The sequence below is a fragment of the Onychostruthus taczanowskii genome, unplaced genomic scaffold, assembly GCF_017590055.1.
Source record: "Onychostruthus taczanowskii isolate IOZ18803 unplaced genomic scaffold, ASM1759005v1 scaffold40, whole genome shotgun sequence".
NCBI classification, from domain to species: Eukaryota; Metazoa; Chordata; class Aves; order Passeriformes; family Passeridae; genus Onychostruthus; species Onychostruthus taczanowskii.
Window position 1 is genome coordinate 4,776,713 of NW_024501460.1, and position 140,009 is coordinate 4,916,721.

At 41.8% G+C, this 140,009-nt stretch overlaps 1 protein-coding gene and 1 long non-coding RNA gene across 3 annotated transcripts; both read left to right on the top strand.

The window, feature by feature from the left end:
• The first annotated feature begins 53,056 nt into the window (after positions 1 to 53,056).
• Positions 53,057 to 59,195, top strand: LOC121340494. Its single transcript, XR_005953317.1, has 3 exons — positions 53,057 to 53,183; positions 53,541 to 53,631; positions 59,042 to 59,195. It is a non-coding gene; the product is annotated as an uncharacterized LOC121340494 (long non-coding RNA).
• A 2,996-nt stretch (positions 59,196 to 62,191) lies between these two features.
• F13A1 (coagulation factor XIII A chain) lies at positions 62,192 to 121,479 on the top strand. Of its 2 annotated transcripts, none has more exons than XM_041413221.1 (15): positions 62,192 to 62,331; positions 63,250 to 63,403; positions 68,968 to 69,156; positions 80,697 to 80,948; positions 87,528 to 87,646; positions 93,359 to 93,466; positions 95,953 to 96,127; positions 99,212 to 99,350; positions 105,671 to 105,774; positions 106,571 to 106,659; positions 107,514 to 107,667; positions 108,237 to 108,524; positions 112,513 to 112,673; positions 115,494 to 115,630; positions 119,489 to 121,479. In XM_041413221.1, the coding sequence occupies exons 2-15, from the start codon at positions 63,256 to 63,258 to the stop codon at positions 119,631 to 119,633; spliced, it is 2,208 nt and encodes a 735-aa protein (XP_041269155.1). In that variant the 5' UTR covers positions 62,192 to 62,331; positions 63,250 to 63,255; the 3' UTR covers positions 119,634 to 121,479. The 2 variants fall into 2 exon arrangements, with proteins under 2 accessions (XP_041269155.1, XP_041269156.1); XM_041413222.1 differs by having other exon boundaries at positions 62,248 to 62,331; positions 63,255 to 63,403.
• Positions 121,480 to 140,009: the final 18,530 nt, after the last annotated feature.

Sequence of the window (140,009 nt, forward strand, 5' to 3'; positions counted from 1 at the left end):
TTTACTGCAGAAACCCCTGCCATTGCATTTTTGAGAAGCTTTCCAGGTAATCAAGTGCATCTTCATGGTATCTAGCCAAACATGTAAAATACTGTATGAAAGAGGCAGGTAAAGATAGATAAAGTCTGGGAAGATGTTAGTCTTGTATCAACATTTCCTAGACCAGATAAAATGTAGGTGGGAGATTTTTGTCCTTTAGTTCTGGCCTGTGACTAGGCATATGCCTAAACATGTCTCAATTTCTGGTATTTTTGAGTATTGCTTTTTAAAATTATTTTTACAGTTTGTATGTGATTTTACCTGATTCTTTGTGAACACATGGGGCCTCAAAGAGATGTAAACTAAATGTAAACTGATGTAAACTAAAGCACCTTCAAGTTTTCATCATTTTTTCCTTTGAAATAACAACGTAAAATACCATAAGAAAATTCCATCCTGCAAAGTCTACTTTAACTCATGTGCTGTGTTTTAACTCATTTGGTGAAGAACTACAGTGAAGGATCTGATCACACCAAAGTGTGTTTCCCAGCAATGTTCATGCAAAAGATCCCAAGCAGAGCTGTGTATGCCTGATTTTCTGTGCCAAGATTAACAGTGTGGAATAACAGCCACTGCACAGTAAAAGATTATTTTTGCATTTTCCCGACATTATTCCACATGACTGTAATATAGAAAGTCATACTTTTGAACATGTTGAGAGCCAATAGAGGTTGTAACTGAGATGTTTGAGGTAATTGTTATTAGAAGCAGTAACCTACCTGGGTGTGAATGCAGGGCTTGAGGTACACAGGTGTGCACAAAGTAATTTATCCTAAATTTTATGATACATTTTGTGGTATTGATATTATATGGAGAACACAACCTTCAGAGTGATACACTTAATACTATCTTTATCCTGCTCTCTGGACTAAGGTTTCAACTGAGGGCCTCCAAAATTTTCCAGCATGCAAGGACTAGATTAATCATGGAACAGAGAGACATGGAAACCCTGGAGGGAGATTCACTGTAGTAAGTCTGGCAGAATAAATGCAGGAAAAAAGAAGATTTTTTTTGAGATTGGGTGCTCCTAAGAAGTGCTGAGCACTATATAGATGTTATCTCCTACCTAAGTTCCCAGGCAGAAGGCTGAGCATGTGGTACTTTTTGCAATCTGTTCCTCTGCTCGAGAATGGTCTTGGCAGAGACGCCATATGCACAGCATTGTATTAAAAGTAGGTTTGATTATTTCCCATGGTAATAGTAGTGCAGTAGATGTGGCAGTAGGAAGATAAACATTAAAATGAGTGCAAATGAAAGCTCATTTCAGTGGATGCTCAAACTCCACTGCTTCTGCTGCTGCAAGAAAGGTGGCTGGGAGATAACACTGACAGTGCAGCAGCCTGACAGCTACCTTTCTTCATTAACTTAGACTGCAATAAAGCACAGCCTTTTTGAAACAAAGTTCAAGTAGCCAGAGCCTCTCTGTGGAAATTAATTTCCTCTGGAAGCCAGTTCCACGTAACTCATCACCTACTTCACTGAACATTAGTCAGCCCTGTCGCTGGTGACAGAAGTGCTTGACAGAACTGCTGGAAAGTGGGTCATGTGGTGGATAAAACATAGCCTGCTTCCCCAGGCTGCTTTTAGTGTGGACCTCCTGAGACTGCAGTAAATAATAAATACCTGCAGGCCACCGTGGGCACTTTGAGTGCTGCTGTATAGCTAGTCTTTGGTCCATGAGAGGAGGAAATCATACAATGGTGTAGTAGGTATGCAGAAAGAAACTTTTGGCTACCCATCTCTTTTTCTGACCTACTACTATGATGATCTTTTTCCTGAGATGGGGAGCCATATACTGTTGGATGATGCAATTTCTACCCTCATAGGCCTGTTTTCCAGATGGGAAGGTGGAGGACTTCACTGGTGTGGTGGCAGCAGCTGTTTGTTGTCATTGCCTCACCAATGGCGCTGATAAAAGGAGGCCTGGGGTGCAGCTCCTGGGCAAACCTGTGCCTGGTTACAGGGGGAGATTTTTGGCTGTGAGAGCAGTGTTCACTGACACAACAGCCGTTTCATGTCTTCCCCATAGGAAAAGGCTGTGGGCCACATGGAATTTAATGTCTTTTAGAAGTCTTTAGGAGAAGTGCAAAGCTGTACTGTTTCACGCTTTTTAAAAGTCACGTCTTTTATTTGAAAAAGAACCTGCAAAGAACTAAAAAATAATGAGGTTTGTGATCTGTTTTTTGTGCTGTATAAGGATCTATTTATTTCTCTTTGTTTTCCCCCTCCCCTTCTCTTTCTCTTATTTATTCCTCCCTAGAAAGGTTAGGAGTTTTCCTAGCTGGTGTTCGACAGCATGTTATCCAGACTGTAAACACTGAATTTCAGTACTTCCTATCACTGGAAGAATCAAGGCACTGAATCATTAACAAGGCAACTCATTGTGCCAAATGTTTGTTTGTGATTAATGGTAAACAGATATTTTTAAACAGACAGAAAAAAAAAAAGGATTAAAATATCTTCTTTACTGAAATACTCACCCTGCCATTTTCTTCCACAAAAATGTTTGGACAACTCTATTCATACACATTTCTCTTTTTGTGTCAGAGTACTCCAAAGAATTTTTTACCCTTCCTTCATCACCACTCTGCTTGGATGCCTTCGTAGTGACGCGAGGAAAGAGCTGTGTGATGCCAAAGGTGAAGTTCCATGTTTTGTCCGAGTCTTACAAACATGTATCTATTGAGTGGGAGAGGTTCTCTTCCTCCTTGTTCTCCCTACTCCTGCTCTTGGAGTGCAGTCTCATGCTGAGTCTGCACCTGCTAAAACTTTTTACTGAAGCAACTTTTTCTCTATCTTGGAAGAAAACAAGATTGCATTTTTTCTCAGATAATTTGTTGCTGGATTTCTGGATTGCATCAGTTCCCAGGAGCTCCTAACAAGCATCACAACTGGTGGTAGGTATGCAAGACAGTGTGTTTAGGAGTGATGTAGGGACTGTGGGACTCCCATGTCTCAAGAGTGGCAGAGAAATGTTGGACGGGCTCAGTCATCCTGTGCTGGTTCTCCACCAAGATGGAGTCGCTTGTCACTTGAACTGCAATAACTCACCCTTATGTGACCTCCCAGCCTGCCTCCAGAATGAAAGGTGGATGTGCTCACATAGAAATCTTCTCCTGAACATTCAGCTGGAATGAGTGTTCCCACTGTCTCTCAAGCCACATTTCACCAGAATGAGGGCAGCTACTCTCTAGCAGCAGTGTATTCCCTTGTTGTGGACTGTATTCCTTCAGGGGATTCTCAGGGTAAAAAGAGGTGTGGATTTTGTCCTTCCAGAAGTTTCTTTACAGAAAGAATAAAGGGGGTTGGTTCATGGTTAGCCTTGAGGTGATGCTAATCAGAGGAAAATTTGAAGAGGAGAGCTGCCCACACTGGAAGTGGAAAGTTGGATTAGTATATGCAAATGACAAAGACTGAAGAGTTATGAAATACAATGCCAGTGGATCAGCTCCCGTTAGTTTTGCCAGGCTGTTAGCTCTTTGTCTCCATGGCCTTGAAGTCACATTTGTGTGTCTCCCAGTTCCCTAAGTACAGGCAAGCAAGGAAACTGAGGTATCTCCTAGGAAACAACACCTTTGTTAGGCTTCTCAGCTGCTGCCACACAAAAAGAAAAAAGCAGAAAGGACTTTAATAGGAAAATAGAGAGGTGCAACAGGCTGTGCAGTGTGAACATTATGTTAGATGGGCATTCTTGCCTTTAATAGGTTATCTTTTTCCATTAGAGGACTGTTTAAATTTTTAAGTGGTGCACAAGCTCATAAGGGCCTTTACTGCGTGGGTTCCCATTTTCATGTGGGTTTTGAATGTGTGGGAAAAGCTGATGCACTAAGATCTATTTCCAGTCTTCCCCTTGGGAACTATTGATGGTCATTTCTTCTTTCTTACATGACTTTTAAGATCCTCAACGCCCACCCCCATCCCTTCCCCCACCACCCCAAAAAAACTCCAACAAAACAAAACGAAAAAACCCCAGAAATGGTTTCCTAGTTAGTTCCCAGTGGCAAATCTTATGGAGGAATACCAGGGAGAAAAATGAAAAGCAAAACATAAATTCCAAACAGCTTGGATTCAACTAAACCCACAATCTTCAAAATTTATTTTGACATGAGTTTCAAATAAAGATCTTGTAGGGTAAAGGAAAAAAAACAACCCAGAAATAAATGATGATTTTTTAAATCATGATTTGGATTAAGAATACTTAAATAGTTGTGCTGATGTACAATATTTCTAGCAATATGACTGGCTTCCAGATTGGGGGTGGGGGGGGGGAAACTATAATAATGGATTAATGATGATGAAAGGTCACTCTTCTTCTATCACATAGACTTCCTGTGTCTCCCTTGTTCTTTCTTCTAATTGGAATGCTGCATAATAAAAAATGTATTTTCCCTTATGTTTTGCTGATATAGTAATTTCTAATTTGCTTTAAAATTATAGGTAAGAAGAGAAGCTTAGTTGTGTAGAGGAAATGCTCCTCACTTTGAAGATCTCGTTTGAAAGGCCAATAGAGAAATGCACTGAAATTAAAGATATTTCAGAGAAAAAAGGAGGGAATCACACAGACACAAGAAAGAAAGGTAAGCATCTTGTCTATTGGAGAAATTCCCTTCAAGTAAGAGAAATTATTTCCCCAGAGATAATTTGGTCCTAGGAGTCAAATTGTCACTAAACAAAAAGGCAAATCAAGAGCATCAAATTGATTTTGCTTCCAGTGTCTTTCGTCTAATTATTCCCTAATTAAACAGAGAAGAAGGATGTGATAAATTCAGCTATTTTTTAGCTCACTGTTGTACTCATCACTGAAGAGTCTCTTCCCTATATGCATTTTATTGGTGGGGAATGGAATGAAAGCCTCTAGGTTAAATTTTCAGAGATGAACACTTACATTCAGTTTAGTTGGAAAAGCAATAGTTACAAATAGTGAATATCTACTGCCCAGCTTTAGGGAAAGTTGTATGCCCAACATCTATGAGAAAAGGGTCACATACATAAATGTGAGGTGTAAGCACTCAGGTCTGGTTTTGGACTGAATGATACAGTCAAGCACATAGAGAAGCTCATGGCAGGGAGGGGAAATGAAAAGTTATATATAAAAAAGAAAGAAAAAAAAAAAAGAGGAGTTCAAGTTGTTCTATTTGACAAATGTTTGTGTCTTTGGATCATCTGTTTCCTCTCCCACTACATGGACATGTAGAGACCACATGTTTCTTCCTGCTTTTTGGTCTTGCACAACTTTCTTTGACCACTCCCAGCCACTCAAAACACTTTGCAAAATGCTTCCCTTTTGGCTTCTCATTTACCCATATCTGACGCCAGCATTTCTCACCCAGTTCCTTCTCTCTGTTCAACTGTTAAATGAACCTTTGTGCCCCAAGGCTTTTTTTCTTTCTCTGGAGAATGGATGACAGGTGCACAAAACACATCCAAGCAGTGCTTGCAGGTTTGGAAACAAGAAAAGAAAGGTGCCAGCACTAGGTGAAAGCTCAGGGTTTGTGCTATGTAATTTAAGTTTAATGCTACAGCAGAATCTGGTTTTTGTGCCTGGCTCTTCAAAGATATAACTTCTGTGACATGTTTTGCAGCTCCTCTTGTGCGTGAGGGTAAAGGACATTTTGACTCACTTGAGATCCCTAGAAATGTTAAAAAAAAAAAAGGGAAGAAAATAGTACAAGAAAAGACACTTATGGAACTGCTGAGGTGATATAACCAGGTGTCTTTTCATGTGTATCCTTTATTTTTCCTTCTATCTCACCAAATTTAAACAACCTAATCCTATGAAGGATTAAAGCTGCGATGTCTCCTTGTCATGTTTCTGTGCTCTGGGCTTCTCTCATGAGTTAGCATTTAAGCTCTAATGAGCTTGGAGGTTTAGTGAAAGCACAGGCAGCAACTATTTACACATGAAGTGGTTGAAGGTACTGCCTTTTCCTTGGCAAAGGGATGTAATTCTTCCTTTCAGCCACGATGAGATCCCTTCAATCATGTGGTCCCTTAAAGTACCTGGGAAAAGGGATGTTTGATTTGGGTTCACTGAGACCTCATTTGCTCTTTCTGTGTGGGGATAAATCAAGCTGATGCTGGAGGAAAAATGGCACAGGCACAGTCCTGTTCAGGGTGCCAATTCCGCTCTGCAGAAGGAACCTCTGCACCTCTGTGTGGTGACATGCAGGGCTCAAGGGTTACATCTTTATGAATGCTAAGAGGCTGGCACATCTGGGGCCTGCTGCTACTCTAGCTATCAAAAAGAGTGGGTTTTGAGTTCAGTGGGCAAAAAAAAAGCCTGGAGAGAATAGGAGAGTTATACAGAAAATTAGCAGATTATTTGAGATGTAGAGAGCATTATGCAGTGACCTACTTTGGAAGAGAGCAGAAGAAACTCGTGCAGATGGAATAACAACCAGGAGTGTTGCCTCCCCATGATGAGAAAAGAGAGCAAAAACAGCACTGGGTGGAAAAACAATTACATCGCTGTTTTCTGGAGGTGCAGAGCAGTTTGCTGCAAGACCTGTTGGCTTGATTTTACCCAGGCGAGGAAGCTGGCATCTTCCAGTGACATCAAGGTTGAGAAGCTTTATATTATAGCCTTCCTCTTACTACCTGGTGGGCTTCATAGTGTTTGCTTAGGTTTGGCATACCTGGCAAAACAAATGTGCAATCTGCGTGTGGAAGATCTGGGGCTTTTTTGGCCCATGGTCCCTGTGTGGAGCCCTTTGCAATTCAATATTGATTTGTTAGTTTCCTACTGTGAGCAATACTTCAAACAAAACACCCAGTGCCTTAACCCATCCTTTGTTCCACACTCTGTTGGGTTTATTCCCCTTGAGATTGTCCTGAGTGTGATAAGGAGTCCGAACAGCTCTCCATAATGAGAGACAGTTGATTACCTCCTGCTCCCTATGTTACATGCTCACATAGGAGACTGCTGGAACTGAAATCCTGTCTACCTGCAAGTGCTTAGAACAGACTCTGGTATCCCATGCTCCTTAACATTTCCAGGCAGGAAGACAAGATTTTTCCTTGCTCATGGCCCTTGTAGAAGCAACTTGCAAGAAGTGTCAGTGAGTTCTAACTGCAATGTACTCATGTCTGCTGTGGAAAGGACTGGCTCCTGAAACTGGCTTTCAAAGGTCTTTCTCACTCTGATCTGACCTTCCTAGTTATTTGCAAGCACAGTTTGACATTTGGATAATTAAGCACATAATTTATGATTGAAAAGGGACAGCATTTTTTTTCTCTGGTGTCTGACCCAAAATGGAGAGGTCACACTAATAGGAGTCCTTATATTTAATTTCTGACTTCAGTAAACTCAGCCTGAATGAGGTTATAAAACTTACATTGATAAGTCTTGCCTCTGAGACATATCAGCTATGGACAGTGTTTGCTGGAGCAAAGTGGTACTGTTGTAGTTGGTGTGGTTCAGGATAGTCTCACAGGGGTCCCTGCTATCCTTCCTTCCACACAAAGAAAATGCTTGTATTAAATATTCATGTGGGCGGAAATATTTTCTTTGTGGTTGGCACTGTGGTTACACTATAGCAAGATAACCCAGGCAGTTCCTGTGAAACCACCCATCTATCTAAAAGGCACAATATCCGCAGGGGTGAATAATAAGGATAGTCTGAACCTGAAATGGCTTGACAGGCCTTATTTTATTGGTCATGGCATGACCACACAGCTGGGATGGAGGGGGGTGAAATCATATGAGGATGCAGTGGGAATATGACAGCACAAGCAAACAGTCACCTCTGTTGTCATGAGAAGTCAGGTTTCTGGAGAGAGCTTTCCACCTACAGAAAGCCACCTTTTGCTGTGCTTCTTGTTTTCACGTTCTCTGTAAGTTCAACAAGTGTACACATGCAAAGACAATATCAGACCCTGCTGTTGCATTGTGGAGACAGAGAAAGCTTTCATGAACGATGAGCTGCCTTGCATGCAACTCAGCCCAGCAGCTGTGGCTCTGTGTGCACTTGCTGTTCTGTGCTGGCACAGCAGTACATAATTGCTGTCTGGTGCTTGGCTGTGAGCGACAAGGGCAGCGCTTTTGTCTCTGAGCACCCTCAATGGGTGCAAGGGGCTGGCAGCCCTTGTCCTGCTGGACCTGGATGTAGAGTGTTTAAAAAGGATATGGCTACATTACACTTGCCCAGAAAATGCTTTCTTGCTTATACTGGGGTTTTTGTGTGTGTGTTGAACCCTCTTTATGTTAGTTTAGATACAGTTGTACTGCTCCCCCACTGTACAGGTGTGTCTCTGTTGGTGAAGGAGGGGATGAGGGCCAAGAGATTGATCCTAAACTGGACATTTGGATACAATCCCCATGGAACTTAGAAAATGTCTGAGTCTCATATTGAGCTATGGAGCTCTGGGTCTTGGGTGCTCTAATGCTGGCTGCAGGAGAGACCCACAAAACCAGCCGTGCTGTGTGACTGTAGCTAATGCCCAACACAGGCCTTTCAGACCATCTCTGTAATGTGCTGCAATCTGCCCATGAAAAGCCAATCAGAGGTAGTTCTTCCACTGGAAATGCTTCATGGAGCTTGTAATAGCAGGGCATGCTTGGGTATGCTTTGTGCTTTTTACAGCCAAGTTTTACAAACCTCAGATCTACTGAATGAAAGGTGTAGATGTGTTTGTACAGCCAGGCTGTGGGTGCCCACTCTGTGCCCGCAGCTCAACAGCATGTTTCTCTCACCATTTTAAATACAGTAACTCTGTTTTACCTGAGACCCTATAAACTTTCTCCAAGGGCATCTATGAAGATTTCTTGGTTTTCTTCAGATTAATAGCCTCCAGATACCCAATGTTCTGTTTTGGGATACGGTTTTATGTTGCTGTTATTTTGCGTGTTCCAGTGGTGTAACCAGTTCCTCTTTCTATTACAGTGAGGAATCAGCCTTGTAACATTTGCCAGCATGGTGTCTGCTTTTTTACTAGGATCACTTCAAATGAAGTGAAATATGGGCTGGTTTAGGAGAATGGGGTGTTCTCTGCCACTCTAGTGTCAGGAAAATTCCTGCTTTTCATATGTGATTTTTTTTGGCAACCAATTTGAAATCTCCTCCATCTTGACTTGTCAGTGCAGAAGGGTTCAAATCGAAAGAAAAGGTGATGAGAATGGACCTTCTTGGCAGTAACCATTAAAGCTATGGCTGGGCCTTCTTGATGCTTTATGCTTTGATGTATGGGACCTGAACCTTTACTGACCTGCCAAACAAAGATGATAAGGTCAGATGAAGATCAGGCTACAGCCCTTCAAAGGGCCATTTGTTTTACAGGGACACTGAATGTCTAGGCTATTTTGCAGCATGCTGGTTGGGAGAAAGCACTATAGTTGCTCTTTTTCTAATTTTTTCTGGGTTTTTTTTTTCATATCTTCGTTTTCTCATCACCCAAAAACATGCTACGAGCTGAATGGTATTGAATGAGTTTTGGCCTCTAGAACTGAAAACAGCCTCTGTAACTGATGTTTTATTTTAAGACCACAGGAAACTGTTTGTCACTATCCATTAATGAGCACTTGGCTAGCTGTTTGTTATCTTAAGAAAAATAGATGATGGAGCAAAAAACCCCACCATCCAGAGTCTACTGCTTTATCCCTCCGTCAAACTAACACTGAGCTGACCTTCTGCACAAAACACCATTTTCATTATCTATGCTCACTAGTTTTTCCCATCCTCGTTAAAATCTGCCAGAATAAGGAAGAATGAACTAAATCCACTGTGAGCTCATTCTGATGGGAAATGGGGGAGACTGCTGATCCTCCAATGGTGGTCAAGTCAACGCTGGACCCTATTCATCCAGTGGGGGAATTAATTGCACTGGAACATCAGTAGGTACAGGATGGACTATTCATCCCACTTTATGTGGGAAGAAGCAGTGGAGAAGATGGAGAGGCCAAGACACTGACCCATGTTCCCAAACTGAGCACACAGGCTGAAAAGCAGCAATCTCCTCCCCACCCAACAGGCATGTCTGACTGCAACAGCTATGTAAATAATTTAGCACTGAGATTTATGGGCTTTTTTCTCACTTTGGTGCGTTACATTGCATTTAGTCACATTTACCAGGATAATTGTCCTGAACTTGTGTTCTGATGGCATGGTAATATGTAAGAGAGGAGCTGACACCTTGAGACCACCAGTTAAAAGGGGAACGCATCTCTTTATTCTCTCAAAACAAAATGCAAAAGACTATTTTTCTCTTTTTTTTTAAATTTTATTTTTTGGGCAAGTTTTCAAAGACACGATGGAGTATCTCTCTACAGGTTAGATTGAATTCAAGGCTCTTTGGCTGTAAAAGCTCATTGATTTGCTGATTCTCACAGTAATCAAACCAATGTGTCAGACTTGATAGTTATACTCCATACAGAAATGGATAAGCCAATTGTTTTGTTGGGGGGGTAAATGGAGCTATCACTTGCAGACAACCTATTTATTTTTAAAAATTGGAAAAATTTCACTTTTTTTAATTTTCTGCTCTGAATATGAAGTATTTCTGTTTTCCACAGCCATTTTCTGACATGCAAATAGCAATTTATTTTTATGTGCCGTAAATCCTTCCTGTGCGCTTTCCACTCTGTGAAACAGGGTTGGAGGAAATGTGCCTTTTTCCATGGAAATACTAATGACTGAATTAAAGCATGACTCAAGTGGGCACTGTTCTAAGCAATAATATCAAAGTTGTCACAATTGTGTGTGGGATGTAATGTTCCTGGATGATACTTGCATTTACAGATCCATGAGTCAAGGCAACTGTTAAAATCTCTCCAACCTTAGGTGGGGCCCAAATGACTTTTTTTGAGGTGTTAATAGAGTCATTTAAAGACACAACAGAAAACTGACTTTAAATCAGGGTCAGCTGGGAGCATAGGTGATGTGGGCTGTTGCCTTGGGCAGCATCAGCCTGCCAACGGCACAGCAGAATGGTCGTGTCTTCATCGCTTGCTCTGCCTCTGCCAGTGCCTGGGGAAATCAGGTTTGCTGCCGATGCCAGGGCAGGGATCAGGGTGAGCGTGTGCAGGCTGGGGCCAGCTGCTTTCAGCGGTCACTGCCCCTGCCTGGCAAGACCCCTTCTGACAGCAGGAGCTGCCCGTCACGAGCTGTATCCTGGTTTAAGGGCATGCTTTTTCCTGGTGAACATGCACCAACTGCGGTGGCTTTTTCAGATCCTGCAAGATTTGTACCCTGTGTGAGCAAGGGTAGAGTCTCCACGATGCTCCTGCTACCAGCCTGTGGTGCAGCCTGGCTCCCCATCCTCCTCTGTTCTCTCAGCTGGATTTTGATTGGGTGCCTGGTGTTCCTATGATGGCAAGTGATGATGGAGTTTGGAGCTCTGACAGCTCTGCAGTGAGCACAGGGTGGTTATATTTCCCAGAAGAGGATGTTGTTTTTCAGGACCCAGGACATTCCTCTGGCTGCCCTGGGTGATTCAAGACCCTGGCAAGGGGCTCAGAGACCTAGGCACGGAGTCAAAAACACCCGTGCCTTTGATTTTAGCCCATGGAAAAAATCACCAACTTTGTGTAAAAGTTTACAAGCCACAAGAGTATGCGTAGAATGATAGCTAATTTGTCACAGGGTGAAAAAGTAGAATTTTGGGGGTTTTAGAATGGGGATTCAAGAGAAAAGATGGAGCGATCTGGGTGTGTCCTGTCCTTCTTCTCTTTCTTCTTGTCCTCTCTCTTTTCTGCTGGGATGGTGACACTTCTTGATTGGTTTAGAGCAGAGATAGACTGTGTAACGTAAGTGATAGGTACTGGAAAATTACTGTAAATAAAGTACACATAGTTCTTAATATAAAAAGTTAACACCATCCCAAGGGCAGACACTGTGCCACAACCCAACCTGCTGGACAGATCTCAGCAGGCCAGAGAAATGATGTAATAGATAAGAAAAAATAAACAATCTTGAAAAGCAGAACCAACGAATCTCCACTTCTTCGGTCGTGGGACTGGGAAAAAAAGACTTTCTAATACCTCGGGGTTCATCTCAACCACGGAAACCTGAGAGTTGTTAAAAATTTTATTGGTAGATTTCAAAGTAAAAGTAAAGTAAATTTTAGTACTGTACATAGAATTTATGAGAAAAAAAATCTTCATTAAAAGTTCAGGCTCCCAGAGACATGAGCTTGGTCATGTTATTCAACATTCTGGGGTCGGTGTTGCTTGTAGCTGACAGGCTTCTTTTTGCTTTGACCCTCTTTGTCCATGCAGATAAGTCTTGATTATGAACTATTTGGCTCCCCTTCACAAAATGATTGTGTCTTCCATGATATTCCACAATCCTGGAACTGCACAGCAATATAGAGTTAGGGAAACCTCATGATACAGAACCCTCTGCACAACACAAATGTCAGTTCAGAGTGACTTTCTAAAAGATGTGTTCAACTTCCATAGTTTCATTTCATGACTTCTTTCTTCACTAAGGATTCTTTCTGAAGCAGAAATACAGTCCCAGCAGTTTACTCAGCAGAGAATTAAACAGTTTTCTGGGCAAAAAATGTTATGTTCCAGCTGGAAAGGGGTCATTTTCTGGTAACCCTCACCCAGTGCCTACACGTGCTCTTCATGAAGTTGTGTTGGAAGCAATTGTGTGTACTGCAATATTGACTGGTTTCAGGAACAGAATGGAAAGTATTTCCTTTGAGAATTTGAAAGCCAGGAATAATTTTTCAGTTGGCTGTAGGATGGATAACATTGCTTCTGAAAGCAGCAGCACAGGGCAGTGTGACTGGCTTGGAAGAAACATCCCAAACAGTGCTTGGTTAGGTGGAGACATTTCTAAGCACTTCATTCCCCTTTATTACATATTCATAGAAATATTTTTCTGGGGAAATATGTTGACCATTTTTACCCAAATTCCACTAAATAGTGCTGCAGCAGTCATCTAACACTGAGAGAAAGTGGTGGCAGGGTACCAAAGACTGGCAAGTACACACTTATAAGTTAATTTCTTCTGGTAGTTATAAATGGTAAAAGTTTCTCATTTATTCTTCTAAAAGCCAGCATTAAAGCCAGCATGGACTTCATCCATTTTATGCATCTGTTTTAACAGATATTTCTGTAGAGCTGGAAATTGCTGGTTCAGTGTGGCTGACCCAGAGAGCTCTCATGGGTCAGCTGATGTGTGGCTGCTGAACACACGCCTGCCTGAAACCTATCCCAACAGCTCAGGAAGACACATCAGTGTAAACTGGCCCCTGATTTTCTTCTGTGTAATAAACCATGTATAACATCAGCTAAGAGAAAAATCCAGGTCAGTGGAGCTCTGTGGATGTTTGTGGTGAGATTTCAGAGGCAACTGGTTCCAGTCACTTGTATTTAATTGCCTGAAGTAAGATCTTGTTTAGTTTTCAACTGAAATAATACTCCCTAATTTTGTGTGTGACTGAGCAAGACCAAAAGGGAGGGGAAAAAAAGTGAAAAACAGTGAGACTCTTTGGAAAATATATCTATATAGAATATCTGAAATTTTGCAGAAATGTTTCCAGGCTTTCCAGCTACATGGTAGCTCCATGTTCAGGAAAAAAGCAGTATATCCCATTGTTACTGTATGTGTGTGCTTTCACTGGTTTTTCAGTAGTGAGTGAGGCAGTATATGTTGTTATCTACAAACATTTTGGGTTTGTCTCTGGACATGCTCCAGCACCTCAATGTCTTTCTTGTAGTGAGGACCCCAAAACTGAACCCAGGATTTGAGGTGCAGCCTCACCAGTGCTGAGCACAGAGGGATGATCACTGCCCTAGTCCTGCTAGCCACACTATATTCTGGTCCTTTCCTGGCCACACAGGCCAGGAAGCCAGGATTGGGACTTCTTGTTGACCTTCTTCTGTTAAGCAGCACCCCCAGGTCCTTGCCATTGGACAGCTTTCCAGCCACTATTCCCCAGGCCTGTGGCATGGCATGGGATCGTTGTGACCCACGTGCAGTAATGGGCATTTCACCTTGTTGAACCTCATACAACTGACCTCTGCCCATCCACCCACTGAACTTGACCAATCCTAGGAGTGAACCAGATGACTGTAGCATCAAAGAGGCTTCAGTACCTGATGATGAACTTTAGGTCAAAGTGCTGTTTGAAAGGAAAATCAAGTCATTTTCAAAATGTATGTTCTTGCTAAATAGGTTGCATTATTGCAGAGGTGGGTACTCTGAGTAATCCTAAGGCATTTGTCTCTGTTATCTAAGCCCTGGAAGTGCCATGGTGTTGCCTTATGGCAGCAGGAGCAAACCACCAAATGATGAATATTTAATGGAAGATTTGACGTATATCTACAGTGAATCATTTGATACTGAACTGTAAATAAAACAGTGTTTCTAATTCACTGCCTAGGGCTGTTTAAGTACACCATGTATGAATTATGTCCACAGGGGAAAGGAGCTTAGGTTAGAGTAGCCCTGGCTGAAAATTTGCACACATATAAATATAAATCTTTATTTGATAGTGGTAGGAGTTGCCTGACTCAGTTTTCAGTATAGGTATGTGTATGTTTATATGTCTTCTTAAGACCATATGCTAAATGTTTAGATGTGTCTGGTTTAAATTCAATTGTCCAAACCCCTGATTTGTCCCCCCATTCATTGTGTGTGTGTGTGTGTGTGTGTGTGTTTGCATTAAACCAGTCTTCATGTAGGTGGTCACACTCTATTTTCCCTCTTTGGACTTCTCACCTTGGTCCAGGTGGTTTGTGATTTTTCATCTCCTTTTATTCTCCTTCACATTACTTCATACACATCCTATGAGCCCTGCACTGAATACAGGCCTTGCCCAGGGGACTGGAAGTGCTCTGATCATAGTTTGTAAGCTATTCATGGACACAAGTGGATTTCTGCTCACAGCTAGCTCTCCACTGATGTGGGGTGTCCTTGTACATGAGACACTGAGATGCAGATGTTACAGCTGTTACTGCCTGATGTGCCCACTGCTTTTTGATTCTGTACCTGGGATATGGGGGACCAAAGTACTTTTAATTTTTTTTTCTCTTCTTGCATTCACATTAAAAGCACAGCTCATACTGATCTTCAGTGGGAGGTGGGAATTCCTACGTAATCTATGTACCAAATGTCCCAAAATGGACACCTGGAAAATGAAACAGGGGTACCTTGACGATGCTGGATTAGAAGGAGTTTTGGGCAACTCTGTGATGTAGAAAAGGTTTTACCCAGAGATGGGTAAAATCTCATTTTTTCAGAGTGTCACAGAACTATTACAGGTCTACCTTTTCAAGGCAATTTGGGAAACTGCTCCATCTCTCAGTAAAATTTATTGTTGGAATTACAGCTCTTCTCCAGGTCAGGTGTTTTGGCTATGCCCTTCTTTGATGTTGACCATGGGCACTTCTGAGTACCAACCCATCTCTATACTGCTCAGTTTTAGGGTGAGGACCTCTGGGTCTCAACAAGAGAACTTTCTCTACAAAACCTGAAGCATTTCCATACCTTCCCTGTGGACTTCCATCACAGCTCCAGAGGTCCCCATATACAGGACTTGGCACATATGTGTTTTTTCCTTTCTGCTGCCACACTTTCCTAATGACCTAACAGAAAGGGATTTAGAGGGCCTTTTGCTTTATCCTTTAAAGCTTCCAGATCTGTATGAGTGTTTAGGAAAGCAGTCCATGACACCTTTCATTTGAATAGGTACCTTCTCTCTAGGTTTATCATCAAAGGGAAGCGCTGCACATCTCCCAACTTCTGTGATTGTAAGCCCTATCAGACCAGAGCCTGCTTTAACATGCTTCCTTTGTGTCCAAAGTTGAATTCATGCTATACGTTGAAGGAAGCTAGAAACTCTGGGAAAACACTGTGTAACTGAACATTAGATCCTGGAGCCTACAATCCATGGGAAAGAACCAGGATTTTCACAGGCATCTCCTGACTTTTTTGGGGATAGCATATGCAACACTTTATTTCTTTGAACAGAGGGTTATGGACCATGCTCTTGGCCTTTCAGAAGGAAGGGAACTAGCTTCTGCAGCTTGCCTGAAATGGGAGTTTTTTCAGATTTTAATTTTTGTGGTTATGTGATTTCTTAAGACTGACTTTATTGAGCACCTTCTTTGACAACTAACCTCATAAGTTGGAAGCAATGTGCTACAAAATAGCTCTAGTATGGAGATCATTATCTAGCAAGACTGGCTTCTAAGGTGCTGTAGAAAAATAGCGAGAAAATAAGTGTATGTGAGACCAAAGGACATTTATCCTGCTAGCAAGTTTCAGATGTGCTTACTCAAACTTATTTTGACATACTCTGAGAATCCAGCCTAATGGCAGAGACATTAAACTTTGGCATTAAGGGAATGGACCGTGTAAGTTGGCTGGAAGGGTACCCAAGAGGTTTTATTATTTTTCCTATGGTATTTATGGTAAAGCAGCTTTTTTCTAGGAATACATCTTATTTTGTTTCTTTCTAAGACTTCCCTGTTACAAGAGGTTGTTAATTTAAAACTATGCAGAAGTAAGCAAACAGTAAATTTCTCAGAAGTGTTTCCATTTGATTTTCCAAATGTTGCAGGCATCTAAACATCTCTCTGTTCCATGTGACAGGAAAGCAGAGCAGAAGATCAGCTTGGGGTTTTGGCAAACAGTGCATATTCATGGGGCCAAAGACAGTGAGAATAACTTGGTATCACAGCAGCCAAGAAACAGACACCAACAACTTGTTAGAAGAAGAGGAACCAGGAGAGACACAAAAGTCCTCTAGCTTCTGACTTCAAAATAGTTTGGTGAACGAGAAATTCTCATAAGATCAAATTCTGCTCCTGTTTAATCAGAAAGGAGAACGCTGGTCTCCAGTGTCCTAGTTGAATACCTGAACTAGTGGAAAGCAGTAAGAGACTCTCCACCCCTGAGTCCTGCTGACTTGGTGTGAAGCATACATGTGGAAAGTTCCCCTTCCTCATTCTCCTTCTGTTTGAATTCACACAGGAAGTTTGATTCCAGATTGTTTTTATTTTCCTTTCTCCTGAATTTCAGGTTTTTTGAGGGGCATCCATCCCAGTGCCATCAACCATCACCCCCTCAGGCCGCTGATGCCAGCCTTTGCCTCAAAGTTCCTTGCAGGGCTTGCTGAGCCCCGAGGGGGTGGCAGTGAGAGAGGGAGGCAGCCAGAGCTGCCTTAGGCGGCGCCGCCTTTGAGCTGCTGCTACTTCAGTGCTCAGCCTGACAGAGAAACAAAATGGAAATTATTCAGGAGCATGAACCAAAGTGGAAGCATCCCAGAGGCCTTTTGCAGAGGTTTATAGATGTCAATTTTTGTGTTTCCTTGGTGAATGAGTCACTGTGGCTGTACTTAAATCCTTAAAATGCCTTTTAAGCATTCACAACAGCATTTTTTCCCTGTTCATGTGGCTACTTTCAAACACTAACTTCAGGTATACCCAGGCCTTTGCAAATCGATGAGACCCCAGGTTTGACCCTGAAGCTGTTTAGCCACGTTAGCAAAGTCCAAAACATAGTCTAATCTCTCTGGCAGGTTTTAAAAGCTTAAGGTCAGATTTTTTTTAGGTGGCTTTCTGTTATAAGAGTGGGTCCTTGTGCAGATGGATCAAAATAGAGGGAGACTGAGCTTGCAGTTACTTGCAATGTCAGGCTGACTTTATCCTAGGAATTTGCAGTATAAGAAACAACAAACCAAAATAACATGCCAGATCTTGACTCCATTTTTCATTGCTTCTCCTGTTCTGGGGGAGCTGCTACCTTGTCAAAATAGGATGTGTGCAGAAGAAAACACCAAAAAGAAAATCAAGCAACTAATGAGGTATTCTCATCATACTGAATTTTGTGGTGGAAGATGGGACTGTTCTCTAGGACACCATGTACCAGATCATGGCATGGTGTGTAATTTTAAACTTTCTCAGTGCCAGTTTTGTTGTGTTAATATTTGGGTGCTCTGCTGAGTTGGCACTGCCGGATGCAGGTTGTTCCTTATCCATTACTGGCAGGAAACATTGCACCAGAAGGGTGGATACAGGCACCCTGGCCTCTGGGCACTTGCAATAGGAGATAATTTCCTGAGTGGCATGAGACAGCATGGTTTGTATATCATGTAAAAAGCCCATCTCTTGTGGCATTTTCCTCTGATTGCTGAGTCCACTGCAGAAGAGTAAAACATATGACACTTAAAAATAGGATATATCCTCAACCATTGCAAACGCCATCTGTTCTCAAAGAAACAACTGGTAGGAAAAAATAACCTTGGGTTGAAACCTTGCATGAAGTTGCCATTTAAGATAAGTGGGGTTGGCTTTGTTATTTTTATTTTTTTGGAGGTGTGGAGAAGGGCTGTTTGATGGCAACTGAAAGAAGACAGATATGTGGAAGTGGAGTGTGCGTGTTACAGGCGTGCAGAGAAGTCGTGTCTTCAAGACCTGTTAAAATTGTGGGACCAAGCATCACAGTGGCACTGGAAGGAACCCATGCACTATTTTAAATCAGTTCGTGCAGGCGACTGCAGCAAGGTGTCTGCCCACCACCAGAAGGTGGTTTCTAAGGAAAATGTCTACATTCCTAGTTATAAACACATAAGACCTCATTTTCCAATTGGACAGAGTTCTCTGGTGAATGGTATGGCTTCCTCACCCATTCAGACTCCATCCAGACTGGTAGTGAGGAGTGAACCAGTAGCTTAGCAAATGCTGACTCCGTCCCTGTATGCAGCTCCCCCAAAGCACACCCACAGCTATCACCCCTGGTAACAGGAGGAAAGTTTTGGAGCTTTGGCTATTCCCAGGAGTCAGCACTGCTTCTTCTAGCCTTATCAGGCTGTGATTAAATGACTGAAGAAAATTTTGTTTTCACATCGTGACAATTTGCTGTTACCCATGAAATTTCAGTAACTAGTCATTCCATCTGTCCCAAGTCTGATGAAAGTCCTGAAAGCCCACTAGTGGACTTGGTCTCTTATGCTGTTTTGGATACCCTTTTGAGAAATCAGGTGGGATACCTTTAGCATCTACCTGTGATTTCTTTTGGTGGCAAGACTGAAGGCAATCAGGAGCAACTCACCACCTTTACGTGGGCTGATGGTTTCAGAACATCTGTGGGCTACTTGCAGCTGTGGTAGCACATGAAATCAGCAGGGCTCAGTAGCAATACAAAGCCTGTGTCTTGATAGTCTTGTATGAATCAGAAATTTGAAAATGGGATGGCTGCATTTCAGTGCTTCTGCCCCTGCTCTATACTAATGTGAAGAGCAGCTGATTTGTACTTAAGACACACGCCAAGAAACTGTGCATGAGGTAAAGGGAACACTGCATGGTGTTTGCTCAAATGAAATAGTCATGCTCCAAGCAGTGTCCTAATCCTGTCAACCTTACTGTTTTTATGAGTTCCAAGTGGGACAACATGGTGAGGTAAGAAAAGGGCATTCTAATGAATAGGTTTGATAGTGATATTTCTGAATAATTTCTTTTTTTGCATCTCACAGCACAGAAATAGCTACAGTGATGTAATGTTGCTATTTAGAATTGTTTTCAAAGAGTGTTTTGAAAATTTTCCTTTGGAAATGAGTGCACCTAAGGTAAAGGCTGTGTGCGTGTGTTTTCAGGCTCTGTCTCTCTGAATTTGGACTGCCATGCTTCTGATCCTCTTATCTTCAGTCTGAACATCAGAAGATTTGAAGGGTACTAGCTTGTGCTCAGTTTTTGTGACAAGCAGATGAGGGATGAGACAAATCTACTAAACACATTCTCTGCTTTGTGGGAGAATAAGGCAATAACCTGCTTGCCAGTGTTTGGTCCTAGTAGACCTAACTCCTGAGACAAAGACCTTTTGTTACTTAGCCCAGGGAATGAGTAATTCTTTTGTGATGTGCTGTCACAGCATATTTCTGTGTTCTGGCTGTAACTGTGCAGCAGCAAAACCTGGCTGCATTGCCCCACAATAGAGCAAAAAACCACTGTGACCTGGAGGGTAAAACTCCATGGAAGCATGAGGAGTGATGTGGCTGGCATAGTTCACAGTGGTGGGAGAGCAAGCTTCTGATTTCACACTCCTCAGAGTGATGTGGCTGGCATAGTTCACAGTGGTGGGAGAGCAAGCTTCTGATTTCATAAGTGAAAAGACAAAAAAAATCAGTTTTGCAAGAGCTTTTTTTTTTTTTTTTTTTTTTTTTGGTCAAACTCTTTCGTACCGGAAGAGTGTGACTAATTCACCAGTCTATATACAGGGCAACAACACTGAGCCCTCTTTGAAACAAAGTATGCTGCTTTTGCAACACAACTAATACTCCGAGATTTGTGCCTTGCATGTAGGTCAACTGCAGTTAACTTTTTAATACTCTAGCAAACACACTGTTCTTTTGTCTACCAGCTTTTTCATTTCTTGGCACTGATGGTCTTGATCTTCCATGGTGGAAGTTCAATATCTCTCTTAAGTTGAAATAAAGTCTTCTGTACTCTGAAATGTTAGATCAGCCTTATTATTATTAATTTTTTTCCAGCTGTCAAGCTTAATGCATTTTTAAGGTATCCTCCTACTTTAAGGCAAAGTTGTGAAAAGTGAATATGAAACAGTGCATATATATTTACTGTACAGGTATTTGTTTGTGAGAGACCAGGACTGAAAACTAAATTCTGTTTCCCCCTAAATCTGATGCAAGTTCACCCCTTCTCACAGCTTCAGATCTACCTGTGAAGTTTGTAGCTTTGTGCAGCTTTTCAAAGGGCTAAATGAAAACTCTGGTTTGGGGCGATACTAACTTTTGTCCTAAAATGTATGAATTGGCTTGCAGCACATTCCCACCATGGGCTCCTGTGTCTGCATCCTGTCGTATTCTCTTCTTCCAGCTCATGGTTGCCGTTCTGCCTAATATTTAAACAAGTTCATTAGATACAGCCATGTTTTAAAAATATAAACCACATTTTTCAGGCTATGGACCAACATGTTAAAAACCATCTGTGATATCAATTGCTCAACTTATGCTCTCTGAAGAGCCTGCTTTATTTAAGGCAAATGTTCTGCACTTGCAGAAAATAAAGGTGCTCATTAAGTACCTCAACTCACTTTTGAATATTTCAGCTAAGACTCTATCATTACAGCTTTTATTGTATCTAACCCTCTGGGTTCTTATGTAAACATGGCAGGGTTAAGTGGTTCTGTCATTCATCCCAGCTATTTGTGAGCCCAGATGTGGAGTTAGGTAACTCGCTTCAAACACATGATTTGAAAATAGGTGATGAGAGTAGTGAGTGAAAACTAAATGAAATTTCACAGCCTGAGGCTTAGGAAAAATATCCCTTTGGCTGTTCAGGTTAATGTCATTATCAGGGGAGACTTCTTTTTCCTGAAGCATTTATTCCAGATGTGTTTCTTTAGCCTTGTGCTCTGCTTGACTGACTGTATGCAGTCTATCCTTGCTCTTTTATAAGCTCAACATAAATAAGTTGAATTGCTAGACACAGAATTAGGAATTATCTTGGGCTATTGAAATGGTCTCTAAAGAAGGCAAAAATACTTCTGAGAGAAAAAAAAAAGTAATTCCAGGTTGTATTTTTTAAGCCACACTGGTTTGGCCATGCTGAGGGTTACCTTGAAATGTAGCTGTGTAAAATGCAGCAAAGCTGACATGAAAGGGAAAGGGAAAATGAATGTCGCACAAAAACTCTGTGTTTACAAAGTCACCTTCTGCACTGCAGGGACACTTTAAACAGGAACATTAAGAGTGATAAACCTTAGCTGTAGAGATCTTCTGAATTTTAGTCCTTTTAAACATATTTGATTTTCAGTACCTTATGCCATACGAGAACAACAAAGGACTTCCCGAAACAGGCTCACAAAATGCTGCCAGCTTGAGGTAAAAGTTCTCAAAGACTTTCTCATTTCTTTCTCATTATATCCTGTTCCTGCCCTCAGCCACTATAAGTGGTGGGAATCTCGTTTTTACCATTGAAACAGATGGGCTTTCTGCAAGTCACTGAGGATTTCTACTCTGTTATTTAGTTCAGAGAAAAAAAAACCGAACAAGCTCTTCCCCTGCCCTCCCTCAGTCTGGGCTGTTAGCTTTTTAGACTAATGCTTGGAGGTACTCCCTGGCTAATGGAACCCTACCTTCAGGTTTTTCAGTTGTGTCTTTCGTTCTGGTCCCCACCCCTTCCTGAAGAATTTGAGCACTTCAGATTTCTTCAAGGATTCCTGGTTGGAGCAAAAGCAATTGCAGCAACAAGCCAAACCAAAATACTTTCAACAAGTCTACAGACCCTGTAGAAACGCAAAGCATGTCTTCTGCACGTGTACAGACCCACTGCAGAGCCCAGCTCACAGCTCTGGCTGGGTGTGTCCTTGCCTCCTGGAAGTGACAGGCTCACAGTACATGCCCCGTACTTCTGCCTGAGGAAGCTTTACCCAAGCTTCTGAGTGCATGGCTGTGAACAGCCACCATCACCTATTATACATTTGTTTTCTTAATATTTTAACTGCTACAGTAAAAATGAGTGCTTCACCACAGGTCAGGAACCAAGTCTGACCTTAAAAAATGTAGACTCAGTTCTTATTGGTACTCAGACCCTTTTTTATGCCCTTACTGTGCCATCAGCAACAGAAAAGTTCTTTTGACCCTGCAAGAGTGCTACAATGGGTTTTGACATGCATAAGAATCAGGAACCAAGTATCTCCAAGCACTGAATGATTTATGAACGTATATTTAGCTAAAAGACAGATGACCACAGCATTCCCTGTTTTTCTAATGCATTTTTTTCAGAGAGTAAAATGTTGAATGAAGCAGAGTGTCTGAGAGCACACCTATATAAATTAGGGCTGACAGCCTCACCTTCTCTACCCACAGTCTTGCATTTACACAAATTCCCCACTGCTCCAAATCCAGCCAACATGGAGCATGGACAGTGAAAAGTTTGATTCTGTGCCAGCCTGTGTACATGTACCCTTCAACTTTTCCCAGTTACCCTTGTGGTTTGGGTGTTTCTTGCAAAGATGCTGTCAGCCCCTCAGAGTGACTCATGCTTCTGTCAAAGATGATTTTAGATGTCTGGAATATGTGTCTTCTGCTAGTTGTGGCTTCTTGCAATTGTGGAAATCTCAGTATCATCTTCATGCGGGACAGTTTTGACCATCACAGTTTGGGTAAAACGTGTTGCATCGCTCTGTACAAGCTGTCTTTGGTCGTGCATGCCCTTGGCAGCTCACTGAGCTTTGCTCAGCCATCTGCTTCCACCAGTTTCTTCCTCAGAAGAGCAGATTATCACCTTGGTCAAACAAGACCCCAGGCTTGCTCTACTTCTAGCTTTTCCTAGAAATACCTGTTTTAATGTCTGATTACTCTGGGGTCAGAATTCTCTGACTAGTTGTCAGTGTCTTGTCATAGGAGAGACCCACATTTTTCGACTCAGTCTGGTCCATTACTGGTACCCATAGAATACAGAAATTAACACACTAATGTAAAACAACTTTGGGTCTGGCATGGTCTCCACATTTCCATTTTGTATGGCTGATGTGTATTTTTGTAGATATCTCAGTTGAAAATGTTCATGAAACTTCCCTGTTTCAGTTCTTACTTGCAACATTTATTTCTGTTTTATTTGTTTGGTTTTGTTTGTTTGTATCACCTTAAAAATTCCCTTTTCCTATTGGAATTCCCAGGTCACCACATGAGTATGTTGGCATCCGTAATAAAATACAGAGACCTCATTAAACCACCCTTCTTTTTAAAGTAGTTGGGAATGTCGAATTCTGATGGTATAGTTGGTGGCTGACTTAACAAGATAGCAAAGTTTCTTCAGAGCGGAGGTCTGCTGCTGTGCCAGGCTGATTAGCTCTCCTATTTTATGACTGTGTGGTCACAGCTGAAATTAAGATGTTAAAGTAAATTATCCTTCTTCACTTCACTGGAGTGTGTGGCCAAGTTAATCAGCAGCATGGAGTTGCTGCATGGCACACTGAAGGCACATCTTATTGTCACATTTCACAATAGTGACACTGTAGAGGCCAGGACTTTATAGCTGAAAACACTCTCAAATTCGTTGCCATTATCACACTAGCTGATCATGAAAAGGTGGTCTGAATTGTGAGGTAATGTTCTGCTTACTGAGAGAAATGTTTCAACACAAACACAAACTCTCCTTGTATCAGTGGATGAAGTTGCCCAAGGTTCCCAGAAATCTGAAAGAGCTACCTTACTGAACAGAAGAAAAAAAAAGTAGTCCTAGGACTCAACTGATGTTTAGCTATGCCTCAGTTAAGCAGCTATTTCTGTTCTTACTTATAGGGTATGCTAGTAATGCAGATTCTGGATTAAGATAGTAATTTCTTTTTCCTAGCTAGAAAATAATATCTCTTTCAGTGAACCCCCTTTCCTTCCAACCTGTAGTCTACAGCCTCAGATGGTAATAATGATTTTAATATTTCTGGCTGAGAAACGTAGTCATTAATATTCTCATGCAGAAGTCACAGCAGTGGCTGTAAATTACATGGTACTCTGGAAACACAGCGGGAGGCATTTCCTTCCTTGGACAGTTTATTACAGGGCCTTCATCCCGTGGCATATTACCCATATTTAATTTGCACGGTGAGTAATATCATTGTGCCAAGTAACAGCGTTCTCCTGGCTGGTGAGAACGCCTGTCTGTGACAGTGAGCTTTCCCTCCTGGTCTGTGGCTTGGCCTATGTGAGAGCAACAAGATAACAAGTCAGGGCTGAAATTTTCAAATTCCTCCTAGGGATTTGCCTACTGTTTTAATAGGATTTATGAGGATTAACTCTTCCTCAGCCCTTAGAAAATCTACCCTGTTGTCTATACTGAGAACAATAGAAAAGGTTTCAAGAAGTTCCTTTTGCTTTATCTGTGACCATTAATTTGGAAGTGAGATGTTATCACTGGCAGTATGGGATTTTTTATAAATAGTCACAAAATCAGGTTAAACACTTAGTGGACATCAAAGAAGGAACCCTGTCTGAACTTCCTGGGTTCATTCTGAGGGGAATATGGTTAGCTGGGATGAGCACTTCACTGGGGACCATTCTAGGGATTGTTTCAAATAACAGTGGCAAAGAACAATGACTCTTGCTTAATCAAAACAAAATAAGACACATTTGCCTAATGAAGATATATTCAGCTGGAGCCAAGTCATTAAGTTGTGCTTAAATTCATATTACAGTCTAAACTTCTGGAAGTTTCCAAATAAGTATTAAATGAAGATGTAAAGGAAAAAATGTAATTTTGAATTACGTCGGGGTTTTTCTGTGTTGTATTTTTGCATCTCTTAAAAACAACTTAGACTAAGATTTTTCATAGTTTTTCTTTTTTACAACTGTTAAAATAGAATGATTTACTGTTTTTAGAACTGTTAAAATAGAATGATCAAGGTGCCTCAGCTCAGAGGATTTTAGTACGTTGTTATTAGCATCTAAAAGTACAATTTTTTCATGTGCCCCAAGTTCAGGGTTTCTCTCTATAGGCAATTTTTCTGCACATGCTTGCAAAAGCTGTGACACAGTAGTGTGTCCTGATGTCAGTCACCTGGTGGAGCAACAGGTGGAGGAGGTGAAGTTTTCAGGTGCTGACCCATGCTCAGCTTGTGGTTTCAGAAAACACTACACAGCCTTTTGCTAGCACAGCACTCATCTCTGAGGTGCGTGGGGAGGGACTTCCATGCACATGGAGATAAAGGCACCAGAGTGCTGGGTTGGAGGGGAAAATCCCTCAGAGAAATGGAGGAGTTGGTGGAGTTGCTACAGGAGTGGGATTTTCCCCTCTTTTCTTCTGTATTTTCAAGACCGCATCTACATGCCATCCCCACGGGGACTGGGAGGAGGCCTGAATGATAAAGTTGCTCAGCATTAGTGTGATTCACACCTAAACATCGTCTGTGACAAACTACATCTTCCTGCCAATAAACCAGCTGCTGTCTATGGCCTTTGAGGTAAGGAAGAGCCCAGAAGTTGTGTATGTACTGGCACAGGTAAGAGAAGAGCTGCTGGCAGATCACATTCTGTGTGATAGAATGAGATCAAAGACATATTATTGCAAAAAGTCTGACATTGAACAGTCCCGTAGTGTCTGTCAAGTGGGACGTTAAGGAGTCAGATAAGTTTTGCCCACAAATATTTTCTCTCTGCTATTTTGGATCAGATGCATTGGTTTAATCATGAATGAGAACTGGAAAATGTTGCTTAGAGGATCATATGTATACTTATAGGAAATGACCCTGAGGCTGTCACCTTAGATAAACAGCTTTATTTTAAAGTCACACAAGTGCACTCTGTGCTACCCTGAAACATCAGTCTCATTTGGAAAAATATCCTGAAGTAGTTAACCTTTATTTTGCCCTCAGAAAGTCTTTGGTTTGGTTTTACAAAGAAAAAGTTGATCGTTTTGACAGATGTAGGGGCTTGTTACATCCCTACTTGTATGCCAGTGTAGGTTTGAAAGCACTTACACCTCTTATCTCTCACACAGTCCTGAGATAAGGGAAGATTTCCATCAGGCAACATCCTGGCTCTCAGATCTAAGGTCAATAATGTTCTTACTCTCTTACTGCAACATAATGCTATAAAGCCATTGCAGCTACAAGTGTAGGCTGAGGTCCATACTTTGCCAAAATTTCTCCCCAGCAGCGTAGGGCTGATTTTCCCTTTGGTCTGGGAGGATGCACACTGGGTGATTTTCCCAGCTTTGCTGTAGTGTGGTGTCTCAGCTGGCAGTGACATGTTGTCATGGGCAGCAAGCCAGGTCTGAGAGTATCCATGCGCACCTTCCTTCCCTGCCTGTGCATTCATTTATGCAGGCAGACAAACTGTCCAAACTGCTGCACAGTGAGTGGATGTGGGGGCTCTCTGGAGTCCACGGAGGAAAGTGGGCATGGCTCTGGCTGTATGCTAAAAAGTCAAACTTCTTAGGGCAACATGATTTACATGTGAGGCTAATAAATGAGACCTGGGGAGCAGCTCTGTGGAAAGGGACTTGGGGTCGGTCCTGGTGGACCAACAGCTCAATCTGAGTGAGCAGTGTGCTGCTGCTGCTGCTGCAGGATGCTGTGCTGCAGCAACAAGGGCATCACCAGCAGAGATGGAGAAGTCATTGTCCCTCTCTAATCATTGCTTGTCAGGCTGCATCTGGAACACTGTGTTCAGCTTTGGTCCCCATAATACAAAAATGTGTGGACAGGCTGGGGAGGGTCCAGAGAAGGGCCACAAAGGTGATCAAAGGCCTGGGCAGGCTGATGCATGAGGAAAGGCTGAGAGAGAAAAGAATTTGTTCAGTCTTGGGAAAAGAGGCTTTGGGAGACCTCATCACCATGTTCTAGTATTTCATGTGTGGCTACAAAGAAGTTGGATATTCCCATTTGCAAGAAGTCACATGGAAAACACAAATCACTCCCAGGAAGATTCTAATTGGACAAAAGAGGAAATTTTTTCACAATGAACATAAGCAGCCCTTTAGGGAAAGGAATTATCTTTCACAGGAAAGTTGTGCATTCCCCAGTACTGGCCGCTTTTGAGATTCAGCTGGAAAGGGTGCTGGGCTGCCTTGCCTATACCATGCTTTTCCAAAAATAGGTTGGTATTCTATGATTCTTTATAATAAATTATTTTCAACACTGTTGTTCCAGCTACCCTGTGAACAAGCAGTGTCTGGTGTCCAGCATTACTTATTTTTTCTACCTTGCAGTCTCCCTGCTGTCCTGAGTTCTACTGATATCAAGAACAATGGGCAGAGCAGAGGTCAGTCTCTCAGCTAGTTGTGTTTTAATGCAGCATGCAGAGAGGATTTTATCTGTTGGAATACCTTAACTGCATCTTAGGCAGGCTCCCTGAAATCCTGAAATTCATCTTTCTTAACGCATGCGGAATGCGGCGCTTAGCTTAAAGAAGGATTCCTCTTTCTCCTCATCTGGGAACCTCTTTAAAATCTCAGCACACCCACACACTGAAGGTTGGGCTCATTTGATGTGTACCCAAGCTCTCCAAGGGTGGTACAACACATTGCTGCTTCTGCACAGCTTTCCTTTTAATCTGCTGTGCTGGGGTTTTCAGCAGTGAGACTATTGCAGTCTCTCTCTGTAATACAGTCTCTCTGTAAAGAAACACTTTACACTATTTTTGCCCGTAAAAGGTTGAATTTAAAAAAAGAAAAAGGCATACTGCCTGTCTTTCTAAACAAACACATGGTTTGGGTCTTGATGTGAAACCTTCATGTAGTTTTGCTGAGGTATATGTTGATATGCTAGATGTATGAAGAGAGGTGTTTTCTCTTATGGAACATATACTGTCTTCTAATTCTCTCTATTACGGTAGACCTCAAGTCAAGCCCTATTCAAATTCCCATTTTGGTTACCCAGCCTTCTTTCCAAAAATGGTACTATGCTAAGTGTAGGCAAATTATTTTATAGCTGTCATAATCGAGTGCAGTAATTATGTGTAACTATTAGTGCAGTAATAATGTGAGGATTCCTAATTAGTGGAGTCAATACTTTCAGGGGTCAATTTCAGCCTCATTCAACTTAACAGGCCTGAGAAGAGCCTATTAAAATGAAGCCAAAATGGCAGATGTCATAAAAAGAGGGATTTCTGTCCTTCAGTGTATCAGGGTCTCGTTCTTTTGTTCCCAGGTCTCCTTTGGTTCACACCAGTCACAGACCCAGGTCTCATTCTCAAGGTGTCAAATTACTAGGAGTCAGAGATATAAATTTCCTCAGTCTGAAACTTTCTTGAAACCTGACGCTTATTAGGTATTCCAAGGTCTTTGCTTTAACCTTACACAAGAAAGTGATTGTATTTGAGACATATCTGTAATTAAACTGATTGACTATTTAAATATGTTATGTCTGGATAAAAATAATGTTTTTCATTCCATTGATACTTCTCAATGCAATGGTGATACTTGTGATGTTGGCAAAGGAGCAACCAGCATCCCTTATGCTCTCCATGTTGGACTAAAGTACACATGAGGGAGACAAATTATAAAGTTCCTGTTCTGCTGTTCTCTTGTGTTGGATGAGATCTTGGAAAATCATCAAATAACTGCTGCTCTAGCAGTCAAGAAACATTATGTGAGAAACCAGGATGATGATTTTTTTTAGAATTGGCATTCTTCTCTGCAATAGTTTCTGTTGACCAGTTTGGTCAACATGATTTGTGATGAAGACCTTCTTGGTAATCTCAAATGTGAAGAGCTTGTGTAAAGCATCCTGGCCATTACTGGAATGCAAGGTACAGTTCCAAGGGATGAGAGACGCCAAGATGGATTGCCATGCTTTTGCAAGGAGTTAGAAGCAGTTGAAAGTTGGAATGAGCCTTTGCTCATTTCAAAGCATACCTTCACAATCATAGCCTTTTCTCACTGCTGAAGCAAAACAGTTACTGTCCTTCTCAAACTCTTGTTCCACCATGGCAGTGTGTCTCCTAGTAATGCTAGCCACGGGAGGTCTGGGTGCATCTTCAACCAGTATCATGCTGCATCACCCCATGGAATAGCCATGATTCACCAAGTTTCAAATCTTTTAAAGATCTTGGTATCATTGAAGATGAAGGTTATAAATCATTTTGAGAGCAGCTGTTTTAAAGTAGAGATATTTTCTCTGAGGAGACAAATTTAAAAACACATTTATTGCAGTTTTTCAATTTTACTTCAGAAATGTCTGAGCATATCCCATTCAATTTCCACTTCTTGTATCAAGTATTTATTATCTTTCCAAAAAGTTAGAACTAGGTTAGAAAGCACCACTAAGTCAGTTCTTAGTTTGATAATAACAGTCTGAAAACCCAATGCTGACCACTGAAGTTCTTCTTCAAACATCTCTTTTGAACAGTGCAGGCTGTAATGGCAATAGCAATCATACTTGGAGGTCTACATGAGGAAAATATGTTTATGTAATAAGTCAAATTGGAGTTCTCTTTCACGTATCTCTTGTAAATACACATTAGAGCCATAGTCACTGGGTAAATTCATTGTTGTCATCTGTTAGTAAGAGACTACAGATTATTCATATAAAGGGTGCTTGTTAAGGTCAGATTTACAGGGTCTCTGGCTGACCAAGTAATACTGTATTAATGGAAATAATTGCCTGTAAAGAAATTGCATGTCTTGGACTGTTCATGAATAAAATAACAGGCTTCAAAGACAAGGCAAAAAATTCAACCATCACAATGTGCAAGAATGCTTTGCTTAATATTACAATGTTCCACAGCTGGAGAAAAATTAGTGTGATGGTTTGCTGGAATACAGTAAGAAAAGGTCACCTAGACCTTTGCCAAGCTCTTCTGATCAACAGTAATTTTAATAAAATTTCAGACAGGCAGAAAAGTTGTTTGGCTCTAAAAGCTGAAAGAAAACAAGTGGGTGTTTGAAATGAGGTGGCTTAGATTTTCTGGAATTCTTTGGAAACACCTATTCTAAAGTGTTAATATTTAAGCAGCATTTGTCAGGTGTCCTTAGGCAGCACCCCATTACTGGCTTAATAAAGATATTAGTGGTGGTGTTGTGCCCACCCCCAGAACAGAGGCCCCTTTGCACTCTTCACATCTATTTTGAGTGGTGACTGTGCAGCACTAACCACAGTTGCAGCCAAGCCACAGCAGGCTTCATACCTTAGCACCACATAATTCAAAATGTGCATTGGTCCTTTTCCAGAAGCCACTCTTCTTACAGGAGCAGATGCAAACCTTATCTTAAAGGTTGAGCTCAGCCAGGTCATGTGTGAGATGTTCTGGAGCTGGCACAGGGAAAAATTCTCAGACCTTCTCACATCCGTCCCCTTAACCTCTCACACTAGCTGCCTTCTGACCAGCTAGCTCTCCTGGTGGCTCTGTTGTCTTCACTTATACTCTTCTAGTTTTGGCACATTCCAGGCATTATCCTAAAATGCATTTCTTGATGGAGTATGTCACTCTTTTCCCTCATGTCAATCCATACTCTCAGCTCTAAAGTTCTGCATGTCAGAGCCCTCTTTACCTCTCTGCTGCAGCTGAAGCTGAGCAGCATGTGTGCCATAGCCTTCGATATTCTTGCTTATGCAGGGTAGAACTTCTGCTTGACATAGTCCACCTTACATTAAAGAGCCATTTTCAGTAATGGCCAACATTGGGAATCTTACAAAGAATTTTTAAAAGCATTTGACTGGGTGAAATTAAAATATTTCATGCTCTTTCACATAACATGTTGGACTATAGGTTTTGTCCTTTCTATACCTTCAGATATTTGTATGCAGAATCAGTTAAAAAATTGCCTCTCTCTTAAAAAAAAATAAATTGGAAAGCTCTTTTAAATCTCATTTTCCATTGGAATATTTTCCCCACTCACTCCTCTTTATACATACACATATGTTTGAAAATGAGAAATAGAAAAATAACTTTTTTTTTTTTCCAATTTAAAGGAATGATGCCCACTGAAAGGATCTTAATTAAAATAGGAACTGTTAAAAAGGACTATTTCACTTTATTAATTCAAGTTCTGCTTGTGAGAATGTGAAAGGAAATATTTTTATAAACTTGAGATTTTTGTTAAAGCTTGTTTTTACTAGTTCTAAAGAACTGGGTTACACTAATTTGGTGATATTTCTGGGAAATTGAACAGTTGAAATGATAAAAATGGTTTTATGTTATTTTGGGGTTTTTACTGTTACTTTGCTTAGAAATTAACCTACAAAATACAGTTGCCTTCAGAAGGCTTCACAATCATTATAAATTGCTCAAATCTTGTTGTATTAACTATTTATTTTGGAAAAAAAATTCTTATTATCCCAAACTTATCCCTGTAGTAGCTGATCTTATTATAAAACAAAGCAAAACAGAAATTCAAACCCCATGTTTCTTAGGAAGTGAAGCATCAGTTCCATGGGGGATTCCATTGTTTCTAATACATTTGTCCGAGTTTCCAAAGAGAAGCCAAATATTATTTATTTACTGGAAAAACAAAAATTGCTTTTCAAGTAAAGGGAAAGAAAGTGCTTAGGTATGATAGTGCCAAATGCCCAATTTTTTTTTCAGTGCTTTTATTTATTCTGTATGCTTTTATTTCAAAATTTGAGCAAGATATCAATAACAATAGATGTATGGTAATAGAATGTCCTGAATTAGGCTCTTTAAAATGAAAATTGTGTGCCCACTTCCCTGGTGCACTTTTCTTCAGGATGAGAGTCTATCCAAAGAGTCTAGTTTGGGACTTGATCTCACAGACATCAGCGACAGAAAAAGGATCTTCCACAGACTAATGACACATGGAAAAATCTGTGGCTTGTAGCAGAGTGGCAATCAGATAGCCACATCCCTGGAGTTCAGTAAGGAATTTATGACGCACACATGGACTCGTATCTTGGTATTTAAAATGACACGTTCATCCTGAAGTGAATAAGAGACTTTCCAGTAGCGTGCTAAAGAAATACTACCACTACTCCTGCCGTAGAGTACCTGTGAATCAGCGCTTTCTTATTTCTGTGTGTCTTTTGAAATTTCTTTGTACAGAACATCCTGTGGTTGGAATATCACAGGCGTGTCTGCAACGCTCCAGAGGGGACAGAGTGATTCAAAGGCCCTCAGACTGTGATAGGAAACAGAGAACCAGACTTCAGGTGTAAACTGGAGAGAGCTTTGCTGCCAGCGAGATGTCCTTTGAGGTGGCTGCAGCTCAAAAGAGTTGAAATGAGAAGAGCCAGAGTTTGACTAGAAGCCAAGAAAAAGACCAGCTCAGGTCAGCTAGCCTACCACGTTGCATGTGGGGGATCTGTGATCGGGCACTGTCTCTGCCTGCTCTGAAATAGCGTAATTGAAGGGAGACAGTCTTCAAAGGTATCCTTGCCTGAATGGCAGCTCCTAGGGCTTGCCAGGCGCGGCTGATGGAGGACTCAGGAAACGACTCCAACAAAGTGCTGCAGCTGGTGAGAGAAATATTCATGTAACAAATTTTAGCATTCAGGGAGGGGGTCCTTGTGGAGGGATAGAAAAAGTATGGAGAGGGAGACCAAGTTATTCAAAGGCATGAAACATGAAAGCAGCAGCTGAATAAGAGTTGGACTCCTCATCCTGTCAGTGATGGAGTGCCATGACAGAGACATGAAATCATGGGTGACTTGAAGGTGACTTCCAGTTTTGTTATTATTCTTAGCTGATATTGAGATACCCAAAAACCTGAGGAAACCTCCTGTACTTTACACATCACTTTCTTGACACGTCTCAGACACAGCTGAGAGTACTTATTTTGCAGGAATTTATAAAATCATGTGAGGAGGAGATGCAGGAAGCAGACATGTTCAGAATTAAATGGATAATGAAGCTGGGAATAGCAACCATTCAAAAGGGCGAACTGAAATCATGGCAAATGTGTTCATTATTACCTCTCCCATTGTGAAGAGAATGTCAATGCCAAAGTGGTGATATTCCAGTACTCTGCTGATAATAAAAACAAGCAGAGAGAACTGTAGCTATTGGAAGAGAAAATTTAGTGTGAGTAAAGAAAAACAATTTCGCTTTCTTGGAAATTATCTCCTCTGTCTTCTCATGGTTTTCATCAGAAATGTGTACTCACACCTACTCACAATTTCCTTTCCTCAAATCCTAAATACAAAAGCCCTCAATGGGTGATGAAGACATTGCAAAGTTTTAGCCTAGCTGCACAAGATATTATCTGATGTCAAAAGTCTTTTTCAGCATTCCAGCAAGAGCACAGGGTTGATAAATTTCTGGGCTTTTCCTTTAACTTCCCCTGATGTCTTAGACCTCTTGCATAATTATGCATTTCACAAATCTCTAACTGTACCAGAAAAATTTGGTGACCTAAGGTCAAGATTCAGTTGAGTTCTGTCATCATTGAAGCCTGCTCTCAATTCTGGTTTTGGCAGGCTGGCTACCTGATTTTAACGAAGGTGATCTGTGAGAACTCCAAATCTGAAGACATAAGCAGAAAATTCACAAAGCTGAAGCTAGATCATTTGAAGGCAAATCTGAACGTTATAAATATGTGTCAGTAGCCTCTTCCACAGGTTTTGGAAATTAGATAGAAATTTCCACTGAAAATTTCATCTGCTTTGTAGTGGTTACTGCTGAACCTAACCAGGTTTGGAGTGGGTCTGCTGACTGGATTATGTTGATCCCTTGGGCAATAAATCTTGCAGTAGAAAGAAGCAGAAAGCAGAAGGTATCTAATGGAATTTCCACCTAGAAAATTTCATTTGAGGCATGGTTATCTATGGAGAACCTGATCTTCCAAACAGCCTACTCCCTAATTCCTTCCATCATATTTGATGGCACCAAGCACTTTGTGTGGTCAGGGAAGCACAGATTTCTTCACACCAGAAAGAGAGAGCACCAGGCAAAATTTTCCTCTAGAAGCAGTCATACAACTTAGAGGCAAAATTCAGCCCTTAAAAACTGATGATCCATTGAAGTTATTATTTCAATACTATTGTTACTAGTTTGGTGTTAGTGAACAATGTCATTTCTCTGAACAAAATTAGTCAGCTCCTTCCAGAAGAAAGAACTGAGCTCTGGTGCTGACCTCTGCCTGTCCCTGACATACTAGGGTTTTCATGGTGTCTCAAAGGACCTAGGGAAAAGACGCAAGAACTCCTAAATCATTTGGCAGTAAGGAAAATGCATCTTGTCATAAGGTTTCCCTTAGCCCTATATAGAACAAGAGGGCTCTGTCTGACAAACAGTTAACTTCTAGTTTAAGAGTTAAAGGCAAGATCATCTTTATTAAACTTCTTTTAAAAATACAGCAATTTATGTTTCCAGGGCAGAGATTGTCAGAGAAGGTGTGTTGCTTATGAGACACGTTTGGCCCAACTCCTACTCTTGGAGTATGGTAATCAGATCTGGAAAAATACACGTGGACTTTTCTCTTCTGGGAGTGCTGGACCACATCACACTGAAATGGCAACATTTGGCAATATATTTAATTTTCATCAAGTATATTTGAATGATCTTTCTTACCTTGGCAACAATATCGATGATCCTTGTCAATCCTCCCAAAAGAAGTTTCTCCTTCTGTGGCTTCATGGTTCCTTTATTGCAAATTCACCTGGGCCAAATTCTTACTCAGCTTTCTTTTGGGGAGAAAAAAGTCACAGAAATACCTCTGAGGACTTGTATAAGTGAATGCTCAGGAAAAATGTAAGCCAAAATATTTGATCTACTTTAAGAGCTATAGAAAACTGCATCTCTCAATTATCCCATACCTGTGGTACCACTGGTTTATTCAAACTGCAAATGTTGAGGGGTTTTTTTCATTTTCACTGTTTAAACTCTGCCATCCTTCCCTGAATTCCTTCATAGGCTGAGTAGCAAGGTGAATGTTCTTCAATTCAATGCCCTTTTTACTTCAGAACTGCTGACATTACTGACCTTGTGTCTCACTAAATACTCTGCAGCATTTCCATCCTCTTTTGGATACTTCTTTTTTAGGTCTCTCCTGGGCATTACAGTCCTACTGAAGGGCCAGCTGTGTGAGAGGCCACTGAAGAGTGTCCGTGACCTCGTAACTCCTGAATCCTCTCTTTTTTCCTCCACGGCTCCAATTAAGGTATGCGACAGCTGGGCTTTTTTCGCATGTGCAGAGCAGATTTGTGAAATAGGTGGTATCCATAAGGTTAAGAAAGTGTCTGTCTCTCTTTGGATGCTCTACTCAGAGTTGCCAGAGCTCTTAAGGCACCCTGAACACCATCACATGGGAATTTCTTGGGAGTTCTTGAAAGAGAAGCCAGCACAAGGCTGCTGGGTGTTAGTGACCAGCCTTGCATTTTTATGTAGTCCTTATGGGATGAATATTGATGCTGGAGTACTTCTGTCCTGTGGCTGTGTGTGCATGCAAACAGACTCAGTCACTCAGGGAATGCATGGGCTGTTCTTGGGGTAGGACCATACACATTATTTGGGCTGTGCCACTTGTACCACTCACAAACCATGTGGATTTTGCTAGAGCAGAAGTCAGTAGAAGTCATTGAGAGCTACTTTAGACAGATTTGGAAATTATATTGGGACTGTTGTCATTTACTCATGAAATTCTTAGAATTAGAAGACTTAAAATTATAAAGCAACCCCAAAATCCCAGAAAAATTTAAATAACCTCATGACACTAAATGCAAGCCTCAGGACCTTCCAGGACTTTAACTAAGTTCGTTCTTCTTCCTAGAAAAACAGAATATTCCCCACATGCTTTGTCTGAGAACTGTTATTTCAATGTTTGCAAGATGGGAGATGAATAAACTATAAAAAGGTCATGATTTCTGGGTTGTAGGGTAGGCAACTCACTTATAGCAACAAGAAGAGGTTGATTTATGGTGTGCTGCTAATTTGAGTTACCCATAGAATTGGGATGTGTTATCCTGTAACTTACAGAGAGACAGATGACTAGACAGAGCACAGGGGAAGATGAAGGAGAGATTAATTTGGTAAAATTCTCTATGATTTACTGTGTGGTGATCCCAGCCATCCCAATGGACATCACTTTCACACAGTAGTTCTGCAATATGCTCCTGCAAATCTGCAAGAGATGTTACTGGCCATCTTCCTCTCTGATTTACAAGCATTTGCCCAAGGAAAGGAAGTAAAACTTTAGTAAGTGGGGGGAAAAAAATCTTTATTAGGGCTTTTATTTGTGGCAAAATATTTTAAGAAAAGATGTTTGGTACAAATGGTGTTCCATATCTCCCCGGGTTATTTTCTTTCTTCTTTTGTGAGATGACTTTATTATCTTCCTGGGTTTTTTATCATTATAATGGTTGTGGTTGGTGTAAGGGAAGGGTCTTATGATTAATATTTTATTCTGGCAAAGATCAGATCAATACTTTGTGCTCTCTTTTTTAAACTTAATATAGGCTGCTTCTTTTCCAGGGTTGGTAACTTCCTCCACAACTTTTCTGTCTACAGGCCTTTAACACTCACGTAAATTTTTCTCTCACAACTCTTGATTTAATATTGATATTGTAACTTGGAAGGAGAGCTCCTTCCAAGAGAAGAGGCCAAGATGACGTGTCCAGACTTTGTTTACTCTGCAGCTTTTTTTGGACTATATGAGCCCTTGTGAATTATGTAGACTCAGGCTTGAGTCTAGCTTGTCAGGAAAGCTGTAACCTTCCTGCACCTCTTCATCATGTCCAAGAATACTCAGGAGGAGACACAAATAGGGAAACAGAGCAAGAAATTTTTGAACTCTGCTTGTCTTCCTGATATTTATCTCCTTTTTCTGACTTTGTCATATGGGGATCTTTCACACAGATTGTGTACTTTGTTGCACCTTGGTGTAGCAGGAAGATGAGGACAGCTCTCAGATGTAGGCTGCTGCTCATGTTGTGCCTTTCTCTCCTTAAAGCTCTGAAGAGCAGCCTAAATATGCCTGGGGAATGTCTGTGGCTTCAACCATATGAGAGCCCTTGTTGTGCAGATAAGGTGATGAGATTTTCAATAAATGAACTAAGTATGGGTAGCAATTGCTATATCATAGCTTCTGAGGACTGTAAAGGTAAGAGCAAGATGCAGGAATTAACAGTTCTAAAAATACTGTAAAACAGCACATGGGTTTATGTGCTGAAAGGAACTGGAAACCTACCCATCTGTTGATATTTCAAATATCTGTTAAAAGATCTAAACTGTAATGGACCCTGATCCTTGATTGTCACCGACTTCCCTTGAAAAGCATTTGAGCTTATGATGGAAAGATGAATTGCAAATGTTAATTTCTCTTTATTTTTTTCTTCATGGATTGACTCTCTCTCCCACTTCTGAGAACATCAAGACCTCACTAAGAGCTGCTCCTCTATTGCATCTTCTAGTAAACACAGCGGTTGCTGACTGAAAATCCCCTTCTCTATCTGTCCCTTCAAGTGGATCACAGGCAGCACTCCAGTAGGAAATATCTCAGTCTTCTAGGACAAGTGGGATCCCATCACTCCCTTGCCTGTGGCCAGGCTCAGCCCTTTGCTTTGTTGTTGCCTTCCACAGCACATCAGTGAGGTGCACAAGGGGCCTTTCTGCTGTTCTCTTTATGAATGATTTTGGTAACAAACATATATACTAACACTGCCTTGGTTCATTATTTCAGTACTTTCCCCACCAGCATAGATGGTTTGACCACAATATCAGCACTCTGCCATACAGAGACTATTTTTCATGTTTGCCCAGTGGAACAGCACTTGTTTATTTTTTTGGAAGTTGTTATTATTCTTTTTAAAAGTATTTTGGACAATGTTTGCCTGTGCAAATTGGCAAGGGGAATTAAGGGACCTGAAATAACTTGTAACTCTATTATGAGGATATATCCTAGAATGAACAAATGTCCATTCTGATAGATTTGTGAAACTAGAGAAGAGATTGAATTTTTTGTGTTTAAGTAGAACTCACTGTCAGCAACGATACACAGCCTCCGACTTCACTCTGTGTTACTTATGTTGGACTCAGACGGAAGGTCATAAAGAAAAAATGAGACCAGAGATGTGGCCAGTAAAATCTTAAAGATTCCTGTTTCATGCCTGGTAAGAATAGGAACTCCTAATGATAATAAGCAGAGAGAGAATAATCAAGGCAAGAAGGAAGGCATGTGTGAGACTGCTAGGGAGAAACAGACCTGAGAAAAAGTGATTTTGTTGATTTACAAGGAAGAGAATTTTTTCACTGAATGAAGATAATGTACAATTTTCTTTAGTAACTTTGAAGATTGGGATACAGAAATTGAAGATCAGTCTAGAGTTATGTCTTTTTATCAATGTTATGTTTTTGTAAGAATATGCAGGGATTTCTTTCTTATAATAGGCATTCTGTATTAATTGGAAAATTATTAAGAAAAGGATCCCTGCGTACAGAAAACACTAACTTTCCATACTCAAGGTTCACTTGGCAAGGAGAGAGAATGAACTGGTGCTGTAATGAGTTCCCTGTTCTGAAAAAAAAAATAGGAAGGGCATGGTGAACAAAGAAATAAATGTTCATAAATCCAATGTGTCCCTGAGGAGAGCAAGGCTTCTAAGGTTTAGAAGATAAAGCAGCAAGTTCTGACACTCACAGGGGCAGAAATTAATGGCAAACAGGAAAAGAATTAAAAGGCTTCAATCATTAGTAGTTTCAAAGGAACAGTTCCTTTTGTTTTCCTTGCCTTAAATGGAGGTTGATGTGGATCCTGGAGAACTAGACTTAACCTTGATGCAGAATCTGAAAAGAAGTTTGAAAGAAACATTTGTGGCTGTTGACCCAAATGATAACCTAACACTGAGCATGGTGTTGCACAGAACTGATGTCAGCCCCACAGAACTGTGTTCATTATGCCTTTAAGATCTTCACAACCTCCTGGGAGTACCAGAGAACACCATCCCCACCCCTCAACTTGAAAGTGATAATGGGACAGAGAGGACATCTGGGCTTCCATGGGAGTGAAGCTCTCAATCAGTCAGTCAGTCCCTGGTTTTCAGATCTCTGCTGTTCATGCTCTAAGGTTTTCAGTGCTGAACTGTAGCCATGTGAATGTTGAGCTTGCTGTCTGATCTACTCTCTGTAAGGTGATGCATTCCCCCCCTCTCTGGGGTACCAGAATACAGTAGGATGAACACCCTCCAAAACTGTCTCTCTCCATTTACTGCAGAGAAAGCATAAACAACTGAGCTGATAGGTTATATCAAACTCCTAACTATCTATGGTGAGAGGAGAAGAACCTAACCCAAGCCCACTGCAGATAGGTCTAAATATGTCAAAGAAAGCAAAACCAGACTGAGGGCTACAGTGAAGGTGGGTAAGAAGCCAAGTGGAAATTAAGATAACAAATCCTTACTGCCAGGTCTGTAATGTAAAACATGATCTGCAGGTGTGACTGAGTTAGTGGCACTTGGCTGCTGAAGCCTGGCTGTCCTGTAGGACACAGAGATCCAGCTGATGTAGGGGGGTATCAGGGGATTATGTGAAAAGCCACAACCCTGGTATCACTGGATGTAGTGAGCTCCAGGAAGGGTTTCTGAGAGAAAGGAGAGTTGTGGGCAAAAAGGAGACAGAGGCCTGTGCTGACCAAGAGGGTGGACAGATGACAGAGTGAGGAAGTCATGGAAAGAAAAGGGTCCAGCCTTCCTGAAGAAGCCTTTTTTCCAGTAGGGAAATTTAGGCTTGTCCAGCTGAAGGGAACAAAGTTTATATCATATAAGGCCCCAAAAGTGATTTCACGGATGAGAGACACAAGATATCAAAGATAATTTCAGAATGATTGTGGTGTTCACATCTGGGTCATTAGGTTGAGGACCAAAGAGCTGAGCAGTCTTGGTAGACAGCAGGAGGTTTCTGAGCTGTGACTTCTTGCTTTCCTCATAAAGGTTGCAATATGGATGGAGGACAAAAGTTCTCCCAGAGAGAAGCAAAACTTGGCTAACCAAGTACCTTGATGCCCTATTACTTACTGTCTGTTTTTTTGTTTTGTTTTGGGGGTTTTTTTTTGTTTGTTTGTTTGTTTCTTTGTTTGATTTTTTTTGTTTGTTTGTTTGTTTTTTGCCTGTGAACTCTTGAAACACCACCCAAAACATGTTGTGCTGCAATTTCTCTCACTTTTTTCCCATGGAGGTGGAAGATGTGCCAAACCTGTTGAAGAATTCATGCACTCCAGAGGTTTACATAACACCTGTGAGGGTTTTATCAATCAAATTTCTGAATATATCTACTTTTGCAACCATCCTATAATCTGAGACAAGTGTTTTTATTTCTCATGCAGGGAGAACTTTGGACCAGGTGACCCATCTCTTCTAAGAGAAGAGACCCATTGCCTGTTCTGTGAGGTAGCCACAAGATTTTCACAGTACACACCTTATTGAAACAGGCCAGTGTGAGGCTATGCTGAAAATGCCTAGCAGTCTGCAGTCTAATCTGGAAACAGCCTCTCAGTATGTCTGATTACTCTGGTCCTAAGCTATTGCCTTGGACCACAACAGAGATGGCTGGGGATCCAGCATCAGTTCTAACAGTGTGAGGGGGGAAAGTAGATGAGGTTGATTTGGGCATATTCACTGTTCCCTGAATGCTAATGAAAAGAGAAACATGTTCGGGCACCATTACAAGTCAAGCACCCTGAGGATTTCAAGATAGTGTCCTTTTTTATAACAGTAATAAATTTGTCAGTTATGTGGGGAAACATTGTGAAAAATGGATGTCTTTTACTGCATTCAGAACTGCTGTTTCAAATCCAGTGAGATAATGGCCAATAAAACTTTGAGCTGGGAGGTTGAGTTCTACATTGCCAAAGCTTCATTATGTGTGGTTTTAGAAAATGTACACATGTGCCAGAGTGTCTCATTGTTCTTTTGCTGTTTTATTATTTTGTCACTATGAAGTGGCTCTAATTTCAGCGATGAAATGCAAGTTTAGCTTATATTGATTGTGCTGTTTGTGTATAGGTCCTTAGCAACTTTGCAGGATGTTAAGAGCAGTTAGGTTTTATTTGCAGCTGAACCATACTATACTCTGTTCCCTATCAAAACAGGTTTCGACCCAATTCAAATGTACTCGGTGAATCTTTTCCTTTTCTTTTATTTTTCCTCTTTGTATTGTACAGGGGTGTAATTGAGATCCCCCAGATTTTCTGAATACTTAGAGGGAGTCAAGAGCCAATCTATTTGGGCATTCCAAGTCAGAGAATGTGACTGCATTGTTAGAACTACTTTGTTAAATGGCAGGCTCTGAGGTGGGGACATAGCGATCCCTTGTCTTTATAGTACACAGTTTCTCCATTAGGTGTTAGGCTGACACTCTCCATCAGGTTCCCTGTTGCAACTTCTAGGATAATGCAGGCTTTCTTTGTGACTTTGACAAATCCAGTAACCCCTTGTTTGAAAAATATTTATACTTGTTCAGACTGGAATGCAGTTAGGAGCTCTTCTGTAACCAGGTTCAGTTTTCAGCACTCAATGAAAGTACTTCATCTCATGAGAAGTTAGTATCCAAATCCAAGTACAACACATTACCAGTTCACTTTTTTGTTCTTTAGGTATTATAAATCAAATTCACAACAATGACACTTCATGTGTAGTGTCTGGGTTTTTTTTCCTAGCTGTGGTGTACAGTTTGGAACACGATGCATAAGATAGAACCCATTAGCAGATCCTTGGAGGGAGGTCTTTACAGACACAATGACTTCAAAAAGCTTGAAAATACTGCAGCCTTTAGGATGGGATATGTGAGTTTATTTTGTAGTGACCAATGCTATGCTAGGAAAAACAGACACCTTGTGCTGGAACAAAACCAAGAGACAGGGGCACATGCTTGTGTAAAAAGCCTACCCAGACAAATGGCAGAATATTTTCGAACAGAGAAATGATGTGGTAGCTAAGAACTGGCTTAGTGTAAACCAGGTCACGGTGTTGGCAGCACCAGGGATCTTATGAAAGACTGTGAGGACTGTGTGTTAATGCAGCATTATTGATATGTCTCATCTGTTCAAAACTGAGCTCCTTGAGGGACTGTGACAATTGTTTTCTCAGCATAGATGGACATATCCTTGGAAAAATTATTCTTTTGAACAGCACTGAGACTTTGCAAGGGAAACTGGGCATAAGGTACAGTAAGACCATACCAATTTCAAAAATTATTCTGGACAGAGAAGGGCTGGAAAGTTTGTCTTGGGCTGCCTCCCACCATGCTCTGCTCCAAAGGACAAGTGTGTGGGAGAGCACCAGAGTATTTTGTCAGTCCTTCTTACAAAGGAAAGCTCAGTGTTGACAGTACATCTGCTAGAGGATCAGAAAATGGAAATAGTTACTCGCCCCTACCTCTCTTGTATCTCTGACACCTTGTCTGTTATTCATGGTTTTGACACAGAGCTATCACATGTATCTGTCTCGGGCTGTGTAATGGAAGTGCTGTACCAAAAGAGTGCAGACAAATTTGCTGTTCTCCCTAGAAGGTCACAGCACACATGTACCACTAGAAAAACTCTTTCTGAAGTCACTTGATCAGATTTTGTTGTTGATATGCATTTGGAGAAATGCCTTCAGTACTGTCCCTTGGATTGTGTACAGGCAATGAGGGGGATCAGATCCTTCATTGTATCTAAGGAGTCAAAGGCAATTAAAGTCAGAGGAGTCTAAAGAGAGATGACTACTTTTGTTTTGGTTTATTTTAGAAGCAGATATTAAGATTTTGAATCTGTTTTATCTTGCCATCAGAAGCAGTCAGGTTTATCAGAGTTAATTTTAGAGAACTAAAATATAAAGCAAAAGCTCTTAAAACCAGCACCAACTTTCATCCTTTTCAAATAAGTGTGTTTGTAAATAATGCAGTATTATGAAACAGACTTCTAATTGTGTGTTAGTGTTTCCCCTGTAAGGATACCATGCAGGGAGCAGCATTCCACTAAATATTCAGAGATCAGCTCCAAGATGCAGAGAGACGTCCAGGTGGTTCCCTGACAACCACATAGTTTTGATAACCTAATGGTCTTCCTCTGTAACTGAGAACTCCTTCATTCTTCTGCTCATTCTCCCACTACTGGCCAACAGGCTACAAACCAAGTGTCCCCTTCCAGTGCCATCTGTGTTTGCTGAAACTCTGGTAGCTCCACTCAGGCCAGGCACTTTCGTCTCCCTCTCATGCCTGCACACTTTTCTGTGCAAACACTGGCACTTGAAGGGCTTCAGTTGCCTGCTACCATGGCTTGCTACTCTGCACAGCCCTGCTTAGGAAACAGGATCTGTTAAGGAGTGCCACTGAAATCCTCTCTGATGTTTTTTTGGTAAAGAAGCAAAGAGAAATGCTCAGTTTAAGCATGGGAGGTTTAAAGCTTCTCTGCTGGTCTCCAAAGTCTCCCCTGGAGCAGCTGAATGGGAGTGGGGTGGGTGGGTTTGGATCTGCACCAAATCACAGACCACTGAGTAGTGGAAAGATGTGGTGGTCCCAGCTCAGGGCACACACCCAACATCCAACTCATTTTGGATGTATTATTTTCTGATGGAAGGTGAAATGTTCATCCCCTCTCCTTTCTTCTTTATGGAATTGCTTTGCCCACTGCTAATTTAAATCTCAGGCATAAAAGAAATCTTTGTGTTCAAATAAAAACATAAAGCTTCACTCTAGAGGCAATTAAAAATGAACAGACAAAATATTATAATATACTGAACAATATGCAAATGCTTTTTGACTTTTTCCACAAGAATACATCTGCAGATCTGTATGCCATTGCAGAGATTAGTCTAGAGGGATTTGATCCATAAAACAGAACGATGTACTGACTTTTGATCTTTACTGAAGTGGTGAGTAAATGGAAATACAAAAAAAAAAAAAAAAAAAAAAAAAAAAAGGAGGAGGAAAACAGAAGGTAGAAATTGTGGAGAATGCAGAATACACCAGGAATTTCTGGAACATTTTATGCTTCAAAAATACGCACATGTGGATTGTGAGCTGCTCCATAATTTTTATGGGATCTGCCTCAAAAAGTCTGTCAGAATTGTTAGGGAGCCAAGGCTGTCATTCTTTTAGACCAGAATCTGACAGTGGAGCAAACCCAACAGGAGCCCCAGGAGCCTTTTTTAGATAAAGTGGGCACGCCATGCGGAACACTGATATTGCAGATATCAACAACACAGATATCACTCATAGTCTCCAGGAATGGTTCAAATGTCCAAAAACTCTGAGGCTGGAAATAGCAACGACAAATTTGTGCTGGAGCAAATGTTACCTTTATGTCAGGTACTGCAACTAACCTGGTAGAAATGCAGTCTTCTGCCCAGATCAAATTTGTCCTGCCGAGCAGTCTGCTGGTGGAGAAAGCCGGAGTCTGTGACAGTGAAACCCTGGAGAGAGACTCTCTGTTACCTCTCTCCTCACAATATTGAATTTGCTAGTTTTTATGTCACGTACAGCTGATGGTACAATAGAATGACAAAGCCAATGGTTCTCCATCTGTCATCAGAAATTTGCCTATCTGGCCTAGGGGTAGTTTCTCAAAGATTCCTACTTTTCTTGTAGCCAAACTACACTAGAGAGAAAGGATAAATTAAAGTAGAAACAGAATGGAAACTGGAGGGAGAGCTGTTGTGATGAGGTAACTTTCTCTTGAATTAGTGCAACTGGGTTGTGTTATGATCAGACTCTGTCACGGAAAATTAGTCCCAAAGATGACCTTAAGAGATCATTAAACCGTGTTTCCTTCTGAAGGCAAGTGCAAATTTATCAACATCATCCTTGACAGATGTGTGTCTAACTCCTCCTTCAAAATACCCACAGATGGAGGCTTGAAGTTGAGGTCTCAAAACTTAAATAAGCTTTAGCCAGCTATAGCAATGAGCAACTGTGATGACTAGAATTAAGCTTATATTCTAAGGAGCTGGAAAAATCAATCATAATTTAAATATCTGAGTGTATAGGCTAAGTATCCAAATCACAAAGGTAATTCAAATTTAAGCTTTGTAGACAGGTGAGACAGTAAATATCCTGGTTTTGCTGCCTTTTTCAGTTTGTTTGTACGGGTTTTATCCCTTTATTTTAAAATTGTGTGTTTTCTCTGTCTTTTATAACAGCTTTGACTAAAGATACAAAAATACCTTAATATCTTTTGGTAGGGAGGAGCACATAGTTTGGTTTTAACAGAGAATTATTTTCTGTCTTCATTTCACATGGGGTGGAGGTGAGCAGTGGTGGGTGGCAAGGCAGTAAGTAACCAGTTAAGATTCCCCAACTTCTTACCTGCCTTGACATGAGTTTGTAAAAACTGCTGTTGAGAATCCTTATTTAGTACTTGGGCTTATTTGGTTTAAATGTCCAGATAACTGCTTTTGTCTCTTTTGTGCTTACTATGGCCTTCTTTTAGAATCCTTTCTCTCCAAAACTGCTGAGGGATGTATGGTGAAAATTGTCTGTGAACAGAAGTCTTGACTTCAGAATTAGGTCATGAGTTATTGTCTGAGAGTTTGGTCCTTAAAACTAAACTGTCAGCAAGAATCATTGAAATTGCTAGGAAATATACTGTTAAAAAATCAGCTTGGTTTTACCTGCACAGCAAAGGAGGCTGCTGTTTGTACTTTCAGGAAGGCTGGAATTTAGACATTAGTTAGGCTTGTTTTATGGCACAGACCTAATTCTGGCACATACCTTCATCTCTCTGATATTTTGTTCCCGAACCAATGTAGTGAAGGCTGCAGTGTTTTGAACTGAGTGCATCCTTTACAGATATGAATCCCTTTTCTAAAATGGGAAAAAAGAGAAGTATATTGTGACTGACAGCTCAATCTCAGCTTTGCATCTAAGCAAAACCCTGCTCTGTGTGCAAGGCAGGAAGTGAATTGCAGAGCTTCCGAAATAGCACAGAAACCTACATTCTGCTTGCAAATACACCATCCAGAGCTTCCACAGGGGCTGCAGTTCAGTCCCCTGCAAAAAAGACAGCAATCCTGGTGTGGAATAACATGTAAAAAGCTATGTTGTGATACACACTCACAATAAGACTGCCTTACAGCAGGTAGAAAATCTTCTAATTGCTTGGAGGATGTGGTGGAAGGTTGCCTTGATTCAAAGGTTTTGTGAGAAAATGAAGCTGAGTGTGGCAGAGCAAGACTTTGGAGGTTCAGCCTGGTCCCATGAAACGGGTTAGGTCAGATGAGGTGCATGCTAAGGGAAAGTAAGCCAGGATCCAGCACATTTGGGTCAGTATGGAAAGCAAGACCTGGCATTTACATCTAATGAAAAGTGTCAAAGTAGCTCTAAGCAGGTGAGCTCCATCCAACAATCTGCTTTATTTTGGTTCTTTTTCTCTTACGGTGGGACTGGGTTAAACTAACTGGATCTGTGTAATGAAACCTCTTAAAATGACCTAGAAAGGAGGTTTAGCTGACCCTGTGTGCTTATTCCCAGCTCCCAGAGCTGTCCCTTCCTTTCTTTGCAGAATTCTTTCATTCTAAGGCACAGCGTGGGGAAGAATAAACATGTACACGATACGCATGCCAGCAGATTATTCAGGTGCTGGTGGCATCACTGTGTGAGATGGCATTAAACAGGCCAAGGTGAAAGCAAATCAACTCACACTTCCTGCCCTTCCCATGCCAGCACATAATTAACATCCCAAGGTGTAGTGTGTCCTGATGAGGGAATTGTTGAGGAGCAGTGTGATGCTGGCTGCAGTTATGAGAGGTCCACTGGCATTGCCCAGCTGAGCACAAGCACAACGTCACAGGTCAGCCACTGCAGAGTGTCCCCAAAATATTGCGCAGGTGCAGTCTGGCCACAGGTGTGTTATCTGTGTCCAGTGCCTTGCCTCAGGATGATCAGTGGGAAGGCAGAGTCCAAGTGCTCAGGGTAGTGATGGTGGGGAAATACTGAAGCAGTGGGAGAAAGCCGTGTCCTAATTCCACCAGTGTGGCACTGGTTGTTTTTATTTTTTGCACCTCTGACATAATCTGTTGCATCAACAGGCTGCTGAATCTACCAGAGTCTGTCCAGGGAGTGTAAAGATCACAGAGGATTGAGCTGCTTTTTTGGAAGGCACAGGTCTCTAACACTCACTGAAAACTTTTAGATGAAATCCTAAAAGTTTTGAAATTTCTAGAGGAGCAGTGAGAAACATAAGACATGGGCATAATCATGCTGGGGTATTCTGTCATATTTAATGCAGTTAATAGTAAATGTGTGTGTGTAAATATGTATTCATCTCTTTGTTAAATGGTTTCTCTACTTATGATTCTAGGAATTTTTCATATTTAAATTAAGAGAATATATGATTCCACATCACCTGTATTTGCAATCCATTGTAGAAGAAAAGTATTGTGGTAGTTTCTGTTTGGTGCATTTCAGGAACAAATATCTGAATCTGGTTTATTCAGATGCACCAAACATATTTAGTTGCAATGATAGAAGTTTTATAATATTTTGGAATGTCACTTTTTATTTGCCTGAATGGAAAATAAACAGCCTCTTTTTTTGCCGCACCTCAAAAAACAAATAATCTGGGAATTGTTTTAAGTGCTGGAAAACACCCACCAGAGGTACAAAATGTAGAAACAGAATTGTCAGCCTTCCCAAATGATTAATCCTGGATTTTAAATGACAAACAAAAATTCATCCCAAATGATAATTTTCAGGAAACCACAACTAAATGGGAGGACAGCTTTCAGTTGTCCCAGTTGGGTTTATTTTCATCCATCCTTCATGGCATCCTTTTCTCTAGTTAGTCCCATGGGGTAATTCAATGTTAAGAATTTCACTCCCTGTGAAACAGGTTATGGAAAAGCAATGTAATAAAAGTTTTGAGGCTTTCAGAACACATCCATTCCCAGTCCTCTCAGGTTTCCTATTTGGAATGAAGGGAAGGACACAAGCACAGGACACCTGAGGGCTGTACCTCCACCTCAGCTCCTTGTGTGCTCTGCACCACTGCCATGCAGCAGCAGAGCTCTAGGTTTGGTGGGGTGGTGCTACCACCCTTGCTTTGGTAGAACCCTGCAGGGATATGCCTACAGTCCATACTACAAATGGGAATAGCATCACCGTTTCCATCAGGTTTGTCCTTTCCTCAATGAGTGTCACGGTATTCTCTATCAACAGCTTCATTGATCAAGGCATAAATGAAGGTAGGGAGCTGAAATTTGCTGTCCTCTCAGTGCTGAGAGGATTGCTGGCTCTGCAACCTCTTAAAAGAAGGAAAAACATGAAATTGCTTTCCTCCCTTTCTCTTAGAACAGAGAAGTCATTAACCTCAGTAACAGGGAAGGGGGTAGATTTTTATTCCCAGTGCCTGGGGGCATTAGACAAGCAACTGCTCTTAATGTCAGCATTGATGTGTCTAAGTAAGTTAGTCCCTTTCTGAAAGCATAACATAATGAACAGAGGTTCTGACTGTGAAGTTTTAGCCCAAGTGGGTGGAGGAGAACAAGGCTTACAAAAGAAAGGCCAAATTCAGGTCTGTTTATGATAAAGGAATATCTACATGTTTACATTTATCAATGTGAATTTCAAGGAATACATATATATATATATACATATATATATACATATATATATATACACACATATATTTTTATATATATATGTAATATTCAGTGTGAAAAATAAAAGGCTCTTCAGAAATGTTTTGGTATTGTGCTTTAAAAAAATGACACTTTCCACTGCCAGTCATGACTTTAAGTCAGATTATGGCTAAAACTATTAAGGGAAGGCTCACCACAGCAACAATCACATTGCTCCCCTTCTGCAGAGGAAATGGAAAAACACTCAAACTTTGCCAAACTGAATAAATTACCAAGATTATCAGAACTGTAAGGAAAGCCATATGTAAGCAACTCTGTATGTTTTTGTGTCTGGGAGTGTGTGCAAATGTGTTAACTGGGTTGCAACTCATTAAATACTTAAGTCAAAGGGGGCAACTCTGAAAATATGCTCAAGAGACAAAAAATTAATGCAGTTATATCTTAATTGCCCAGCAGATACCTTGTGAAGGGTAAAGCTCACTGCAGCAGTGGGGGACTGCAGTCCAGCTGCTGGGCTGGGCTCTCCTGCCCATGGTGGCCTGGAGATGGGATGGAGCACATTGATGCTTGCTTGGTCTTGCACCAATGAAGCTGAGAAAAGGCTGCTTTGCTCCCAGAGATGCACTCTTACTCCACTCTCATGGCTGTTTTTACTTATTTGGCATAGTTTGCTCTGCCAAAGTAAAACATGTCATTAGCCACGGGGGGAAGAACAGGGGTGGAAGGGTGAGGGGGCAGGAGCAATATTGTCACTGCTTGAATTGAAGCACGTTATGCAGGAGTCTGCACTGGAAACCTCCTCTTACCAGGCTGCCCACACTGTCAGTGAAGATAGGATGACTTTTTTAGAGGCAGTCCAAGGACGTGACTTAGAACAGCTGAAATGATATCAAGTGCTTTGGTGAATTCATATTGCATTAAAGACTCTAAAATCATCCTATGGAAGTCCAGAGCACATGGCTTTTTAGCACTGGAAGAAAAGGCACAGAGTGCAAAGGCTGCGTGTTCCCATTCTCTTGCCATTAGTATGAGCACTTATTTAGTTGTTTGTAGGTCCAGAATTAAACCCTGGATTGTTGTCTGTCCAGGGGCCTGCTATCACTTTCTGGCTTGGATTTCTAGCTCAAAAGCTAGAAATCTAGCTCCATTATTTTTGGGATCACATATTTTAAATACATGGTGCTTGACTGGTCTGTGCCTTTAGCCTTTTCTACTTTCCAGATTCACAGTTGTTTTGCAAAGGAGGTGTGTGCTCCTGCTGAACAAACTTAAACCTTCTGATAATAGACTTGTTCTCTTTACTCTTTGTTTTATGTAGACCAAGGCAGCTTGGGCTTGGCCGGATGATCTAAGTGATGCCAGTGATATCCTGGCCCCATTTGAAGTGTCTACTAAATGATGGGTTGAGTATAAGTTGTATCTATGTCTGCTGATGCAGACTGAACTCCAGTAATATCCCATACCTGATGGTAACATGGCTGGAAAAGAGTTACGATGGCTGCTGCTGTCAGAAGCAATGGGGCTCTCTCCTGACTTGTAGGACATGCTGTTCATGGCCCTCATGTGCCAGTGCCAAAGAGGCACATGAGCAAGCAGGAGGCTTCAGTCTGATCAGGCTGACTGAATACTCCTGCTGTTGCCTCCAGCTTGTAAAGAGCAGCTTATGGTGAATTTAGTTGCTCTGCAGTATTCTGCTTTTTTGGTTTTTAAGTGCAAATTTAAAATTTTCTTGACAACTTATTTGAAGAGCCCCATGGGCCCTTGCTCTCTTTTCTGTCTTTTGATGGCTGCCACCTTGCTGTGCCCATTGTGGCTCCAAGGCTGGCAGCCTGCTTAACCACACAGCCTTGCCACATGGCATGGGTTTTGTGCTGGTAGGGGGGGACACTGAGCCACTGCAGTGGGGAGAAGTTAATAATGGCAGCTGGCATTAATGAATTCTTCATCACCCAGGATCAAGGACAGGAATCACAGAGCTCAGAGGGTTTCCATGGACGTCTGATGCAATCTTGATAAGTGAGTGAGTGGAGGAGATGAAAGCACATCTGGATGTGCTAAGGAATGCCTAAGCACTGGGATTCTAATACTTAATTCAATGCTTGTGCATTAGATGGTTTGGTTTGGTTTGTTGGTGTTTTTTTCCCCATCTCTTTTTATGATTTGCTTGTTTTTCTGGATAAGGAAAGATGAGTGGTACATATGGTTAGATGTATGTTATTGTGTGTATAACCTTTAAAAATAAAGTTTTCCCCAGGGTGTAGTCTAGAAGAAAATTCTATGCATCAATGCAAGATAGCCTTTACAGTGATTTAAACTCTTGTTTGTTTCCCCTGTAGTTGTTATTTCTCTCCTTGCTAGTTTGATTTAATTTGAAGCAAAAAACTATTCTGGTTGTAGGCAATTTTGATCTAGGCATTCAGGAAATGGAACAGGATTAGATCTACAGAAAATACAACTGCGAAAGTCCTACCAGAAAAACGTGTTGCTTCCTCCACCATCCTGTCAAAGTCAGGTCTGATCAGGGCATCTACCCTGTACCACTCTGACCTACCTGTTAGGAGGACAGATTCTGAACTGGATGAGAATAGACACAGATTATCTTTCCCCTTCAAAATTACTGTCTCCAAACTAAGGTCTGTATGTTATAACCAACACTCCAGTCTAGAAAGCTGAAGTGATTCCCAGCTGCAAAACTCATATCTGAGTTTCTGATAATGAGATAATATGTGAGAATCAATCAATTTCTTCCACCCGGATTTATGGGATGAAAGCCTCAAATATGAGGGATATATCTAAAGCAGCTGTGGGTCTTGCCTGCATTATAGTTTGGGAATAACAGGCTCGGTACCCTCTAAGCTGAACTCTGCCTCATGGAGTGCCTTTCTGGGGACTAGTTTGTTCTGTTTGTTGTACCTTCCTGTCAAATGTGATGGGAAATCAGTGAACAGGAGGTCCCTAATCTCCATGGATACTTGTCTCTGCATGGTGTCAAAATCTGAGTTGGCTGTTAATTTTCTCATATTTTGCATATGACTAATTTACTTAGAAAGGGAGGGAAAGGAAGGAGGTTATTTGAGATTGAAGTAAAAAATAAGAGAAAGGAAATTTGGCAGTGGTTCTCAACTGTAGCTCCTGGGAGGCCTCCAAAAGCCTGTCCCATACCTGCATCTCCCAAGCTTGTTGTCAGCTCTCACGCTTTGTTCTGTACTCAGAGCAGGGTCTCAAAGGAACACAGCTGCTGCAGCTGCTTGCAGACCAAAAGGTGACCTTTCAAGTAGCTGAGGCATGATGCATTATTTAGTGCATTCCTAGCTAAAATGGAAATGAAATATTTTTGTTAGAACAAAGATTTGTTTGTCCTTTCATTTGGATGCATCCTTTTTGCATCACACAATAGTGTGGCATGCACACCACTCCTTGGGTTTTCTTCTGGGCAGTTTTTTGTAAGACTTTGAAAAAACACTGACTGTTTACTAGAAGGATCCTACTAGCCAAATGTAATAGACCTCAGTTTAGAGGTACCAATTTTGCAAAAAGCCCAACTTCTTTTTAAATAATGTGCAGGAGTGAAAGCTTCCTGGTGAAGTATATGTCTTTCGACTATCAGCTGATACTGGTAAGTACCATAACCAGCTGTTACTTCAACATGAAGTGTTTTGCTTCTTCCAATTAATCAAGAGTCTCTTGGAAGTTGCCATAGCAGGGCATTCATTACAGGGATGTTTAATGAGTAGAATATATGTCATTTGCATAGAGAGAGGCTTCAGCAGTGTTCCCAGTGATCTGTGATAGCCAGGTACTTAGGCTCTCTGTGTATCTGTTGGGTGAAGGAGGGGAGGCAGATGGGACCAATTTTTCACAATGTCTGACATTAAAGTTCCTGCATGGTCTTCCAAACAGAGATTCAAAGAGGCTGGAACCTATCTCTCCTGCTGACTGTGAATGAAGACTGCAGTATATTCAGCTACAAGTCCATCTGCTCTTTAACATTTTTTTTAAAATCTATCTAAAAGTGTTTTTCCTTTGAAGTTTCCAGCACCATTTATGAAGGCTCAAAAGGGGTATTATTCTTATGTTTCAGATGAAGAAAACTGAACTGTCAAAGTAACATCTGACTTGAGAATAGCCAGTATTCTCCAAGGCACCAGCAATTAAGAGGACCTGGAAAAAGATCCTGTGCCTACCAGGAAATTTCACTGATCTCATCAAGCTCCAAAATTCAGGAAGGAGAAAAAATCTGCACAAATGAAGAAGTGCCCAGCAGATCATGCTGTCTTGTTAAAAACCCCAGTGGTAAAAATTTTTTATAAAATGATATGTATCTGCTTCTGTGGGATTATTTTTAGCAGTAAAAGAGTAGATGGTGTAAGATAAGTGAAGAGGGATTCCATAAATAACTGCATTTCAGTTACCTGTTTGGCATCATCTTAATTGCCACAACAAACAGCACAAAATGGCAAAAAAGGAACATCTTTCTACTCAGAAGATAAACTGCTTTTAAAAAGAAAGGAATGAAACCCAGGTCTATCATTTTTAGAATCCCAGTTCACTAAAATGGATGTGACTGGAGAAGCAGAGGCACCTGAGCAGCTTTGGAGACATTTCTCTGGCATGTTCTCACTGACTCTGAGACCTTATTTCCAACCACAGGGTCTGTTCATCCTAGTGCAGCACCCTCCAAACCAGCCTTCCCCAAAGGATTCAGCAGACATGGTCTGAGAAAAGAGCTAAGCACAAGCTGGTAAGCACTCACTGCAGGGACTTCTAACTGCTGTGGGATTTAGTCAAACAGTAAAGTACAAGCTTCTACTATGACTCATCTGGTGTAAAACTAGTGCTAAGTATTGTACATAATTAAGACAGCATTATTACAGTGAGATGGCACTTCTTTTTTTGGTATGGTTAAAGTCGTGAAAAGGTGCAATGTTTGCAGCCTTCAGAGCTGTGAAGATGAGGAGTCCTGATAGGAGTTAATTCTAAAAGATATCATGGCTGCAGTGAGTATAGATCATAATTTGCGTTATTGCTGAAGCATTACATGCATATTTCTGTTGCCTTTCTGAAGAGCTGTGGTATTTGTGAGAATAAACACGACCTTAGAGTAATGTTCATTAGATGACACTTGCAACACTGGCCTTTCTACACATTCCAAGGGTTTTCATAATTTTTGAACCCAGAAATCAAGCATTTATTTTGAGCCAGATTTTTTAAAAAGGTCTTAATGGTTTTTCAAGTAACAGGCACAAGAAATGATATTTGCCATTGAATACAACAGAACATGTAGTGTCAGTGAGCTACAGATTCAACATTTGAACTCTGACTGTCAGCAGGTACAAAAGTATTAGTAAGACATTGTCCTTACCAATGGGAAAATTTGAACAAGTAGGTCATTCCAATTTGCTTGCTTGTCCCAGCTTTTTCCTTCAGATGTCCACAAATCAACTTTGCTTTTAGTGAATGCATGATCTTGGTAAAAATTTATTGTGGTATAATGCAAAGAAATTCAGCTTATTGGTCATTATAAAACCATTTATTCAAGTTACTTGATTCTCGTTATCCTTGACTAGAAACTCCTATGGTGACAAGATGGTGACATGGACCATTTTAAGGGACATGGCTTTAAAAGAACCCATTTCCACCTGTGTATTCCAATGGATGCCTTTGTAGTATGTCAATGCTCTTACTGGAAAATCTATTGGCTGCTTCTTCAACCTAACTTTACGACCATTTTTCTTATAGTTTCCTAACATGCTTTTTATACTGTGTTTTATACACATCTCTAAGGAATTATTTGTGTAAATTACAGGAACTACAGAGCTTCAGGAGGAATCCCAGGCAAACAATGCACTTGGGTGAAGACATCTTAACAACAGCCAGTGAACCCTTTCTTTTTGTATGAGTTGAACAGCAGGTCTGAACATTCTGAATCCCAAGGGTCTTTCTGAAAAAATGATCATTTAATGTAAAAGACAGATCAGTTCCAGTTTTGTTTGCACTGCCGCTTGCCGGATGAGTTTCCAATCTATTAGTGAAGCAGTAAATGCTCTCCCGGCAACCAACAATTGATGTTTTGAAAGCAAATCAAAAGCAATGTAAGACTGTTGAAGAAAAGGGTTTGAAAGGAAAGGAGTGAAAGATCGTACCATTCCTATGGTAGCTGCAAAAGTCTGTGAAGATTACAGCTGAGAGAGGGATGGGCCAGAGACCAGAGACAGACCAAGGACAAGATATCTGCCTGCAGAGTTTTGTCCTAACATGCCTTCTTGCAGGCTCACAGCCTAAACAGCACAACTAAAACTCGGTAGGGTTGTTCTGCTAGGGACACACCGCCAGGGGTGGAATTGCTTGAGAGGACGGATAGGCCTCAAAAGGAGAGAGCAGCTGTTGACCATAGTTTTCATTTTGGACTTTGTTGAGCCCTGACAGGATTTATAGAGAATCTGGACATGTAAGAGAAATACTGTGCATGCCTGTTCTTTGTAACATATGGTTTTCACTTCAGCTGAGGAGCCAGGGACCTTGCTGTGGGTGCATGCAGGAGTTGCAGTCCTGATACACTCCCAGCTGCTCTGACTTTTATCTTTATTCCATCCATGAGTTCACTACAAGCCCAAAGGGAAAAGTATTTGTATTCCACTGTGCACATTGACAGTAATTTTGTGGATGCAGCACAACACTGTAGAAAGAGACAGGTATATGGAGCATTTAGAAGGCAATAATTTCTTCTAACTTTTTTATTTATTTATTATTTTTAGCCACACTCCAAAGGTTATAGTGGGAATAGCAAAGGAAAGAACTTGCAGCCTTCACAAAAATCAAAACCTGCAGCTTGTGTTGGATGGGTTTATTTGGCACGCATCTGTGATTATGAAATGAATTTTGAATCACTTTTGAACTTCATCTGGATAATGATTCATCCTTTCAATTTCCCTTTTCCCTCCAGAACATCCGCCATTAACGAACCAACTAGTTGCAATGTTTTACAATCCACATTTGAACCCATTTCTCAAAAGATTGCACATTTCCTTGAATAAACAATTACTCAGCTCGTTTGTACAGAGATAAGGTCAGTCTCGGGACTGAAAAATGAATCAACACCCCTCTCTGGAAACCATCTTTGAAATGGTCAAAAAGCAATTGCAGTAGGAACATGTTAAACTGCAACTTCATGCTGCAGAAATGCAACCTCAACAGGCAGCTTAAGTGTTTCTGTACAAACAGATAATGTACAGCCTTGGTTTGGTTGAGTTGAGCCCATAACAGGGTTTAGGCACATGCCTGAAGATGGAATTACACGACTGAAGTTAAGATGTGCTAAAGCGTTTTGTTGTGTTTGGCCTACGCACTACATCTGTGTTTGTATTAAGAAGAAAAGCTGTTCTACAAGACATTGAGGCATTTTAAAATGTATTTTTGTTCCGAACTGGAAAAGGAAGTTTTATCTTTTAATGAAATTTAGGAGGTCTTTAATTCCAGAAATCTTGTAATTGAGTGTACTTGAAATACTGTGTGTCAGTAATGTTGAAATTATTTGAGACATTAAGATTGAAATATTGCATGTCCACATATGTCACTTAATTAATTAGAAGCAACTGTTAACTATGTATGCCGGAATTGCCTGGGTTATGTATTACCACCCCCTGGATACAGAAAAGAGCTGTGGTCTGGTCTAGCTTCTTGGCTGAGATGCAATGTTCTGTGAACATGCTTCTCAGCTGAGTAGTAAAACAAGGATATTCATCTGTGCCCAGAGTAGGCCTGGATCTACTAAACCCCACTCAGTCCAACTGGATTTAGGTAGGGACATCTCAGGTGTCTTGTACCAGGTCTTTGCTGCAAGTGCTTCAGAAATGCAGAGCACAGACCCTTTACTTTTGCTTGTAGGTGGTTTGGGTTTTCTTTGGCTTTTTGGTTCTGCCTTTGATGTATCCAAGATAATTCCATACTGTCTAGGAGCCATGGTACAGCACCATCATTTTCATCTGCTGCTATACATGAAAACTGAGCCCCTCTGGAGCTGAGGGCTGTGGCCAGCCAGGGTGCAGAACTAGGCTGCAGCTACTTAAAGCCAAGCTGGGTCTTTGCAGGAACTTTAATGTTACCTTCAAGCCTGTTCTTGCCATGGACATCCCACTACCTGAGGACTGCAGCCTGGCTTTAAACTTAAAAGCTAAAATTTGCAAATCAAAGCTAAGCATGCTTTGGTAACTTCTTACTAACCATATTCCCATAATCAATTGTCATTTTCTTGAAAAAGTTTCGGTATTGTGGAATCAGCCTTCACTATAAGGGTATTCTTGCACTGGGAAGAATTCAAGCAGCTCTGTGGGTATATAACAAGAATGACAGACAAAGTCTGACCAGATTGAATATATTGCTTATTCTGCCTGTGTCTAGATACAGTGGTTGTTCAAAAGGGAGTAGATATCCGGAAATAGTCTATGAATGGGAATCATACTCTGTTCCTCTCTGTTTCCCCTGCTCTTCAAGTTACATCTCTTATCTCAGCCTCATTGCCTGATAGATCAGGTAGGGTTGATCCCCAGGCCAAGGGCTTATTTGGATAGGTGGGCTTAAGAAGACTGAAACAATTGTTTTAGAGAGGAAACTTTCTGTGGCCAAGGCACATGGCACCTGTGGTGAATTTTATTCAGACAAATGTTTCATCTAAAATGGACTTTCCTGCTTTAGTCTCTAGGTAGTTAAGGCTTTGCTTGGATGTTCTGCCCTTTTCTTTTGGGGTTGAAATAAATATCTGAGGTTCACAGTCTTTGTGTCCCCATCAGCTTCTGGGTCAGCTGGCCAGCAGAGAGGTTGTCTAATCCCATTTTTGAGAGATGTTCTTTCATCTTTTAAGGCCTCAATTCCAGCAAAACATAGATTTAGCTAGAGACTGTGAATATTGACCCTTATGACAACCCCCTCTGCCCTTGCTTGGCTCCTCTCTTACTCTTCCTGTAAGAAACTAGGGCAGTTCCTAGTGTCCAACCAACAGAATTCTTTGATTTGGATGTAAGAATAGGAGTGGGAACCCGGATTCCATGTTCATAATAGTCACTAGTATTAGTATTAGTATTAGTATTAGTATTAGTATTAGTATTTGCTGCAGTTACTACATGGTCTGGTTAGATTTCTGCTTGAAGAAACAGAACAGCTTCACAAATGAATATAAAAAGATGTATGTGTTTTCTCAAGCTTATGTGTACTTTACTGTAATCTGACGCTTACTGCAAGAAATACATATTATATAATTGGCAGTGGCAGACACATATTCTGATAGAAAAAAAAATGTATTGAATGATACACTGTGTATCACTGATAGTGACTTGCAGCAGTATTTCCATAAAAGTAAAGGATAATTTACCACTTGAAAGTCAGGCCTGAAAACCAAAATAAAATGTTTTTCTGTTTCTGTACCTAGCCTTGGATATATCTCCTCTCACTGCAGACATCAGCAGTGTAGACACATATGGCAAAACCCATCACCCCAAGCTCCCTTTGCAGTCAATACAGGGAGCAGGCACTTTTAGGCCATGATTCATCTGACCTATTTACATGTCTGCTGTAGGAGGAGATGAATCACTGCCTAGGCTAGATCTGTGTGGAGGATAAAGGGAGCCTAAGATGGCCAGCACAGATGCAGATGCTTGTAAAGATCTACACTTTGAATTTAGGCTTTCAGTTTGCAACAACAATTTTCCAGAGAAGAGTAAAATTTCCTAAGCTGTGTTTTTCTAGCAGAATATGTGTATGAATATATACATCTATGGTATTTTTCTCCCTGCAACAGAAACATTTGCAACAATATCTTTTGAACACTGGCCCTATATCCCCTTCCAAATGTTCTACCATCTGAAGAGCTGCCATTTTATCTCTCTCTGCCTCTGCCCCTCTTTCACACATACAGACATGTGTACACATACCATATTTCAGAGCTGGGCCCTCTGAGTTTTCAGCATTAACTTAAAATATATTCCTCTGTGTGTGGTAGCCAGAACTACTGTTACACGCAGACAGATATTATAACTGGGTTTGTTTTCTAAAAAAATCCAAAGCAAAATATGCAAGCAAAAATGCCAAATGAAGATTTCTGAAATTTCCCTCTGTTTAAAAATAACATTTTTATTAGTTTGGGTTTTTTTTTCTTCTAGGATCTGCTCTACTCTGCCTGCAGCCTTGGTGAGGCAGAGCATCACAGGAAGAGGAACATGAATTCCTGGGAGACAAGTACTGATGCAGAGGAAGGGGGAAGACAAGACTTGATCATCTAAGAAAGAGTGCAGGTTCCTAAGTAAAGCTGTGAGATGACAAGAGAGCCACAGCTGTGTATTATGTATAGAAGGCCAGAGTTGAGAGTCTGGTTTTTTGAGGGTGATGTCCTGGCAGGTACTCTTGTGCACATGCTGTAGTACAATGTTCCAGTGCATTCATACATCCATCTACGCTGCAAATGGCATGGGAGTGATATTTTAAAAACAGAAGAAGAAATGAAACCACCCTGTTGGAGAGCTTTACAATGCTCAGCTGTTCCCGAGGAGTGCTTGGTGTAGTTACAGCAGGCAAAACATCACTCCCATCTAGTCACTGGCACACAGCACAGCAACCCATTTATGTGAGCACCTGGTTGATCAGTTTGCCTGTGACAGATCTTGGCACACCCTCTCCTCTGGCTGTAAAGCTTTACTGACTTGTGTGGTTTTTCCCCCGCAAACTCTTGTCTGGCATGGGAGGACTTGGAACAGAGCAATTCTGGCTCTGGCAAAAACAGGAAAGTACATTTTAGATAACCCTTTATGGTGCAAGCTTTGCAGCCATTTAAGGCTTTTCTGTGGGGTTGGAGAGGAAGGGTTGTCCATCATCCAAAGTCTGTTGCTGTGGGAAGGGTGCCTGTGACTGCAGAAGTCTTTGACAAAGGCCGCGAGCATCTGAAGGCTGCTCTGAGAAATGGATATGGGCTCGCAGCTCCCCACAGGCTGCTGTGCAGAAGTGAGCGCTTTTCCACCGGTCATCCCAGTGCATCATTCATTAAACATAACGCCCTACAGGAAAATCAAGGCTTTGTGTTTTCCATACCCGCTTCTGCATCAGCCCTGACGTCAGTAGGTTGGAACCACGGAAGTTAAATTAAGGCCAGTGCAGTCTAATAGGCAAGGGATAGCAAATGCTAAGAAGTCAAGGTAATGAGAAAATACCTGCCATCTGGAGCTGTCATAAGTATGAATTTACATCTCTCCCCACAAAATAAATAAATCACAGCCTGCAAAGCATTACTCTCCCTGGATGCAAAGTCCCACTCCTGCCGCTGCCACCAAAAATTTTGGCCTCCCCACTTTCTGCGTGGTCGGTGGCTTCTGCGGAAAGCCCCAGGGTGACGTGCCTGGGCGCGGGGAGACATCCGCAAGCGCTGCCCGCTCAGGCGTGACGGCTGGAGTGCAGGGATCTGCTCTGCTGCAGCCACTCTCTCTGACGGAAAGTTTTCCTCCTGGCTCTGACAGCACCGCAGCCACTTGGGGAAGCACATGACTTCCTTGGGAGACGGTGTTTCTTATTTGTGTTGCAGGCCTCCAGCAGGCATGGCACCGAGGCAATATTTATATCAGTTTTTGTAACATCGTCGCAGCAGCTGCAATTTTGGGAACTGGAGTGCTGGAAGTGGGAGAGAGAGGCTCAAAGCACAACACTCCACATAGAAATGTAGATGCAAGGGGAAAAAAAAAATAATGGCAAGAAAAGAAAATTGGCAACCAGCCTCCTCCCCCAGAAAGCTCATTGTGTTCCCCGGTGCCAGGGGTGCTGCTTGCCCTCCAGATGGTTACGACAGGGCCCATCTGTGTAAAAGTGAGTCAATGGCAATTGCAGCTCAGGATGTGTGTGATGGGATCAGATCTGTCCCCTCAGGGTGCTTGCACTCCTGGGGGAGCAGGACAGGGGAAGGAAAGTCCTCCAGCCAGGTGGCGTTCTGTGCTACAAGCCAAACAGTGTTCAGCAGTCTTCTCATACCTTCAGCTGTGAGAAGGCCTAGTGCAACACTTACCTGTGTGCAGGTAACCAGGCTGTCCCCAAAACTGCTGCAGCCCCATGCTGTGCCTTGGCAACCAGCACTGAAAAGCTCCCTACCCCTCCTACTGGTGCCGTCATGCTGCTCCAAGGTGCCCAGCTCGGGTCTCTGACCCATACTCTGCATGTGTCCTGACCTCTGTGGAGCTGCCTTGCTGTGGCTGGCAAATCCCCAGAGAGGTAGGATAGGGGTCCTCTCTTCCAGATTATTTACTTGCTGCTTCCCATGAGAAGCATTCTCTCCTTTTCTGCCCCCTGGCTTGATTTCAGTGGTGTTTAGCCACTGGAGGTTTGAGAATTCTCTTGTGTGGGGCTGGAAGTGACAGCTGTCTGAAAGACAGTCAAGTTGTCTTCCCTGTGTCTCCTTGTTCCTTCATCTGCCCTGCAGATGCAGAGGCAAGTGAGTACCCTTGGCGGGTGCCATGTGTGCAAGAGGGGCTCTCCACTTCCTGTGCATGTTCTCAGTAGGTGGTTTCTACCTCTACTGCCAAACAGCAGCATCTGGCAGAACATAGGCCTGAATTCTTCCCTGTCCATTGCTTTTTCTCCATGTAACTCCACTGGCCTGTGGAGTTATGTCTGACAGAGGAGGTGTCACACATTCTCCAGATACCTTAGAGCTTGGTGAAACTAGAAGAAAGTTGACATGAAGCTAAAAAGCTCCCACAGGGTGCAGCCCCTGACCTGTTAGGTGATGCACATTTCATCATGGGCAAGAGCTGAAGGTCATTTGACCCAAATATAGCTGTGTGGTGCAAAACACCTTCATTGTCCTGGACACCACAAGGTCTCTAGAAAAAGCTGGGCTGCCAATGAGCTCTCCAGTTCATGTGTCCTGCAGCCTCTAAAGGACTGCTGTGAGCACCAAGCAGGGAAACCATCACTGTGTCTGCCTGGGAGGACTCCTGAAAACCAGCACCTGAAGCTGCATCACAGGCTCCCTGAGGCAGAGACACCACCAAAGACTGGCAACATGGTAAGCACGGCTTCTTGGACTGTGGGCCTCAGAAAATCCCCTCCAGTTTCCCATTTAATAAGCTTTTGGGCCATAAACACTCCTACTTTATCCCAAAAAGAACTGAAACTTCAATGGCCAAGTTGTTTCCTTAGCACAAACATTCTGAAATGCTCCTGGTGAGCAGAGTAGGGGTAAGAAAGGCAGGGAGGGGAGGGAGGAAGAAAAGACACGCCAGTTGTGGTGGCAGATCCTCTGAGGTGGCGTTGGGAGGGCTTGGCAACATTTTCAACATTGTCCTATTGCAACAGGAAGGAGGAGGATATACAGAGGTTACTTAAAAGCCCCCAACATTTTCCCTGCTTCCATTGCACTGCAAAAATTCTGTAAGGGAGAAGAAAAAAAAAAAAAGGACTATCTGAAAAGAAGGTACCCTTGATAACTGAAAAAACTTTTAGAGCTTACTTCTATTAAATAATTGCTACATTTTAAATTGCTGTTTTCAGGGGCTTTGGGAAGAAGTTTTGTTCTCAGTCATTAATATTTTCTTAGAAGGGTTGCATGGCTTTTTCACTGCTACATGCTTACACTGAAATAGATGTGAAAGCAGTTATGAGTAGCTCAAAAAGGCTCTGATCAGCCTACATCTAAGATTTCCCTTAAGGATCTTAGTGGGAGAGAAATAAGTGGATAAGTGCTTTTTTCTTTTCCGTTTTTCCCCTTTACACCCCTCTCTCGTCCCCCCTCCCCCTCTTTTTTTCAAAAGTGTATTGTCTGGGTGCAGGAGTTAGCCTTGTAGATATTGGATGTTTGTGTGCATAAGGACAAAAATACAATTCTCCACTTATCCACAGACTGTTGTAGGCTGTAATATTTGGCTTGATTGCAGTATGACTTATAATGTCATTTTTATTAGGGAGAGGTAGTGTGTGATGCACTTTCTGAAAATATAATTTGCTCTTTTGGATTCAATAATGCTTTTATGGAGGATGAGAGAGTGAAAGATTTTCCAGTTCTTTTACCTGAAACTTCCTAATGTTTTTAGTGCCCTGCTTCTCCTAGGCAAGTACTTCTGTGTTAGACTTCCCTCTCCTTCTCCCGCCCCCTCCTTCTTCTCTTATTCATGTGTTTTGATGAACACAAAATGCCTTCCAATCCTTGGAGAGCTGTACTTATCATTAGACTGATGTTTTCTGCCTCTCTGGTTTTATTTATGTAAGTCTAAAAATGTGAAGCTCACTGGCACCCCACATTGCCTTTGGCTTCTCCCATCTTGCACGTGCCATGCTAGCTCATGTTTGCTTTTTCCTTGAGCTCTTTCTTTCATGCTATTGCAACTTTTTTTAGCACAGGATGTCTGAAACAATGAGCACCAATGAGGAGAATAAACTTCCTTTGAATGGGAGAAGAGCCATCCCACCAAACTACTCCAATGATGAAGAAAATGAGGTTCCTGAGATGGAAGCTTTTGGATTGATACCTAGAGGATTTAATCCTAGAGGTACAGTGTACAATTAAGCTGTAAATCTATTTTTACATCTTCCATACTCTTAGCACAGGTCTGTGAACTAGATCCAAACCACTTTTTCCTTACATCTTTCCAATTCAGACAGATTTTCTTACTGTTCATGGGAAAACTTAATGAAACCACCTGTGTATATGGAAGTGTTAACATGGGTTATGGGTGTGGAAAGTGAGGAGTAAAGAAGCTGAGTGACCAGTTATCAGCTTGAACTGTGAGACTGGTTAAAAAAAGGCAAGCATGGGTTTTTTCCATTTTGATCACAATCACAGAGTCACTTTAAGAAGCCACTGGCTTCAAGCATGGCTGTGGCAGCATTGGAGTGAAGGGCCAGAAGGAATCTGTTCTCTTAATGGCTCATCTCATTTATATGGCCTTAAACTGCCTGTGAAACTGCTGCAAAATGTTGTCTGGCAGGGAAAACTTTTGCTATATATGTTCAGCTCACTCACAAAAAATGAGACGAAAGGGAATACCCATATGATTATTTATTCTCCTGTGAAAAATGTTTTAATCATTTGGCTGGGGAAACAAAACAATATCATGGTAGAGAATAGACAAATCAAAGTATGTTCCCAGTGTCAGGTCTTTGGAGTCAACCAGAAATAAAAAATATGTAAGATCTGGTTTAAAAGAAAACAGGATGAAATTCTGAATGACTCATTAATAAAATTATGTTAATTTTTTTGCCTATTTGAATTGAACAGCAGAAGTTGTTGAATGTGGCAGCTCAGGGTAGCTGGATGTAATACTACTTAATGCTCATAGGGGACTTTTCATCCAGAGTTGAAGGAGTGCTTAATAAATGTGGACAATAATTAATTACTGAATTTCACACATTGGGAAACAGGCAAAGAGATTTTAAGTGACAAGTTGCAAAGCATTATTTCTGTAATCCTAATCATGTGCTTTAACCACAATCCCCTCCCCACACACCCCTCCCTACCCCCATCTTAATACTTACACATTTCTTTTATAAGTATTTGTTTTTTAAAAAATGCCTGAGCAAACCAACTGGCCATTCTGCAGTTAAGACTGTAGAAATTTTGCTTGAACCTGTTCTGACAACCCTGTAGCTCTGGGGCAAGTGTGTGTGTTTAAATTGTCAAATGCAATGCAGTGCAGGTCCCAGCTAGACGCTGTTTCAAACCCAGCACCCTCACAGAAACTGGAGATGTATTACTGTGGGACACCTTAGAAGGAAGGCAGCCTGTAGCTAAAGCCCACCAGTACCAAGAGAAAGATTCCTGTTGCCTTTTGATGTGCTTCACATCAAGCTCTGAATGAAGTCTGGTGCTTGTGGGTGGCAGCCTCCTGCTTTTCAGAAATGCAGTGGAAACAGGAATGTTGGGTCAAGTGAGTTGAGGCAGGAGCCCAACATGTCCTTAAGGTGATGCTGTTGTTGAGAAGAACATATTTTCTTGTCCAGAGCAAGAGTTTTGTAGCCATTGGGTAAACCTGACTATGGGACTTGTATGGCTGAAAATTAAATCTGTGCATAACAGCAAAACTCTTTGTACAGCTGGATCACATCTGCTGTGCGATTCTCTTTAATGCTTGTAGCCAAAATATGCAAGGAGTGACCTGAAGGGTCCCTGAAGGGACTGTAGCAGTGTTTTGGTGCACATCAGCTGTGATCTAAGCCTGTGGTACCAGCTGATACAAGCGTGGTCTCTGGACATATTGTTTGGGGCAGGTTGCCTAGGTCACCTGTCAGAGCACATTAAAGGTTTCTTGCCCCGTGGAGCTCAACCTGACATTCAGGAGCTGAGCTTGCCCAGAGCACTCTCAGTGTTGTGCTTGGGGGATAAAATGATTGTCCATGGTCAGAGCAGGAGCAGCACAGTGCGATGAGGCCCTAGAGCTGGGAGCACATCCCGGCAGAGAGCTGCTTGTGACACCTTCCCCTTCTCCTGCACACCCCTACACTTCTGGGCTCCAGATTTTTCTGTGGAGGTTCCCAGATTTCTTTGCCATAACACACTGAAAAAAGCATGCAAGTGCTTTTGTCTCTGCTGTTACAATGGAGGTGTTTTTCAGCCTTTGGACACCTGATATAAACATCTAAAGACCTATGTCTTCACCTGTGTCAGACTGTAGCCAACACAGAGCCATCGGGTGAGTGGAGGTGAGGGCACAGGCTGTCCGGAGAGTCACTGGATGTCAGTTCCATGGTGATCTGTGCCCTTCTCTCAGCTCCACTGCCTGCAGCAACCAGCCATCAGCTGGCCATAATAAGCTGTTACATACCAGGCTCACATCATTTAGATGCCTAAATTTAACTGAATTCTGCCCTTGATCTGTGCAGTGTAGGAGTCTACAGCTGAGCTCGTCACCCTCGTTTCCCTTGACAGCCAACAGAGAGAAACAGGCATTTTTAGGGTGTGATTCACTTGACCTATTTTAGCTACTACTCTGGGATGAGGTAAGACCCTGTGCTTGCCTAGCTCTCTGCTGACACCCACTTTGACTCCGCTGAATCACAGCCAGGGCGAGCAGGGCGGCTGCCCTGGTCAGCTGCGTCCCCAGCCCGGCCAGTGGCTGCCTGCTGCTGGAGCTGCGGGAGGAGATGCTCATGAGAGGCACGGAGTGCTTCTTCAGCAGGAAGCCTGTGTCCCCGGGAACATCCCTGTGCCTTGTTCTCCCCCTGGCTCGTCCAGTGTGTCGTGAGTGGGCTCTGTGGGGGGACACAGCCCTGTCATCGCACTCACCTTTGCAGAGTCCAGTGAGTCGCCAGGCATTTGTGCTTCCCCTGCTAGTGGAGTGATGGGCATTTCCTTTGGAAATTCATGCTATTTTTTGGAGTAATTCAAAGCTCTTCCTCTCTGGTTGTCTGAGGAAACCTGATGTTTGGAGGCTATTCTTTTTATTTGAAAAACTGCTCAACTTTGTGCTCATTTATTGCCCTGCAAGCTTAACATTACACAAGGTTTAAGAAGGCATCATGCTGTTGCCTCTTGTGCAGCAAACCTGCTTGCCCTGAACAACAGACCAGGCTACAGACAAACCCTCAAGTGGACCTGACTTCAAAGGAGGTCTCAACTTGCCACCTGTCCCTCACAGCTGAGCATCGCCTGGAGCTTTCCTTTGGATCACACCCTGGTGCTGGTCTTAGCACATCCCATTACCCTGCTTGTGTTTTGCTCTTTGTAATTACCGTTACTGTAATTAGCACAGGCTCAGCCATGGGTTATCTTCATCTGGCAAGATTAAAGTACATTTTAACACTGAGCCCAGAAATGAAATGTGTTTTTTGCAGATGTGTATGGCTGTGTTCTGAGAGGAGCTGAGTAAAGTCCTGTGATAAATGAAACAAATGCTGAACTGAAAGCCCAGGGTGGCTTAGCTTTGCAGTTCCTTGAAGGGGCTAACATGCAGAGGAAGGGTGGGGTCACTATTGCCCCCATCTTCTGTTTTATTGCAAAACAGGAGATGAAAACAAAACAAACCCTCAGCTCTATTTTTATGCCTCTTTGGAATGCGGGACAAGCTGAGCCAGCTTCTTATTGATATTCACAGAACCCCAAAATATACAGCTTTTACATGTAGTGCTTTCGGCCCAGATGGGTTTGAAAGATGTAAGGGGAGAGATTGCTACCTGTCCACGCTTCATCCCTGTGCAGAAAATTTCTGCCTTGTGTAATTCAATTGTGAGTTTTGTCAGCATTTTTGGAAGAGCATTGGTAAGTTTTGCAAGAAGGGAGGTGAAGATATGCCCTACTTCACTGAGGGGCAATGGGAATGATTTCTGAGCAAAATGTTTCATACAGACAAGTCTGTAACCTCAGCCAGTGCTAAAATCAGTGGATTTTTACAGAAGTTACTGCAGAAACCTGGTGAATTGAGCAGAGAATACAATTACGTTGTCATGGGACTCTAAGCCTGACTCGGGATTGAGCAGAGGATTCTAGCCCTTTTGCAGATTGGGGTTAGCAGGAGGCAGATGGTTTTGGGTTCAGTTATGAAGGGCTTTTCCATGAAAGGTTCCTTATCATGCTGTGTCCTCAAGCATATTACTTTCCTTCTGTTTCCTAAAGGACACAGGTAGGGATCTGAGGGATGACACAAGCAGGAGTGGGACCTACTCCCATTGCCATTACTCCCCTGTCTGTCATTGGCTGTTGCCCAGAGCCCAGGATGGAGCAGGAGAAGGACCATGCTGACCATGCTTCCCATCCAGTGAGGGTGCTGCCTGCAGGGCTCTGGTGCTTGTCCAGAACTGACAAATTAAACCATTGTGCTGAGCTTCTGTCAAAGGGGCCACATTCAGCCTTCAATGACTTGAATGTCTGACTCATTTACTGAGCACATCATTCTTGCCCACAGTGTGCTTAGTAGAAAGCCAAATTAGCCACCATCACAAATACACATAGCTCCACCAGCTGCTGTAAATGTGCAGCTCTTTTTGCCAGGCATGAGTTTGGCTCTGTCACTCTAAGCATAAAATGCAGGAATTAGCTTGTTTCTAACTGTCAGCACCTGGAAAGACAAGTTGAGAGCTGCAAATCTAGCTTTACTCTGCTGTCTCTCTCCTGGGGGTGAGTAGTAATGGTCCTGCTCCTCCTGGCAGAGGTTTCACAATTATGTGCCTAAGCATGCAGGCGACAGAACAACGTCCAGTTGATTTTCATGTGGTTTCTCACAGTGTGAGAAGACTCCCATTGTGCAGATTCATGGTGTGGTACAGTCATGTAGCTTGTGGTGTCTGCAAATGCCTGTGGCTATCCCAGTGCAACCCCACACTGGTCATTTGCTGCACAAACTATTTATAATTTGCTATAACCCTTTATACAGCCTAAATTTGAAGGGAGCAAAGCTTTGCCTGTGTATGTTATTGATACCTACTGCTGCTTGCCTGTAACTCTATGCTGTAATTATATGCTGTAATGTTATATTTAGTTTTCATAAGAAGACACTAATAGCAGTGGAGGTGTACTGAGAAGCTGAGACAAGACACATGCAGTACACCCAAACCTCATCTAATACAGGCAATCCAAGCTCTCAGCTGAATGCAAGATCATTTACTGCCTCTCAGGCTCTTCAGCTCTCAGTACTGGCAGCATTTTGCAAACGAGGTATTTAAGTGACACAAAGCCCCTGTGAATTTGCATTTTATAAATGGGGGGCTGCAAGAAGGGAGACACGAAGCCCCAGCCATCAGTCCCACTGATTGCTCTGGTAAACTTGTGGCAGCAAGGCCCAGACTCGCAGAAAGCCAATGCCAATGGATAGATGGGTCCAGACTCTCCTTGGGGTCATTCAGCATCCAACACCTAGCAACCTGCTCTTTCTGCGGTTGCTCTCACCACGCACTAGAAGCCTTTTGGCAACAGTGAAAATGGCATGTGGACAGACAAGTGTCTGTCCATAAGCCTCTTCTCAGCCAGGAGTATGTAAACCCCAGACAGCTCCAGCATGTTCCCGTTGCATGGTGTTCCTTCCCTGGAGAAGGGGAGGACAGGGCCTCTAATAACGTTGATACCAATATTGACATTTCAGCACACTGACTCCTTCCCCCTCTGCTCATTTACGTGTCTCTGCAGATTACCTGCGTGTTGTGGATATTTATATGTTCAAGGACCCTCACGAGATCAACAAGCAGGAGCACCACACTGACAAGTACTACAACCCCAAGCTGATAGTGCGTCGGGGACAGGCTTTCCAAATCCAGATTGACTTCAACCGACCTTACAAGCCACAGTCAGACCAATTCTGGCTGGAGTTTTTGATGGGTAAGTGCCTGGCAGAGGCTGTGTCTTATCAGCAAAGCAAATAGTCTCTCATAAACAGGAAAACAGCAGAAATTAATGGCTGCGTCTTTTCCTCTTATGATTGATAAACCATAAAAATAGGCTTAGCCATAAGCAAGTAAGTGTTTTTTCTAAAGAGGGTTTGAATACTTTCTTGAGAAAATCAGCAGAATTTCATGTGAGAGAAGAAGGAGCAAAATCTGGGGGTTTCTGTTTCATAAGAAGCTGTACTTTTTTGAGCTTTCAAAGTCATGTCTGGTTAATGCTGTATGGCAATGCTGAAAGGTAGGTGGAATAGGAAACCTCTTTTGTTAGTGTTTAGGAGATGTAGGGAGGAGGAGTCTGTTGTTTGAGGTAGGAGAGGCGAGTGTATGAACTGAGATAGCAAAATATTGATTACATAAAGATGAAAAGTTACACCAGGTGGAAAAATCTTGCAACTTTCACCCTACATTTACAAACAAATTAGGAACAAGAGATAAAGTTCAGCAACTGTAATTTTGGACCAGAAACAGAATCATAGAATCTCTAAGGTTGTAAAAGACCTCTAAGATCATTGAGTCTACATTTTAGCCTGGCACTGCCATATTTACCACCAAACAATGTACCCAAGTAGGGGTGGTGATTCCACCACTTCCCTGTTCCACTGCATGGCTACCCTTTCAGTGAAGAGATTTTTCACAATATCCAACCTAAACCTCCCCTGGTACAACTTGAAACTATTTCCTCTTGTTTTATTGCTTGTCACCTGTGAGAAGGAACCAGCCCCCTCCTTGCTACAGCCTCCTTTCAGGCAGTTGTAGAGTGATAAGGTCTCCTCTGAGCCTCCTCTTCTGCAGGCTAAATACCCCCAGCTCCCTCAGCCACTCCTCACAGGACTTATGCTCCAGACCCTTCCCCAGCTCTGTTGCTCTTCTGCTGGGCACACTCCAGGACCTCAATGTCTCTGTAGCAGTGAGTGTTCCAGAACTGAACACAGGATCTGAGGTGTGGCTTCCCCAGTGCTGAGAGACTTACTCAGGATGACATCAGAGACTTTCTTGATTTACTGCTGAAAGAGAAAGAGCGTTTTTTTCCTCTTGCTGAGAAGTCTTCATCAGAGACCCAGGTCCTAAGGTACCTGTTGATTCACTGAAGGTATGGGACTAGAGAAAGGCATGACCTCACTAGAAAAGGAGAGAAGCTAAAGGGTTTCCTGCTATGCTCCAAAGATAGCCCCACCAAATTCTGGTCGCTACAACACAACTCTGGGAAACACCCAGCTTCATCTAGATTGATCTGGGAGTTTCTGTGTTAAGACATCAACGTTCCCCATATAAAGTCTTTAAAGTAGGTTATAATTGATGTTTTAATTTACTTTCCTGTGAGATGCAGATCTGAAATTTGTAATGCTGAGTTTTTTCCATCATTGAATTATGATGATGTGGCGATTTATTAGATTTGTTGCCTTCTAAAGCTAGATGGGCGTTTATCTCTTAAACATATGTGCAGTGAAAATGTTACTGGCTGCACATTTTTTTTTCCATGGCTCTCTTCTTTCTAATTTAAATTAGGGTTAGGAGGCATGTTATGACAGTCCAGTGAATGATTGGCTGAACAGCCACAAGTGCCTTTAAAAATTTAATATGCATAAATATCATTAGTTCTTTTGGGATTTAATTAAATTCAAGATTGTTCCCTTAATCTTTATATGTATAAAACAAACAGCTGTATCAAGAAGATGTGGAAAATGGAACATTTGTTTTTTATTGCACTCTGTGCAGTTTGCATTTGTTTTAATCAGATATTCTATATTGGAAGAAGAAAATTAACACTTCTTTTGACATTGCACAATCTGCTTAAGAGAACACATTCACTTATTTTTCTGTTGCTCTTTCCTAACACATCCATCCATGGTTTGTACCTTGAATGTGTAAGTATGGACAAAAATGCTCTAATCTTCAGCCATGGTAGGAATGGGGTTAATACAGCCTGAGCCAGGGGAGCCTCTGCAATAAACAGCTCCGAATGATTCCTTTGGAGCTAGCCTTGAGTGTGTGGTGGAATTTCCCTCCCTCTTCTTCGCTGTTGCTGTCCTTCCTGTGACATGGTGTCCATGCTTGGTGGCTGACACTGGCTGCAGATACAAGATAGTGTTCAATGCTATTGCCCTCCCCCATTTTTTCTTTGCTTCTGTGAGCACAGCTGCCCTCATGTTGCAAGGACTTTAACTCACAGAGATTCACCTGGGAGGTATTCAAGCTCCTCTGCTGGGAACTAGTCAACACTCAGCGCTCTGCAAATGTTTCTCTTTGTGATCATGTGGTGAAAATGCAGTACATTTGTTCTCAGAGGCTAGCAACAGGAAGCAAAACAAACACAGTCCACAGCAGAGAAGGAAAATTCATAAATTATATGCTTGACTCTTGCCACTTCTCCTTTTAGTATTGAGTCCAATGTTTAATGCTGAGAAGAGAAAGGAAATTTACTTAGGAAAGACAACTGGCTGCTGAATGTCTCAGTGCTGTGCTCTCAAATCTTTTGTCAGAGGGAGCTGTGGCCATTTTCATCCAGTTTTTTTCAGTTTATCTTCCTGAAGAGCTGGCTCTCACTTCTTGTACTGCCTGAACAGCAGAACCCAGACAAAAAGCTCTTGCCCAGGTTGCCTGCGAGCAAGGGAGAGAGGCAGGCACCTCCAAACAGAGTTTAACCCTGCTGTCTGGGATGAACTCTCTTCTGGATTTTTTTTTCTTCCTCTCTTGACTCTCTCTCTCATAGACCAGACTCTGGCTTTAAAAACACCAAAAGCAGGGAAGGTGAATCCTGCCCTTTGGTACTGTCAGGCAGAAGCTATCCCTAGGGAGTGGCTCACACAACAGCCCTGCAGCAGAGGCAGCTAGAGCTCAGAGAAACTTTTTGTTCTGAAAGGAGTATACCTCCTAGGAATGTGCTGAGTTTGGGAGATTAAAGTGATGGACACATGGAAATATTGGCAGGCTGTTGTAAGATGACCTTTCCAAGGAGCACTCTGTGTGCCTGAGCAGTAGGTTTCAAATGGTGCAGCAGAACTGTTGAATAGAATAATCTTAATTGGAAGGGCCACTGGAGGTTTCATGTCTAGCCCGTGGTCAAAGTAGGTCCAGCTTCTCCAGCATTTCTGAGTCTTTCCCCATTAGTGGGTTTTGAGTATCTCCAAGAGTGTGGATGTTTCCCCAGACGATGTGGACCAGGCTGTCCTGAACTGCAGAATATTTTGAGTGGTTCAAGGTTCTATTCTTGTAAGGTACAAAGTTGGTCTATAGGGATGGCTGGCCTTGCCTCCCAGGGAATTCAGTTGGAGCTGGGAAAACCTGAACTCTCCTTTTGCAGGGCTGTGCCTGCAGTGGAGGCTGCTTGTACAACAGTGTCTACGAAGCTATTCAGAAGTTATCAGTTCCCAGCTCTGAGAAAGTTCCCCAAGTTGACATTAATCCATCACAGAATTTTTATCTATTAAAGACTAATTTTGATCCTGAAAAATGTGACAATTGTAATGGATTGGTCCTGTGGGTGTGCACAGAACTATTCTATTTCCGTTATTCCCTAAAATTTACTTTCCTTTCTCGGTTTTTTTCACTCCTATTTTTTCTTCTTTTGCATCATTAAAAAGATGATTAATGAAGCAAGTAAAGCAAGTAGAGACTGCTTAATCCTTCTAATTGATAATGAATCAAGGGTACCTGGGACAAATACTTCTTCTGTCATGTGAAAAGAGATCTGAAACACTCAGAGAACAATATTTAATTGCAATCCTTTTTAATCCACTGTCCATTTAAATGCCATTTTCACAGAATTCGTGGGTTAAATTGTATAAACAAATACATATATGTGTGTGTGTGTGTGTAAATATATATTTTTTGTGTATCTGTATGTATATATGTATGTGTGTGTGTGTGAACATATAAATAGTTCACCCCAATCTCTTGAAAGGCACTTTTACAGACATCCTTCTATGATAGTTCTTTACAACTGAAATAGTTCTTGCTTTAACAGACTGTTTTCTGTAGAGTCATCCCTGGTGAAATTGACTGAAATACTAACATGTGAAGTATTATAATTCAGTTTTGCACATAATCCTTTATTAAATTAGACCATAGTTACCTGCCAAAGTATGCAACACAATGAATGTGCCAAAAAATCCACATGGAAAAATATCCACTTATAAAGAGTAATTAGATGTAATTCCAGTTCTTGTGCTGGACCTCAGCCCTGCCACAGTACCTATGGTTTGAGAGCTGCTCCGACACCACATATTTCCTTCATTTCTGCCTACTTCCTGGCTTTTACAAGAGGAAAGGTGAGCATCACCACTTGGGTGAAACTTGTTTTATTGGTCTGGGTTGCAATGAAAAAGCCATAAGAGAAGTGCAGATGCTGTGCTTACATCTAGTTCCCCACAGTTTGATTAATTCCAGTTTGTTTGGAGCCTCAGTGAACCCAGAAGAGCCAATGGACTTCCTCACAACTCTTGATCCGTCCTGACTCCTACCTTTGTGGTGATGGGGATATTTTGTGTTCCTCTTTGTTTTCCACAATGCAAGGCTTAGCCTGGCTGAGCATAGCTCCCACACCTGAGACAACCAGTTTGGTGTGGGTGCTGCAAAGTTTCCACTGGCTCTGCTACACTGGCAGGGATTTCTCTGAAAAACAGATGAATGATGAGATAGGCTTATACAGCCTTCAATCTTGCTTTTAGTAGTAGTTTCCAGTACGTGGCTGTAAATCCTTGAGGGGTTGATGAGTTTATATGGTGCATCCTGACTCTAATGATGTATTTCCCCACATCCTCATAAATTGCTGTCTATTTGTGTTTTCCTTAAATGGCTTCATAAATCCATATATATTGGTCTAGCCCTAAATGTTATTATGGACGTTTTATTCATTGACGCACTTCTGGAACGACCGTAAATTCCAGTCCCCCAGGCTACTATCACCTTTCCACACGTGTGCATGTGTGGATTCCCATGCACCCATCCATATGCTCTCCTCAGGCTTCTATAAATCATTGGCTTCTGGCCTGAGATCAGAGGAGAGACTTACTGCTCCTTTTTCCACAGTCTTCCCAAGCCAGTTCCAGAGGGATAGTTATAAACACATCAAAGAAGCTAAGAACATAAAGATTTTAGAGCTGATCCCATATGGCTTATTTAGGTGATACCAAATTCCCACTTATAGTCAGCAGGATATCTGAGTTCAACTAAATAACCAGAGGTCCAGTTCAGGATATGCACACCAGAAGCAATGGAGTTCTTCATACTGTCCTACAGTGTCCACTGCCTTTCCCTGTTTTCACAGCAGAGTTGGGCCAGGAAAGATTCCAGGATGATTGAGGTTTTGATGATTTTGTTAGGCAGTAATTCTACCTTAGTGGGAATTATTGCAACCTCTGCTGTCACCTATTCTCCTCAGCAGCTCTGGGGCAGGGCAGGTTGCAGCCAGCAGAGGTGTTGGAAAATGAGATGTCCCCCAGCACTAGAGATGGGATGGTGAGGTGAATTCTTACTCTGGGTAAAAGTTGCTATTTGGAAAACTTTGGATCTTCATGTTTTAGGAGATTCCTTGGCACTGTCAAGAGAACTAACCGGTCTAGAGGACACTCTGAATTGGTAGGTAACTCAGCATTGTGAGTTTTTTAGATCCATGTTCACAAAGAAGTACGAAAAATTGAGAAGAGATACAAAAACACCTGATGGTCTAAACTTGGAGTCTCATTTTGTGACAGAAAAAATAATTTATTAGCAGCAGGACATGTTTACTAGAGATTGCCTCCCAGCAGAAAAGACACCTGTTTGCCAGCTCTTAGCAAAAAATAAACCTCTCCACTATGTGAACAAAGGCACTGGGGTATTCTTTTCCTCCCCTCTGGAATTCCCAGCTGGGACCCAGAGGAGTAGAGAGGAGGGAGTCCCTTGAGGTGGTCTATGAATGCAATATTTCATGCAAAGCAATCTTTATCAGGCTAACTTTTGCACTGCTTCAGCAGCATCAATTGACACAAAAAATCTGGCTGTATTTTTTAGTTGTTTTACTAGCTAAGGTGCATGCTCTGATGTGTGTTTTACAATTGCAAAGTACTAGAAACATTCACTGCTGGGACACAGTGGCCAGATGTTAAGGATTCGTAACTGGAGCCATGAGGAAAACTTCTTTCAAGATATTTGCGTTTACTAAATTTCAAAATTCGTATATAGCACTTCTGAAGGCAATGGAATTTGAGGGTGGTAGGAACCAGATGAGATGTTAGAGAATTAGAGACTAATACTTTTAACAAAAAATTGTTTCTTCTTCTTGCTTCTTTTGATTGTTTGGAATTTTATTGGTGCACCTCTCCTGTTTCTTTCTAATTTGTTTTACTCTGTGTTTCATGTCATAAATCCCATATGCTAACACCTATCTCCAAGGCTGCTTGCTATCAAAAAGCTTATGTCTGTTGTACTGGTGACTTCCAGCTCAAACTTATTTGTCAATATATCAATTATTATACTTCCATGATGGTGCTGAAATAGATTTTTTTTACCCTTTATATGAAAGAGTGTGTCTAGATAAAACAAATGAACTTATAGGAAAATTGTTAATTATTGTGTGTAATATATATTCAAAAGGGAGACAGACCACTTGACTCCTGGAAAAGCCAATCTTCCAAGAAGGGTTCCTAAAAAGACAAAGGCTACTGAGATACAGCTTTGTTCACCTCCTTATCTTTTGAGGTATCCCACTTCCATCAGGAAGGAAATGTCCTGTGAAGCTCCCTAGATCTCTAATCTCTGTGCTACCAAACTTTCCCTCCTCTCTGCTGGAAGTAAAGCTCAGTTGTGTGGGACCAAGAGTACCTGCTGGTCCCTCCAGTGTCTGTGCCAGCAGCACAGCTCTAATTGAGCCCTGGCATTTATGAGCTGTTAATGCACCCACATAGACAGAGCAGTGTGCATGCCCACTGGGGATGAAGGGGAAAACTAAACTACATGTAGCCAGTCACTTCCAGTGACAAGATAGAGAAGGAGAAAGAGGAGAATAGAATGGAGCAAGCCCTGGTTCCTGTTAGTCTCTTGTAAAGAACGGCAGTATTGGATAACTGGAGGAGGACCACTCATGTTTTGACAGCTGAACTCACTGTACCTATCTCTCACCCTCTCTCTGTTGCTATAAATCACTCTCTGGTGAGGCACTTTTACCCAGAATTTATCATAGCTTGCCTTAGTTCCTGATGGGACCACAGCTGACATGCTAGGGAGGAAAGGCATATGTTGAAAATTACTGACTTTGAACGCATGTGTGTGGCCACAGTTCTGGGGTTTAGATGGCTCATTATTTTGCTGCTACATAAATAGATTTTGGCAAGCTTTAGCAAATGCTGCACTTTGCTCTTTACCCCTGTAAAGTGTCTATGTGTGACAGGGGACATCCCATGCATGCCCACATCCACACATGCTGCAGTCGTGGTGTCTTTTGCCATGTAGATCTTTACTTATGTTTTAAAATTTTATTTTATTAACTCCTTTAATAGCAACAACAGCTACTTTGCTCCACTTTTCCTGGGTGCCTGGAAACCCCAAGAAGTCTAGGGCTGAGCTGAGCTGCAACTGAAGTGAGAAGGAGCTTAGGACCCCAGCTTGGTTAGCTACGGAAATCAGGGTAGAATAAGAAAGGATAAGAAAGAAGTATCAAAGGATCACAGATGTGTGCACTGTGCATCAGGGGAAATAGATTTGTTTGTGCCATTAAATGTTCTGTGCAAGGGAGGTTTCTGTAAAAATTAATGTCTTCTGGCAGCGCTGTGGCTCAGGACTTAGCACTAGCACTGAAATGCAGAGTGTTGGAGGCCTGAGAAAGGGGGTCACTGTGAGTTCTCTCCTCTCCTGCTTCAAAGGCAGGACACTCAGTAGCTTCTATTCAGTACATGATGTCTTTGAAGGAACCTATAAAAAAAATCACCCAGTGCAGGAATCGCCAGACTTTCTGAGTTCACAGGCTGGATTTTCCCATTTCCATGTGCTGTTAGAGCGAGCAGACAGGAACATCCCAACAGTGTGATGTCACACAATAACTTTGTCTGCCACAGAGCAATTGGCTGTGAAATGTCCTCATGTGAGGGCCAGGGCCTCCTACACCCAAAGCAAACGTGAACACTGGGGAGTGAGGCAACCACAAAGAACTGGCTGTGGAGCATGGTTCAGGCTGCCAACTCGTGGTGCAAATCTGAGCCGGAGAGATCCTGAGCCAGCTAATGCTGCTGGCATAATGTCAGCACCCTCCTGTCAGCATAAAAAGGTTTATCTTGTCTACATGTCCCAGTTCTGACATGCACTCAAACTGCCTCCTGCCTCTCTGTGGGTTGGGTTAGCACCAGAGACCCTTCAGAGAGTGCTCTGCCAGGCATTCACAGGCTTTTGGTAATGAGTCTTTGGATAGTATAGAATTGTCTTCCTTGGAGACTCAGCCAGAGAATGAAATCACCACTGCACGTTGCTCCTTCTGAGGAAGGGGCCAACGTTGCAGATATCCCAGCTATGAGCCAAAGCTGGCTCTACTTTTCCACTGCAGCCAGAAATGTGTGCTCAAGATGTAGATAAAGGTCAAAAGGCCAAGCCATCCTGATAGGACTTCCCTAAAAAGTTGATGAACATAGTACTGAGCCTATGTAAGAATTATTTGGCCAGCAACCTTAGCTCACAATGCCAAAGTTACTCAGCTTTATAGCACTCTAGTGTCAAGACAACAGATGTGTGTATATGAGACTAGAGTGGCTGATGCTGTCAGGTGTCTAGATGTGTGTCTACAGTTCAGGTCCACAGGCTCCTGACAGAAGTAACAATTCTCTTACTCTTTCATTTGCACCCCCTATTCTTCCATTTGCATTTTGTTTGGTTTGGTTTTTGGTTTGGTTTAGTTTGGTTTGGTTCTATTTCAAAAGATTAGGGAACCTGTCCCCTCTTCAAAGAAAACGTTGGAAATTGCTCACTGTGCTCTTGAAGGCTCTGCTCATCTTCCCAAACTTCCTTGTGTTTGGATTTATGTAACTTCCTTGGGTTCAGGATTTATGTAACCATTAGCAAGCACCAAATCATGATTGTCAGGAGCAAACTATTTTCTCTTGTATTTACTGTTTGGAACACCCACAAGGTACCCTGACTTCTAGGATATCTGTCCCTGGCAAATCTGTTATGTCTGCAGGGATGCAGAGCATCCCTTGTGCCCCAGAGCACCTTCTCCTCATGAGTGAGCAAGCTAACGCAGTGACCTCTTAATTCTGTGGGGCCAGCTGTGTGGGACTCTGGGCTGAAAGAACCTTGCATCCTCCTTCAACAGCAAGTACAGCTGCTGCCCTGTCAAGCAAAAGGTATATTAGAGTGTCTTGCGGCTTTGCTTGTTTGGAAGGGAAAATGGGGTTTTGAATTTTCAGAAAAAAATGAGAATACCAGAGGCTTGGTTCTTCGCCAGATCTGCTTATGAGGTGCCAGTGGCAGTGGTCCCATAAGGATGTCTTGAAAAGTTTTTGTGGCCTCTTTGAGATCCTATGTGGTTCCTGTAGGCAAATTTTCTGGGAAGTGATTCTACAGTCTCCCCATGTACACGTGGCATACACAGACGTGGTGGTGCAAAGTCACTGCCAGAGCACAGCTTCTACTGTCCCCAATAGGCTCCTATACCAGCATGCAGCTTCCAGCAAAGACAAGAATGTCAGTTCCTAACCATGTTAAAATAGTAATCTCTTCCCCCTCCCACCTTTCTGAAGGAGGTACGGGAGGTATTTTTAAAAGCAGCACTTGTTAACAGTTTTCAAAGATATCAGTTCAACTGCTTGGTTTGCGCTGCTGCTTTGTTTGCGTGGACTGCTTTTTTTAGAAAAAAGATTATGTCAAAACTAGAAGCAAAATATCAACTGTAGAGGCAAGCTGGGTCGTGCACAGTTGCACTACAAAGAACGTGTTCAGCTCCCAGATCTGTTACCTCTATAGGTTCTTCTCTCTACACTGGCTTTCTTTTGATGGCTTATATTTGAAGTGTCCAGTGCTCTATTTCTAGTGTTTTCTATTGATTTTGCTCTCTTATTCTAGTCCTTTATTCTTCTGTAGGTCTTTTCCTTCCATTGTGTTCCTCACTGATCTGAATGAGTTTCATGGGTTACAACATCCCTGGCCTGCAAGGCAAAGTGGGCTATTTATGTGCATTGAATATCTGTGAAATGAAAATTCATGTGCTCAGAATAATCTCTTGGATGAAACACAGTAGCCCCAGATTTCTCAGAAACACAAATGTCGTGGCAGCTTGCAAGTTTCAGATTTAAAGCTGGAGTTGTCCTTTCCCAAAATGTAGCAGTGTTCAGATCTGTGATTATCTCTACATTGGCAGTATAAAAATAAGCAAGCAAGAAAATGAGTTTAATTTTGAAGTTCTTAAATAGTAGGAATGAAAAATATAGAAGTCTGTCCCTCCGTCTGCCATCATTGCTTTTCATTACCCTATTTTTGAATGAGAGAGATTGAATTTTAGCCTAAAATATGAAATGAAGGGTAGATTTGAGAATGAGATAAGGAACTCATTCTTCTCACAAGCATCTCTTCTGTCTATGCTTCTGGTTGGCTTCCAGATTTAGTTTGTCTTAGTCTCAAGGGGTGGAGCCTCACACAGCTTTAAATCCTGGCACTGTACGTGTTTACATGTAGCCTATCCGTCTAACTGCTTTTAGAGTTGGCGGAGTACAATAAGCTCCTCTGGGGTGTGATTTGTCTTGCTGTGAGGCAGATTTTCACGTGAGGTACTTTGGAGGTGTGTCATACTTTGGGACCCATTTCTGGTGGAGAAAATTTGGTGATTCAGCCCCAGTGTGGTGGTTTATGTTCTGGGCATCAGAATTGGTTCCCACTACGTCCCTGAGGCGTGGATGCTTGGGGGGAACCGAGCACTGGGTATCTGCCTGTGGACTCATTTGTGTTTCCTCCATCTGTGCGGACTTCACAAAGGAGTGCTTGCCCTCTGATTGGCAGTGCAGTAGCGCAGATAAGAAGAGCGTTCTGCTCTGCTAAAGAGCCCCAAAACTGATGTCTGTGTCCCAGAGGGCACTTGTGTGCTAGTGACAAGGGTGGTGGGTGCATCTGAACTGGAGAAGGGACTTCTACTTAAACTCCTAAACTTACCAACATTCTAGCTGGTGTTGTTGACACCAAGGCAAGGAGCAACCAGGATAAACAATGGTGAGCAAGAAAAGCCTGGACAGCCCCTTCTCATGCTGGCAGGGCTATCTATGCTCCTAGCAGTGCTCAAGCCAGTGAGACTGGAGTGAGGCGGGTGGGGCTGTGGGGACAGGCTGCCTACAGGGACATGTTGCAGGTGTTTGTGTGGCTGTGCTGTCAAGTTACCAGGCCCTGTGAGGGACAATGAGAGAGTAGGTTATTTTGCCCACTAAAACCTGCCACCTTCATTGAAAATAAAACAAAGGGACAGAGGACTGCTAGAAAATTAAAGAACTGTCAAAACAAGGTGAACCTCTTCACTTCTCTCTCCAGGTCGCTACCCACAGCAAAATAAAGGCACCTACATCCCAATCGTAGTAGGCAGTGCTCTAAAACCTGGTCAGTGGGGAGCGAAGATTATCCACAGGGAAAACAACTCCATTCGGCTGTCCATCATGTCCTCTACCACCTGCATCATTGGGAAGTTTCGCTTGTATGTTGCTGTCTTGACTCCCTACGGCATCCTTCGGACACGCAGGAATTCAGAGACCGACACCTACATCTTGTTCAATCCCTGGTGCCAGCGTAAGTACCTGGTCAAAGGCTTGCACTTTGTGCTCCTGGGCTAATCAGGTTTTAGGTGGGTTGGTCCAGGAACGGGAGCATGACACCAAGGAGGTTAGAGACATGTCAGTCTGGGTCTGGAAAATTTACAGTAACTCTGCCAAAAGTCAAGTCTTTTAAGCTGGGGAATAGCCCTGTGTGAGCAGGGCTCCATGCTGGAAACAATGCCTTTGTTTTGTCTAAACTCTGCAGTTTTTTGAGACCAAGTCTGTGTTTGCCAGTCCAGGCTCCATTTCTCATAGTAAACACACCCCAAGGCTTTACTCTGACTTGAATAGGCAGCACTGAGAGTCTCCAGTGTGCCTGTGTGTGCCTTAAGCAAGTCAATATAAGCATATTTTTTTCCAGGATTTGGTGTGGGGCAAGATGTGGCGGCCTCACATATCTGTTGTCTTACATTGCTAATTGCCACATTTGGGATTGAACTTCTGAAGTCAAAATATTGTGGGAATTCAATGGGAGCTGCTGCTCCTGCACAGGTTAGGTAGAGTCAGCTTGCTGTGGCATCACTGGTGTTGCCTTCCTGCTGCTACATGACATTTGCCCTTATAGTTTCCCTTTTGATGGTGACTAATTAGCAACAGTGCCCTCTCTGAAGAACAAAACATTTTCCAAATGAGCCTTTTTTAATAATACAGTGGGTTGAAGAACAATTTTTTTTCTTTTTTTTTAAATCTCCCAGCTCCTTGGAAGAAATCAGGCTTTACGCTGTCAGGGTTGTATTTTACCCAATGAACTCTGTGTCTGGCTTTCAGGAGAGGGCAAGGAGGACCAGAAAGATTTGACTCAGCCTTCTGACAGGCTGCAGCACTGTCTTAGCTTCCGACACTTGCAAGGCTCCAAATCACATGTATTGCAGTATATTTAGGTCACCAGCTAACTTCAATATTCTCCTGCTACCCTTCCTTCATCTTTCCATTTTTTTACCACAGTACTTGCATCAAATAATCCTGTACCAAAGAAGGGCCCTCCTATCAAGTGACAAGTTTAGTATTATTAGTAGAGCCCATTATTCAGCTGCACTGCTGTCAGTACATGGAATGATTTGTGCTGGATTCATTACTTGCCCCTAGTCCGAGGGAATATAAGCAATGATTAGCTTATGCATTATTTAAGAAGATATAGATTAATGCTGAATAAAGAGGAGTTAGTTAAGTGGGAATAGGAGGGAAGGGCAGGGCCAAAGGCCCTGCCACACTGTGAGATACTTCTGAAAGCAGTGTAAGGTGTGCTAACAGCAGAGCAGTGTGCTAACAATTTGTTCTGGAGGGTGGGCAACAGAAAGAGAGGAAACATTGCCAAAGCTATGATCAACTGTGAGCAGATAAAACTTTTCAAGATTTGTTTTGACATCATCAGACTCACAGCTTCAGTCAGAAAAACCTAAAGGTAGAGCACTACTTGGTTTTAGTCCTGGGTGTTGCAACAGCCAGCACAGTGATGCTGCAGTGGCTCAGCACATCTTTGGAAAGGGATAAACCCCAGGGAAAAGCTTCTTAAATTGCCTCAGTTTGCCTCGTGATTTGCAGACAACCAGCCGGGGCTGCATGCAGTCCTAATGTGGAGACAAGATGTGATGTGGGGGGGTTGTCTACCCCACTGTGGTGTGACTGGGGCCACACAGGCTGATGTGAGATGTTACTCAGAGGAAGAAAGGGAAAATCGATCCCTGCTTCACACCTCCTTGCCCAGCAACTCTACGTGCAGACTGATCCACCATTATTCATGGTATACAGGCACTGCTCTCCTGTGCCCTCCCTCCTTCAAGCCTGAGCTGAATGAGTCCAAAAGCCAGCAAGATTAAAAGCACAACATGGGAGTAAACCCACAGGGAGCAAGACATGCATGGCAGGCATCAGCAAGGCTGATGGAAAAAGTCTGCCTTAGGAAAGCAAAAAAGATTTTCTGGGCAGCAAAGACATGTTGTGTGACCCCAGATCCAGGGCAGGCAACTTGGGGATGACATTTCCCTCTGCAGCTCACATTTTCAGGTGTGTCTCAATGGCTTCAGGTCTTGTCCCTTGCTGACTACTGTAGTTTTCGTTTCCTGCTTGTTTCATTTGGATTTGGATATATCCTCATTTCTTGCTCCTCTTTTACTCCTAGCTAGTTTGGGCTAATTGGCTCCTATATCTGTCTTTCCCTCCTCTCCTTTTTGTTAGAAAATCAAGGACTGTTTCTTCATGCTTTATCCCCTGTCTGGAAAAGATTTTTCAGTGGAATGACAAAAGGGTAGAAAAACTGAGGCAGTTAAAGCGCAGAGAAAACAATAGTTTGAAAATCTTCTAGGCTTGTTTGTTGGTTTAATAGCTAAGCAGAAAAGTCTGAGTGAAAAGCCTCATTAAAAAGAGAGAAGACTGATGCCAAGAATGAATGGGGATTGTTATAGCAGGGAGCAGAGTGTCGGCTCTAGAGCCTGGTGCAGCTTTCCGACTCATCATCTTGGAGGAGCATCAAAATGTCAGTATGAGCTTTTCTTTAGGACAGAAGCATTTGTGCCCTTTCTTATTACTCCTTTTCTCACTATAGTTCAGTTTTGATATATTTTCCCAGGCAGGATTGGTTTTTTTGTCATGCTGCTTCAGAAGAATTTTGAATACTTTACCAGTCAAGTTACAGAGTACTTTGCTTCCAGAACCATCATATGTTTTTATATATTTTAGTCCCTTTAGCTATATTTAAGACTGATAACCGAGAATACTTTAAAGACACAGGGCCAAACTCTCCAAAATTATATACACCAGCCCAAATCATCTGGGAATTCACCTAACTAGTGGATTGAGATTTCAGTTACTCAGGTGAAGTTTTCATTACTTAATAAGCAAGGTGAAGTCTGTGAGGAGAGGCAGCATCCTTTCTACAGCAAGATGACATAGTTGGATAAAACAGATGTGCTTTTGGGCATGCAGAGCCCTCTTCAGTTCTGGAACAGAAGATACAAATGGCAAGTAGTTAAGGATAACTTCTTGGAATTTAACTAAACTCTTGGCAATATCAGACTACATGAAAGCGGAGAAGAACTCCTTTGATCTGGATACTGTGAGCACTTTCCAAGGAGCTGTGAGCTCTTTCCAAGCAGGTGCTGAGTCTCTGCAACTTTCTGCTGGGGAACATTAAGTGCTTATCAGGAAAAGATGTTGTGCTGACTTCTGTGACTCTCTCACAGGTGGAGGTGCACAGTGCAGCTGAATAAGTTGCAGACCCTGTGGGCTGAGGTGTGCATTTCGCTTACCCAAGCCTCATGCAAGTGGATTTCACTTAAGCAATTTATTATATTGCAACTTTATTGAGTCAGCTGCGTATTTCTTCTGCTTAAATGTTCTAACACAGTTTGAGAATTAGTAATATGTGGTTGACTGTGGACTCTTCTCACATGTTACCAGTCATCCAAATTTGGCCCAATAACATTTTCTTACTTCTATAGGTAAATCTGAAATTTTATTGCTTGTGTCAGAGATTCTGCATGGGCAAAATTCACACAGACCTTCATCCTTTTGCTACATTAATGTAGGCAAGTACTAGCACTATTCAAGGCAGCACACTGATCTTGATCTTGGGTAGAGTGCTTTTTGTAGACAACTGCATGTACCTCTTGCAGCTTGGGGTTTGTCACAGCACTGTCCTCTTCCCAACATGAGCCCTGTGGGTTCCAGTGAGCCCAGCCTCACATTTCTGGATTCCCTCGGGGTCACACTGAAAGGAGGCTGGGAGCCTGCTGCTTCCACTTTCACCTGTCTGCTGGTGCTGCTGTGCTCAGCTGTCACTGTCTGCATGAAGAAATGGCTTTTCCAGCACCACAGGGTGGCTGTGCTGGGGTCAGGGTCCCTCCGTGCTGGGTAGAATTCATTCACTTTCCCAAATAGAAAGAGTTACTCTGCACTCCTCATGTCTTTAGCAAGGGATTCCTCACCTGCAGTCCTGTCTTCACGTGAAGTGTATTTTCACCTTCCCCAACTTCAAACAGAGTAGCATAGAAGCTAATTTGCTTCTTTGTAGCATTGCTGGTGTCTTAGTAAATTCCCAGGATAAAAGAACAGAGTAAAAAAACCCTCTGAACTGCTAGAGAAAAAGAACAAACAAACCCAGCACATTTCTGTGGAATTCTTCTGTTTGTCAGATGTGAGCCTCCACTTGCACAAAATAATTAGGAGTTGCATTATGTAGAGCATGCTTAGCATCAAAGTAGTCACAAATGCCTCATATTTTTTTCTAAACAGTCTCAAGGGCAGTGAAAGCTGTCAAAAATCAAAGCAGCTGGCTTCCCTATAAAACACAAAAGACCTTTTACCTTATCAAAACCACAAATATTTAAAATAATCGACAGAGAAGTTAATCAATTTTCATCTGATTTAACAAAGATCATGCAGTCTCAAAATAACATAAGCATCTCAATTGATACCAGCAAGATCAATGTTGGTATTTTTAATCCCCAAAAGAAAACAACAGCTGTCAAGAAGGCATATGCACACACTTCACTGAATGTGTAACTGCACAGAAGAAGGTGTGAATTCTCCTTCTTTAAATGAACTCTGTGTACTATTTGTATGGACAGACTTTAATAAAATCCAGAGCTCAGTGAGAGAATGAAGATAATCGTTCAATGCACAAATCGGGCAAATCCAGCCTAACAAAACAGAGCCTACATGATCTGTAACACCTGCCATATCTTTAGTGGCATGTTATGCAGAACTTGTTGGACCACAAAAAAGTCATGTAATATACAGTTTCATAACTATATGAGAGTCCCCTCTTGCAGGAATGGCTGCAGCCTTTTCATTCACTGTCAAGTTTGAACGCCGCCTTTCACCTCTGAATACAGTAAACCCATGATCATCCTTTTTGTACCTGGGTGCAGGTTGAGGTTGAGTAGGTCATGGGTAGTGAAAAGCTTACAAATTTCTTAATGGTCCAGCCTTTAGAAGCCAGGGGAATACCACCCTGCCAAATAAGAAGAGTGGGTCTCAGACCTGTCTGCTTTAGGTAAAACTGCATGAAACCTGCTGTTCCTCTGCTTGCTGCAGGTTGTACTTAGTCATCAGGGCCTGTACAGCAACTGCCATAAAGCATAACAGCAAGCACTGATCTCCTCAAATGCAATACAGGCTCCTTGTACTTAACCCCTGCTTCTCTATCATCCTTTGCACACCAATGTAGAGGTCATTATATGACATATCTAGGCATAATCCCTTATGTGTATATATATACACTTAGAAATAGAAATATCTTGAGGAAAAATAAAACTTTCAGAAGGGTCAGGTGTGTATATTGGTAAAGCCTTTCATCTAGCTGAGGCAAACATGAGCCTTGCCACAATTTTTTTTTTTTTTTTTTTTTTTTTTGGCTCAGGTTTTAGCTTATTTTTGGCAAACTGCAGATTCATGGAAAAATGAAGAAGCTTTTGAGGATGAGGTTTACAAGAAAGTGCAAATCTGATTTGCATTTCAACAAAACACAACAAATCAATAGTCTTTTAAAAGTTAAATGATCCTCTAGTAATTTGTAATGCGGTGTTGAAGAAATCTACTGTGAGAGCAGTGAACGTAGTTTTGTACTTGCTCATATCAAACTGTTGGAAATTCCTTTTAATTTGCTATCTGGAACCACAGTACTGATTTCCTCTAATTAATTCCCATGCTATTAATTGTTAACGTGTATCTTTTAGTCTCAAAATGGAATCATTGGCAAAGAAATCTTCTAGCATCTAGAAACTATCCTAGCATCTCAACATCACAGCCTGCTTTATACTTACCTGTGAATGTCTGAATGGTTTCATGTCATTCAGGGTTTCTTGTGAACATTAACAATGAGTTATTTACATGTGTAAATCATATTTACAAGTCAAGCATGTATGCATATACTCTTGATTTTTGATATAAGTCCAGTCTAGAATGTACCCTTTGTATATGTTTTGGTAAAGACCTCATCCAATTATTTCCAGTTCTCACTTAGACACTTGTGAATATAAATTTCTCCTCATATTACCTGGCCAGTCAAGCTATGTGGGGAAGGGATACTCCAGTAAATAGCTAATGTACAGAAAAGACAATCAAGCCTTTCTCTTAATATATTATAAAAACTGTATTCCATTTTTTTAATGCACTACAGATTTTTCTTTAGAACTCTTGACCTGAGGTGTTTTCCATTAACATTAATAGGTTTGAAATGGTTCTTTGATCTGTTTGTATAGATGCAGAATTGCATCATGGTGCTCCAACTTTTAAATTAGTTGTACACACAAATCATAAAATTCTTGATAAGATGTGACATTTTAATCATACTTTACAGATCCTGAGAAAACTGGCAGGAGTTGCCAGCACTTTTCCATCTTGCATGTTTTTAAGTTGTGTACCATATTCCTAACTAGAATGACTACCTCCTTATCCCTGTACCCTGTTGAAGCAAGCATGGCTTTGTTTGATGCAAGAGGGGAACTTTTCATCAAAGATGAATGCATTATATGCTAAGATATATGCACATTTATCTGTCCTATGTGAAAATTAGGCACTTGTACTAATATTTATTTTTGGTAAACTAATGCAGTGGATGCTGTGTACCTGGATGACGAGAAAGAAAGGGAAGAATATGTTCTGAATGATGTTGGTATTGTATTCCATGGAAGCGCTGAAGATGTAAAATCAAGAAGCTGGAGTTACGGGCAGGTGAGCTGTTTAGATCTTCTCTGGATGCTCCCAGTAGGACAGCAAATGAGTTTAATTGACACCAGACTGTGGTTGATACTGTGGGCTCTGGAATGCATTATTGGTTTCTCCTTCAGAAAGATAAGGGGTATCATTTTAAAATTGCATGAAGTGGGTATATACCTAATCCAGAACAGCAATACTATAATAGCTGATATTTAAAGACCTTGTTTCAGGGGCATATTTCAGATACTAAGAGGCTGCCTGTTGGAAATTATAATCATTAGCTGAGGTTTCCACAGGGCAGAGGTATTTCTGCTTCTGCATTATTGCTGCTTCGGGATCAAATCAATTTATGAAAAGTAGAGTTGTTTGGCTTTTTTTCATTTTTTAACAACAAGTTGTATTGCTTTTTGACTTTTCTTTTTAGCTTTAGCAACTTGGTGGAAATAATTCTGTTCTTGTTGGGAGCCAGATAGTCACAAGTTTCCTAAGACAAACTAGTATTTAATTCCAAATTTTATTCTGATGGAATCTCTCCCTTTTCTGCCTGGACTTGATAGCATCAGTCTCCAGTGGTCTTTTGCAGTCTGGGAAAGACAACCTCCACTAAGATGGAGTGGGCTATTGGTGTGCCTTCAATAATATAGAATTATAAAATAATTTGGGTTGGAAGGGATTTTTAAAGATCATCTGTTTCCACCACCCCACCATGGACATGAACGCCTTCCATTAGACCAGGTACTCGGATTATGTCCAGCCTGGCCTGGAACACTTCCAGGGATGGACCATCCACAGCACCACCCCACCATGGACATGAATGCCTTCCATTAGACCAGGTAGTCGGATTCCTGTCCAGCCTGGCCTGGAACACTTCCAGGGATGGACCATCCACAGTTTCTCTGGGTAGCCTGTTTCAACAATTTACCACCACATTGTAAAAAACGACTCCTTTATATGTAATTTAAACCAACCCTCTTTTAGTTTAAAACCACTACCCCTTGTCTCAGAGTTTTTACTTGCCTATTTTACCTCAACCTTCTTGTAAGAACTATCCAGCCTAAAAATCCCTATGGGGTGGAAGAATTAATTTATTGTGTTAGAATGGGAAAAGGCATTGCCAAGCAGAATTGAAATTATAGCAAAGCTATAACCCTAGCTGTCACTCAGAGGGGCTCCAATGGACAGATACTGGACATGGTTAATTTGTCTCATCTCCTGGATTTTCACAACTGCACAATTAAGAAGGTATTTCCTTATTACTCTGGTGATGGATCCATTCAGGTTTTGTGGCACCTCCCTAGCACAGCCTTGCAGAAGGGTCCTTACATCTTGCTTTCTCTACCTCAGCTAAATACCACCTCAAAGCTTGAGTAGGATGAATTGCCAGTGTGCTTGCCCTGGAGATCTCTTTGAACTCACATCTCTCTTTTTTCCTAATTTAAGGGTACGATTTCATCTTTTTTTCCTGTGGCAGCACTGCATTAGGGAGTTCCTGCCTCTGCACCATTCCTTTGGTTGTGTCAGTGCCGTTGTTTGCAGGGTCTGACTGGTTTCCTGACTGAGATAAAAACAACCCATAAATAAGGAGCAAGGAAGAAATTCCATAAACTGATGGAGTCTCTTATATAAGAGATGTAGAACCAGATCCTGAGGCCAAAGCTGGCCTTGCATGTAAGCTGACCAAAAATGCCCCCTCCTGGCCCTTCTCTCCCCCTGCAAGCACTTGTGCAGCCTTGCAGTGATTCAGACTGGAGAGCTGATCTAGCTGAATAAGCATCTCCTTGATTTTTTATTCTCCCTGGGTAATTTTCTGGGCTTGCTCTGTTCCTAGATTTGGGATTCACTCCATGACAGGTGCAAGGGGGAGGAAGAGAAGGGAATAAGCAGCTGGAGGTGGAAGATACTGCTTAAACTAGACGCTGGATTTATGTTCTAAGATGCTAAATTTATGGCCTATGGTGGCTTGGCCTGAGGTGTTTATGTTCTGGGAATCTGGCATCTTCCTGACACAGATACCAGCCTTCCTTGAGAAACTGCATTATTTATTTGGTTTTGCTAGGAGGTAGCTCTGCCTGGGAGGTTAGGGCCATTCCACAGTCCTTTCTCCCATACTTTGGAAATGGAAATTCCTGTGTTGGTTGAAATCAGAGGACCTGATTTTCACCCTGTGCTGTGGTGCATCTTTTACTATTGGTTGCCCATGTGAAAGCTGTGGCACATGCATCTCAACAGGCCCAAGCCAAGAGCTTTAATGGAATTAATAATTTTGATGGGGTTCAACAGACCTGTCAATCTGCAAAGGAACAGAAAAATATTCTTCTGGCTCCCTTACTTTCAGTGAAAGGGAGGAGAGAGTGTTCCTCATTTTACCCTGTCCATTTCCATCCTTTAAAGACATGTTTTTGGCAATCCTAGATTTTAAGAACAGCAGCATTGCTGTGAGTGAATAAAAGCACTAGCAGAAAAGCCTATATTTTGACTATATCATACAATTATTCTTTTTATATTTATGATCTATAGCCCTTTACAACACGCAAGTAAAAGCACAAGGCCACACAGAGTCATAGAGGTGAAAGGTATATGGTCATATACGAAAATGCAGATAGACTTGTGCATGGTAATGCTCTTAAAAATTACTTAGGATTATGACAGCTGGAAACTTTAACTCAGGTTGTAAATTGAAAAGGAGCATAGAGTTCAAAACTGGTTGGAGATGGTTCTCAAAGCTGCTGTCTCTAATGAGAAGCATCAACATGAGAAGAGAAAAGGCAAGAAACATGGACAGAGGAAGAAAAAAAACAGAACTGTTGAAACATGGCTGCAATGAATGAGGATGGAGGTGTTCCTTGTAACATTACTGTGATCCCTCCTAAGAAAGTTTAAAAGGTAGTCACTCAGAAAATTATATGGAGGATCCAGGCAAAATTTGGCTTTGGAAGACACCTAGGCACATAGGAATTCTCTAGCTGAAAAATGTCAGAAGTTGGATGCTATATTGATCATTTAATGTTGACCTCTGATTTTGTGAGAAAAATAAAATAAAACAGGTGGGCATAGAGTTCTGTTGCCATCGTGGCTTCTCTCAAGTCCACATATTTATTAGTTTGGAAACTCACTGTGCCCATGTAACTCTACAGCACATGTGTTTGGTCAGGTCAGACCACAAGCAACATGAGATCACATCTGTCTGCAGCTGACTGTGAGAAACACAGCCTCAATCAACCGGTGCAAAAAGTGATACAGCCTCTCTTGCTTTGGTTTAAATGGAAGGTCATCTCATGCAAACAGTTTAGCATGCAGGTGGATGGCCAGGACAGCTATGTGTGCTGCTCTGTAACACAAGGCATATCGCTGTGCACTTCACCTGGGTGTTTTCCCGTGCCTTATTTTCCACCTGCATTTTTTCCCAGGTGGTTTTACCAAAGTTCCTTGCTCCTGAAATAGGTTTATTTTCATTTCAGCTTCAAAGGAGCAGACAGGGGCTGTGCCTGGATCAGGTTCACTCACCTGTCCTAGCTGCCCTGCCGACTACTTCTCTGGTTCCTCTGATATTTCAGAGACGTTCAGCCTTATAACTGCTATTTTTCTATTCCACTTCCCTCTAGGTAGGATTTTCTTGCCAAGAGTGAGGGCAAAAAACTGATTTAGTTTGATTAATTATTTTTAAATACCCTAATAGTTAAGAAGGGCAAAACTGGCCTTGGTGTTAAGGCTACTCTGCATCCTACACTACTGCAAAAATGTAAGCCAGGTAGCCCTTGCAGCTTGTCCTTTCTTCTCTGTTGATCCACTTATTGCACAAGCTTTCAGGTCACTTTGTAAATGCTGAGGTGGAAGGCAGCAACCCTGATAGCTATTTATTTTCTCTTTATTCTTTCTGTATATACTGCAAGATTGACAGTGTCTCATAAACTGTAGATGAGAAAAGTTTAATTTGCAAGGTAAGCCTCTTACTGATCTATCCCAGGCCTGATTAATTGAAGTGCAGATAGCAGATTTTGATCCTGGTAAAAGATTGTGGGGCCAGACCAGAAGAAAATTGAATTTGAACCAGGAATGACAGCTACAAGGGCCCAGAGTTTACATTTTCTGTTGTGAGGATTCTCCTTGGGATAGAGGTTCTCCACAGCAGCCATTCACCAGACATTATTTGCATCACATCCCAGTGGAGGGGACTGGGATGTGCAATTATTCAGCTTCCCAGTGATGACAAAATACTAGTAGTAGGTCTCTGAGAAACACTAATCCCTGTTTCCCTATTCCCAAACACCATTAATTTAGTTTTGCTCAGATTATAAAGTGATCATTAGTGAATACCTGAACCTGAGAAAGTAATTCAGTGCAAGTGTGGGTGATAATAAGAGAAGTGTGCTGCCTTGGAGGATGTTTGCTGAAAAGGATCCATATGGCAGTGCTACCCTCAAGGCAGAAGTAAAGAACTTCCAGTGGCCAGGAAATGGCTGAAGATGGTGAAACATGATGGTGCTTCCCCTTTCTTGGCTTATGCCAGAGCTCAGTGTCCAGGATGTCACTTCTATCCCTCCCATCTTCTCTGCTGTATCAGCAGCAGTCTTTACTCTTTGGGACTTCCTTTTCAGCTCTCTGACCTCACTCTTCATTCTCCTCTCCCCAGACTGCCAAAGCAGCAGTTTGATCTGGGGTTGTCTCACTTTCTTCAGGAGGCAAAATTCAGGATGGCCGTATCTGCCAAGGAGCACTAAGCCAGGCTGTAGAGAGTAAGGAAATCAATCCAGCTCCAGGAGCAGCTTGAGAGCAAAAATCCTATTAGCATGAATCATATCTTTCAGGATGCAAGCATAGAACATAAAACCTAACACCACGCAGTTTCTGTCACAACCTTGAATGTTAATATAAGTTTGTGTATCTAGAAGATATTTGTTTCATTATTGTGCATTTCCCTGTCTGCTACCATTTTCCAGGGGACAGAGGTATTTTCCTTTGCTATGCAGTTTCTTCTAAGGAAAATGAAATACATAGCAGGGCAAGTTCTGTGACAAATGGTTTGTGGTCTATTTAGACACCTCTGCCCTCAATTCATTCTTGTGCTTGTTCATGCTAGATTGAAAAAAATGTACCTTTTCACTCTATTTTTGAAGAAGACTGCTTTAGGTCACTTGGTGTTTTTGATGTCTAAATTTTTTAGACCAGGATTAATCTATATAATAAGCTTTTGGCTTGTCAATTTAAAACAGATTTTAAAAATAACTTTGAAATACAAATGTCTTCAAATTACCACTTGCAAACCACATATTGTTCAAGTTCCCAGCAATGCACCGGCTGTGTTGGAGAAGCCCTGGAATTAGTAGGTCTGGAATCTGTGAAGGACATAAAGTCCCTTACAAGTAGACAAGCTTCTTGTAGTTATTATTATATACCCTCCTCTTATATACTTGCTAGCACTTAAAAATTCCATGTCCTGTCAGAACGTCTGTGTTGTCATTTCAACCTTCTGGAAACTGGACTGAGATTGAATTGAAAATTACACTCTCTTCCCTCACAGACTCTCACATTTTTATTTTTTTTCCCACATATGGGTGATTATTCCAGACGAAAATTTCTATTGTTGAACACAGAGTTTTGATGTGACCAGCTGATTTTGAAACTGATCATCAATTACAACAACAGAGAAAAATAGCTTTGCCTGTTCTTTCCAGAATAAAAAGTGAGTCAATTTTTCCCCTGTGTCCCTTTTTATTTTCTTTTATCTAGTTTGAAGAAAATGTTCTGGATGCTTGCCTGTTCCTGATGGACAAGGCAGAACTGGAGCTCTCTGGTCGTGGAAACCCAATCAAAATCTGCCGTGTTGCCTCAGCAGTGGTATGTAATGGATGCCTAGTATGTGTCAGAAGGGACTCATAAATCAAAGCTGGGCTGATTTAACTGGCCCTCTTGCCCTGACATGCTCTCTACAACACACAACACATCAGTTGTCCATTCTGACAATTGTCCATTCTGGGGACTGACACTTTATTTCTCTCCACTAAAGTTCAAGCAACTGCTGTTGGCTTATTGCCTTTTCCTGAGAATTGTGCCTCACTGGTGGGAAAGCCACTTTTAGACATTGCACTCCAGGCATAAGTGTTTCTTATGTGACAATGTGCTCCTTTTCCAGTAGCTAATATAATTGAGGAAGCTGTTTCTTCTATGGACAATACAATGGCGTGATGGGTGGAATTTTGGATGGGGAACTGAGGGACTTTATGTGGACTCCAGTGCTAACCTCAGTGGGGTCTTAGAACACTGCAGTGGTGCATGTTATGTCTGATCCAAGCCCCAGATGACCTAATCAGGCTGAGAGCAGTTATATAAGTGGGCTGCTTTGGCCCCAGAGGAAAACACTGTGGGAACTGTCCTCTGTAACATGAGGTCCACAAAACATACCCCAATCAGAATAAAAGTGCCTAAAATAACTGAGAAGACTATCAAGACCTACATTCTTTCCAGTTGCCAGGCACCAGGAATCATGCTATGGGTAAAAGAGTAGTCCCATCCCTAGTATTCAAGATGCTAGACTCATCCAGGTTGTGGAAGACAGAGGCTGAGTCCTCTCTTTTGCCTTATTAGATGATGCTTTCTGCTTTCCAGAATAATACTCTAGTCATTGAGCTAGAGTAATTAGATGTTTTCCTGAGCCAGCTACTAAAATAGACTGTCCACAAGACTTGGCTGCTGGAGATAGATGATTCTTTAACCCATTTGTTATAGCATTTGCCCAGGCTTTAAGAAAATGAGCTCTTTGTCTTAGAAGACATTGAAGTGGAATCTTCAGCCTCTTAGTCTTGCATGTTAAATAGAATAGCTTCAGCATGAAGTATTCTCTCTCCACTTCTCTTTGTCTTTTGACATTTTAGTTAGTTCTTTCATCCCAGACATTAGAAATACAGTTTTGGACCTTTGGATAGAAGAAAGAATCAAATGTGGTTTCCTCATCCCTGAACTAGTAGATGCAAAAGTCCCATATGTAAGGACTGTGGAAGTCCTCAGGACAGAATTGAACAAAGTTTATGAATCCAAATAGGGCTTGGATATTAGTCAGGTTTTGAGCCACTCAACATTTTAGAGAAATGGAGGAGTTCACCATTGAAAATCCAGGACTCGATGGACTTTAGGGCTAATCTGCAGAATTGGGCCATAACTGGGTAGGGGATTTGGTCATTGAAATCTGGACCTGAGTAAGAAGTGGGCAAGAGATGCTGAAATCCCACCTGTGTTACTTAACCTCATTCTTGCTCAAGTTGAAATGTGGTAGAGTTGAGCTTGTCTGAAGACGTGGCCCCCCATGCTGGAATCCTTCTGAGGCTTTCTGGCATGGCAGAGCAGGTGGAGTCCCTCTCTTCTTCCACTCATTACAGTCAGAGCAGAGAGTGAAGATCAACATGCTGTCCTGTCCTTGAAGTGATTCTTTTCTTGGCTTGTTTCCTACACCAGTGAGATGGGCACGACCTCTTAACCCGTTGGTTATGACGCTGAATACTTATCTCAGTTAAGTCCTAGAGTTCACAAGAAGTCGATTTTCTAATTATAAAAGAGTAGTTAATGCAGCCAAAAGCTTTTAAATGAGAATTGTGATTTATTTGGCTGGTGTGTAGCTGTTCCACATTAGCATAATTAAAAGGTACAGCGTGAATGAGCTTTTTGCACAGCCTCAACTGGTTTGGTTCAAATTGCAGCTAGGAGAAGTATTGCTCATTAATGCCTATCAGCACAGCCATTAGTCAGCAAAACTCTTTGCTTTGTATAATCTTACCAGAGGAAAACTTACACAGCAAATTCCTTCTTGTTTTCATGTGGGCCAGACCAAAGAAATTTGTTTCTACTCTGAAAATAACATTGGACTGGTTCTCCTCTCAGTCTGTTGTAAATCAGAAGAGATTTTATTAAAATCTCTGGGCTGATATAGATAGAGAAACAGATGATGGAAAGAGTACAGCTTCTGAGTACTTCTGAGACTTGCTTACCAGTATATAACTGATTGTGTTTACTAAAAATACACAACAATAAGCATGTTTAATGTTAATAAAACTTATTAACTGGCAACATGGATACCCAGTGTGGTGATTTAATTTCAGATTTATTTTTAAGTGTTTGACCTTCATTCAGAATTGTTCAGTGATGGAGAAAACATGGCCCTTAACAAGATTGTCCTATTTATACCCCTACCTTCACAATGAAACACTTCTGTCTTACTTTCTAGCCTAAGCTTGGCTATATTCACTCTCTTTAATCCTTTCGGTTTGCTGAGTTAAACAGCTTTATGTTATTCAGTCTCTGACACATCTAATGCTCCTTTCCTTTGATTTTAGATTAACTCCAGGGATGAAGATGGTGTGATTGCTGGATCCTGGAACAATTCGTACGATTATGGTGTTGCACCTTCAGCCTGGACGGGAAGTGTGGACATTCTCTTGGAGTATTACAGTTCTAAGCAACCTGTCCGATATGGCCAGTGCTGGGTTTTCGCTGGTGTCTTCAACACGTGTAGGTATCAGTGAGAAAAGCTCCAAGCTGCTATGTGGCTCCTGCTTAACAGAGTTTTTTGGTAAAACCAACTAAAATACTTCTTAGTTCTATGCTGTTCAGGAGTAAATAGTAGAGATACTTAAAAATACATGGCTAAAATAGGTGGTCTTTAAAAAAACTTCTGGCGTGTCTTTCAGGTCAGCTGCTCTTCCTCACAAATCTGTTAACTATTTATTGTTCAGAGAAGTGTACTCAGTGACTCATGAGGGTGAGTTTGTGTGAAAGAAAGTTGACCCCTTCAGCACAGTCCACATCTCTGTCAAGAATTCTTAGACAGCGTGCTTGTTGTCCAGACCTAAAAGATTAAATAACTACTCAATATGGGATATGTGATAGTGTTTCTGCTCCAGAAAGGCCAAATCTTACTACTGAGTATCGCTCTCAGAAAAATAGAGGTGCACTGTCCCTGCACCTGTTAACTGAGCACTGTTAACGTTTTATGTGGCGTTCATGAGCCAGAAGAATGGAGAAAATAAATGATGGCCTAGTTTATGAATTGTCTAGCACTACAAGGTTAAGTCTAAACACATTTGGTCAAACTGGAGTTCTAGTGTTGCAGTAAACAGAATGTTGCATGTCATAAAAAACAGTGGGGAAAGCAGCATTGGATTGGTCCCATATTTTGACTGTCTAGCACTTTCTAACAACATCATCTGCTTATGCACAGGAACACACTTTGTGGCCTCTTATGGAGTTATTCCAACAGGTCCATGTCCTTCCTATGCTGGGGACCCCAGAGCTGGAGGCAGCTCACGGAGTGGGGTCTCAGCAGAGCAGAGCAGACGGACAGAATCCCCTCCCTTGCTCTACTGCTTTGGATGCAGCCCAGGATGCTGTTGGCTTTCTGGGCTGCAAGTGCACGCTGCCTGGTTATGTTGAGCCTCACACCGTGGGTTTGAAAAAGTTCATGCGAATGTTTCTTATGGATGCAATTCCTTGCAGTGGACTCCGTGGGCCACTTTGTCTTCTCTGCCCGTTCCCTTATCTGGATTTCCCTAGATCACAGACAGACACACACACCAGTTCTCCCACCTTCCCCCCACACTTGCCCTGAATCACCACTACGCAATAATTTGCCTGCAGGCCACTGTGAAACTGGGGCGATGCAGCAGAGCCTGGAGCCTGCTGTGTTAAAGGGAGAGGCGTGTTTATCTGGGGCAAAACTTGGCTTGGTTTGCTGACTAAGTTAGTCAAGTCAGAGACCTGGCACTTTGCACTGCAAGTATAAAGTTTGTTGAACATTATGAAATGAAAATATTGTCCAGTATTGGCTGATCTGATGATAGCCACCGATAATCCAGCTGCTGACCACTGCACAGGGGACAGCGAAGGTCCAAACAATCATGTGCAACTCTCAGGGTTGTTTTGAGGTCTCTCATCTGTCAATGTTTTATCATTGTGACCAGTCCAGCTTTCCAAGGTCACTATATTGTACACTCCAGATACTCATCTGTTAAAAATGCTAAAACATTCCAAAAAATGGTCATTAATCTTGAAATTGTCAGACAAATTATTTCCAATGAGCCCTGATGGCTCATGTGCTGGAAGCCTGGGAGGGCACTTGAATTAAGTTTAATCAATAGGTACATATGGTATTGGATGCATCCAGGTAATTTTTCATCCAGGAACTTGAAAGGAATGTGCAGTGTTACACTTTGTTGGGAGTCACAGTAGTGACAGTAATGAATATACAAAACCCAGCAGTAGCAGCAGGGCTGTTCAGCTCTGCAGCATTGGAACTATTTTTAAATAGGATTTTCAATAAAAACATTTTCCCTTAAAAAAAAACCACAAAACCCCACAAAAATCCACCCCAAACCAAAAACCACTGCCATCATGGCCACCAAAATACCAACCAAAAAACGGAAAAAAAACCCCAACAAAAAAGATTTTTAAAAAACTCAAAACAAAAAACTAAAAAAAAAACCAAAAAACAACCAAACAAACCCCAAAAAACCCCAAACAAACAAAACCCCAAAAAAAACAAAACAAACCCCATCAACCACCAAACACCTCTCACCTTCTCTTTTCTGCAGAACCATGTTGGCTCCTAAATTTAAAGTCAGGACCTTTTTCTGTCTGAGACAAAGTGTGTAATCTGGAGTAGCTGAGATGATGTGTCACCCCACAGAGCCATTCCCCGAGCCTGGGGTTGTGCTCCATGCCAATTTATCTGCCAGGGTACACAACAAACACAGAATCCTATTGATGCACTGTTGCAGATTATGGACATAGCTGTAGCATTTCCATAGTTTTTCCACATCTCTTGAATTTACCACTTGTCAAATGGTAAGAAGGGTCATCAGTGCTATTTTGTGATGGTGTGAGAGTTAAGGCTAGGGGCTTATTTTTTTTGATCCTCCTTTTAAAGTCTTAATGAAAGAAGGGACTATTGACTACAAAATGCTGTTACTTGGCAGGCAATATAAATTATGTAATACATTTTATTCAGATTCTCAAACCTTATCATTTCAGGTGCAAATAATGCAGCTTTTCCCCATTGTTAACAGTAATTTTCTACTTTATTCTTTGTGTTCTCCAGATCCCATCTGACAGCAGACATCAAACAGGACAACTCCAAATAAAAACTCCTTAAAATGAGATACTTTTTATTAATTTTCTTTTTAGCATAGTCTCATAATTCTCCAAAGTTACTAAGAGACCTAATATATTGTGTATCTCTTGCAAGCTCAAACTTATTTTCCTTTGTATCACATTTGGTCATGCAGCTGACCCATTGCACCCAGATTTGACCTGAAATTCCACCATGTGGTCACTATGCAAAGCTGTTTTTAAACTATTGGTAATCAGATGCTTTGGTTATAACCCTTGTACCAATGTTTGTTTTTAATGCTCATAATTTTGAGACCAAATCAAATATTTAACAAGTACAATATAAATCAGAGAGAAGGAATTATTTGGGTTGATTTGGCTGTTTTCCCATTTTATTCTGGTTATTACTATTTCTGTCCTCTCACCTTGTCATCCATGAATGCCGTCTCCATATTTGTCTTTCTCATCACACTTCTGTCTTTGCCGCAGTTCTGAGATGCTTGGGAATACCTGCAAGACTCATTACCAACTACTCTTCTGCCCATGATAACAATGCCAATTTACGGATGGACTTCTTTCTGGATGACGAAGGAAAAGTGGACACCAGACTTACAAAAGATTCTGTCTGGTGAGTCCTGGAAAATGCCTTTAATGTGTCAATGATCTAAGTAGTAAAAAACATGATGACAGTGCCTGTATTGTGTTTATTTCTCTGTGCATTGAAGAACACTGCTGGCTTATGTGAAACAGAATGAATAGATGGTTGGTAGGCTGACTAATATGAAGACTTGTGGTGTAAACAGGCAACGCCTGGGGAATCCTGCTATTAATATTCCCATACAGTGCTCATTTAAGCACACAGGAGAGCTGGAATATGCTTGTATTCCCTAGGGACCAGTTTTTCTAAAAATGGAAGGGGATAGGATGGGTATTTCCATCCTTCTGGAGCCAGGCTCCAATTGTTACCTCAATACCGAAAAAACACCCTTTTTGATCTGCTTGTGCCCAGTTTCCATATCTGTAGACTGGTTTTACATTGTGTGCACAAAGTCATTGTTGCAAAGAGGTGCTTTCCAAAACAAACCCTGTTAAGCTGAAAAAGAAACAAGTCAAGGTACCATAAAAGATACTGAAATGCTATCACCAGATTTATAAAAAAAGGAAACTCCCTAGGGTCAAGAGGAGTTTATACATTCTTTTTGAGAAGGCAATCCTCTAACTGGCTCTTCAAACTCTTACTGTCTTCTGTCTGACAGGAGAAGTGTAGCATATATTGATTATATGCTCTGTGTGGGATTTTGGCCCTCAAGCCTCTCCTCCTCAGAGTGAAGAAATGAATGTGACCTCTACATTCCTATATTCAGGAGATACTTGTCCTATTCAACATTAATATACCTGACTTGTGTCAATGAGATCTTCAACTCATTAGCATAGCAGCTCATCAGCATGTTTCATTAATAACTTAATCTCTGGAAGACTTTGTATTAAAACTGCAATAAACCCACTATGTGGTGGAGGAAGTGACTGAACCTGTTGCTGTGGCATCTTTTATGTGATTTCCATATTCAAGAGGAAATCTAAGGAGAGCAGGTTCATTTACATGTGACGCTTGTGTCACAGCAAGACAGAGTAGCTGAGACTAGAAGGGACCCTTGGAAGTCACCCAACCTTGCAGCTCAAAGCACCATCAGCTAGAGCAGGTTGCTCGGGTCTGTGTCCAGTTGGGCTTTGAGTATCTCTAAGGATGGGCACCTCACATCTTCTCTGGGAAACTTGTGCCAGTGCTCAACCATTTTCACAGTAAGAAAGTGTTTCCTGATCTTCACACAGATTTTTCTGTGTTTCAGTATGTGCCCATTGCTTTTTGTTCTGTCCTTGGGCTACTGAGAAGACTCTGGCTCTGTCTTATTTCCCTCAATTCCCCAACCAGGAATTTATACACATGATAAGATCCTACTCAGCCTTCCCTTTTCAGACTGAGCAGTCCCAGCTGCCTTAGTTTTTCCTTGTGTACAGTCTATGTTGTATCAGCTATTCCTTCCAGTTTTCTTTATCAGCAAACTTGCTGAAGGTACAGGGGGTCTCGTAATCCAGGTAATAATGAATCTATTAAACGGTGTCAGACCCAATATTGACCCCTGGGGTACACAACTAATGACTGAGCTTCAACTGGGGTGATCACTACTGATCACAACCCTCTGATCCCAGCAATTCAGCCAGTTTTCAATATATCTGGCTGTCCTTTTGTCTAGTCTATACTTCAAAGGTTTGTCTGTGAGGATGTTCTGGGAGATGGCACTAAAGTCAAAAGGACCAGCCCCCATGCAGTGGTCTCCCCTTTGTCCTTTCAGTCACTCGTTTCATCAGAAAAGGCTCTCAGGTTTGTCAGGCACAGCTGGCTGCTTGTAAATCCGTGCTGACTACTGCCAATCACCTAGTCCTTAATAAGTTTGGAAATGTTTTCCAGAAGAACTTGCTCTATAACCTTCCTAGAGATCAAAGGGAAGCTGACAAGTCTCTCTCTCCCTGGATACTCCTCTCTCTTGAAGAATAGAGCAATATTTAATTTCCCCCAGTCTGCAGGAACTTCCTCCAATTACCATGATCTTTTGAAGATAGATATGAGCGGTCTTACAGTGACACTGGCAAGCTCCCTCAGCATTTTTCATCAGATAACCTCATATTTCCCATCAGACTGATTGGACTTCTGTGTATTCAGTTTGTTTAACTGTTCTCTATCTTGTTACTTGTCCAGTTTTCATTGTTCCAAACCTCCACACTGGTCTCATGGGCTGTGATTCCTGAGGCCAAACCTTAGCAGTAAAAACCAAGTCAAAGAAAACATTGAATGCCTTCTCCTAATCCTTTTTCACCAGGTTGCCTGCTGTGTTCAACAGCAGAGCCACATTCCATAGGCTTCCTTTTGACACTGATTTGCTTGCACTTCCTGCTGCTCTTCACGTCCCTTGACATACTTTTTTTGCCCCGTTCTGGCTTTCCTATACCTGTGCCTGCATGCTCAGACAGTGGCTCTGTTTACCTCCTGGTTACCTGTCCCCTCTCCCCGCCTCTTTCTTAAACACATTTTTTTTTTTTTTTTTTATGTTGGAGTTTAATTGGGACAACCCTGTGGACTTGTGACACTTTTTGGTTGATATCCTGCACACAAAGATGAACCATTCTTAAGTCTGAAGGAGGTGACTCTTGAAAAACATCCAGCTCCTGTGCATCCATCTTCTAATCAGAACTGCCTCCCATGGGATGCTTCCAAGCAGGACCTTAAACAGGTTGAAGCCTACTCTCCTGAGATCCAGAGCTGTGGTCCTGCTATTTGCCTTGTTGCCTCCTGTTAGTATCCTTGGGCAGTTTTGCTTGCTGTCTGTGAGACAGAAGGACTCAGCATGTCTCGTGGGGCTGGTCCTTTTACGGCTCACAGAGCTGTAAAGGAGAAGTCTTCTGAAACCTCCTGTGCCTGTTATAACAGATGTGAAACAAGAGCCAGCGACTGGGATCCTCAGCACACAATCCATACACACCCAGCAATGGATCATTGCTATGTTTTACAATTTTCACTGTCTCATCCCTGCTCTCCTTCTCCTAACCTGACCTATGAAATACATCCCACCACCTTTTGACACTTCCTTTTACTTCCCTACCTCTATTTTTCTCAGCTGTTTCCCAAGACTTCTTAATTTAATCTCTTTTCTCCTGCATTCTTTTGGGACAGGGTCAGATCATCCAAAATCATCCTAGACCCAATGAAATCCACATGCAATTTTACACTAGTATTTCATCCTTCCAGCCTACATTGCTTTTCCTCGGCTTGATAAGTTTTTTGACTGCTTTGTTCATCCTTTTATCCTCCCAGTGCATTTATTAGTACATGGTGCACATAACCCTTTGGGCATGACTTAATATATACACTTCTTTTCATTTCTCCTCTGTGTCCTTTCTTTTCATTACACTGTAACACTCCTTGGTAGCCCACATGCTGCCTTCTAATGACTTGTGTCTTAACCCTGATTTTATTTTTAATGCCTCTTTTATTTCTTTTTTTAAGAGGACAAGCTCAGGGTATTTATAATGATTTTTTAAAATGCATTTCTCACTTTTATTTATAATCTCTTACGAACTGGAAGCAAAGCTCTTTTTCTTTACTAATATATCATTTCTATTGTACTCTAGCCTTGTACTGCTGGAGCTGATCTGTCTTCAGGTCTTAAATACTCTAGACTTCAGGGATACTTGGAGCCAGGATTTTTAGTCCAATCAATCTCTGAGTGTGGGGCTCCCTCTGAATGTTATCTGACATTTATTTATTTTTATTAAAGATTGTCTTCTCCCTCAGGATAGGAAACAACACCACCACAAACAAAACACAAATACAAAATTACACAGACTTTGCAAAAAGTTATTTTTATAAATCTGGCCGGATTTGGGGCCATCAGTACTGTCTGTTCCCTTGTCTTTCTTGATGATGATATAAAGACACTTAAAGAATATTTCCCTTGGATGGGAATCAAGACTCACTCCTACTGTGAGGTCCAAGCAGATCAACATCAGCATCTCAGCAGAAATTTTCTTGATGTCACCCAACCCCTTGGGAGTTCAACCATGTCCAGCCCTGTAGAGAAAGCCCTTCTGAGACCTCTGCTCTCCCACTTAGTTCCAGATCACTTTGCTCTAATTTCTCAACAATATTATCAGTGCCTGACCCTAGCAATCCCTCTCAACCTCAATGCCTGAACTTGTTAACTCATAAAAGGGCAGCAGCTGCTTCCAGCATCTACCTGTCCCATAAGCAATACGAACTACCATTCCTGAATTGTCTTCCAGGCATAAAACCCGCCTGGTCATCTTTTATTAATTTCCCCATTGCTTTGTTTAGTCTATCTGTAATTATCTCTGTAAATATTTAATGGTCACTACATTGATCTCTATTGCCATTCTTGCTTTCTTTAATGTCTCAGGCTTGCTGTAGAATACAACAATTATAGGATCAGTTCAACAAATTATGGCCACAGAATCAGCTCCTCAGCGACACTCACTTCTACAGGGAGGTTTCTGCTGCCTTTGGAAAGGCAAATGTTTCCCTCATCCTCCTTTTCTTAATGCTCACTGCTCTACAGGCATTGTCTTTCTGTCCATTCAGATTCTATATCCTTATGTGTATTTGTTATTTGCATGGAGGCAGAACTAAAAAATTGCCATCCTGTTGTGTCCACATTACACCAATAGAAACCAGAAAGAAAGGTCCTATCCCTAAGACAAATACAGAAAAAAATATAGAAAAACTGTTTTGCCTAATCAAATAATTAGACTAGATCTGCCATTTTCCACACTGTTACCCCACTCCCAGCCTTGTTTTTATCATCCTTTCCTTTTGCCTGCTCTTCAGGTTCTTCTTTCGCAGAATGCAAAGCCAGTGACACATCCGACTTTGATTCAAAGTGAACCAGAGAAGGCTTCAGGGCAGGGATTGTCTTTCTCATATATTGGCATAGCAGTTTGCAAACACCCACCTTCCATGAAGGGTGTCCCCATTCTCAGGTAGCCCTCAGCAAAGTTCTGTGAGCATGATTCAGCGCTGACTACTCAGCAGCATCAAAAATTCTCTGAGTGTGCGTCATTTTCCTTGAATAATTCCTTTTTCTGTAGTGCTGCTTCATTAACTCTCCTAACTGACAAGTTTTACCCTGATCCAAGCTTTCATTTCCACTTTGAAATGTCTTGTTAGACAAGTTTCAGATCCTTCTGACTCTGCTCCATAGCTGGTTTTCACCTATTATTAATGGAATGGTCAGAGTTTAACAATCCCCATTTTGGTTGCTAATATCATTGCGTGTACTAGAGGCTATATCAGCAGCTGCACAGATGTAAGTTTATTCAAATCTGCTGTAGGATATGTATAATTTGCAAGCAAAATTGCCCCTTTCTGTACTCTTTCCTTCTTTTATTTTTTTGCAGTAATGAAATTCAAACACTTTGCTGGCCTTACTGAGATATCCTTTTTCCAGATCATCTCTTTTTTCTTGTTTGTGCTTTCCCTTGAACCTCAGTAGCATTGCTGGAAGTTACAACACCTGTCCATCTTTTCTGTTTATATTTGAAACACCCAGGGCAAACTGTGATGGTGCTGTGCTGTTTTTTTAATTCTCCTGAGCATCCAGCTAGGTGAGAACATTTTAACCCTGAGCACCTAGATGAACTACTCTCAGAATTTTATAATTGGGGTCATGGTCCTGGGCCCTAAAGATCCAAGTTGGCCCACAGTGATTGTAGGTAGGTTTTAGGAAAGGATGTGTGTTTTAGGAGATCTGACATCATGCCTGACACATGGGAAAAAACTTATAAGAAATCTACATTGAAGATAGTTTTAGAAAGGCTGTGCAGGTTCTTTTTCTCAACCAGCATGGAAGCCAGCAAAGCATGCTGGTTTTGAGCCATGGAAACAAAACTACACACTGTATGTGCAGAGTTGATCCTGAATCTCTTCATAAGAGATGCCAAAGCTTCAGTCCGAATAATTATAAAGCAGACCATCTTTCATTGGCTTGAAGGTTCAAAGTTTGCTTTAGCAGGCAGAAGTGGAGGTGTCTGGCTGGAAAGGGATTCTAGTTTGTGTAGTTTTCATATACCCCAGCAATTTCCAAACACTGGCATATCTTCTAAGACATTTACACTCAGAACATATTAGAACAATCAAAAAACCTTCTTCAACTTTCAGTCAAGAAACTACAAGGAAGGATTGTGGCTTTCAGATTTTAACAGCTAGGTAGTAAACTTACAGACCTAAAAATCTGTTCTTTTTAAGGAGTCAACATTTCTATCCGTGAACTGACAAACAGTGTTATTGAAGCAATGCCAGGACATAAATACACAGGAATTGTTTTGGTCTGTGTGCTTATTTCCAAGAATTTAATATATTGGTCTCATCTCTCGTCTAAGGAATTATCATTGCTGGAACGAAGCTTGGATGACCAGACCTGACCTTCCTGTTGGCTTCGGAGGATGGCAGGTTGTTGATGGGACACCTCAAGAAACCAGTGATGGTAATATTGCTCGAAGTCCTCCTTAGTTCACTTTCTAGTGTTTGGGATCTCTGTTTCAAACAATGAGCTGACGATAGCTGAGCCAGTGGCACCATAAGGCCAGTGGTAACTTCTTGAGCCAAATAACCACACTCACCTCAGGGCCTTCTCCTGATCTGCTCCAAACTCTAAAATAAATCTGTCCTTATTATAAGACTGCTCATGATGCTCTGGAACACAAAATCCTGCATGAGAAAGGTCCTGCTTGGTACTGAAGAGATGTGATCCTGTTGCCAAAGATGGCTTCTCACATTTTGGAGTACCTATATAGGAGCCTGATCAGATTAATTCTCCTTTACTTTATGCAGCCCTAACTGAACCACATAAGCAGGCAGTAGACAGGAGAAAAAAAAAATCACTGGTCTTTCTTTCCAGTCTTTAATTTCCCAGCCCTTAAAATACAATCTTTTCAAATTTGTTGCAAATTTGTTTAGCCTGTGATGTACCTGACTCCTCCCAAAATTATCTGTTTTAACCAAACCCAGCTGTAACTGTATTTCTCAAGCTGTGCTTGAGACCTACAGTGGATGTTATAGTGCCATTAAAGGTACTGAACCACCAGGTTGCTCCAGATCTGAGTCTGTGTTATCTACAGGGCTGGTAACAAAATTAAGCTTTTTGCTCCTTGATCAGCAGTTCCTGTAAACTATTAAGATTTCATCAAATCCCAATAATTTTTTTTTTTTTGAGAAAACATAATATTTTTACATGTTTTTAATTTATTTAGTCTCTCACTTTGTCTCTCTTCTCCCCATAGGTATGTACAGATGTGGTCCAGCCTCAGTTCAAGCCATCAAACATGGTCACGTTTGCTTCCAATTTGATGCTCCTTTTGTCTATGCTGAGGTACATATGTGAAAATTTTTACTGCAGTGAGTGATATCAGTGAGACCATAGTGAGACAGAAGATAGGGCTCCACTTCAATTTATGGATTGAGAAGTTACTTCATGTATACTTCATGTGACAGAACAATCTCATCCTTATGTTTTGACATGCCAGCAGGTGTGATATGGCTCTAATGAATGACAGAGATTTCTCTACTCTCTCCTCTCCATTGTAATAATAAGAAAAAGCTGCTCTGACTTCATTGAATCTTCAGGCTGTAGCCATTTTTCCAAGATTCAGCTATGCTGAATGGGTCGCTAGCTCTAGCTGCTCATTCTTTCTGCTCACCACATTCCTTTTGGCTGCTGTGAGTCATGGAGACCTCACGTGGGTGATTTGACTGACAGATCAGAGAGGGAAATATCTCAATAAGGAGACAGAGAGCCTGGTCTGGAGGTTTAACCTCTTGCATCACCAGAGGAGGCATGCCCAGAATTGCAACACTGCAGGACATGTTTCTCTCTAATTGAATTGTAAATGGTTTAGGACAGAAAAGAATGAAGATATTTTAGCTATTAAGCATTCTCCTCTCTATTTCTAAAGCTTTTTGGTACAAGAAATGTGTAGTAGTGTTCCTTAAATTTGAATGACCTCTCTGTAGCCTTGTAAAGTTTACACTCTGTAGTTCTGGAGCTGTGAATAGTAACATGCATTTCAGCATACAACTAATTTGACTAATTTTAAACATGAAATGTAGATGTGAGTAATTAGTGGGACTTCAAATCAATGTGTCATTATTTTGGGGGGGTTAGGCTGACTCCTCTTCCTCTCCCTACTTCCATATATCTCAATCTTCTTTCATTTAATTTCATAGGTGAATAGTGACATTTTCTACACAAGAATGGAGAAAAATGGAACCCAAGTGGTAGAAAACATTGACACGACCCGAATTGGGCAGTTGATTGTGACCAAGGAAATTGGAGGTGATGGAATGATGGACATTACTGAAGAGTACAAGTTCCGAGAAGGTAACCTGAAATGAGCTGGGGCCATATGGACATAGACGTATCTCAGTCAAATCCTGGATGATGACTTGGAAACCTCTGTCACTGAGGGAGTTTCATGAAAAGCTGCCAAAGTGCTCTCTGGAATTCCTTATTTGTAACTCCATCCCAGAAACACTGTAGATCATAAGGCACAAGCAAAGCACAAACTTTACTACTCTGAAATGCTTTAGCCTAAGTAAGTTGTAGTGAGAATAAAGGCCAGTCACGGAGCAACTCAAAGCATTCAAAACAATTCAAGGCTTTCTGTACAGATGTTTATACATTTCTTGTTCAGGCCCGATGTTCACACAGAGCTAACCAGTGCATTGATAAGAATTCAGCTACATCAGTTTGTCTGATATGGCTTTAACACCAACTCCCTTGGTAGCTGTGAAGTTACCCCACTGTTAATGTTATCCCATGAGAGTTCACTGTCCTCATTTGTTTATTTCAGCTACTACAAACTGTGGAAGACAAACCTTTATGATCAGTAGGTGGGCTAATTCTGCACTTCTGTTTCTTTGCTAAGTCTGGTTTTCATTCGTTCCTAGGCTCAGATGAGGAGAGGCTGGCTCTTGAGACTGCTGTGATGTATGGTGTTAAAAAACAAAGTATCCAAGACACCACCTACCAGCCACAGACAGATGTTGACATGGACTTCCAAGCGCAAAAGGCAGTCCTTGGCAATGACTTTAAAGTCACTATAACTTTCAGGAACAAGAGTCGCAACTCCTACACTGCAACTACCTACTTTTCGGGCAACATAGTGTTTTATACAGGAGTCACAAGAAGTGAATTCAAGAAACACTCTTTCAGTGCAAAACTGGAACCCTCGTCATGTAAGTCTTGCATAGTTGTTTTCTGTGTTATTAGTTTTCACCAGTGTTTCCACTGGGTAGAGCCAATTCTAGCAGCTCGGGGTAGGAATATTCCATTGGGTATCAGAAGGATCCCCTCCCTACCCTGGACTTGATCCCAGGATCATTTAAAGCTGAGGCTGTTTTCTTCCTGCATAATGCTCTTTTACACCAAGCTGCATGTCTGGGAATTGTTAATTTTTCTTTTTTAGTGCAAAAAGAAATCAAAGGAGCACAGGTATTAAGCTGCAAGGTATTGTTTTTCCTTTGAATTCCTTTGTTTTCCTAGCAGCATTTTAGCAAGTGAAGGGGAAGATCTGGTTCCACAGGGTGTCATGTACAGAGACAAAAGGGTGTATTTTTTTCTTACCTGGTAGAAGCTGACAAGTTCTGAGCAGATTCAAGTGAATGTCTTGCTTTGGAGGACTGTGTGGTTCAGGATTTCATATTTACAGTGACCTAAAAAGTTTATATGTAATGAGAATGTGTCGTGATAGAGCAGGGACATTTGTCAGCTGGGCAGGAGCCCCAAAGGTGAATTATCTTTACAGATGCAGCATTTACTTTTCATAGTGCCCTCTGGAATACAGTAGGGAGATCCTGCCTCTCACTTCTCATGAGAGAAGCAGTTCCTGGCAGACCAGCTCAGGAGGCTGTGGGCAGGTTTTGGTACTGCTCAAAGTAGGGAAGGGGGATGTTCTCCTTTTTAAACTTGGACATAATCTATTTCCTGTTAGCCATTGCAACAGGTGTTTAGGACCAGCTGTACTTCCAAATGCTACCTAGCAGGCTCTAGCAACAAGCGATTGCCAGTCACTTGTTCTCCTGACAGGCCTGTGTCCTTGGTGTCCTTGGTCAGTGCTGCCAGCTCAGCAAAAGTCATGACCATGTCCACTTACAGAGATGAAGTAGAGGATCCTTCACTTGAGTTCCCTGCTGAGAGAGTCAGCAGCCATGACTTTGCCTTCTAGACACTGCTACTGGGCAAATCAATCTTTCTGAGTGCAGGAAGAGTGGCTGGAATTTGGGAACCCAAAGGATGGGCCTCCTGAACAGGGTCTGCTGCTGGATTACAGCAGTCCTGGCTGACCTCTGAGCTTTCTATCTTCTCTACCTCATCCCAGCTCAAGAGACACTGTGAACCCTCTATCTTCCAAGAGAACTAGTTTTGTCTCAGTGAGAAGCCTCCGTGGAACCACAGTTCCCATCAGGTCACAAAAAAATTCCTCTGCTTTCCTCCTCACTTTGAACGTCATCTGAAGTGGTGCATTTTATTTGGAGCTCATTATTCTGCAGAAAGTAGAAGTCCACTGATAAAGATCTTCTTGTGAAGGTTAATAAAACTTCTACCTCCAGCTTGTAACAAAGCCCTGAGAGCTACTTGCTGATTCTTTCTCGCTCTGTGGATCATTTGCAGGGGGCCTGGAAATGAAATTGGATTGTTCCAATATATGCTATCAAAACACAGTGTGAGGACTTATAGTGACTTACATCAGTTACTAAACGTCTAATCTGAAACACTGCAAAATTTTGGAGACTTGAACAGGTACAGCAAAAAAAAAATCAGTTTCAATAGTCTTGGTCTAAATTCTGTGCCACTTCTTTGATGAGAGAAAATTCAGTCATCTTGTAGGAGAAATGTCTGCTACATTTTCTGGCTGTGATTTGTGCATGGTTACAGGACTTATTAATGTCTGCTCTTGTATCAAAGGTCTGTGTAGGGTATTACTACCTAAAATACAGTTTCTGCAGTGCTTTCAGGATCACCTGGCTCCTCTCTGCAAGAAATGAAATTAACAGATTTTTAAACATCACTGAGCATTATAGTTATATTCTTCTAATTTAAGTAAATGCTAAGAAAAAAGCTTCTTTAAATAGTGCTGGAAACTCCTAATTGAGCAATGGTGAGTGAATGCAGACTGGGGAGAGGCACCTGAAAGAACAGAACATGGATGTTTATGTATGTATGGCAAGAGTATGTCCCTATCACTGCTTCTCGACAATGAGACATTTTTAAAGTTATTCCCACTTTTCAAGGTGGGGATTTGCTTATATCTAATCTACAGTTATCAACTTGTGGGGTGTTCTTCTCTGCAACAGGACAAAAACTCCTCAGAAATTACACATTTCTGAAGGTGATACATGAAATTTGAACATTAATTTTTTCACCTTTTCCTTGGAAAGAAGTACATGTAGGATCAGGAATAGTGTCTGAGCAGGTGGGCAGTGTGAAGGAGGTAGTGTGATTATCTGCAAGTGCATGAGAACAATCTGTCAGGGATGTAATGGGAGGATACCTTCTGAGGCACCCAAGCAGGATTTGTTCAGGTCAAGAAGTATGTGTGTGTGTATAAATATATATATATATATATAACAAAAAATTACAATGCTAAACAGATGTATTAAAGGCCTTCAAAATACTGAAAGCATAAGGCAAGCTAAGTTTTCAAACAGGAAAAGAATGAATTATTTTCAGAATAATGATGAAAGGAATTGTGTGGGCTGAAAACATCTTTGAGGATTTGAATAGCTTAAACATTCCAGTGCCTTCAAAGGTGCTCTCGGATCTACAGAGTTATATTTAGTTTTCTCTATTTTTTTGAAAAACTATAAGGCAACTCAGTGTTGTGTCTCCCTTGGCTTTCCCACATGCAGGAAGTGGTACTGACAATTTATCAGCACAACCAGTGCTAAGATAATGGAATTTTTTTTTTTTCCTGCAGTGATTAATTTTAAACTGGAAAGTTTATCTTTTCTTCCATTGTAAAGTAAATTTCTCCTGGTTTGTAACTAATTTATTTACTTATTTACTTCTCAGATGAGAAATACCTTGCCTGAATTATAATTTACTGTTAAGGGTATTATAGGAAATTCTTTTACACAAGATAAAGAGTGAGAGGGAAGGAGCAGGAGCACATCAAGTAATTTTAAGGCTGGCCTAGTAAATCCAGGTCAGGTGGCCACCAAGGGAATAGCTTTGAAACCAAATCAAGGAACTGGTTTTGATGTGAGCAGATCAAAAGAGCGAGAAGGGGTGAATGTCATTTACCCAACTGAGTTCAATTATCTCAGTGTTTTCAGTGCATGTCACAAATACAATACAAAAAACAGATAACAGTAATCACCATAGGTAACAGATGGGAGATCTTGATGTGTTTACTAGGGTTGTAATGAATGTTTATAGAGAGAAGAGCTTCAGGTCTATATATTTTGCCTGGTCAGTTAGTTAGCAGGTCTGATTCTCTGCATCACATTCTCACACCATTGCTGGCCTGGGAATTGCAGTTCAATATAGTTAAAATTAATGATTCCCTGCTTCTCAACTATCTAGCCTACAGGGACTTGTTCCTTCCAATAATTATTGTCAGAGAGCACGTGAAAGCTCTCTGGAGGGCATGGTGGTGACAGGAAGACCTTCTTGCTAAATTTTGCAGGCAAGTCCAGTGTAGAACAAAAGCAAATATCCAGCCAGGTCCTGGAGAGCGATGATCTCCCAGGTAACCTGCATGGGCTCACACCCCCCAGTTGCTGCTCTGGTGGCATCCCTAGAATAGGAGTAAATTGAAAGAGCAAACATTTACAGGAATGATACTCAAAAGCTGGTTTGGACCTCTGTGCCCAATAGATACATATTTCCAGCTTTCCTTCTCATTTATTTTGTGGTAGCACCTAGAAGCCTTCAACAGTGGCCTGGCCCATGCTGAGGGTACTGGGCAGGGGCTGTGCACAAACCCAGCCCTTGCCCCTGGAAACTCACAGTCTAAATGGAAAGAGGGAAAAATTAGAGGGGAAATGGTGTAGTAAATAAATTAAGTCAGTTTGAGGGGGAAAAAAAATCAAAGCCATTATTTAGCTCAAAAGGCACCTTTTTTCCAAGGCACTCATGTAATTGGCACTGGCCATGATGAGAGGAGCAGTTAGTGATCAGATTGCTTCAGATGCCTTTTTTCTTTCCTGTGTCTCCCCTCAGCCACCTCTTTTGACATTATGATCAAGTCGAGCGAGTACATGCGCGACCTGCTGGAGCAAGCCTCCTTTCATTTCTTTGTGACTGCACGGATCAATGAAACGGGGAAGATTCTGGCCGTGCAGAAGGCGGTAATGCTGGAAATTCCCACCCTGCGGATCAAGGTAGCTCAAGGTTGGGGTGGAAGGAATGTGTTCCCTACAAGGGTGTTGCATTGACTTGTGGGGTGGAGGAGTGTGTGTGCTTACGCATTGCACATCACAGCACCTAACATGGACCTTATAGAGCAGTGGCTGGCTGGAGAGTGTGAGGGTGCACAGCTACATTTTATAGTGTATTGAGCATCCCTACATTGAAGACAGAGGCTGACAGCAGCACTGGTAGGGAAGAGCTGAGATAATCTCTGTGGAGGAAAGAGGGGAAAAGATCTGAGAAAGCTGAAGAAACTCAAAGGGTAAGAGAGATTACTCACTCAAGTCCCTCAAGTTCTTTAACTACTTCAAAAGTCTATTATGTTTAAAGCAACACAAAACAGGGGCTTCTTGCTGAAGAATGAAGAACACTGCTTTTGAAGCGATTTTGCTGGGAAAGCTTACGCAGGTATTGTGGAAAGTTTCTCCAAACTTGAACAGGCAGCACTGATTCAGAGCAATGTCTTGGGACCTCAGTGCTTTGCTGCCACTCTAAATGTACTGTAGCAGTGCTCCCCGAAAGCTGGAGTATTTCTGCAGTGTGTTTCTACAGTGGTGTGGTACCTATGAAAATGGAGAAGAGTAATGTCTGTGATACTACAAGGTGTCTATGTTGTATGGCAAAGACAAGGCACTTTAATTTAACTGGGATTAATTTAACAAGCCTCTTTAACTGTGATTTAAACTTCTCAATTCACAACCGAGCATCCAAATAAATTGCATTAGTTTCAAAAGCACCAAGCCTTCATCTGCTTTGAATGATGGAATTTGAATATGCTTTTTTCCTAATATTAAAAAAAAAAAATCAGAACACATATTCAGGAAACTTTATATAAGTATGAATATGGCTCCATAAAATTCAGGACCTTGAAAGAAATCCAACTTTTCCCCCTTCTATATATTTATTTGAACTAGTGCTCGGCTTTCCATAATAATTTATGTAGCAACTGCAAAAAAAGCTTTTTTTAGAAACGTGGATCAAGACTATGTCAAAGTTTGGCAAAAAATGTTTCATGGTCGTTAGAAATACCATGATATTCTGATCAGATAATTGTATTTTCAAACAAAATATTTTTGGTACTAAGCATTCCAGAGAGGAGGTAAACAAGACGAGTAAACTCTATTTCAAATACCTGTCTTCAATAACCAAATTTTAAAAGTAAAGAATTCTTTCAGTTCAATACTTAAACAGAACATCTTCTACATCATCTCAGATTTTCATCTTCAAAATAGTTTATCCTCTCTGCTGTTCTGAAGAAAGGATTTTTAACATATGGAATAGACTGTTGTCCAAAACCCATGTTTCCCAGTAAAATTAAGTTTTTCTCTTTTCTGTTGCTTTAGGATGTATGAAAATACACTGAAATTTTAAAAGCTGGGCTTTTTAGAGGTGTGGGGGTGTGGTGTGTATGCAGGTATTGATAGACAAAATTTTGATTTATTGTTTTTAATGAAATTTGAGATAGTTTATCTGTTTAGTTTTCTTGTGCAGTTTGTTCAGTGGATGTGATTGGCAGACCAAATTTCTTGATGTGAGAGTGAGAGAGAAGAATGAAAAAATGCATCTCCCATTATGTCTTTAGATGAACCTTTGATCTTTGTCTGTTGGTCTAAGGAGATTGTCAGACTCAAGAGTTGAGGAAATTACACCATATTCTAACCTTGAGATCAGGTTACAAAAATAAGAGCAGCAAATACATATCATGGTCTCAGCTGCAAGTCTGGGACTTCAGAATGATTTTGATTCACACCCAGTGATCTTATATGATCGATTGAAAATAAGAGGTTATAGGATCCCTAATTGAGCCAAGACTTCTGAAAATGCCAGTGATATCCTTTTGCATATTCAGGCGGCCAAATGCTATTGAGAGCTTAGTTGTATCTCCTCCTTTACTCCAGTTATTTTATTGGTTTTTGGCACAGAGTAATCCCTTAGAACAGAGCCTATGCAGCTTTTTGCAAATGTCATACTTCCTTAAAGCACCACTTTAAATTTATTGACAAGATACTTGATTTTCTTAGTTACCTTTCTCAAGGCCCTTTAAATCCGTTGATGGACCATGAAGTGGGCTGGAAGATCTGCCAGCCTTAAGATAAAAACCCTTGCCTGAGCAAAATAAGTACACATTTTCTGCGATAAATGCTGAATTTCCAGGGGGGTAAAGAGCCCCCAATCCCCATGCATGTAGCTGTTGTTTAAAAACACATTTCTTTGGAGGTTTACTATTTTCCAATGCAAAATATGCTGCTCTTTTGCTTACACAGGGTTTGGAGGAAAGCTGGCCTCCAGGCCTCCATAAGGCACATGTGCAAAGTTAGAAACTCTTCAGAGCACGAGAAGAGAATGCAAAAGCAAGGGGAAGATGGGCATGACAATTTTGAGGGTGTAACCACGTAACCTGGTGTTTCTAATTTAGGGTAGTAAGACTTGCCCTTCTCTTCTGGAACTTATGTCCTGAGCAATCCCTTCAGTGCTGGTGGGGAGCCTGAGAAGTGGGGCAGAGTCTGGAAGAGAGGCCCCATCAGCTGGACTCACCCTCAGTTGGGCCCTCAGCTCCAGAACTGTACATACAGATCTCTAGTTTTCTATGGAAATGAGGGCCAGCCTCTTGATCTGCCATGTGGTTTGAGGGAAAATTACAATGGGTAGAAAAACGTGCCATCCAACAATTTTGCTCTCACTAGGCTTTCTTTGCCTCCTGCAATTTTGCTGTGCGCTCTGTTCTTCTGCCTTGCCTGTACTGTGTATGTTATTATCAGTTTCTGGTGCATTGTCCTTTCCTTATCTTGCAGACCAAAGGTGAACTGGTAGCTGGTAAAGAAACATCTGTGGTTGTGGAATTCACCAATCCTCTGAAACAAACCTTGGAGAACGTCACACTCCGCCTCGAGGGACCTGGCATGCTGAGAACAATAAAAAAGCAGTTTGGGTAGGGAAGAAAGCACAACCAGCTGGGAGTTTGTCCCCTGCTTGCTCACAGTAGGAAGCTCACAAGAGACACTTAACTAATGCTGTGCTGACTAATTTAATTCAAACACTCTCTCTCTGTACTTTAAAATCCAATACACAGGGGTGCTATAGGTCTCAATAGTCAGTATAAGTTGGGCTATCCAGAGAGATTGTGAGAGCATTTAATCTCCTCAGTACCAGGGTTGGAGGAATTGGCAGTATTTGTGGGTAGTTGCTAATGCAGCCCAAAGTTTACTTTTTCACTGTATTACATTATTTTAGCACTTGACAATAGCACCTACAAGCCACTATTGCAGAGAGGAAGATTAATCCTGCACTTGAAATGTTTACTGCTGCTCACTCAGCATGTGCAAATCGAGTCCTGTGCTGTTTTGCAGAAAGGGCTTTTCTCTGCTCATGTTAATCATGATTATACAAGACGTTCAGGTACCTCAGATGATCTTTTCAAGCTCATGTCAAGACACAAAATGTGTGTTGTTTGCAGAGTCTGCTGGCACAGCTGCGGCGTGTGTGTGAGCGCACAGCTCCCCCCTGTAGCTCCACTGCACAGGGCTGTCCTGGCACACAGACATGTTCCCAGCACAGGGCACTCCCAGATCTGAGGAAAAGGAAAGCCACCTTCATTATTCTCAGTCACACCTTACATTGATACCATGATATCCCTATGCTAAGCAAGTTGTAAGTCTTCTTTCTGTTTGAGTTCAGTGTTATGAGCTTAGCATTAGCCAAGGGTATATAACAAAGAAACTTGGAAAATTTTGAGGCTATGGGCATCTATCTATCTGGGCTTAGTATCTATCATTACCTGAGCTGATGGTCCCCAGGTGTGTGTAAAAGGAGTTTGAGAAATTGCCTGTGCTTCAGCAGCTGCATAAATTGTCAGCATCCTCTGCAGCCGGCAGGAGAGGTCTCATCCTGACTGCACCTGGGACAGGGATAAAGAGATCAAAACCAATCTCCAGAGTAGAGCTGATAGAAAAATAACCGTGAAAGGGCAACATACTGTGTTTGCTTTGTGCACAAGGTATGTCACAGATGCTGCTGAGCATGACTCAGCATGGTCCACAAGAGTTACACAAGTTGTGGCAATAGCCCTCATTGCTGCCCAGCTGTGCCAGCCTCCCCTGTTGTTCTGCATCCTTTTTGATCCAAAAGCTGCTGGGGACTGCCCTCACCTTCAAGGATGCAGAAATTATCAGGTGCATCAAAGGCACAAGAGTAAGGGGAGAAAAATGACTCATGGAACACACGTCATTTTCCTTAGAGTCACCATGTTTTTCCCTTTTCAGTAATGCCCTTGGCAACATTGAAAATGGAAATGGATCAGCTTAGTCATTTTAAGATTTAACTTCTCTGAGATGAATGTAGGATGCAGGTGATACACACAGAGGACAGAGCAAGGGGCAGTTGTAGTTTATTTAAATAATAAACACATTTATCTCCATGCATTCAAAGTGATAAATGGCTCCAGTATGATGATGGCTCAGCATATTATGCAGAATCATTCATCACTGAGTTCTCTCCCAGTAAAATCAGATCACGGTGGCTTACTCCATTTGCAAAGAGAATTGAACACATTCTAGGTTTTCCCCACCCTTTCAACACTTCCCTATTTACCAGGGACTGTTACATATGGGATGGAGCTTTTACAGTTCTATGTGGGGATAAGGTTTTTGGCCTCTGTGTACTTTTCAGGTAGTTTTTCTTTATCACTTGAGTGGCTCCAAAAAACTGATCATGTGTGACCTAGCTGATACAACATTATTCTGGCAATGTAGTGGCTGAGGGGCTTCAGTCTTGACCATTCATAAAGTCTATATATAGATAAAGATATTGATATTTAGCTATTAGCCTCAGACAGATGAGGAGCATGAGTTATGGAAAAGCCTTTGGCAGCAGCGATTCTTACTCAGGGCATAGTCTTTGCATGACAAATGAGAATTAACTAGGCAGTGATGGATAGTGCTAAAACAATTATAGCCAAGCATACTTTCACACTAGCAGGTAAGTAATTTTGAGTGCTTGTATATGTCAGAGCTAAGCTAGTATTAGCATCTGTAGAGAGAAGTAACATGTTTTAGAAACGGGACAGTAGAGAGACAGGAAAAGGCAGGTTTGGTTTCCCAGCACAGCTATTGTCTCTCTGCACGTGCACACACACACACACATGTATATGTACTGAGATGAGAGCACTGTAAAGCAAACATGGTAGTGCTACTCTCTCTCACTGGAGCCCTGTGAAGCTGTGGCCCAAAAATCTTCATCCTTAGAAAATCTGGACCCCCAACTGCTCAAGAAGTCTGCACAGCAGACTTCTATAATTACTTCTACACTTGCCATTCAGATAATCCCTTGCAGATAATTCCCATAAACTCTAAAATGTATTTTACTTTCTTCAGCAATTGAAGTCATTGGTTTATCATGATTCCATTTTAGTGGGCATCTGGTAGATGCAAGCTGACCAGCTATAGGGAACAGAACCTCTCTCATTAATAACAAAGACAAAAAGAGGGAAAACACTTGCTGGAAGCAGTCTGCACATGCTCATATCAAAAATATGATCTTTCTCTGTTTTTTTTTCTCTAAAAGTGGGTAGGTGCCCCAGTGTACCTCTGTCTGTGTATGCAAAAAGGAGCTGGAATAACTCATTTTACCAGGGACACACTTGCACTGAAACAAATATTCAGGTGGGAGGATTCCAGGCTAGCTCATTTAGAGCTAATTAAGGTTTCTTGTCTTGTGGCAGCTTGTGCTAAGCCTGGGCAGACATTTCTGTCCTGACCCTGGCATACGACAAAGCACCTGAGAACCAAATCCTACCACATAAGAATTTGAAACAGGGACTGAAGCACAGGCTGCTTTGCTCTCTTTGCTCAGTGGTTTTCAGGACACTGTAGCCATATGAGATAAGAACAGTGAACTTAGAACCCTCTTATTTAATGCTGAGGAAAAAAATAACACATTTTCATAAATATCTCCCACTATACTGCTTTTTCCATTGCTTCCTTTGGAGCAGTTTTATCCCAGCATCCACCAAACACAATCAATCAATCAATAAATATCAGCCTTTAAAATCTGCACACAGAACCTTGTGAAAGCACTGAGAAAACACAAAAACCCAATACTTGAGGCTGTCGATGCATCTTAATTGTAGCAAAAAAGTTGAAAATCAAGAACAGTGTAGAGTGCTGCTGTTTTATATATGAGTTACCAGTAGTCATACATAATGTAAAAGAGTAACGAACAACAGCAGAATATTTTGGCTTGTTTGTATGGACATGAAGAAGTCATGTGAAGGGGCCATGGAGGAGATCTGCTGATGGCAGGGTGGTTCAGGGCAGGAGAAACAGAGGGGTTGAACATCTCATAGGGTTTGCAGAGGAATGACCTGAACACTTGGACTTATCTAACAATTTAAGGAATCACCACCACGTTATAGGCTATAATAAACAGGAAAAATGGAATTATAAAATTATATATATTTATAAAATATATATATTAGATAATATGTTATATATAAAGAAGGTCATTCTGAAGGTGATCATGAGAGGAAGTGACAGGAGGCAGAAGAAAATGGATTTATTTTGGAAATTTAAAATTAGCCTGGAGGAAAGGCTAGAAAAGGTTTTAACAGGGTCAGTTCTGAGAGGAATAGAAGATGGAGAAAGTAATTTATATGACGTTTATGAGAATGAGTGAAACATAAAAGATTTGAGACAAGTTATACTATCTACCTTCAGTTTCTCCAGTTTTGTGCCAGGTTGAGAGCACTGGCTGACTGACTGCAATATTGAAACTTTTCTCTTTTTTTATTCAGGAGAATCCCGATGAACTCTACATTGACCTGGGAGGTAAAATTTACCCCAATGCGACCAGGTTTACGGAAGCTGATTGCAAGCCTGAATTCTGATGCTTTGAGGCATGTGTATGGTGAGCTGAATGTCCAGATTCAGAAACCATGAACCAAGGTGCTGCCTTTTTCTCTCATTTAGCTATTTTTCTAAAATATCATGGTAAGGGATAGCTGATGGAGAGGTATAAATCTGCTTATTGTTATTTTGGTCATCCTTCTGCTGAAAAAAAATTGATAAAGGAAACTAATTGGTATGACTGGGGAGAGCATAAAAAAGCACCTGGATGCTGAATGATTTAAAATTAGCTATATGTAATTAAAGGCAATTCTAGGTCATATTATTCCTGTAGCTCACTTGTATTTATGGTCTTTTGCATTAGTGCTGCAAGGGAATTTGAAAAGCTCCATTCGCCAGAGTAATCTGAACTTTAGTTTTAATTAAGGCCTGGTATTTCACTGAAAAGGGAAGGGAAAAAATAAAGAACCCAGTGTTATAAATTCTTAGACTGAATTACACAATGTTGTAGTAGATCATTCAGGCTGCAATAGAAACAGGTATTTCTAGCTAAAAGGGTCTTCTTTATCTTACAAATTAATAATGTTCTGGTTAGGGGAGAGCTCATTTTGCTGGAAGCATCTCTCAGGATGTTTTACCTCTAGAATATATAGAATATTCTCAGCCCCTTATTTTGTCTTGTAGCTTCCCTATGCTTTTTCTCCTACTGTCTGATGTGTGTAGACACTCACACAGACTCACTTCATACCCTCATCAGACCCCATATGCAGTTGGTGTGCTGTTCCTCTCCTTTGCTGGGTGAAAATCCAGAGTTTTTCTGCCTGTGCTCAGAGTCTATCACACAAACCTGCACTTGCTGGTTATATCTCGTGTGTAAGACGTGTTCTCTTTTCATCCTTCTCTGCATTTTTTTCTCTCCTGAGCCCACCCTGTAGACCCATCTCCCACATGAGTGTGTCAGGAGTGTTCACTGTCCCAGAGCAGTCCAGGCTGGCAAGTGGAGGAAAGAGGAGTGGAGCAGGGACCCTGAGGGTCTTCTCCTGACAGTGCCACAAGCCTAGCCAGTGTCCTGCACTGGAGCTGGGGGTGACTTTAAACTAAAAATATGGGCATGAGTTTAGATTAAATCGTGCCTGAAAGTTCCCAAGAATCATGGCTAAAGAAGAATGAAGACCTGTTACATGAGTAACCCAAGGAATACAGAGGGACAGAAACTCATCTGGGAAAGGACTAAAGATGTACCCTGGGAGTCAGAAACTTACACAAGCCACAGCAACTCCTCCCCTCTGGTCGTGGTGGGTATGTAAGAGCAGATCAGGTATTAACAGCACTGGGAGCCTGTTGAGCTTCTAAAGTTAAAAGGAACACCTTTCTCTTTAAACCCTGGGGCTTTACTGGATGGCCAAGTCATTTGGTGGTCTCAGTGAAAAGCAAGGGAGATGCCTTCCTTCCCTTCTGCTCCTCTTGTTGCTGCACGTTGCCCACGGTAACTCCTGCAAGACCTGTAACCAGCTGTTAAGGTCTTGGGAGAGGAGAAATGCAGCTGCTCTTTTTACTAAAGCGTGGGGAAGAAAGAAAAATTCATACCACCTCATATAGTCCGGGAGTACCCTAGGATGCAGGAAAACCAGATGTTTGGGGACTTTCACTTCAGGAATGGACACATGCTTATTTTATACAGCTTATGTGACCACATCAGAAACTTTGCCATGTCAAAGTCCTGTGGGATAGAAGAGACTGAACAATGTGCTGTCAGTGCAAGGTGACGATCTGTTATGTAATTAAGCAATTACAAGTTGCTTAACCAAGTTCTACATCTTTTAATAAAATTATCCATTTTGTGCTCTTGCATATAAACCTGCTTTCTATTCCAGGCATTTTATAAATACAGTGTAATAAGAATTCAAAATAAAGTGTATCTGATTGCTCTTGTGTGTTGTATTCTGTAGTTTGATCAATTACTTCTACACAGCAGCACTGTAGACACCAGTTGCTGCATCTTCATTGTAAAAATTACAAAATGCACTTCTGAGCCATGTGTCTTTTTTGGCGCTAAGGAGAAAAACTTATATTTATTTAAACGAAAAATAATATTGCAGGCTAATTTTTACTAGTTTCCTTTGATTTTCCTTCTGCTTCAACAACTGGCTACCTAATGAATTGGAGAAGGTGATGATTTCCAGAGAACATCACTAGTGCCAGGAAAAAGAATCCTTGGAATTTGTTTTAACTTGTCAGAGACCATTAAGATACCAGTTTGCCCCTAATGAAACCTTACCTATGACCCATTTTTAAGGAGTGCTTCTCTCAGCTAAATATTCCAAGTCATTTTACGAACACACATTAAGCTGAATGACCTTTGCCAGGAGACAGGAAGGATTTTATTTATAGTTTATTAGAGAGGTATATTGAAGTGAAGTGATGGCTGGGAACAGAGACCAGGGATGTCAGCAGCCCTTGGCACCACCAGCCCACAAACTGTGCACCAAGAGGCTCACAAAAATCTAAGGAGAAAATGAGGATGGCTTCTAGGATTTCAGCCACTCGCCAGCCCGTGCATGGGCTGTCACATCAAACACAGGTAAAACCTGACTGGAGGAGAAGCGAGTGCTGTGATTGCACTTTATGTACATAGAGGGTGTGATCAATAAATAATGAGGACAGACTGGCAGCCTCAGATCCAGAGAAGCTCTGAACCTGAAATGAGTTACAGAGTTCAAATTCTTCAGCTGAAGGTTTTTTTTGAGAGGGCTGAACTTGGATCCTCAATGCAACCATCACAGCTCAGAGATGCACTGGGGACGAAACAGTCCAAAAACAAAGAGACAGAGCTGAGACTTCCACAGCTCTCACAGTCCAGCAGCTCAGAGATGCTAAATGCAAACAAAACTCACTCCTGAAGCACACCTTGTTATGAAACAAGTTACCAACTTGTTTCATCCAAGCTGTGGGGCAGGTTGCTCCAACAGCCATCAACTTGTCACAATCCAAATCTTGCTATGGTCAAAAGGAAATACATCTTCCACGCAGACCTGTGAAGAATATATTGTTAGTCTTGTTAAAGATAATCTAATCAGAGAATTATTAGTAGCTGTAATAACTAGGATGGTATTATATTCTTGTATCTTTAATACAATGATGCTAACATTTATTGTCCAAATTATATTAGGTAAAACTGGTACACATAAACTTTATAGCATACTCCACTTTCTCTGCTTTTTTATGCACCTCTACACTGCCCCTGTGATGTCACCAATCTGGGTGGGCGCATGTGTAACAGCAAGTCACCAGTGTCCCAAGTCCTCCACCAAGCAGATATTAGTGTGGAGAGTTTATCTTCCTCTTCACTAGGATAAGAACAGAAAATATCTTCCTTGTTATCGTATGATACATCAGAGGTCATTTTTACAGACTTTTTGTACACTTCATATCTTGTTCTTTCTTTTATTGATTCAGCTCCACAGTAGACCCCAATTTGCTACGTGGTGCATTGTACTTGTGTTGGGTACTTAATGTTTGGTCTCTTTTGTTACATTTAGAATTTTTCTTACCTACCTCCTAATGTTGCACCCTTTGACAAGCACTTATTAACTACTGGTGAGCTGTTTGTAGCCTGAGGCTTCCCATGTCATCCTACACCTGCACTGTCACAGCCCCTGTTACCATCCCGTCCTAGTGAACCCTTATGCTCCATTTTATTTTGAGGTCATAAATAGTTCATTCTACAAGGAATAACAACCTGCACTTACTGTCTACTAGTTACAAAAAGGACATACAACAGCAAGAATTTCACCATGCAATTAGATAAAGCACAGCAAAAACTAAAAGAAAGCCAGCAGTAGATACCAGGGCATTAGATAATTGCTCTTAAAGGTAAAAATCTTGACAAGCCCCGGTGCCTGTGCTGCTAGGTTATCACCAAGCTGTGACCTTTCTCAAGCAATGGCAGCATCTGATTTGTGCACCAAAAGGAGAGAACGTGACTGAGCATTGACTTTTCTAGTGAGTGGTACTACCAGTGATAATTGGTTTGAACTGAAACTAATCAATAAACAGTGCCAAATCAGTGACACACCTGGTCCCCTTCCCCCTTCTGCTGCTGGGCCCTTTCCTTCCTGCTATGCCATTTTCTCAGCATATTGCTTTCATATTAGTCCTTGTTTTTCCCAAGGAGAAGGCTGTGGCTGCTGGTACTAACTTCTAAATTTGAGTGACAGAGGAAGACAATGGAAGACAACCAGATGAGAGGAGGTGGGAAAACCAGAATTGATATCCCTGTTATGAAAGAGGAAAGTCTAAAGTACACTGTAAGTGTCGATGGAAGGAGAGGAATTGTCTTGTATATTGGAGCCGGCATGATAGCTGGATGAGAAAGGGATATCTGGATCTCTGTGGGATATCTTGGATCTCTGTGAGGAGATCCAAGCTGAACTCAGCCTTTTCCGTAAGTCACCTGCAGCCCAACTCAAACAGGGTTGTGCCTGTCTGGTCTCTGCAGGATTAGCCTGGGAATAAAAGGGACTCCTTGCAAACATGCACACAGCTCCTGCTCAGGTTTTGGCTACCACAGAGTGGGCACAAGGCCCTGGCATATGCTGGAAGCACCACTCAAAGCCACAGCAACACACGGGCAGGATTGAAGGGGAGGGGAGGAGGTCATTATGCATCTGCCATCACCTGCAGCTTGCCATCCCTGCAGCTATAAACCTGGCATATTGGTTGTGTGAACATTTCCTCAGAATCCATGGTGTCAATCAAGCTTCCAAGGTGGAAGTTAAAAGAATACATTGGCTTACCCAAAAATCTTTTCAAATGGATCCAACGTCAGGCAGACTGATGAGACATTTTTGCCTCCAGGTGTGGAACAGGGGACACCCAGAAAGTGATGGGGGAAGAAGAATGAGCACTCTCACTGTCTACTTGGTAACTATTTTGTTCATTGCTGTGTGAGTTATGAATAAGAGAACTGTGAGTTGGAAACACCATGAATTAAGTAATGAATCAGTGAAATGGCATGTTAGACTGGTTTGTGCAAAGTTTGAAGTGTCTGTTTTCTTTCCTAGTAGGTTCACAGAATAGAGTTTAATTTATGTATTAATTTTAATACATTATCCTGAAATTTCAAGCAACCCAAATGGATCATGACAATCCTAATGGAAGGAGTGGGAAACATCTGGTCTAATGAAAACTGTAGTGGCAATGAATGGTCTTGCAGATGCAAGTATTTTGCTTATGCAACAGGAATATCCTGGTTGGGTACAAATGCAACATAGAATTTCTGTTTAGTAGCTTTGGTGGCTCTTTTTTTGTGACCTTTGAGAGCTTCCTTAGATTTTGGCATCTACCAAGGCAATTCCCAAGTGTGCTATCAACAGATAGAATCAAACACCTTATATTTACTTTGAAACTCGTTCTCCCACTGACAAAGGATGTTCTCCTTTGACATCCTGTGTCTCTAGTACTGGGACAATCAGAGGGAATTCTTCGCCCTCCAACATGCAACCTATAGTTTCATAGACTTCTGAACTGCACTTCACCCACATCACATCTTCTTCAGATTTAGGAGTCCTACCTCAGTCATTTTGTGCATGTAAACTCTTCCATGCTTGCAACCAGTCTTGTTTCTCTCCTCTGAACTTCTCCCAACATTACGCCACTCTAAGTACCATTTAAACACAGTAGTTTTAAGCATCTGCCTTTTGAAAGGACGCTGCTAATGAGTGACTGGCCTACATTTGCAGGGAGAATGTGGGTCTCTTGGCACCCAGATTCATTAAGTTAAACCTGGACTCAACTGTGGCTGAAACAGATTCAAAACCTGCCCTTGTTGCAAGATCTCTACCATAAAGGTTGAACACATTTTGTGCATTCGCGTGTATTGTTTCATTAAATACCTCCACTCTGTCAGAGAAGTGTGACTATCCTTGAAAAGACCACAGGTCATCTTTCTACAGCAGTGTATGAACAGTAAGTAGGGCATTAACATTTGAAAACCAACCGATCTCTTTCATCACTATGTAGATCCATAGGATTATGAGATTGTGCTTAAATGTTATCTGCATGCTGCCCTTCTTCAAAGTAAATATGTCTCAGAATCTCTGTGGTCGTATGGTACTCTAAAGGTTGTTTTATCTGATTACAAAATTCCTCTGCTTGGAAATAACCTGCAGAATAATAGTGAAGTGTTGCTGTGAACTTCAGACATCTGCACAGAAAAAAATCTCAGAGACTAAGGGGTAAATCCAGCGAGCTGTAACTCAATTTTAACATTCTTCAGCTATATTTGCATTAGTAAGTTTTACAGGAACAGATCTTTAGAGTGAAGCCGCTGGCACTGAGTTCCTGATAGCTGCACTGTATTTTGGTGGGTTTATATTAGACTTGCCACCTCTGGTCTGAATGGCTGTGAGCCCTTGGAGAGCCTTTTGTTGCACTCTTCAATTCAATCACTCTTCAACCAACTCAGATAAAATTAAGCTGATCCAATGTGTGCTCTTAGATCACTGTGACATGAACTAAAACACCGTAAACCATTTTTTCAAAAACATGTTACTGGACAGAAGATGTGAGGGATGGTCAAGAGCTCAACGTCTGTGACAGCTGCATGGCAAAGATCTGCCTGGGCAACGTGATCTGAGAGCATCGAAGCATTCACTGTTTCTCTGTGTAGATGTACTGGCACAAAAGTTCTCACATCACTGCTGCTCACTCCAACAGCAGGTACAAAAAGTGCACCTTCAGAAGTAATGGTAGGAAGGTTTGATAGCCCAGCTTTAAAGAAAAAATTCTCTAGTCTCCCCCAGGTCTGGTTTTGCATCAGCAGGAATTGGTGGTGCTCTCTCCAGAGTGGCACACTAACGCTGTGTGATCCCTAGTATCTTTATGCTGATCTAGCTGTATCTGTGCTTGTATCACGATGCATGCTTTGGGAGCTGGTCTCCTTTTAACCAAATGCTGTGCACTTCACTAGTGATGCACACTGCCTCCAAATCCCCTTTGCAGCTGGAACAGTTTGCCCTGCTGTTTGCTTAAAAGTTTGTTGGGTTTGTTGGCCTTTATAGAGCAAACAAGTTGAGCTAATTTAGGGACTGTTATAAAGATGATGTTCCAAAGCCTCTGCTGCCTAAACAGTTTAGTTTGTAGGAAGACATTTTCCTTTACTAAGATAAGCTTTGCGCAGGGCCATTATAAACCCCACTGCAACACACCGATGAATTATTTTCTGCCTTTCAACTGGTTTAAGTTAGGTAGCCACAGTTTTTTGCAATATAAAACAATACTTTGTGCTCCAATCAGCTATTTCTGGAAGAGCTTTTAAGTAATAAAACCTATTCCCAAAGCTCTGTTGACCTCATCAGCATTACTGGTGCCCAAGAAAAAAAAATACCTTTGCGTTCAGAGACTCAGCAATGGGGAAGTGTCATCATCAAACTGCAAATTAACTTGCATCCAACTGTGGTTACAAATGGAAGTGTGAGGTTAAGCAATGGGAAAAGACACCATTTTGAGGAAAAGGAAAAAAAAAAGCAGACTTTAGATGGGAGTGTAGGAATTTAGGAAAGTAAAAGAACCTCTATATGTGATTTTTACATATTTAGAAACTGAGTAGCAGGAAACAAATACAACTAGGAACAATGTTGAGGGAGAGAGGCAGAAGAGGCTGTGTCTAGAACAACACAGACATGCCACCAGGAAAACTGATTATGCCACTCTAAATCTGTAATTCCTGTCACCAAGTGGATCTTGGTTCCTTTATATCACTGCTCAAACAAACAGCAGACAAATATGTCTCTTCCTGCAAGACAAAAGGGACTTTATGGCTCAGACCCCTTCTTGGGTGTTTTTCATCCACAACAATTTGTTCAGCCTATGGGTCTCTTTTGCACAAAACATGTACCTAGAAAATAGGTGCTTAGAAACAAAGCATGGACTAAACTGATAATGATGGTGGGCCACAGCTGCAGGCTAAAGATTTCCAAGATTTTAGCATCACATTACCTCTGATTCTGTCTGCTTTGTCCAGAGCTGGTAGTTCTAGCTGGACAGGTCTGAGCATGTAAAGACACTCTAGGAAATTTTCCTTTCTGGGCATGTGCCTTACCCTACCAGTGCTGGGTCAATGTAGGAGACATTAGCAGGTGACAAAGCCAAGTGCTCAGAAACAGAAATACATGATGGATATAAGTGAGCCCCTTTGCAGGGTGGTCATCACCACTGTATAGACCAATTATGCACTTTTTTCCACAGGAATAGTCTCTCCCTTGGGCAGGATAGATGATGAGGTTGGGCAGGAAGGACTGTGATCAGAGTGCAGCCCCTGCCTGTTGGATCCCATTGTCATTCCTGCAGGAGTGGGCGAAAATGTAATGGATAAGGGAAGGGATCAACAGGAGAACAAGATGAAGGCCATCACTATTTAGGCTGTGTGTGCCTTCACTGGCTGGTGATGGGCTGGGGGGTCTCTTTGGGATGAGCAATCAGCTGTTTGTGGCTCTGGGAGACGGATTGCTAACACAGGGCTCCTGGGTGCAGAGGTGGCCAACCCATTGGTGTGGGAGAGGACAATGAGGGTCACATGCTGAGTCCATTAAATGTGGCAGGCGTGTAACTTCTCTCAAAAATCAGCTATTAATTGAGCATCTCCATTTTCCAGGCAACCCTGGGTTTCCCACCACCCTGTATGTTACAGAAAGGTAGAACCATGGTATACAACAGAATGCCTGTGAAGAAGGAGAAAATCTGCTTTCCGAGTAGAGCTTGAAGAGCCAGTAGGTGGGAAGAGCAGGACAGGCTTGGGTCAAAGTGCTCCTTGACTCCTTACCCCAGTCCTTTCTCTGCTTCCTTGGCCTTGCTGAATTTAGGGCAAAAAGTTGAAACACATTGCAGAGCCCACAAAAGGACAAAAGCAGGGATGTCTTGGAGCCGAAGGGGAGAAGGCAAAATTCCTGGCCAAAATTGGGTATCTATGGTCATTGCACTGCTGGTGGGATCATCCCTTTGAAACATCTGTGGGAACAGAAGATTGAGGCAGGCTGGCTGTGCTAGCAGCTTGGTAGCGGGAGTATCCCATGCTGCTTTCAGTGGGACTAGAACATCTGAAGTGATGGGCCAGTGCAGTAACCAAATTTAAAATTACTTAATTGTCCAGTTATTATAATTTTTTATTTTAATTATTTGTTATATTAATTGATGTTGCATGTCTGGGCAGTTGAACACTTCTATCTTCCAGTAGGATCAGGACTTTCAGGAAAATCATAAGCCCCACACTGAGCCTACTAGCTCGGAGCTTTGGTGAACCATAAACCCAGGGTGAGGGAGTTGAAGGCTGGAATTAAAGGCTGATGTGGCTGGGAGGTAACTGAGATAAGTTTGGTAGCTGCCTATACCAGCAGATACCAGAAATCCTTTCTACTCCCCTTTGCTTGGCCCCATCACAGCCCTTGGTGAGGAGAGAGATTTGATTTTGCTCTTCACCTCTCCATCCCTTGAAAAGAAAATAATACACATGAGGAAACACAAAATAATAAAAGATAATGGAGTTTTTCCTCTTCCTTTTTTATTTTTTGTGCTTCATTAATTTTGAACTGTATTGTTGATGTCTGGCCGGGTTACATTTACTATTGCAATCCACCCTAATAGGTTTCTGGTAAAGGACATGGGAAATGAAGTGAGCTCAAGGAGCTCTTCCTACAGTACACCAGAAAAGATAAAAAATAACACAGAGAAGAGCAGACAAATCTTCCTCAGAAATGTGGTTGTTGCTTCTCTTGCTGTCACATATGTTGACTTCAGGAGATTTCCAAAAATTAACTGGAAAATCAAGGGGAATAATGGGAATAAAATCAGAGAACCTGAACAAAGACCATAGCTCCATAATATAAGAATTAACAAATCCCATTCCTGAAGTCAGAGAAAGGAGGACATATTTCTGAGTATCAGTCTTTTGCTGAGGGAGGCAACATTAACCAGATAGAGCTGGATGGTGATTCAGGATAAAGCATCTCTGCAGATGATTTTTGGGCATCCTTGTGCAAGTCTGTTCTCTGTTTTTTGTCCTGTTTTACAACTGGGACAGAAAGAATGAACAAGCTTCAAATTAAAATCTGTATGATGATCAAAAAGTCATATGTTATTTTTTTTCCCAAAGACTTGGCATGGGCTATGTATTAAATATATATCTATAAATCAGAAACATGGTATTATAACTCCAAGTTATTATAAATCCTGTATGTAACATAGAAGTAGACAGAGGAGTTAAAGTTATTCCATATGTAACCTCTCCAGCATCATCCCAGATGGTTGCTTCCAGTGAGGGTTGATATACAGTGAGATACAGGGCTGTCTTTCAAAGGTACTGACTAAAAAGTGCTCAGCTCCCACTGACTTCAGTGAAAACACATGTTCCCTCCCAGGGAGAGTCATGTCTTACCAGAACACATACAAGATCATAGATAATGTGCCAGCTTTTAAAGGAATCGATATTAACTATGTTTTGTTGTGTTGTAAAGGCAGGTTAAAGTGATATTTAAAGCAGCTGCTGTTGCAGGGTTGGGCTGGCTTACATCAGATCTTGGTTTGGCTTTGTGCTCTTTATTGACTAAAACACAGTATTTGATTGCAACTGAGAGATCTACTTTTAATTAGCCCAAGCTGGATGCTTGTATCCTGGGACTTTGATAAATTTACTTTGATACTAGTGCAAATGCTGAACACACCATTGCTGTGTCATCTTAGACTCAGAAATTTCTCTTCAGTAGAACATCAACTGAGCATTTCTGTGTGTCAAGCACAGTAAATCAACATCCCCATACTCCAGCCAGGTTTTCTCATTTCATCAGAGACCGGCATTTTTACTACTGCATCAGCGTTGAAAACACTTTTCACCTTGTTTCCTCTCTGAACACTTCTGTAAGTCATCTTAAGCATCTCACTATGCTGGAGGCTGATCCAAAATGGCTCAGAGTGATGTGAACACAGTAAGACAATTTTTGGCAAGCTAAGAAGTAAATACACTGATGTTTTGATTACTCTCACCCAAAATTAGGCACATCTCTACCTCCTTAAAAGCTTGTTTCATTCTATTGCCACAGACTTGATGGTTTCCTACTACCTCTGAGTCAGTCACTTCAGTTGATAATGATTCTAAAGTATTGCCAACAGTTTTCCCTTTAAACTGATCCACTGATTTTTGAAATATTAGCACATATACAGGTTGTTGATGTGAAAATTAATCAAATTTGTGGTAAAGTACATTACATAGCCTATACCCTCAATGTTAAACTGGTCCCCTGGAGGTTTCATGGGAAGATCTGTAATAGTTTTGAGGTCTGAGCCTAGCTCTATTTGACTCAGTAGCCTTGAGTACATTATTGAGATCCCAAACAACTCAAAAAACAGGCACTGACGTCTAAAGGCAAGAGCACTGGAAACCCAAGAGCCAGTGCTTCTCTCTTGCCACCTCTTCATTGCAAAAAACTCTTTCCCTGCAGTTGTTTCATTTTAGAAAGTCTTCCAAATCATTCCATTTAAATGCTTAGGCACCATCAACCACAATGCCCTCAAGATCTCCACTCATGCATTACACCCATGCTCACCTTCGGGCATCTTCAAAGCACTCACATATCCAAGGATGTTGAGCCCTGGCCCTTTGGAATGTATCAAGTTGGTAAGAAAGGGGTTTACTTTTTTTTTTTAATGCCTATTCATGAATGTATAAAGGGCTTTCCAAATGCTACTGTGAGGAAATAACCTAATGTGTCACATGGCAATAATCAGGCTAAGGGTTCGAGGAAGCAATAACAGGATCTGACCACTTTCTACAGGGTTAATATTTTTCTGACATTTCCAGTCTATACCATGGCCTTTGCTGATCATTCTTCCTCTTTCTCTGCAGTGCATTCGCTGCAGAAGTCCCTGCCCAATCTCTTCATGTGGACCCAGGGGTACACTTAAGTACTCCTTGCATGAGAATTATCATCTGGGATTGAGCCCTTTGGGTTTGGTGCTCATTTGCTGAATTCCCTGTGCTAGCAAACATAATATGCAGAACTCTTGCCTGTGCTTTAAAGACCTGCTTACATCTCAAAAATAACTTTTTAGAAAACAATTCTCCTTTACCTTTTCCCCTAAGCCAGACAACTCACTCATGTCCTGAGTTATATATCTTTTTTCCTTATGCATTCCTAATAACAGCAGTGGTATTTTACTGAGAAAAGCTTCTTGCTTGTCAACAATTCCTCCTCTCCTGCAGCTAATTTCCTCACTGGGATCACAATTCTCTGCAATATCTTCATTGATTTCTTCTGCAACTGTTAATAAAACTTAGTTCTTTATACATAATTATCTGTAAATGTAAACTGGCAGGATTTTAGAAAGTGACTAGCAATCTCTGCAAGTTCGTGCTGCAAGAAAGCTTATTTTCCTAGAGAATATTCCTCTGCCTTCTGAAAATAAGTTTTGCCCTCTAAAGTGATTCAGGCTGCATGCCCATAATGAAGCTACCAAGTACGTACCACTCACTGGCCTACGAGCCTGAGTGTGCAGCTTCATGTCCAGCTCCGCATGCTGGAAACACCCGCAGCACCTCAACCAAGGCTGTGTTCCCAGTCCCCTCCGCTGCTTTCACGACTGCTGCACGAACCTTTGCAAAGCTACCACCCCAACCTGCCCCCCCAGGCACACATACACCTTCTCATCCTCCCATACAAAGCCTTCAACACTTAACTTTCATCTGGTGAACCTGCTAGCAAGGTTCCCAAACAGATGGCAAGTCTCGCGCATGAGACAAATTTCTATTTCTAGCCCCATTTTGCAGAACACAAGAGCTCTGGAAGAGGCTTGCTCACAGCCTCGCAGTGAAATCACGGAGCTGCGAGAAGCAGACGGACCTTCCCAAGTGCCATCCTCCAGCCCTGGGGCCAGGGTGGGGTCTGCCCGCTTGACAGCAGCTCTGCTGCTCTTTCAACCACTGCTGGCCGGCCACCGCAAGAGCTCAGGCTGTCAAGCAAGTCAGCAGTCACGCCTTTAAAAACTGAGTGGCCACAGCTCATGAGAGATTAATTTTCAGGCTATGTCTGACCTTCAGCCATGGGTTTCAAATCCCTGCATTAGATTGCAAACATGCAGCATAAAAGGAACAAAAGGTGACCAGGGAGTACAAATGAACATTGTCCAAAGTGGAGAGCTGATCTCTCCTCCAATTTTTTGGTTGTTCTTTTGTTTTAATCAGGGTATCTGACATACTGAGAGGGTCTCATGTGAGGGGAAGTGGTCTTCTTCCCTCTCAGAAAGGGAAAGTTTGCCGACACTGCTGACAGTGACAGCTTTATGCTATCTCCAGTGCCTGGAAAGTTGTTTCGCTTATAAAGGGCAGCCAGGCTGAAAAACAGTGAGAGGAGGTCCTCGATCAAAGGTATCACTGAGACCCTCAAAGGAGACGTGGATGTCCTTACCCTCTCTGTACAACATAAGTGGAGTGATGAAAAGGGAATTGCCACACAAGGACTGGGAGAGACCATCTGAGACAACTTCCAATTCTTCAGGCAGAGAGAACAGCAATGAAGATCTGGAAAGGAGAGTGTATTTAGAGTTGCAGGTGCAAGAAGCTGTTGGGAGAGCTTAGAACTGAGCAGTTAAAAATCTCCTGGGTGGGCAAGAAACACAGGCTGTTGATGACTTTGGCCATGACCAAAGGTGAATGGATCCACTGGTTGGACACTCTGGGTGTGGTGACTCTGTGTGCAAAGAAAAACACCTGTGTTATGGTGGCTTTGAACAGGTGTCTCGTGGGAGTGGATCCTTCACAAACAAGCTTTTGTAGGCTGTTTTAATAAATCAAGAAAGAAAGCATATTCTGACCAGCAATTCCTTGTTATTATTTCAGCTAACTGCAAACTCTGCTACTATTTTGGCTCAGCCACCTGCTCACAAAGCTTAGTTTGTTGCTAAGTGTCAAAATACCCTAAATCAGAACTGGTGTCTCAGCTAGCAAGCAAGCAGCAGTAACACTAATGAGTCTGCAACTTGATTTACATACAGGATCTCAGTAGTGCCTGCTACTATAAGAACAGCAATGATAGAGACTGGGAGGTATGCATGAGCTTAAACAGAAAAATCTATCACAATGATGGTTGCTTTTGGGGAAAAACCCACACATTCAGGGGATTTAGAACATTTTAGTATCCTATATCATCGCCCTGAATTACTGAAACCTTATATTCGTGCTGACTTAAGAAGTCAGTGTTCTTCAGACATGTCCCAGGAACAGATTTTAGACATTTTAGGGCTCTTTATTTTTCTGTTTTTGACTAGGAATAAGTATTTTTATGCAGAACAAAGCAAAGGTAATTTTGAAGTATTTGACTCTGGAAGCATTATGGTCACCAGGTCAGAATCTGGCTATTTGGATTATGCCAATTTGTTATTCTTTATTTGCTCTGCTTGGCTCTGGCTGTGCTCTAGTCAACAAGGATTGGCTGAAAATCTCATTATCATTGCTGGAAAGTGTTCATGTGTGCAAGGGATGAGGCTCCAAACACCCGAATATTCATCAGCAATGACTCAGAGACCAGAAGACATCTACTCATAACAACACAAGTGCGGGGCTGATGCTCCCAGACACAATCTGAAGTCTAGGATGGCCGGGGGAATTCATTACACAAACTAGCTACAGTGGGCCAGCACCATTGAGAGTTGAGCAGTGGGACCAGCAGGGAGCATGGGACATCCACAGACTCACCTGGGGTTCCTTTCCTTGATGACACTTAAATGCACAGTAAATGCTGGAATACAATTTGACCTTCACTGTTTGAAAGCATAGAGCGGAAAAAAAAAAAGATAATAATCTCTTACCCTTTCTTTTCCTTGTTAAACCAGCAGGCTCTACCCAGCAGGCTGTCAAACAGTACAGGCCTGCTTTTCCTTCTCTTCCTCCACCCCAGCAGGAGCCACCAATACCTCAAACTGTGCCATGGTGGGAGATCTGCCTGGCAAATCCGCTGCAAAGGGAGGTTGCAGGCATTTGCAACCAATGGGTCAAATTCAGAGAGGTCACCAGAGCTGCTGGAAACCAGCAGGATTGGGGCAGAAGGGTCAGAGAGTCTCAGCTCAGGAAGGAGGAATAGCAGATCAGATAAGAGTGATTTGCAGCACCCAGAGCCTGAGCTTACTGGCACTCTAGCAGAGGTAAAACAATATCTCGTAGGGACACTTGAGGCTTCAGGTGTAAAACTACATCTGGCTCTGCAAAGCATAAGAGCACTTGATGATGTCTACATATGAAGTAATCACATGCATAGAGACATGATGGAGCACATGCATCCTGACAGGGGTGTGTTGAAAAAAACAAGGCCTCCTAGGAGGAAAACTTGTTATCGGAGAGGAGAGGAGAGGAGAGGAGAAGTTCTGTGAAGTGGAAAAGCAGTTTAAAGAACTGGTAACAGTGTGACTTTCATCTGTAAATGGCTTTTGTGGAAGTTCTTCCAGTCTGAGATAATTTTCATGGAGGAATAAAAAGAAAGCCATTGTTTAAATCCATTAAAGGTGGTGGAAATAAACTACACATCAGTATTGGTCTCACCCTCTGCACAGAGAGAAGGAGGATCCATTTTTGGGCAAATTAAAGCCTTGAAAGTTTGTCTTCAAGTTTAGGCAAATAAAAACCCAAAATGAGCAAACAAACTCACAAACTCCCCCCCCCCCCCCGAAAAAAAAACAAAACCCAAAAAACCTAACAAAAAAAAAACCAACCAACCAACCAAACAAAACCCCAAAAAAACCCAAAACCCCAACCAATCAACCATACAAACAAACAAAAACCAAACAAAAAATCAAGCCTAAATCATAAAGGAGGAAGGAAAAAAGGAAGAAGGAGGAAGGAGGAGACAAATCTAGTAGAGTCACTACCCTGCGTAAGAAGCCCAGGCGACATAGCTCCACTAAACATTGTTGATCAACATATGTAGATATTCAAGGAGAAACCCTTTTCCCACTTCTGTTGTGGACTTCAATGATGTCACAATTTCATGTGTTCTGTTGCAAATGAATTGTATGAAAATTCAATGTATAAAGCCTGTCACAAAAGAATGGGCCAAGAGTAAGGAGGGTCTATTCTTCATCTGTATATAAAACTGGACACTCTGCATGCACTGCAAAAACACATTTACAAGAACATTTTTGGCATGGTGCACAGGAAGATAGCTTCATATACAGCCATCAGTGAAATAAAAAATATGAACAATGCCAATGCTCTTGCCATAAAAAACCTCACTGTAAGAGCAAGATGCTAAATAAAATACATGTACTACCTCCTTTCTCCAGCACCACATGTTGTACAGTACAAAGGTACTTAAAACAGCTCTAATTGGATAGAGTATATCTTGAAACTGTCCTGAAAGGACATAATGAAAATAATCAATGCAATAATGTGGGATAAGACCTTGCATTATGGCTAGACCTGCACCTTGACTCAAAGGGATTTCTCTCTAAAGCAGAGCCCTAAAATCCAGGTTGTTTTGCATTCTGAGGCTATGTTTGACAAGCATATGAAGCAGCAGCTGCTCCATCATTGCTCCATTTCAGATGTCAAAGTCTGACCCTGTCAAACCCACTCACAGCCTCACGTGTTCTGGTGAGGAGCTGGAGAAATGCATGGACTTATTCACCAGGGCACTGTTCATTCATAACGAAGTCATCTGTGCTACCCACATCCATTAGCTTGAATTTGAAATACCACACAGAAAAGCAACTGCCTAAAATTTTCATGAACTGAGGTATTGGTCCTTGAGACATGAATGGAGAGAGAATCGGAAGCGTGCTTGTGATGATGAGTCATGGGTTTAAGGGGATCTTGCCAGGTGAATATTTTTTTTGAGCTTTCCTCTTTCTATTACCAGCACTTATCTCACTGCACCGGTGAGAATCTGCAGGGCTGCATCCTTGCCTGGCAAATTCCAGCTGAACACCTCAAGCCACCATTTCCTGCTCAAAGACTAAATGGTCACACCAGGACTGAGTCCACAGCGTGGCCTTTAATGTAAAGGATATTGCAGCACCAGTCAAGAGGTGTTCAGCTTTTCTGGACACACCATGAACCGTATGGTGGCAGAAAGGCACCCATCCACCAAAAGTTTCTCCAAAGGTTGGAGAACATTATGGCCCATGAAGGATCCATTTTCAGGAGGATCTTCTACACTGAAGCATAGGGTAGCCCTTCAAACACTCTGCTCATGACATGAGCTTGTAGGAAAGAAATGAATGTTTCAACAAAGGTCTGAAAGAGACAATTACATGTAAAACCACCTAGGTTTCCAGAAGATTCTGTATTAAGACATATTCACACAATCATCTAATCAGCTACCCACCAGTGATGGAGGCTGCATAAAGTAGCCAAATTGCCCCGTTTCCTGCTCACCTTTGTGCTGGAGTATCTACATGAAGAGGAAAAAACCTACATTATGGGAGTGTAGCTGGGGAGAGAGGTCTTTGGATGTCCCAGTCAGTCCTCACTGTTTGGAGCAATACCTCTTGCTTCAGGTAATGAGGAGCTCAAAAGAGAATTAACTTTTTTTTTCTCACAGAGAGAGGATTCAGTGAGAGGGGCTGGCAAATCCAGACAGGTGGAGAAGGGAAAGAAGAGCTGCCATGAGAAAAGAGAGAGCACAGAGAAATGAAAACTATTAGAAGGGATTGAGTTGGAAGTGATGGAAAGAGAAAGAGGAATCTCAAGGGCAGGCAGTAGCGAAGGTGTTGCTGGTCATGGTGCAGAGTAATATGGAAGGTTATAGAGACAGAGGACCTTGCTGATGTATGCACAGAGAGCATGTGCTTCTTGTCCCTTGTGAGGATCACAGTGAGTTGTCCTTTCTGCCTTGGCACAGTTTGGGTGAAGGACCTGGATGGCCTCAGGTGGATTACCGGCTTCCTCCTAGCTAGTGTCAACTTTATCATGAAGGTAGGCAGTGCATGACCTTGTGCATGACCAGTACTGCCAAGGTGTGTGAATAAATTTCCTACATACATCAGTGGTGTCCCACTGGGTGATGGAGGGGTCAGGATACTACTGGAGAGGATAGTGTGTCCCACTGGTGGTCCCAGTACAACTGGGGTATGTCATACCTCCTACATGCTGTAGTGGCCACTTGAGATACCTTAAACAGCCTCAGTGTGTGGCTTGGGCAGCAGTGCATGGCTTTGCAGCTCTCTTCAAAGTTCACCTGCCCTTGGACCTGGAAGATGGCATAAATACACATAATTATTTCCCAAGGTGGAGACCACAAGTATCTTGGAAGGCAACCTTTCACATCCAGACATCAGTGGGCCACTGACAGGACAGATGCCTGTGCAGGTTCAAGGTGCTCTGGGTACTAGAGGGATCTCGTGTCTCTATTATTGTCATTTGGCCGAAGTAGGGGATTGTCCCATTCTGCTCCATGCTGGTGTAGCCTCACTTCAAGTCCTGTGAAAAATTTTGGACAAAACAATATCAGAAAGACACAGGGCTATTAGAGAGCATCCAAAGAAGGTCTACAAAGATGGAGAAGGCCCTTGAGGGGAAGCCATATGAGAAGGGGCTGAGGTCACTTGGTGTGTTCAACTTGGCAAAGAGGAGACTGAGGGGAGGAGACTTGAGGGGCAAACACTCTGTGGTGGCCAGTGACAGAACCTGAGGGAATGGCCTGAAGTTCTGTCAGGGGAGGTTTGGGTTGGATATCAGGAAAAGGTACTTTACTCAGAGGATGGTTGGACACTGGAACAGGCTTCCCAGAGAAGTGGTCACGGCCTGACAGAGATCAAGGAAAACTTGGACAATGCTCTCAAGCACATGGTGTGACTCTTTAGGCTGTTCTGAGCAGGGACAGGAGCTGGACTTTGATGATTTGGTGATCCCTGCCTGCTTAGGACATTCTATCATTCTGATTCTCTGATCTTTCCAGAGGTGGTGCAGGACAGGGCAGGTGCATCCTCAGCAGGTGTATCCTGTGATGTGCAGTGTGGATGCTCTTGGGACAGACAGCTCACAGCAGGTTAGGATTCAGTAGAGCTGTGTCCATGGGCAGCCCTGTGTAGAGCAGGGTCGGGATGTTCCATTGAACCTAAAGTCACTTAGCTCACGATTCCCTGCCTGCCAACAGCCATGCCTTGTCTTCCATCCTCTATTGAAACAGCTGGGACTAGGGCCCCCTTCCAAGAAGCATGTTTTGTTTAATATCCAGCACTGCCATATTGTGGTCCATGACTTCTTGATGGGAGATGAGTGGAATTGCAAAGCTGCATCACTGAATGGTAACTCAGCATAGATTAAGGAGCAGGGGGCAAGGGAGAAGGATTTGAAAATATTGCTGTCACAGGCCTCCCCTCTTCCTCATGTTCTCTTTTCACTCTAGCTCTTTAATAAAAACCTTAATCTAAAAATAATATCATAGAGAAGCCTTTTGCATTGACATGTGAAACAATCTTTGCCTAAGAGCTGCAAGATATCATCAGCTTGTGGACCCTGTCAGAAGGCCATCTCTGTGACTGAAGTTTATTAGCAGGGCTGACAAGGTTGTGCCTGCCTGTCTGTGCCAGCAGCAAATCACCAGGTTCCTGATTCAGAGCCTCTAACAGCAGATCCGGTTCCTAGTTTTTATTTGTAGGACTGATTGAGGGCACTGTAAACCTGTAAGTGAGCAGTCCAAAGACCTGAGTTAGAGTCTGGGGGGTCAGTGTGGGTGGGGAACAGTTTTGTAAGTGTGTGCACTGCCCGTGATTCCCCTGGTTTGCTGAGATAGAAGCTCCAAAAAAAAAGGAGCATGTGAGGTAATACACAAGAGAAGTAGGTTACCCATGACTTACTGGTATTCTTTAGCTCTCTGGCCTCTAGAGAATGGCGCTCTTGGAAATACACAGCTGTCACGCAGACCTTATCAGATAAAAGGCAGTTTGCCTGAAGAAAAAAAAAAAAAAAAAAAAAAAAAGCAGCTTTATTTACTGAATTCTGATGCTTTGTACCAGATGACTCATTGTCACACTTCTTTTCCCTCTTCTCAGTGAACTAGAATCGTGTAGCAAGTAACTTTCATCCATTATGGCTTGTTGATAAGATGAAAGGACAAATTTTAAACTTTAAGATTTTTCTTATCCTATAAGAGCATCATTCTTATCCTATATGAGCATCATTAAATTTTTCTCTCTGGTCAGCTGGTTGGCACTTTGAGCTGAGGATTGCCATTTAGTATTGGTGACCACAGACCTCAAATTTACATATTTTATAAAATTTGGTTCTGGGGCTTCTTTGCATTGGTTCTGGGGCCCTCAAGTTGGGGGGGATGAAGGCTGTTTGAAGTCCCCAGCTATGCTTGATGGATTTTAGCCAAGGAAATTTGCATAAATATAATTCCTTGGCTATGATATTAAAAAATCACACAAAATACAGTTTTCCCCATTGTTTCCCAGAGTCTGGTCTAGCTCCCTAGGAAGCTGGCAAAAGAA

Bases quoted from the DNA above. Each gene is read 5' to 3' on its own strand.
- F13A1 (XM_041413221.1), top strand. From the start codon at position 63,256: ATGTCTGAAACAATGAGCACCAATGAGGAGAATAAACTTCCTTTGAAT. The intron at 80,949-87,527 runs GTAAGTACCTGG...AAACTAATGCAG, and splicing joins GTTCAATCCCTGGTGCCAGC to TGGATGCTGTGTACCTGGAT. The intron at 99,351-105,670 runs GTGAGTCCTGGA...CTCTCGTCTAAG, and splicing joins CTTACAAAAGATTCTGTCTG to GAATTATCATTGCTGGAACG.